Below are 144,179 nucleotides of genomic sequence, written 5' to 3'. Positions count from 1 at the left end.
ATTTTCTACATCACTTTGAAGTCTATAGAAATTTAAGTGATGTAGTAGAACTGCAGAAATCTTCTAAAATACATTTTGAACCATTTTTAGCAGGCCAGTGTTCATTTTGAAAGCAAAGGACCTGGGACTCACACTTCTATGGCAAAGGCCAAGCTGAGGAAATTAAGTGTCCCCTTGATTAGAACAGAGAATTACAGTAGACATGAAAGTGAAACTGAAGACTTCCTTCATTCTTTTTAAATAAATCTGAACAATTTTATAATTCCAATATTCTTTATGCAAGCAGCAGGCAGGGGGGGCGCGCATTTCTGTCTGCAGCTGTACTCCAGTCATGGAGAAAACCCCCACCCCATGGATGGGATTAAGGAGAAGAGAGGAGTAGAAAATGATTTAAAAGAACTTACACAATCTGTTTGAACAAATCTTGAACAATTTTAGCTGTCCAGTGTTTATTTTGCAAGCAGCAGTTAGAGGGCACTCATATTTATGAAGTTTTGAAATCTTCGTAACAGGGGTTTTCTCAAACCAAAGAGTCAAGAGGTAAAAACATGTTTCAGTCCTTTTATACTTATTTCTTACAAAACACAATAGTTTAAAAACATCCAATAAATCATGCGAACAGCAAATCACTACAAAATTAGCACAACATGCGTTCGGCGTGGCTCAATACTGAAAGATGCTTTACAAAATATAAAGGAAGAAAAACACTTGAATAAACACAATGTGCTTATCACCGAAAACCATCAGAAAAGCCTATATATTTTCATTAATAAACTCGGGTAAGAACCTAAAAGTTGAATTTTAGGAAGTGCATTTCCTCTACTCATACGGAATTAGAAAGATGTAGACAATGAACACAGATGCTGTATTCGACTTCTTAATTAAGGCTTTTAACTTACTTGCCTGGAACTGATGAAAATTTAAGCCTCCTGAGCCAAATGGTATTAGTAAATTACTTATACATGGTGAAAGGTAGTATTTTGGAGACATAAATACACTCGTGACACTTACCAAATCTCGCATCCACGCAGCGGCAACACTACGTAGAACAACTTCCGTTCATGAGGGCGCCCAAAAATGACGCTCCTTCCGAAAATATCCAAGTATAGATTGGGCGGCGCGAACAGTGCACGATGAAGCACGCTATACGCATGCGTGCGCAAATCGGGCCGGCAACAGAGAAAGAGCGGCGGGAGGATCAAGTCAAATTTGATTGACAGTTATTCCGCCTTGACTGCGCTTGTCACACCAGAGTCGGACTGCAGACGTTCTCTGGTAGCTATAGATCATACCATAATGTCTCCGGTCTGCAGCAATACCCTTCCCTGATAATTGGGGCAACGTAGATGTAGTAGTGGCGTTTCGCTTTGGTTTGTGACGTTTGGAATTAGATGTGCGGAAAAAATAGGAGAAAGAGACTAAACAGCATTTTCATCAGAATAGAAAGCGAGTCTTCCAGCAATCGAGCTCAGCTTCCATAGTCACTGATGGGGGTGAAGTGATGAGTATTAAAATGTCGGAAAAAAAAACATGCGCATTCAAATAATTTTCTGTTTTTCATATACAGTATAGATAAAAATGGTGACATGCTGGTAACTTGTAAATGCCTATTGCAAAGTATTTAGTTGTGTTATATTAAATCCTTTATCTTTAATATTTCAATATACACATGTTCCTTTCAGACGTTCTCTCCATGGTTATTTGTAAAACTTTGCTAGGTCATAGTTATTTGGGAAAGCTATCCCATTGATGAAGATACGCCTGGAAGCAGCAGTCTCTTGCCTTAGCAGACTGTTTTTCAGTTCTGTTATTACATAATACAGTAAATGAAGAAGAAAGATGCCAGTCAATTACGTTATTTCTACACTTTAAATATAAACTGCCCGACGGTTCTTGTTTTTTCCTTTTGTAAATAATATATTCCATCAGTGTTGTATGTTGTATTGCTATTGTAGATATAGTATAAATAAAAAGTCCAGTCATTTTCATAAAACAAACTAAAAAGAGAATATGAAATTAAAAACCAATAATAATTAGCTTATTATTTGATCACCTGTGCTGTTACTTTAAGTTTAACTTTTATATCCTAACAGTTTCAATTTTAATCTATTCATGCTTTACACGGGCCAGTGGTTGAATTGTAGAAACTGATTGTATGGGGAGGCCAGTCAGCAATAATGTAATGAACTGGTCCTCTTTATGTCCGTTGTTCTGACGATGACACTGTCCATTACCTCCTGTTGGTACACTGGTGAGAGAGCAAGTACAGTCTGCCAATGTAGGAGGCATAAAATTAACTTATTTTGTAGAAAGGGTTTTATGGATATTTGACCCAGTACCAATCAACATAAGAACTATGGAGGGTACAGATGTAATCTATGAATGGTTTTTATTATATGGGAGGAATAAAAAAGCAAGAAAAGCACAAAGTAAAACATAAAAAAGAGAAAAAAACAAAAGAGGAAAAAAAAAAAAAAGGCTTCTGGGTCTTGACTTTAGCCACTGCATTGGGCAGTTGCCAACATGTATGTACTCTCAACACTTCCTTTTCGCATTCTTGTAACTAAATAACATATTCCGTATGCTACAACCTGTCTATCTCCCATCAATTTAGTGTTTGCCAAAACGTCTTCTGGGATCAGGAATGTTGTCCAGTCATCCCTGGCACTCAGCCCCATTTTCTATTTAAAGGCCCAGACAACCCCACCAATTGCCTATCCACCATAATACTTTTACATAGACATGTATGTTATAATGGACTTCTCTGGTGTCATCTATTGGACTAGAGAATCCCTAAAACTTTAGCTGTCTTTCCCACATTGATCAGTATAGATTTCTATGCCAGTTTAACTACTGTATATTTCAGGTGTAGCTCCTTATAAACATATACTCTGTCAATCATGTGACAGTAGTCAACATTTTCTCATCTTGGAGCTTGTAGCAGTACATTTGACAAATTTTAAATTATTTTGTATCAGGCTTGTTTCCTGTCCAGACCACTCATTTTGAAACATTCCTGATCACTAAATGAAATTTGTCATCTTTTATATTATGACATATAGTGCCTTTAGTGCTAAAGACTAAGCATGTACTTCACTTGAAACAGGTCATGGAGTGACTATATTCTCCTGTAAGCAAGGGGCAACATTCTTGTTTGGGTTGTTGGCTTAAAATGATTGTTAAATGGTGTTTTCTGTTAATACATGTTTTATCCACATTTACACTGCTCCCTCATGGTGCAGCTCCTCAGAAGGAGAATGCTGTCCAACAGACACAGCTGACAGCTGTACTGTTATTCACAAAAGTAGAGTTTAAAAAAATTCTTCTCTGGGGATATTTGGCTGGTCATTTTCTGAAGTGTAGTCTCGTCATCTTGCCTTACATGTTTTGATAATAGCTATGAGCTTTACAGCCAAAGGATATCTGATTGCTTACATCCAGGGCCTACTTTAAATAGACCTAATGTGATTGGTGATTAAATGTTTTGTGCCAGTATACAAGTACTACTATGTGGAGATATGTGCAATTTGTAACTCTGCATAAATGAACTGAATGATAAATTAATCAAATCTAAATTAAGAGACAAAGATTTTTAGGTATATGGATACCTAAATAAGGCTCATATATAACGTTCCTGGAACATACGAGTTGTCTGGTCATTCTACGGTTATGTATACACCTTTACACCACCTGAGCGTCTGACTACTCCTTGCATAATCCATGCTGAAAAGTTCTTTAAGACAGATTTTATTATCATTATATAAATCCTACTTAATAAGAATAAAATAACTCAGTGGTGCAGTGGTAGATTATTTTAAGTAGTATGATGAGTCTTTTCAACAGCTTAATTTTACAAAAACTAAAGAACTAACAATTAATTTTAGAGGAAGCACCAGGAAAAGATCATTAAAGGCCAGGCAGTTGAGGCTGCTGACATAAACATGTTAGGACAATCATGGACTCAAGTCAACAAAACAAAGAAACAGTATGCAAAAATGAACAATAGCACCACTACTGTCTATGAAAAGTACATTTTTGTAACTATATTAAAATTTTATTTATAAGCAGAGTTGTTACTAACAATATAGACAACCAAACTTTGAGAAACAATAAAAGATTAGTAACAGTAAAGTTCTTCTTCTCTCGGCTGCTCCCGTTAGGGGTTACCACAGCAGATCATCTTTTTTCATATTTTCCTGTCCTTTGCATCTTGCTCTGTTGCACCCATCACCTGTATGTCGTCTCTCGCCACATCCATAAACCTTCTCTTATGCCTTCCTCTTTTCCTCTTGCCTTGTAACTCTATCCTTAGCATATTTTTCCCAATATACCCAGCATCTCTCCTCTGTACATTTCCAAACCAATGCAATCTCACCTCTCTGACTTTGTCTCCAAACCGTCCAGCCTGAGCTGACCCTCTAATGTACTCATTTCTAATTCTATCCATCCTTGTCACACCCAATGCATATCTTGGCATCTTTAACTCTGCCACCTCCAACTGTGTCTCCTGTTGTTTGGTCAGTGCCACCAACTCCAACCCATATAACATAGCTGGTCTCACTACCGTCCTGTAGACCTTCCCTTTCACTCTTGCTATTACCTGTCTGTCACAAATTACTCCTGACACACTTCTCCACCCACTCCACCCTGCCTTCACTCTCTTTTTCACCTCTCTCCCGCAATCCCCATTACTCTGTACTGTTGATCCTAAGTATTTAAACTCATCCATCTTCGCCAACTGTACTCCCTGCATCCTCACCATTTCATTGACATTCTTTCATTCACACACATGTATTCTGTCTTGTTCCTATTGACCTTCATTCCTGTCCTCTCTAGAGCATATCTCCACCTCTCCAGGGTCTCCGCAACTTGCTCCCTACTATCACTACAGATCACAATGTCATCAGCAAACATCATAGATCACGGGGAATTTGGTCTAATCTCATCTGTCAGCTTGTCCATCACCATTGCAAATAAGAAAAGGCTCAGAGCTGATCCCTGATGTAATCCCACCTCCACGTTGAATGCATCTGTCTCGGCTACCGCAGACCACACCACTGTCGCACTTCCCTCGTACATATCATGTACAATTCTTACGTACTTCTCTGCCACTTCCAACTTCATCAAACAATACCATAACTCCTCTCGAGGCACTCTGTCATATGCTTTCTCCAGGCCCACAAAGACGCAAGGCAACTGCTTCTGGCCTTCTCTATACTTCTCCATCCACACTCTCAGAGCAAACATTGCATCTGTAGTGCTCTTCCTTGGCATGAAACCATACTGCTGCTCACTAATCATCACCTCACTTCTTAACCTAGCTTCCACTACTCTTTCCCATATCTTTATGCTGTGGCTCTTCAATTTTATCCCCCTGTAGTTACTACAGTCTTGCACATCCCCCTTAGTCTTAAAAAGTAATACCAGTAAATGGCCTGTTAAATGGCCTGTATTTGATATAGCGCCTAACTAGAGTTCAAGAACCCCCCTAGGTACACATCTTCTCTCCTCTCGTCTTCTCCTCGGGCATCCTTTCACAGTAAAGTTACAGTGAATAAAATATAGTATATGCATGAGATGCTAACATCAACACTGGGATATTGAACAATTAAACAGAGTTGTAAATAATGTATTATTGGTGTCAATAATAAAATATTATATGTTTTCTGGATTTTAAGTGGTGTAATACATTCAACAAGGGTGTGAAATTCAAATAAAAAGGATTTAATAGAGTGAGTGGTATGTGTAAATTTCATTTATGTATATGAATATTTCTTTCTAATATGGTGTCAATTTTTTTTTTGTAAATCTTGACTCTTGTTCTGCTGGTTTGGTTTGGACATCTTAATTTTTGAAATACACATAGGGTTATTCTCATTTTAAATTGGAGCTGTCAAATTGGCCAGTTTAATAAGTAAATATTTCAGAAAGCAGAGTGTATTCCCTCAAACAGAATTCACCCACTAAATGCATAATTTCAGTTGTTGCCATCATGCCGCAGGTTCAAGTTTTCATGGATGACAAACAACCTGTTCAAATGCTCCTTCTTCACAACTGCTATTAATCTTCTAAATAGGTTTTACTTTATTAAATCTCCACAGGCCTACATGTGGGTGGAACAGTAATCATTTTTGTAAGTCCATGATTGTGGTGATGTACTAAGTATGATCTGATAAGGGTGGAGTTTATGTTTGCTTTGTTTTTAATATGATGTCTTGTTCCCTCTGTAAAAATCCTGCTGACAAGCCAAACTGTAGCCTTGAGACAATAAATCTAAATTGAACTGAATGAAATTGAATGAATATTAAAACTGGGACAAAGCCAGGGGCAAAAAAGGAACATGAAAAGGAGAAGAAAACAATTCCACGTAAAAGCATTACTGGATAAAGTAAACTTGTGGATAGTCCACAGTCAGTTATAACAGAGAAATTCCCAATATTGCTGACCCAGGCCAACTGGTTGCACACCTCCCTTTCACATGGATAGGTATGTTTTCTGGGCACTCTAATAAGAAGATGAAATCTTTTCATCCTTGGATTCCAAGGTTCCTACTGTCCAAGTTGTCTGTGTGAAAATAAATCATCCTCCTTTATGTTACTACTGAAAGCATTTCCAGGCTGTAACAGTAATTTGAATCATTGTCTCCTGATTTCCTTAATTTTGTTGAGGGTGATTTTAGTCAGTGTTAAATAAACAAAAGGGTGCAGTTTTTTTTAGCATGTCACTTTCCCAATTTGTCAAAGCAGAGTCTTTGAACAGTGCTTCTAAATATGAATTTAGAACCAGATTCCAGTTTGGTTTATCAAATTATAATTGAGTCCTCTTTATTTCTACATATTCAAAAGTCTCCAAAGGACTCTCCAGTCTTGGACAAAGAGTCTGTTAAGTGCCTGTATGGTTGTTTTGAATGCAATGGGTGGACAGTGCTTAAAGAATCCTGAGTTGATACTGATGAATTGACAGACACCATATGCAGTTATGTACAATTTTGCAAGGATGCTACAGCCCCAGGTAGACCATTCAAAATGTAGCCCATCAACAAGCAGTGGATTATCAGAGGTTTCAAAGAACAGCTAAGCCGAAGAACAAGGCATTGAGCTTGTAAGTATAACTAAATGAAAAATTATAAAATGAGGAGAAATGAGTAATCAGGCAGGCAAGGAAAACATGCAAGGAGGAAATTGGGAGTGAACTGACAACCTGGGTTCACTGTGAAACATTAAGAAGACGATGACCAAAATTTACAGTAAAACCAATAATATTGTAAAATTGGTGTTAAAATATACTATCAATTGGCTCAAAATTCAATTAATTTTATTTAAGGTTTAATATGAAGCATTAAGCTTCAGTGATTATTCAACAAAAGACCAGGCACAGGACTGGAGTTGGGAATCAGTCCTTCTTTGGCCAAAATGGATTAAAAAATGTCCATCAATAAGCTAAAAAATATGAACTAGATAGAATAATGGGATCCCCGTTTCAGTCCTGAGCAGAGCAATTCTGCCCAATATTTCACTCTATATTTCAGATGTCTCTGGATTTACAAGTTCCCAAACTCAGGAAACAGGGAAATGTTAATCTGATAGACAAAGCCTTAACCAACTTCAGTTTTCATATAATAAAATCCTTTGAGAAGCTGATTAAGAGAGAGATACTAGAGAAAACCCAAGACTCTTACTAATCTGCATATAAAGCAAAGAGAGAGTTGAAGGATGGATGCCACAGCTACACTTTTAAATCTGCTCTATGAGTGCTTGGAAGAATAGAAACCCATGGGAGCATTGTTTTTATTGATTTCGTGTCTAATTTTAATATAATCCAGCTTCACATTTTATTTGAGGAAAATATTGATAATGATATTGATTGGACCCTAACTTGGTGGGCTATATTCTGGACTTTCTAACTAATAGAATACTAAGAGTGAGCGTTGATGGCTATTTTCCCTAAAATTCTTACTAAATCCAGTAGATAGTCTCCTCAGTGCTGTCTGTCTTCCCTTTTTGTCATTCTGTATATAAATGACTGCAGGAGTTAATTTAAAGAGGCATATTTTATTTGCAGATAACTCTTTTACAAGATAAGAAGTTATGAACATATTGTTTATGATTTTTTTTTCAGTCATGTGATTGTATCTTTTTACAGCTAAATATCCCTAAGCCTAATTATAAGACTGTTTGACTTTAGACTATTCCCCTTCCCCTAACCCCAACAATAATAGGAGGGCAAAGTGTAAACTTTGTGGAGAACTACAAATATTTGGGAACAATCACTGATAATAGGCTGCCCTTTAATCTCAATATAAATCAAATCTCTGAGAAAGGAACAAAACTTCTTTTTATATAATTCTTTTATAAAAACTATTGGTACATTTGCTCACATGCAATATGTTGGTTTGAAAACCTTAGTAATAAGAACATACATTGACAAAAAAACATGGCAGGCAAAAGCAGGCTTCTCTCATTGTGCTGTATCACAAATAAGTCAGAAAGAATGCAAACTTTTAGTCATCAGCCATCCTCTGTTTCTTTAGTTTCATTTGTTGCCGTCAGGCTGCAGATTTAGATTCCCAAGGGTTAAGAGCATTAGATTAAAGAACTGTTTAATCCTTGGAGCTATAATCATTTTAAATTTAAGTAGTTGGGTTCCTGGTGTGTTCTGAATTATAACTGTGTGTACTGATTATAACAATGGCTTTCATATGTCGCCGCTTGCATTTTTTATTGCTATTTGTGCAACAATGACTTGTACTTTGTACTTTCCAGCTGCAAATAAATAATAAAAATGTACTTAATCTAACCCAAAGAAAAATTAAATGGTAATGGGTTGATTAAATGCACATCCAGCTAGATGCTTTCTTTTTGAAAACAAAGGAGGAAAAGCAACCATATTCTGAATCAGAATCACTTTTGTTCACCAGTACTTAATATATAGGAATTTGACTTGGTAGATTTGGAGTTGCTTATAACAGTGTAAGAGCCAATCTTAGACAGTTGAAGTTTTGAGTTAAACTCATATTAATGTTTTTGCTTAATTTGAATAGAACATAAATTTTTTTCATAGTCATAACTTATGGTATAGTCTTTCCCCCTATAAGTTAGCAAGAGATAGAACCTTCTTACTATAACTGAGAAACAGTGTAATAATAAGCTTAGTTATGGAAAGAACAGGTCTCAGTAAAGAGGGACTTGAAAGACCCATTTTCTACTCAGAGAAGGGATAAGCATACAGTTTTCTGACTGTTTTGAAATGGTTCAGAAACGTTTTGAAATGGTTCAGGAATGTTAAGTAAACAGTAACAATTTGAGATGTAACAAGATTTAAGCTTTGAACTGAACTTTTCTTAACATTAATTTTTACTTTTTTTTTATTTAAATTTTTACTTTTGTGTGAACTGTTTTACTTTGAAACTTAACTAAACTTTTAAAAACAAAGACATTTTGTCTGAGGAATCAGTTCTGCGCGTCAGGCTTTTGTTGAATCCCATTTTTTGAGTTGAAGCTGCTGAACTTTGGTAACTTTGGAAAAACGCAGCTACAAACAGAATACAACATCACATAGAAATAACAGCAGAAGTTAAAAAGAAAAACATAAAACAATGTTGCAGAATAGTGCAATTGTAAAAGAGAAGTACAAATGATGATGTGCAAGTGAAAGTTTGAGTGTGTAGTGTGTACACACACATACATTCCTTCATACTGTATATGACAGAACGCATTAATATACAACAAAGACAGGCTAAGTTACTGGTTTGAGAGGGCTATGGCTCTGGGAAAAAAACTATTGAGGAGTCTGTTTGTTTTAGTTTTAATTGACCTGAAGCGTTTACCAGAGGGGAGTTTTTGGAATAAGTGATGAGCAGGGTGAGATGAGCCCGTGGTAATCCTTATGACATGGTTAGTGACACGAGATGTATACTGGTCTCCATAGATGGAAGAAAACAGCCAATTATTTTCTCAGCAAACCTCACAACACTTTAATTCAGTTTTGGAGTTTGCCATTGCTGATTTATACTTTCAATTATGGCTTTGTAAAATTGAACTAGGATTGACTGGGAGGTATTTAATTTCTTTAGCTGGTGTAAAAATACAATTGCTGCTGTGTCTCTTTAGTGATAGAAGTCATATTAATGTCCCCACTTAGAGTGTTTGTGATAGTTGTGCCCAAAAATTCCATTATATTGACTGCAGAATCACTAATTTATAGTGAGAGAGGTTTTAACTGCTATTTGCAAAAGTTAATGACCATTTCTACTGTCTTGATGGTATTGAGCACTAGGTTGTTGGAAGTATACCAAGACATAAGACGACACACCACTTTTCCATAAGGTGTTTCATTGCCATTAGACCAATAATGGTGGTGTCATCACCAAACTTAATAATTTTAACTGAAGGATCAGTGGACCTGTAGTCATTGGTATACAAGAATAAAGTAGGGGGAAAAGTATACAGTCATGAGGGACACCTGGGCTACTATGGAGACAGTCAGAAAAGTGGGAGGCCACGTGAACTGTTGTTTCTTGTTTATTAGAAATCTTTAAATCCATTTACAGATGGAATGATTTAGTTTAGTGTGTAGAAGTTTAGCTAACGACAGCTCAAGGACAATGGTGTTAAAAGCTGAACTGAAGTCAACAAACAGTATTCTGACATTAGTTTCTTTACAGTCCAGTTGCTTCAGCATTAGGTGAAGGCCCATGTTAATGGCATCATCCACAGATCTACTGTATTTACTCGATATGCAGACTAAAGAGGGTCAAAATCAGCAGCAGTAAGAGACATCAGATGCGTTACATCAAGCCATTCAGATATTTTCATTAAAAGTGATGTAAGAACAATAGGCCTGTAATCACTGAGGCAGCTTATTTTATTACTTTTGGGAACAGGAACAATAACAGAAGGTTTAAAGCAATCTGGTATGTTGCACTATGCAAGAGACTGGTTAAAGATATTTGTGAAGAGAGGAATGAGCTGCCTAGCACACAGTCTTTGATTATTGCAGGTGAGACAGAATCCAGACTGGCTGACTTCTTGAAGTTTTGTGTTGCAAAAAGCTTCCAGACATCATATTCCTTGATAGAAAAGGAAGAAGAGGGGTGAGGCTTTTGTCAAGAAGCGGTTGGTGTTAAAACCACTTCAGAGCTGGAGGGACAGAGGGAATGTAAGTACTGGGCACCTTCTTCAAATCTGCCATAAAACTTAACTTTGTCAGGGAGGAATTAATCTGAATAAGCACTGGGAGTTGTCTTTTTGTAATTAGTAACAGACTGAGCGCTTCTTCATATAGAGGAGCTATTGTTTGCTGAAAACTGGAGCTCCAGTTTATTTTTGTGTTTCCATTTAGCATATCTGATTGCATTGTTTAGCCTATTCCTGGCTATCACCAGTTTTATGGGCTTTTTCTTTCACCTGACTGAGATTCCTTAGTTCTTTGGTGAAATACAGCTTTCCATTGTTACAAGTCACAATAGATTTGCCGGGAATGCAAACCTCTTCACAGAAGCTGATATAAGATGTAACAGTTTCAGTGTTATTTTGTTACAATTGTAAAAAAAACAAAATATCACACTTTATTTTGTCATTCGCTACATTTACAGTGGTTTAGTTTTTGATGTTTGTTCCTTTGCAAATAATTAAACTCTTATCTTAAAGCAAAGCAAACAGGTCAATAATTCCAAAGTATCAAACAGTTCTGAACTCATAGTCCTGAATCCTTTGCCCTAGTTTAACACTTTTCAGTCACTTTTAGCTCACATGTCAGGACAAACCAGCAGTATCATTTGTTTATCGGAAATGTTTTTCAAAAAGAGAGGTGGGAAGCCAAATTCTGTACTTCATTTTCTTTCTTTCTTTGTTTTCCTGAATAGCTTGCATTGTGTACAATGTAAAAAGCTTTTGGTGCTACCCATGGATGGAAGCCATTGGATAAGCATGAAACCAGTGGCTGAAGAGCTTGGACGAAAAGGACACCATGTGGTTATTGTTATTCCTGAAGCTAATCTGTTGTTAGGTTCACTCAGCCACTGTAAGACAAAGACTTACAGTGTGCCTTATACAAAACAAGACGTTGAGGTGCTTTATCGTAAAAATAACAATCTTATCTTCAACAAAGAGCCCTTTTGGAAAAAAATTGAGAGTTTTATTAATCGCGTTAAAACTATATCTGATTTCATAACATTGAACTGTGAAAGTTTACTTTATAGCAAAGAACTGCTTCAGTATTTGAAAGATGAAAAGTTTGATGCCGTTTTCTCAGATCCATTGATGCCTAGTGGTGCCATATTAGCAGAATATCTCTCTGTTCCTTCTGTCTTTATATCACGTGGAATTCCATGTGGCTTAGATGTGACAGTTACTCAGTGCCCAAGTCCTCCATCATATATACCAAGAATGTTTTCAAAAAACACAGACTTGATGACATTTTCACAAAGAGCACTTAATTTCATTGTAAGTTTGGCAGAACCATTTATTTGTGATTTAATATTCCGCTCCTTTAATAACATTGCTTCTAATTTTTTCGAAAGAAGCATTACATTTCAAGAACTGCTGAGTCAAGCATCACTGTGGTTGATGAGGTATGACTTTACTTTTGAATTCCCAAGACCTTTGATGCCAAACATGGTGTTAGTTGGAGGCATCAACTGTGTTAAAAAGAACCCACTTCCACTGGTAAGTCTGTTTATTTTTTATAAAGAATTTTATTTCACAGTTTAGAAATTTTGGGCTTTGGGTGGCATAGTAGTTTCTGCCTTGCAGATTTAACATCCTGAGTTTAAATCTCATTCCTAGATTTTTTCTGTGTGGAGTTTGCACCTTCTCCCAATGTATGTGAAAGTTTTTCTCTGGGTGCTCCTGCTTTTTTTCCACATCTCCAAACACATTGTGGTTAGGTTAAATAGCAATTTTAGACTTAATGCCAGCGAGAGTGTGTGTCAATGGGGCCAGTAATTGACTACCACTCTGTCCAGGGCTATTTCCTGTCTTATAACATGTGCTGTCGAGATGACTCTGGCTCGGTTAATCCTGAATTGTATAAAGTTGGTGATAGACTCTGGCTCGGTTAATCCTGAATTGTGTAGCTGGTTGGAGAACGTTTTGTTATTTTGTAATTTAGAAACATATTTTTATTGGGTTCCTGATAACTAATATTGTTACAACTAACTAGATTTATTTTGTTAAAGGCCAAGATTTTGTTGTAGTAGTTATAACTGTTGCTTTGCAGTTCCAGGGACTCATGTTTGAGCTTCAAACTAGTTATTCACTGGATGCAGTTTTAGTATTCTTCCTTTGTTCATGTGAGTTTTCTGTAGGTGCTACAGTTTCATCCCTCAGGGTTAGCACCTGCCTTCTATTCAGGCTGTCTTGCCAGAGAAATATTACAATAATATACTCTGGATAGATTTAAATATAATTTACAAAATAATGCCCAAGTGATTCAACTAAAGAAGCTTATCTTTCCAAGTCTGAAAATCATTTGTATCTCTATAGCAATACCACCCTGGCCTCTTTTGTATGAGCTGAAAAATATTTTCTAATATTTGTGTAAAATTTGTTTTCAAGTGTCTGATCTTTACAGTGTATATTAAAATATGTTACTCCCATTTGTCATGTTGATATTACAGTTTTTATTAGGAATAACAAAATATTGTGCACTGTGAATAAACTAAAAGGTCCTATTTGTTCCAGTATAGCACACATTTGGGTACTACCAATCATCAGTTATTATTCCATTTATTCACAGCTACAAGATAACTGGTTTAAAACCTCATGGTGGAGTTTGCACATCCTAAATTAGCCATTGTGGGCTTTATTATGTCCAGGTTATGTTTACTGGCAAATCTAAACTTGGTATTTGTGAGTAAATGTGATCTGCAATAGACTGATCGAATGCTCAGTGTTGCATCTTTTTATTGCTACTGATTCTTCTGGGATAAACACTGGCTGCCCATAAACCTGTATTAGAATAATGTTGGGAAACTGAATGAACAATGTGTTATTTATGAATATGCAGTAGCTTTCTCTAATTGAATTAACCACCCACCTGATGAAGACTACACAGCTGAAATGTCATATTTCCAGCCTTCTTTTCAACCTTTTTTTCCACGTACGAGATTCTTTTATCTGAATAGGCAAAATCTGAACAGAAAGTTTCATTAGTAATATAGGCAATAAAAACTGCAAGATCACTTTGAAATTTTACCTTGAACTTGAATGCAGGTATCACAAGCCACCTACAGGCTGAGCCAAAACAAAAATTAAAGCAGCGGAGGGTTAAAAAAAAAGATATTTTATTCCAACAGTCTCTTGATGGAAAAAATCTGGTGCAGGAATATATATACAGTACACAAAACAAAAAAATAAAAATAAATGAAAAATACACTAAACACTTTAGGCAGAGAAATCGTTCTATGTACTAAAATATCATGACGAAACAAAAAGCAAAATAACCAAAAATATAGTTTTACCCCCAAAGGAAAAAGACTAAAAAAAATGCGTTAACATTATTTTAAAAATATGGCTCTGATGCAGTCTTGGATAACCTAGCTCCTCCATATCCAGAAAAATGAGGTGTCTGCACTGACTAATAGGTATAATTACATTCCACTGAATCAGCCAGCTACTGAGCCATCCTCTCCCGACAGTGAACACTTCTTCTTCTTTCGGCTGCTACTGTTGGGGGTCGCCACAGCGGATCATATCTGCCTATCTTTGTCATCTTGTTCTGTTACACCCATCACCTGCATGTCCTCTCTCACCACATCCATTAAGCTCCTCTTAGGCCTTCCTCTTTTCCTCTTGCCTGGCAGCTCTATCCTTAACATCCTTCTCCCAATATACTAGGCATCTCTTCTCTGCACATGTCCAAACCAATTTAAACTCGCCTCTCTGACTTTGTCTCCCAACCATCCAAATTTAGCTGACCCTCTAATGTACTCATTTCTAATTCTATCCATCCTCGTCACACACAGTGCAAATCTTAGCATCTTTAACTCTGTTACCTCCAGCTCTGCCTCTTGCTTTCTGGTCAGTGCCACTGTCTCCAGCCCATATAATATAGCTAGCTGGTCTCACTACCGTCCTATAGACCTTCTCTTTCACTCTTGCTGATACCTGTCTGTCACAAATTACTCCTGACACTCTTCTCCACCCATTCCACCCTGCCTGCACTTTCTTTTTTACCTCTCTTCCACAATCCCCATTACTCTGTACTGTCGATCCCAATTATTTAAAGTCCTCCACCTTTGCCAACTCTGCTTCCTGCATCCTCACCATTCCACTGACCTCCCTCTAATTTACACACATGTATTCTGTCTTGATCCTGCTAAACTTCATTCCTCTCCTCTCCAGAGCATATCTCCACCTCTCTAGGGTCTCCTCGACCTGCTACCTACTTTCGCTACAGATCACAATGTCATCAGCAAACTTCACAGTCCATGGGGACTCCTGTCTAACTCCAGGTTAACAGGCCCCTTTTAAGAGCATGTAATTTCCCTCTAGGACAGTGATTCTTAACCTTCTTCCCTTTAGGAATCTGATGAAAGCTATGGACTCCCTTCCCCAGAAATATTCACACAAATACGACTTTGCATTCAATGAATATAATGTACTTTATTTATCAAGATCTGATTGTCTCATACATATATGACATACACAAAGTATTATTAAACTTTAAAGTAAACAATCTAAAAAAACACTCCTTTTTATGCAAAAAGTAATGCCAACTCATTATAATTATGAAATACAATCCTCTTGTGCAAATTAAAACAGATCTACTATTACTAAATTTTCTATCACCCTTACTACTACTACTACTACATCTACTCTAAATCAACAGTACCGGGCTGTATAGTGAACATAAATAATAATTTTTATCTGACCCTCATGGACCCCCTGTAACCCAACCATCCAGGTTAAGAACCCCTGCTCTATGACTACCCTGTAGCTAAACGGAACTAATTGCTGCCCTAAAGGCGAAAACAACCTGTGCAACTGTTAACCAAACTAAACCCAACAGCACCTAATAGAAACAAAATAATGTCTATTTATTATGCCTACAATCACATTAAAGAAAACTCGTAATAAATTGTTCAACCAACAATACACTCAACACCCATTAAAGAGCATTATCCCCTCCCACCCGATGTCTTTTCCAATTTCCTGTGCATTGCCTGAGTGCCCAACCAAAGCACCATGTTTAAAATTGCATCCTGACTTGCCCACATGTCTTTATTTGCAAGAAGGCGAGAAATGATAAGTTATTTTATTTAAACATCTTTGCTCTGCTATCCTTGTGTTTTATCTTGGTAGAGTAATATATTGCTCTACTTTCCCCTATTGTATTATTAATTAGTAGCCTTTGTCAGAATGCCTAATCTCCCAGACTTACCACTGTTTATTAGGTATTATAGTATATAACTTATCCACACCTTCCCTTCTATATCTATAACTTCAGGCAATTAGGTGTAGTAAGAAGATAAGCAGGAGTTAAGTTACACATAAAATAATGTATTATTGATAATATTCATAAATAATAACAATATGCAAAGTACATTTGAATATTGGCAGCCATACAACCTGATTAAATGGTGACGTGTAGTTCAGGCGGCACACAGACTTGTTAGTTACTTAAAAATGTCTCTAGTTAAGGCATCATTGGTGCTCAGCTTTCAGTCACATCTTTGTTCAATATGGCTGAAGCCGAGCTGTGCTCTCCATTGTGTTGTCCTTTCAGTTCATGGTGTGATGGTCTTCTTCATCAGATCAGTAAGAGAGATACTTCTTCATCATCACAGGTTAGCAAGAGAGAGAGAGATTGTGAGGTTAAGCAAGTAAATTTATAAATGTACTGTCCAAACCCTAGAGCCGATAGGGCGTCATAGTACTTAAAGGCCTCTGAGACAAGCCAATTCCAAACAGCCATACTTCAGACCAATGGGGGAAATAGAACATCTTAAAACCTGCCCCCAAACCATATGTTAACGTAACCTGGCTTTCTTGTGGGGGTTGAAAGACTTTAGCAGAGAAACACTCGCCAAACTGGTTTAAGGCACATTCCCCAAATCCTGTCGTAAAATTCAGATACCCATTCCTTGGGTTGTAAATATGAATGCTTCTCACTAATATTACATTGCTTTGTCTAAATTACAAATAAAGACATACAAAATATTTATCAAGTTATATGCAAAATCTCACACCACAACACCTGGGGCCTCATGTATAATGACGTGCGTAGAACTTGCACTATAACATGGCGTAAGCACAAAAGCCGAAATGTGCTTACGCACAGAAAAATCCAGATGCTGGAATCTGTGTGTACTCCAACTTCCACGTTCTTCCGTTACATAAATCCCGATCAGCGTGAAAACTAACGCTCGTGCACACGCATTATGTAACGCCCCAAATCCTCCCAGAATTACGCCTATTTGAATATGCAAATCAATATAAATCGCCCTTAAGCACAGCCTTCTGTGAAAAGACAATGGGAAAAGCACGGGGAAAATATAAGAATTTCAGCGAATACCAAGTGGAGGCAAAGGAAAAACATACTATTTGTTCAAATAAACCATGGTATAATCAACAAAATGAAGTTGATCGAGTGACATAGCGTGTTGGAGAAACTTGAAAGCTTACATTCACAAAATCGCACAGTGCCGGAAATAAAAAAGAAGTCACATATCAAAGTTGCCGTGAAAAGAAGAGTTGTAAGCCCACTGTCTGAGTGTCATATGAAAGTTTATTAGGGTACAGAGAAAAAAGGCACACTGTGGGGAAAAAGCACGAAATGTCAACTTCAATCTCGACATTTCCACTTTAATCACGTAGTTTATTTTGTCATTAAAGTAGAACATTATAAACTTCATCTTAAAATTGTTTAATTAACCAGTTTCTCAAATCACATCGTAATTAAAGTAGCACGTTAAATACTTTGTTTTGTATTTGATCTTCTACTCGTATGTGATCTATGTGTGTGAATCACTACTTGCTTCTTAAACTGGCTCTCTTCCTCCAACTGGACACAGAGTCCATTACATTTGTGATATTACAGCTTTCTGAATAACTAAAATACTGAGATGTATACGTGATGTCATTTTCATGATGATAGGAGCTAAAGCACATTATTAAACATGTGTTTCATGAGCCTCGTGCTCATGACAAGCATTTATCTTTTGTCGGAATTTGTCGCTGCATTTTTAGCTGTGTTGTTATTTTCTCTTTCTGTTTTATATTCAATATATATTAGCGTGGCGCCCAAGAGTCCTTGCTTTTCTTTCCTCAAGTAACCGATCGCCATACAATCAGCTCTGTAATAGACGTTAAGTCATCTGTAAGCTTAGCGCCGATTCTTCAAAACGTTTAAAGAACATTGAAATATCTTCGTAGTACATGTTTAATTATTCTATCCTTCACGACACTCCCAGTGAAGAATATAGATTATTTAAATGAAGTTAAAGTTTTATGTGTATAATTTAACAAACATATTTTGCTGCATTTCACCTTAAAAATGATATCGTCATCATATGTAAATACGCGCTTTATAAAGTGGCTCAGGTTGTGCGATATTATAACTATAGTGCAAGTTTACAGTGGGGTGATTGTACTTATAAGTACAAACAGTTCTACAAGGAGCACTTGATTGAGTGCATTTAAAGTTCTTGGGATTAAACTGTTTCTGAACCGCGAGGTCTGTACAGGAAAGGCTTTAAAACATTTTGCAGTGGCTGAGACAGCGTGTCCTTAAAGCTGTATACCGATAATTTCCTTTCCGATCAGCTGCTGCTGTGATTCACACTCAGATACAGTGATATAAATACTCCAAGTCGTGCAGTGAGAGTAATTTGGAAAAAGATGATCCGCTGTGGCAACTCCTAACGGGAGGAGCTGAAAGAAGAAGAAGAAGAAGAAGAAGAAGAAGAAGAAGTGAGAGTAACAACGCTAAAGCAGTTATGGTATTTGGAATACTATGGCTGTTCCCTGGACCATTATATTGTTACTAGTTAATTACAATCAGATGCATTACACTAATAAACAATATGCGGTTAGTTTCTGTGTATTTGTAAAGCCGTGTCATGAAAATAATGAGTAATCACACAAGAACAGTAGCATTGCTTTGACGCTGGGTGCTGCCAGTTTGCAAAACCGAGCGGAGAACTTGCGTACGACAAGGCATGAGGTACCGTGGAAAAGTGCGTGGCTTTACACCAAGTGTAGGTTTTATACATCGCGATTTGAACGTGGAAAAGTTCAACATTTTTGTACGTACGCACCGTTTATACATGAGGCCCCTGGTTATTGGAAATGCGTTGTTTAAATACAGTATTTTGTTGCGCTGCTGTGCAGGTTTCAGCTGTATGTCACTTTGGAGACACATCTCAGCAGTATGAAGTCTTCTTGTTCTTTCGGCTGCTCTGTTAGGGGTTGCCACAGCAGATCATCCAAAATTGTTGTCTGCATATTGATTTGGCAAAATTTTACACCAGATGCCCTTCCTGACGTAACCCTCCCCATTTATCCGGGCTTGGGACCAGCATGAAGAAATACACTGGTTTGTGCATCCCCTGTGGCTGGGTCTTTTTTGGACATGATCATCATGTTATTTTCCCACTTGGAGTTCAAGAAGCAGGAGAAGTGAGCTGCTGTGACTGAAATCCTGAACATCCACAGAGTCAAGGAGGGGATGGGGCTGAGGATTTAGGCAGATTGTTGATAATAATAATAATAATATATTTTATTTATATAGCACCTTCCCCATGCTTAAGGTACTTAAAACAAAATAATACAAATAGTTTCTGTGTAGAACCATAAACAAATAAACACAGGATTACACAAGCATTAAACAGAATAATAGAAAGAATAAACCAGAGTATAATATTTAATTCAATGTGGCGTAATCACATATATTTACTTTCATTTGTTCTCTAAGAAGTCAGACATTGGGTATTATCTGATATAAAATTGTTGCACAATGTAGTTATTAAACAGTGAACGATATTAATGTTATCCATCCATCCATCCATTATCCAACCCGCTATATCCTAACTACAGGGTCATTGGGGTCTGCTGGAGCCAATCCCAGCCAACACAGGGAGTAAGGCAGGAGACAAAGCCTGGGCAGGGCGCCAGCCCACCGCAGTATTAATGTTATGACATTTGAAAATAAAAACTTGAAAATAAAAGTGTATTCTCTCTCTCTTATATGTAGATATTTTAATACTGTTTTCTGTCTATGATAAATTTCATTTAAAAGGATAAGTTAAAAATAAGCAGCAGTGGCAAACGTGCATCTCTGACTTGTGACATAATATTTAGACAGTTAAATGAAGTGGCATTTAACACTAACATAATTTGTTACTGGGTGGTAGCACTGTTGCCTTACAGTAGGAGACCGAGATTTGCATCCTGGGTGCTAGCTGCATGTTTTCTGTGTGGATTTCCTCCAGGTGCTTCAGTTTCCTCCCACAGTCCAAAGACATGTAGGTTAGGTAAAATCAGCTAGATCATTTGATCACTGCTAAATTGGCTCTAGTGTGTGTGTGTGTGTGTGTGTGTGTGTGTGTTCATTGCTGCCATGCTCCCAATGCCTGATGGGACAGGCTCTAGCTTCCCCACAACTCCACACTGTATTGATGGTAAATGTTTATAATATAAAATTATAATTCAATTCTGAATAAAAAAAACACCAAGGCTGTAGTTTGAATCACTGGTTTGTATGCCTCTCATGTAAAGCCATAACACTTATTTCAACTTGATAAGGAGACAATCAGTGATGGAATTTCACAGCAAAAGTTAAATTATATATATATATATAAATAATTACTTTTTAAAAACCACGCTTATATGAAGTTAAAAAATGTACTAAAAAGTAAAAAATAAGTCTCTCATACATCACTCGTAAAAAAAATAAAAATGTGGGCGCTTTTTGAATGTTGATTGATAAAAAGCGCCCACGCTTTTATTTTATGAGTGATATATGAGAGACTTATTTTTTACTTTTCAGTACACTTTTTAAGTTAATATAAGTGTGGTTTTTAAAAAGTTTTTTTATATATATATTATTTTCAACTTTTTAGTCTTGGGTTTGTTTTAGTATAATTTTGTAATCAATATTTTAACACTTCCTTTAATATTCCTATCCGTTACTAGAGCCATCTATTGGTGAAATCTTGAACTATTCTTCATATAAAAATTTCAATTCTTAATTAACATCGATTAATTGATCAATTAGTGAAACAGATTATTGATTCATGTATTGTCATCTGAAGTGAGTAAGTGCGCAAAAGTTAAAGTCATTTGGACAATAGGAAGTGGGTTAAATATCGATTACAAAATTTGTACCAGACAACAAACAGGTGGAGTTAATATAGCGTGGTAAAGAGTAATAAAATAATAAAATAGAAAAGTCCAGTTCTCACATATAATATTTGATGCATTTTTTTTAAGTATACCAACTTCTTATAACTTTTATTTGTCCTATAGCAATGCATTGGCAAACATATAGTAAAACATTTGATATTATTGCAAAGCAAATGACTTTGTACTTTAGACTGTAAAGTCATTAAGGTATGTTTTGTTAAAATGCTTTTTGAGTAAATACTTTTAAATGGATGGGCTAGCTTCATTAAAATGCTTGAAGGACTAATAGATGTTGTTTGCTTTCTCTCTTAAACTGATATTTCCACATTTTCATTACATATAAATTATTAGCCTCACAGTCATTAGTAGGTTAGACCCAGGGACAGCAGCCAAATGAATACTGTTTGAAACTAATTTGGAAGGTTTTGGAAACCAGCAGTCCTTTATAAGAAGTAACGTTGGTACCACAACTGGAGGAGAAATTTCAATGAAAGTATATAAGCTAACTGTTTATAGCATGGCCTAGGCCAGGGGTGGCGCACTCCATGCCTGGAGCGCCACAGTGGCTACAGGTTTTCATTCTAACCCTTTTCCTAATCAGTGACCAGTTTTCACTGCTAATTAACTTTTTCCCCATCACTTTAATAGCCCTGTTAGAAGAGTTCAGCCCTCTGAATTGATTCCTTTCTTCATTAAATGACAGCCAAGCAGAAATGAGATGTGAAACGTGCTAACAGATGACCTTCTAAACCGGGGCTTCAAACTCCAACCAATTTCACTCCAATCACTTTCTTAATGAAAAGCCAGTTCTTGCTGTTAATTAAACCAGTTATTTAATTCCATGGCTTGTTGCTGCTCTCATTTTGCCACAGCACACATTTCAAAAACTGTTGTTTTTCAGTTCTTTCTAAGAGCATCATCAAAATGTTTTGGTGACCTGAGAGACCAACCTTACCAAGACCATCACCTCTCTTTAATTTTAGATATTGTGTAATGGGCACAGGGGAGCTGGTCATGTGGTGACTTGTTTTGTGTCTCTTTATTGTTCTGCTGTTAATTAAAGAAAAAGAAATAACTATGGGGCCTGAGTCAAGTTAATTAAAAGAAGTAATCAGCAGCAAAAACTGGTCACTAATTAAGAAGATAGTAAGAATGAAAACCTGCAGCCACAGTGGCACTCAAGGCCTGGAGCTCACCACCCCTGGCCTAGGCCCAACTTGGTGATCTTAAACGGCAGATTGTATATTTTGCTGTTACCTACAGTATACCTAAAATTAAAATAGTTTTTTTTTATAAACAATTTAATGTAATTCACAGTTTAAATCGGTGTCTGCTCTCAGGTGTAGAGCATTTAGCTTTAGTTCCACATACTTAAGAGTAATCTCTTTAGGATTATAAGAGATGCACCATTGGTCTAGTCTCAACATTTAAGTCAGTTGTGTCAATAGTTTACTTCTTTTAGAAATGCTAATGAGGCTGTTCAAGATCTCCTGTCATGTAAATAAGACCATACTTTCTAAATCCTAAAATAGAAAAATTGGTGTGTTTGGTTATTATGTTTTCAGCACATTGTTTTGTACTCTGCAGAATACATTGTTCTGCCAACTTCTTTGATATTTTATGCTGCACTTTGTTATAGGTCAGAGATTCCACATATTCTAAAATATTATGTCTGAGCTCTAATTAAACCAACTTGCATTAGCACTTGGTTACCAAAATGCTTCAGGTTAACATAACATGGGAGCAATCTTCCTTAACGTGCACTTCAAATAATAACAGAGTAGATCTTTACCTAGTTTTTTCAAGCAATCAAATAGCTCTGTCATGAAACACGATGATTGTAGCAGTTCACTGCCAAAACATAACAATATGGCTTAGACAGTTAAAGAAAAAACAACTTTATGTGTAGTTGCTTACTAGGAATGATTGACCCTAGGCAGGTTGTATAGTTTCCCTATGCCACTATGCAATGGACTGGCTCTGATAAATAATATTCTGTTACTATAGACACAGTCAAGTATGTTTAGAATTGCTTAAAAAATGCTGCTGGTTTTTAAATCATTATATGGGTATGTTCCCACCCATTTATCTGAATTATGTGTTATACACCAGCCATCCAGAGAGCTTAGATCTATCGGTCAGTTGTCTCTTGTGGTCCCTCATACTAAGTGCAAAACTAAGGGGGACATGGCTTTTGCAGCTGCTGCACCTCATCTGTGGAATTCTTTACCTTATTATATTAAGGAGACACCATCAGTTGAACTGTTTAAAACTACAATGAGGATGCATTTCTATTCTGTAGCTTTCTGTGACCTTCAGTGATACTGATGGTTCCCTCCTTTTAGTCATTTGTTTCAGTTTACTGCTGGTTGCACTGTGTTTTATTGTATTTTATTCTGTTTATTTTATTCTATGCTTATTATACGTTTTAATTTAAAGCACTTTGGCAACAGCATTACTAATGTTTTAAATGTGCTCTATAAATAAAATGACATTGAAATTATATCTTTCTCTCTGTATGTTTTCCTGTGTTCACCATTTTCCACAAATTGTTGACACTATGGCAAAATTCCAGTGGTTGATAACTCAGTGAGAATTTAATAGTAACACAAGTGACAGTCTGATTCTGTCTTCAATTGTTTTTACAGAAATAAACCACATATTCATCCTTTTAATCAATACATACTGAATTTAATTTCTGGGGCAGGTATTGAAATGAAAACCTTAGAAAATTTTATGCCAATATCATCAAAATCAGTGGTTCCAGTCCTTGGTCTGTCTGTTTAAAGTTGGAACATTTTGTATCTGAAAACTGTGGGTCATGCTGTATTTCCTTCTTAATGCAATTCTAAATTTCGCCTATGTGAAATATTTTGATATTTTATTTATGTTGTTTAGAGTTCTTGCCCTGCGGTAGGCTGGCGCCCTGCCTGGGGTTTATTTCCTGCCTTGCACCCTGTGTTGGCTGGGATTGGCTCCAGCACACCGCGTGACCCTGTAGTTAGGATATAGCGGGTTGGATAATGGATGGATGGATGTTTAGAGTTCTTCTGTATATTTAAATTACTGTTAAATTGAAAATTACTGTATTATAATGCAGACTTCTGAATATAAAAATCATATATAATAGTCTGTTCTGTTTACCAGTAAAATTCATCTATGGTAACTGGAAGGCTATCAAAATACCCTTAGGCACAATGTTGAAACTAACACAAGATGACATGTTAGCATATTGCTGGAGACTTTTATGCATACTGTCTCTTTTATTCATGCAGCAACTTTTTTGAGCCTACAATTAACTGATTATATGCATCTTTAGCATATGGGATTAAATCACATTACGCACACAAAATCCAGACTAACTAATGTTGGTAAGTGAACCCAGGTCACTGGAGCAGTGCGTCTGTAATGCTTGCCATTGTGCTAACATGCTGCCCAGACCCCTTTTCATGTGCAATGTTTTACTAATTCTACACTTTTGTTACACAGGAATTAGAAATATTTGCGAATAGCTCTGGGGAGCATGGATTTCTGGTCTTTACCCTGGGTTCCCTTGTTTCAGAAATACCACATGAACAACTCACCCAAATTGTCGAAGCATTCAGAAGGATTCCTCAGAAGGTATGGATATGTGTAATTTAAGGCAATAAACATATTTTATTATGCTGCATTCTTTAAATGTGTGAATGTTTTCCAGACATTAAAAACTGCATACATTTGAGAGGGAGGAAAAAGGTGGTTCTCGTGCAGAGGTGCCACAGGTAAAATCTTCTCTATCTTGAAATGCGTCCTACATTGGTTCCATATTCTGAGTGAGTGAAGCAAAATTGGGTTGTTAGTATATTGGTGATAACTTATATTTATTGAGGTGCAAACCAAGGAATATAAAGAAGTACTGCAGGATTTTATGTCTATTGTGGACCAAGCCTGTGTATGTTCATCTATTTCTGTCCATGTCCAGTTTTTATAGCTTCTATATTTGCTGCCCAGTAATAAAATTGAAAGTTACATAGAGCCATGCCACCTTCTGCCTTAGGTCTTTGTAGGGTCACTCTTTGGATAAGTGGATGTTTTGATTTCCAAATAAATGAGGTTATGGTTTCTTAACAAAAGATCTATTGAGGTATATTGTATATACTGTGTTCTAATTTAGAAATGTGTATTGTGAATGCTAGGTGGCATTGTTGCCCCTTTAAACCCAACAGACACTCAGGACACCAGGTAAAAGCACAAAGAAGTTCTTTTAATTATTTTCTTCTCCAATAGTGCTCCCTAAGCACCACAGCCACAATAATACAGGTAATTAATAGTAATAATAATCACAAATACAATTCTCTTTTCTCCTCCACACCTCCCAGCAAGCTTCGTCCACCTCCACCCGACTCTGGCTCTGATCGCCATTTTGTAGACTCAGCACTTAGAGGGCACTTTAGCAGCCAGGAGATGTGTGGGGGGTCCATCTGCCTGGGTGCATGTTGCCAGCAAATCTCGCAGAACCGAGGGACAGTGGGCATACAAGTTGCTTCTGACTCCAGGTCAGTGGAGTGAGGCAGAAAGAGGACCACCTCTTTGAGCCGGCAACGAGATGAAGCAACTGGAAAATGCATCCAAAGTGCTGTGACTGCGAACAGCAATCTCAGAGCTGTTTTTTTTGCCGACCCCTATCCTGCCCCTTCAGACAGTTAGCAAGTGTATAGAGTTAATGCTTTTGTGGTTGGTACAATCATGGTGTGCCTTGGGATTTTTTGGGCGACAAAAAGTGTGACGCCACAGAAAAAAGGTTGGAAAACACTACTCTGCCTACACCTTTGCTCCTGACACACTAAAGATCTCCATAGCTACTATCTCACTGCAAAAATGACACTGTGGTTTACTAGGAAGGTTATATTGCGTTCTTTGCATGAATTAGTGAAGTTACTGCAAACTTGAATCATGGGTGGGGATAATCATTACACTTCTGTTTCGTATAAGTTTATCATTATATTACGACAGTCAGCATTGTAAGCTGTCTGGCAGACTTGCAAGATAAATACAGAGATACTAGAGACCTGTTTTGGTTTTAGTGCCGCACAAAGATAACTTATTTAGCACTTATGTGATATAACATTGATTCACTCTTCTTACAGAAACATGAAATTAAAAAAACAGATGGCATAATTTTTACCTTTGCAACTTTTCTCTCAAATTGCACCAGGACTGCTTTAAACCCGCCCCCTTTCTTGACACTCCTCAACACGTATGTCAGTATGTATTGGCGCCCGACCTGACACAGATAGACACAGAGGCACACGTAAAAATAAAAGAAAGGTTTATTTTTCTTCAGCTGGGGACCACGTCTTCCCCATGTTCCTCAGCCCTAACACAGTCCCACGAAAGCACAAACCCAAACACCAAGGCAAAAAGGACACTTCTCTCTTCTTCTCCACCACTCCTCCCTCGCAAGTGTTGTCCTCCTCCTTCCGACTCTCGCACCAAGTAATGGCTGCTGGCTCTTCTTATAGCCCACCCGGAAGTGCTCCAAGTAATAATTGACCTAATTCAGGCTACACTTCTGGGTGTGGCTGCAACACAGCCCACATGGGCTCAGGAAGCCATGCAGCTCCCCCTGGCGGTGGCCACGGAGCCCAACAGGGATGAACTCCGGTGTTCCACAATTGTGGCCCTGATGCAACCCAGGGAGCTGCCACCAAGTGTTTGGAAGGAAGTAAGTGACCTCCCATGGTCATTGCCTCAGATTCAGTGCCAGAGGGGCGTCCCGGCCTGGCATGGGCCCCCTCCGTCCGCCACAGTAAAAATTAAGAAAATGAACACCAGTGTTACATATTGAGGTGTGGTGTATCATTGTGAAACGCATATTATGAAATGTTAAACCTTTAAATGAAAATTACATTTCATAACATTTTTAAAGGTAGTATATAAATATGGTACTGCATGTGTTTGTAATTCTTTAGGCGCACACTTAACTTATTTGTAAGATTGTTTCATAATTAAAAAAAAAATACATGAAAATGCCACCCTTAGTTCACCCCATATAATATTTTTTTTTTGTTTTAATGCATTAAACAGGCCACATTAATCACAAAATTAAATGATTAGATAAACATTTTAAATCTAATTGGTTCACAATATCTGTACTCTAAATCATACATTAATAATAGTACTTGCCAATTTCATTAAATATATTGGATTCTGTATCAATGGTGTTTATAAACTGAAAATATGTTCCTCTTTTTTCTGGCTATATGTTGTACTGTTGGATATAAACATTGTTCATGCAGGTTTTAAGTACACCGGCACTTATTGACTTGATTGCCCCTCAGTCTTCAGAGGATTGTTCATTTTAACTTAATTTCTTATTACATTTTATAGGTATTTTGGCGCTATTCAGGACCTATGCCTCAAAACCTTTCTGAAAATGTCAAAATAATGAACTGGCTGCCACAGAATGATCTTCTAGGTATGTTGCTGTATAACATGCTTAACTACAGTAATGTGAGTTGAGTTTTTTTTTAAATCTGATTATGTAAAGAACTGATTTATTACTATAAATTGATTTAATAAAATATTTTAATGTCAATGTGTAAACAAGAGGGAAACATTGGCATAGAGAGGGCATAGGTTTTTCTGAATGTGCTACATATCTTTTTTTAAGCCTTTTTCCACTATTAAGCCCACTTCTGTGTGTCATTTAGTTTCAGCTGTATCCCAGAATGTTTGCTGGCTGCAGTCAGTCGCCACTGTTACCATTAGTACCCATGTGCAGGGAGACAATATTTATAAGACTTTGGGTAATGGGCAGCAAATGAATACAAAGGAAATTTGTAGACAAAGTGGAGAAAACAAAAAGGAAAAGGGAACACAGATACAGTGGGTTGTCTACCATATATGGCAAAATGATCACAAGTGCATTCACCTGGGAATGCAGACCCTTAGCACAGGGGTTAGCACTGTTGCCATACAGTTCCAGAAGACTGGGTGTGAATCCAAATCTAATCACGGTCTATATGGATTTAACTCCCCTATGTGTTTATTTTCTCCATATACTCTGGGTCCTATTTGGTGTATATTGTAGCCAGCATAGATTCTGCAACCTTGGATTTGATGACATGGCTGGATGGATGAAGACAAAACAGTGAGCAGCAAGCTGTTAAAGGCTAGGATCTGGAGGTCATTCCCTTGTAGACAGAACTGAATGCAGAACTGACATACCAAAAGTAGAGTGAATGGTGTTGAAAATGGGGATGGGATTGAGTAAGAATGTTGACAGCTATGAATTACAAGCTTTGAAAATGGTTAATTATTGAGATTTTCAGAATTTTTGACCAATTCTCTAACTGTATCTGAAATTATTGTTTCAAAATGCAAGACAATGAAGAATATACATAATAAGAACTTCAGAATCAATGTGACCAATTATAAGAAAACAAAACACACAACTTAAAATTTACAAATTTCTATTTCACCAACCATTATTTGAACATATGCTCTTTCTAACCTCCGTTGTCTGTCCATCTTATCTCATTTCTCTCTTGCTCTCTAATTTAAACTGGTTTCGTCTCCACCTACCTGTATGTATAAAATAAGAGTTGTCTGTTTATCATGTACCCCCTGGGCCGTGAGTTATGATGTTGTATAAAGCAACTAATGAATTGAACATGGCTACCTTGGCCTTCGAGTCCTTCTCATGGCAAGTGGCAATGTGGCCACACACTGATAGGAAAAGCACAGAGCAGCATGCAACTGACAGAAAAAGTACAGGGGTGTTTACCACTGACTGGAAAAAGCACCATTGCTGACAGGAGAAGAACCATGACAAGCTCTCCTGACAATGTAGTTACATTTCACAGGCCAACTGATCATTTTCATTGTAACAGGCATCATAAATTCTGAGTTAAACAGAAAGTCATACATGACCAAAAAATTGGAGTTGAGGGCTTCCTCTGCCATATTATTGGGCTTCTAGTCTTTTGCACTGTTATGCAACATAACTGACAAAAAAAAACGAGTGGGCAGAATGTGTGTCAGGAAAAGAGCATTGGATAGTAGTAAAGGACATTGCAGCATCCGCAGAGTGACCTGGGATGCCATGTTTTCTGAGAGGCACATATGCTACTTTTCTTCAAGGACCAGAGGTCCAAGTGTCACTAGCAGTTGTAATTGTGTTAATCATTTTAACAACCTCTTCCTTTCCATGGCATTTGAAATTACTGTATTTTCTGTTTTTACTCTTCTTTTTGTTGAGACACCATTTTTACTAACATTGAAATTTGTTGCAAAAATCCTAACCATCATTTTTTTCAATTTAAATGAGATAAAAGGTCATAGCAAACTCCTCAAGGCAATATGCCACTTGACTTGCCAATGGTCCTTACTGTTTCTCCTGCTCTTCTAAAGAACTACAATTACTTAAGTTTTCTTCCTGTTCCTGTCTTATCTTTTTGGTTTGCTGTGTCCTGTTACTTCATCTTATGGCCTTCTACTCCATATTTTTTATTTTACTAAATGCATTCTCACTTATTTGGTCCTCCCCTAACAATAGAAAGTTTCTACTTTGAAAGGCTATATGCTATATGCTGTTTTCTTTAATGGTAGGAATATGAAAATTAGTGACATAACACACATAGTGAAGAAAAATATTATAAGTAATTTTAACTTGAAACGGTTTATAGCGATAGTAAGGAGTCCTGTCACGGACAAGTAATCCAGGCTACCAGGCAGCTTGTCAGGCCATCTCCATTTCATGGTTCAAGTTTATGGTTACATGTACAGAGTGCAGTTTTAGTGCTGCTGCCTTATAGCTCTTGACTCTTAATTACAAATATTGGCCTTTCTGTTATCTGTGAAGAGATTCTGTACTGTACCCAATTTCATGACTTTTTTGTGGGTACTCTTGTTTTTTTTTTAACATGTTAGATAGATAGATAGATAGATAGATAGATAGATAGATAGATAGATAGATAGATACTTTTTTAATCCCCATGGGGAAATTCACATACTCCAGCAGCAGCATACTGATAAAAACAACATTAATTAAAGACTGATATAAATGCAGTGCAAGTTAAAAAATGCAAGGTGAAGAGTGTAAGGCAGGTATAACAGTCAATAACTTTGTATAATGTTAATGTTTTCCCCCACGGGTGGAATTGAAGAGTCGGATAGTGTGGGGGAGGAACGATCTCCTCAGTCTGTCAATGGAGTAGGACGATGACAGCAGTCTGTCGCTGAAGCTGCTACTCTGTCTGGAGATGATACTGTTCAGTGGATGCAGTGAATTCTCCATTATTGACAGGAGTCTGCTCAGCGCCTGTCGCTCCACCACAGATGCCAAACTGTCCAGCTCCGTGCCTACAATAGAGCTTGCCTTCCTCACCAGTACCAAGGTTGCTTGGTAACTCTAAATTTGAATAATATGAGTGAGTTTGGATATACAGTATGCATTGCAATGGACTGATATCAACTTGAGGGCATCATTTTTCACCTTAAACACAATTCTACTGGAGTGAACCCATAATTGGAATAATAGACTCTTAAAATAGGTTAGATTTGTGTGTTAAGGTTCAACAAATACTTACTTCTAATATAATTAAAGCCAGTAAGCTTAGAGTTAGGAGATGAGCTAGAGCAAGCTCATACTGCTGGAAGGAACACATATTTGCAAAAGAGAATGAGAGACACGGGAGTGTTTTATGGTGCTGGAATTGGGGATGCGTGGGAAAGGCATCTACTATATATGTTTTGTGAGAACACTATCTTGGTATTATTGTGAGGAAAAAAGGACCAGGAGATACAAAATGCACCCAAAATTTTGGTACAAAAAGTAAAGCAGAGATTGAAACCTGGAGGATTAAAAAAAACTAAGTAAAACCAAAATCGGAAGCAAATTAAGAAGAATTTTAAAAGATCGAGAAGTTTTAAAATATCTCATACTAGGGCCTACTTAAAAAGATGATAACAGCACTAATGTTTTTTAAGAATTTTCTCATGTTTATCCACAAAAGGATAGTGAATGGAAAAAAACTCACTGTTTTTATAAGTCAAAAGACTATGTACAGAATAAATCTCAATAGCACTACACAACCATCTCTCCAAGGCATGAACTCCAGGTGAGACCATCAGGCTTCAAAGGACAGAGTCTGTGAAATATGGCATTCTTGAGCAATTAGACTGCAGTAATATTTACTGTATCCATTGGTTCAGGGTGTTCAGAGTCAGTTGTACTGTCAGTTTTAATGCAGGAAAAACTGGAGATTGAAACCCTGCTCTCTTCGAGTTCCACATTTTTGTGCAATACACAGTACCTCATCCAAAGTCTCCTCCAAATCATATTTAGCCAGTTCATCTTTAATTTCATCTGCCGAACTGTTTCTAAATACTGTTACCAAAGTGTCATCATCCAGATTCAGCTGCCAATGTATTGAGTTAAATGATGAAATCACCTAAGGGCTTATTATCATTTATTTTTAATAATGAATTTTGTGCCATTCTAGTATGGGCTAAAATATCAAAATTTATAGCAAATTCTTTTAGAAAGGAGTCTATTTTGTATGTTCATGGGGGCCTGATGGCATATAGGGCACATGTCCATTCAAGAGTTTTATCTGTTAGCATGCACACAATTAATGCAAACTTTGATCTGTCGTTTGTGTAAGTATGGGTCTATTGATCTAAGATCAATGTGCATTGATTCACAAATCTGTGAAATTATGGATGTGCATGTGGGACTCAGTAGCACTAGCTCTTTGAACAGGAGTCTCAGAAACAACTCTTATTGTTGTGATCTTATTTAAGATATGGTGCACAGTAACTGCCAACTTACTGATTTGTTTGTTCATTCAGAGCAGCTTGTTCTTTGCAGATATGATCAATCTCTGCTACCAAATTAAACTTCCTGGCACAATTAATGATCCTGCTGTATATTTTGAGAACACTATCTTATAGTAATAATATAGTAACCAATAGCGAAACAAGGTGCAAAATCAGAGTCAAGGACTAAATGAGTTCAAAAACATGATACTCAGGCCTACTTGAAAAGAAGATAGCTACAATAAAGCTCTTTAAGAATTTTATGTTTATTGACAGAGAGATAGTGAATGAAGTTAACTTTGCAATGTTTTTACATCTTTTCCTCTGATCTCACTAACATGACCAAAATAGTCACATGACTCTTCTTAAGAGCATGTTGTAAATAACAAAAACAATGTAAATAAAAATAATATTGAATCCCCAGCCTAAAAAAAAACTATGTGCTGAATAAAATTATAAGTGTACTTAATCTTCATAATGTACTAGTCAGCAAACAACAACACAGAGTGTTGCAGTTTACTTCATTTACTTTTATTTTTTTGTCTTTATTTTGTGTATCGCAACCTTGTGCACTTATAAGCACAATTTCTGTATATGTTTGCATCCTTGGCATCATTCTGGGTACAAAGGAATTTTATATGAATGATAACTGATACTGCAATAGTAACAGAGAGAAATAATGCTTCTTCTGTTATCTTTATTTCTAGGTCATCCCAAAGTTAAAGCCTTTATAACTCATGGAGGAATCCATGGAATCTTTGAAGGAATCTGCAGTGGGGTTCCTTTGATAATGATGCCTCTCTTTGGGGACCAGCCAGACAATGGTGTTCGTATGTCACATCGAGGAACTGGCATTGTTATTGACTTTTACTCACTGACAACTGAGAAATTATTAGATGCAATTGATAAAATTGTAAATATCAAAAGGTGAGTATTTCCAAATTTTTATAGCTAAATAAAGCACTCTAAGAGTGCCTAAAGTATTCCTACTTGTGTTAGATACGGAGACACAATATTTCACATTATGTTTCATGACATCATTGTGAACAAACAGTGACCACCAGGGGTTATTACATGCTATTGGCGTACCATAAGTAATTCTTATGAGCGCACCTGATAAAGAGAAAGGTCCTGATGCACTGGTAGATGGCCTTCAAAGTCTCTCAGGGTTGCTAGAAAGTACTGTGTAGTTTCTGACTGGGAAACCTGGAACTGTGTTGGTTTCCACATAGAAATGGAGAGAAATATATGTCAACATTGTTGGCCATACCAAGAAACACAGTTACATAGACGTAATTGATTAAATAAGGCAAGGAAAAAAATTAAAATTAATTCCAAGCAAAAAGAATCAAAAAGTGATGGATATAAAGGATCAAAGAAAAAAATACTAACCAAATGATAGATTTCAAAAAAAGGTCCAAAATTTTAAATAAGGCGAATGTATAAAAATTATTTTAAATACATAAGTCAAAAAAGTTAACAAGAATATATAAAAAATGCAGCCAGTCCAAATTCCAAATTTAATAAAAAATTAAAAAACTAAAAAAAAAGCAAATAATAAAATAGTGAAACACTCTCGGTACCTAAACTAATAAGTATGATACATCAAGGAGCATCAGCAAATTAAACCAGGAGACTAGATGAGAGCATTGTGTCTAGTGAATCCAGCGACTTCATAGATCTGACCTTCATCATGGAAGTAATTCTGGGGTATGTTTAAGAAGAAACCAAGGTATTTGTTTTAAAGGGTTTCCTGTGCACGTTGACCAATAAATATAGAATGCTGATTCAGCTTCAGTGGCATCCATCCCTTGTGTATCTTTTCAAAATAAAACACACCTTTATTTGTTAACCTTGGATTCTTCGACATTACTTCAGGTATGAATTCAGTGGGATATTTGCAATATGAGCACTAATGCTGGCTCTCTGTCTTCTAATATTTGTAACTTATTGTATTATCATGTAGTAAGCTAGGTTCAGTACATCCATTATGGAATGGCCTACTCTTATGCAACCTAAGCTTAGGACACACACATACAAGGACCACTTAAGCACTGATTTTGAGTGATACCTGTATAGCCTTTCCCTCTTGAGTTGATGTCCCTTATTTGTTGCTACTTGCCAACTTCCATGCTGGTCAATATCGGAGGCGTCTCTCCTCAGCTGCTAACCCTATGGGAAAGAAATGGCATTCTTCCTACACTAGTTTGTGATGGAGGCTAAAATTATGCTCAGAAAATAACTGTATTAAAGGAATGCACAAAATATTGATCTTTTATTAATTGCTTCATTTTGTTGCTGTGTATTTGTAATATCTAGCATTTTGTGATACTGTAGGTTGTATGATAGTTTTTTAGATAATGAGTTTGATGAATGTTTAAAAGAAAGAAATGGGTTTCTGACAGTAAGCATACAGTAAAAATTTTAAGTGAAGTGTACAAAGTGTAAATAGAGGCATTGTAAGGTAAGAGGTTTTTTTATGCATGGCATGTTTCACTAATAAGAATGGCTGTATTTTATGATGTTACAAGCCTATTTGGATTGCTGTTATTTATAAGAACTCCTTTTGAGCAGTACTTTGGTGTGTGCAGTTTGTGTTAAGGTAGCTGAAGCCTCTGCATCAATGTGGTTATAACTGATTGCACAATAGTGCTTTGATATAACCTGCAGTTCTACTGCTGCTTGATACTCTGTGATATCAGAAGCATGGATTTAGTTTTACAGGTAGAAATTATGAACCTCTGGAAGTAGAACAAGTTTTAAAAGCATAGGCAGCCTCAGGGAGTCTTGGTGGCCGACATGAATAGATAAGCAAATTAGTTCTGGTCGGGGATGAAGTGGAGGCTGAGTCATAGCATAGGGCTGCAGTGAAAAACTGACTACACCCTCACTTTTCCAAGAGGAATTTAAAGGACCAGTGGCTGGCTGAAATTCAGGGCTAGTACACCATGCTGTATCTTTGCTAACAGATGCACAGAATGGCCATACTGCAGAAGAGACCACGCTGCACCAGAGATCAATCAACATGCTAAGACAAAGATCCACCTGGTAGTGTAAACAAGCAATTGTTTATTATTCAGGATGTATTTATCGTGATCTGGGGAATTTTTCTAAACAAGATCCCATAATGAGGCCTCTAAAGCAGCTGGAGAACAAGCCCTCAAAATGGGTAACTTTCCTAATATACTTCCTCAAAACCTTTCCAAAAAGCCTCACAACAAAAAGAGTAACCAGGTAGGACAAACAAAGAATCTTTATATAATAAATTACTTATTTTACAAAAAATGCAAGATGCTCACAGGAGCCCAGAAACACATAAGAAGTTGCCTTAAAAATAGACAATCCAGTGGCAACCAGGTTCCAATACAAAAATCCAAACAGAGGTGAAAAAAGAGAGAAAAGAAGTTAAAATATAGTAATTCAACAAATCACTGTGCAATAATCAAAGAGGATTCACCAACACCTAGCGCATACAACATGCTGCAAGAAACTCTGTGTTATCTGAGCCTTTAAAGGGATAAGTGCAGTCCTTTGAAACAGGTGGACACGTGTCCCCATCCCAAGAATCACCTACAAAATACAAGGCACATGATACAGCAAGCATAGACACACAGAACCTAAAAATAGGCAAAAGTAATAAAAAACACAATGATACAATTAATAAACATAAAAAACAATATTAACATAAAGAAATCAAACAAGACATAAAAAGGGAATTTGAACACAAGCCAAGAGAGGAATCCTGACTGAAACATAACAGTATTGGTATTATTTGAAATAAATGCCTGAAAAAGACAAAAGATTTTTGAAAGGTACCAGAAGAGAAAATGGCACCAGAGATATACAAGGGTTATTAATCAAAAGCCATTCCTATCTTTCATCAAAACAAAAAGGGCAAAACTGAAATAGTCATCAAAAGTCAGAAAGTAAGAGGTCATCTTCAGCTGGAAAATGCTAAGGAACGATTTCAGAGTTCACAGGTTTATATGCAATCTTAAATAAATCTGAAGTAAAAAGAGTGATCTTTAAATAGCCACATAAATGATGTCATTGCCACTCCATTCCTGTGAATTATGGCAAACATTGCCTTGATGACGTACAATACAATTCACAAAGTAGCAGTGCCTGTTGCACATGTAAAATTGCATTAAACGATAAAATACAAATGAATCAACTTTTTAACGAAGTCTACAGGTAAAAAAACAAACTGCAGAGAGAGATTTTTTTGGGTCTGAAAACCAATAAAGAGGCACTCAGAAGACCAAGATCACTTAAGAAAAATGCACAAAAAAAATTAAAGAATAATCCAGTCATTATTTACTCAGCTAATACAGTATTGTGGGCACAATCAGAAACCCTAAGTTAATCTATGCATAAATAATAGTGTAATTGCATGGGTTTATAGATGTGAAAAATACCTGAAAGTATTTAACTATAATAGCAGTCATCTGTTTCAGTGACCAGGCTGTTAAGGGTTGGTTTATACTTCATGCTCAGAATGCATACACGCATGCATCATGGCTGCCATGTGTTCCCAGCATTCATTTGATGTGTCCTCTGAGCACGTCCTCAGAAATTCACGTGACGCGTGCACAAGTTGCAGTACCAGCAAAATGTTGGGGGGCGCAGTGTGATGAAGTCGGAACGTGATATCAGAGGTTCTGTTTACTATCTAGATGTGAGAGAAAGCCACAATGTAGATCCTACAGTGTGTGTGCTGCGATGTGGTAAAGGAAAATGCAGACATACTAATGCATACGTGGTGCTTTTATATTCAGGCGTCAGAATGTGATGACACAATACATTTTAAAAGTCTCACATACCATCTTCTCTACTGTCTTTTTTTGTACCTTCACAACAGCATCAGAATTTATGGTAGTGTATTTGAGACACAAAAAAAAAAGTTAGGGACACAGTGAAAAGGTGTATCTTGTGATTAAACTGGAAATTTCAGCTTAAATCTAGAAATGTCCACTTTAATCCCGTAGTTTATTTTATCATTGAAGCAGACCACTGTAAGCGTCATCTTAAAACCGAGCCAGTTGTTAATCGCTATGTGCTTTTGGGGCTGCCTTCTGCATTGACAGCAGCGGCAAGCAGCAATCGCCATACAGAACACATTAAATTTATGATATTCCAGCTCTCTACACATTTTGAATCTTTAGATATATACTTAATATCACTTTCATGATGAAATGTATTAAAGTATGTATATTACATTTTACACATAAGTCATTAACTTCATTTAAATAAAGAATACTGTTAATAATTACACATGTGGGGGCGGCACAGTGACAGAGCGGTAGTGCTGCTGCCTCGCAGTAGGGAGTCACGTCCCTGGTGTTACCTACCTGGTGTTTGCACGTTTTCCTGATGGATATGCACAGTGTGCTCTGGTTTCCTTTCAAAGACATGAAGGTTTAGGGATTTGGTGATGCTAAAATGACGCTAGTGTGAGTGTTTGTATTCACCTTGCGATTAGCTGATGTCCCATCCAGCGATTATTTCTGCCTCGTGCCCAATGCTAGCTAGAATGGGCACATCCCTGGATTGATGGATGTAATCGTTAAATATCCATCCTTTTCGGCTATATTGTGGCAAGGTGTCCTTGGAATCTAATGTAAGTTTCAGGCAATTCACAACACAGAGAAGTCAAACGTTTTCTCACTGTGATGATATTTCGCACTGCCACCTGGTGGAATCTTCCAGATTTACATAAACTACACACGTAAATATAAACAGTACAACGCTTCTGTAGAAGTAGCATCCACAGGTGCACGCATTGCATCCTGTGAAGTATAAACCCGGCCTAAGAGTAAACGTACCAAAGCTGTAGTTAGGATGTGGGGCATTCCATTCTGGTTTATGTAATAGAGTCTAAAAGCAAAAATGAGGTTGTCATAAGTCCTTACCACAATGAAACAATATGCCTAATTACTTCATTATCATAATCACTTCAGATGTACAGACAAAGAGTGCTATTTATTAAAATACATTTACAACAGCAAAATATAAAAGAATGTTAACAGAGTCTGGATATAAAGACCTGATAAAAATGCTCCCTTGTTTCAAAGTCAAGACGTTTCACGCTGGTCAAATAATAAGCAATAGTTTTTGTAAGGATATGATAGCTAAAGAGTAGCACCACAAAAAAAAAATGTATATAATTATTTCAGAACTTGTACTGGTACATGGACATTGTCTCTGAAGTCCAGGCTGATGGAGTTTGCCTAGCCTCATGTGAAATGTCTTTTATGCCACATTTTCCATATGGAGTTACCCACCCAGTGATGTTACACATAGATAACAACAACAACAACATTTATTTATATAACACATTTTCATACAAAAAATGTAGCTCAAAGTGCTTTACATAATGAAGAACAGAAAAATAAAAGACACAGTAAGAAAATAAAATAAGTCAACATTAATTAACATAGAATAAGAGTAAGGTCCGATGGCCAGGGAGGACAGGAAAAACAAAAGAAAACTCCAGACAGCTGGAGAAAAAATAAAATCTGCAGGGATTCCAGACCATGAGACCACCCAGTCTCCTCTGGGCATTCTACCTCACATAAATGAAACAGTCCTCTTCGTATTTAGGGTTCTCACAGAAGGACTTGATGATGATGGTCATGTAGACTTGTGGCTTTTAGTCCATCAATTTTGAAGCATCATGATGCTTTGAGTAGGTGGTGGTGGCGCGGGCCGCCACCACAAAGAAACCAGAAAAAAAACAGAAGAAAGAGTAGGGGTCAGTACGGATTTTAGAGCCACCATGAATAGTTATTATGATGAATTGAACATACAGAGTATCAGGATTAAGTTAAAGTGAAGTTATAAGAAGGCCATGTTAAAGTAATGTGTTTTCAGCAGTGTTTTAAAGTGCTCTACTGTATTAGCCTGGTGAATTCCTATTGGCAGGCTATTCCAGATTTTAGGTGCATAACAGCAGAAGGCTGCCTCACCACTTCTTTTAAGTTTTGCTTTTGGAATTCTAAGGAGACACTCATTTGAGGATCTAAGGTTACGATTTGGAATATAGGGTGTCAGACATTCCGATATATAAGATGGAGCGAGATTATTTAAGGCTTTATAAACCATAAGCAGAATTTTAAAGTCAATCCTGAATGACACAGGTAACCAGTGTAGTGACATCAAAACTGGAGAAATGTGCTTGGATTTTCTTTTCCTAGTTAGGATTCTAGCAGCTGCATTCTGCACTCGTTGCAAATGATTTATGTCTTTTTTGGGTAGTCCTGAGAGGAGTGCGTTACAGTAATCTAGTCGACTGAAAACAAAAGCGTGAATTAATTTCTCAGCATCTTTCAATGATATAAGAGGTCTAACTTTTGCTATGTTTCTTAAGTGAAAAAATGCTGTCCTAGTGGTCTGATGAATATGTGATTTAAAATTCAGATTACAGTCAACAGTTACCCCTAAGTTTTTTACTTCCGTCTTGACTTTTAATCCTAATGCATCAAGTTTATTTCTGATAACCTCATTGAATCCATTATTGCCAATCACTAAAATTTCAGTTTTCTCTTTATTTAGCTTGAGAAAATTACTATTCATCCATTCAGAAATACAAGTAAGACATTGTGTTAGTGTGTTAGTCGGAGTCATCAGGTGCTATTGATAAGTACAGCTGTGTGTCATCAGCATAGCTGTGGTAGCTCACGTTGTGCCCTGAGATAATCTGACCTAACGGAAGCATGTAGATTGAGAAGAGCAGCGGACCCAGGATAGAGCCTTGTGGAACACCATATAGGATATCATGTGTCTTTGAGTTGTGATTACCACAACTAACAAAGAATTTTCTCCCTGCCAGGTAGGATTCAAACCAATTTAAGACACTGCCAGAGAGGCCCACCCATTGACTAAGGCGATTTCTAAGAATATTGTGATCAATGGTGTCAAATGCAGCACTCAGATCTAAGAGGATGAGAACAGATAAATGGCCTCTGTCTGCATTTACCCGCAAGTCATTTACTACTTTAACGAGTGCAGTTTCTGTGCTGTGATTTGTTCTAAAACCTGACTGAAATTTATCAAGAATAGCATGTTTATTGAGGTGGTCATTTAACTGCATAATGACTGCCTTCTCTAGAATTTTACTTAAGAAGGGCAGGTTAGAGATGGGTCTAAAATTTTCAAAGCAGAGGGGTCAAGATTATTTTTCTTGAGTAGGGGTTTAACTACAGCAGTCTTAAGACAGTCTGGGAAGACCCCGTATTTAATGACGAATTTACTGTGTCAAGAATATTATCAATTAGCACGCCTGATACTTCTTTGAAAAAACTTGTTGGTACTGGGTCAATGATGCAGGTGGAGGGTTTCATTTGAGAGATTATTCTATGTAAATCAGGTAAATCTAGAATTTAATTTGTTTATAACGGAGTACTGGGGCTTAGGTGGATCTGCAGTGTTGGGGAGATGTACTATGTTATTTCTAATATCATTGATTTTTTGATTGAAAAATACAGCAGTAGCCTCACAGGTTTCACTGGAAGTATTTTGGAGGCATTCCTTTGTATTACCTAGGTTTAGCAGACGATCAATTGTAGAAAATAAGACTCTGGGATTACTAGCATTGTTATTTATAATCTTAGAGAAATAGCAGCCTCTCAAGACGGACTGTGTTATTGTATTCTGTTATTTTAACCTTCAATATCTCATAGTGGATAATCAGTTTAGTTTTCCTCCATTTACGCTCAGCTCTATGACATGTTCTTTTTAAATCAGACACTCTTTGGGTCTTCCATGGTATAACAATGCTAGAAGATTTTTTAACTATCTTTTCAGGTGCAACTGTGTCAACAGCAGCTCTCACTTTAGAATTAAATTTTTCCACCTTACTATTTACATTATCCTCGCTATTATAGTTGGCACTATAAACGGACTGATTGCTTAGAATGTTTGTAAGTTTTAAAGCTGCTGATGAGTCAAAGAAGCGTTTTTTAACAATATGCTTCTCATGAGTACTTTCTATCTTTATTTCTATATTAAATAGTAAAAGAAAGTGGTCTGAAAGACCAATATCAATGATCTGCTGTATATCAACTTTAGTCCTTTAGTAATCACTAAGTCTAACGTATGACCTGCTTTATGTGTAGGCTGATTAACGCTGTCTCAAATCGAAAGAGTCCAGGAGGTTCATGAATTCCTTTACTTTTAGGTCACACTGATTATCAATGTGAAAGTTAAAGTTGCCGACTATTAAGAGTGTGTCATAGTTTGTAATTAAAATTGACATTAAGTCAGAGAATTCCTCAAAGAAAGACGCGTTAAATTTAGGAGGTCTATACACGGATAATACTAGAACGTGAGAATCTCCATGAATAACAATGGTGAGATACTCAAAGGACTTGAATTTACCAAAACTAACATCTTTACACTTTAACCGCAGGTAAATGTTTGCCAAGCCACCCCCCTTTTTTCCCTGGCGATCTATACGAATAAAACTCTAATCCAGAGGCACAGATTCGATTAAAACAGCCGCGCCGTCCGAGCTAAGCCACGTTTCACTTAGTGCAATAAAATCAATTTTTCTATCACTAATAAGATCGTTGATTAAAAACGTCTTGTTAGTTAAAGCTCTAACATTTAATAGTGCCATATTTAATGTTTCTGAGGGGCTGAATTCTATGCGCGTTATTGATATTTGGAACAGAAACTAGATTTATTTTTGTTAGCGCCGCTCTGTGTGTATTTTTTATGTAATCTACAATCTGTTTTTATAGTTTTAATGCATTGTTCATCTAAAGTAGTAATTGCAATTAAATTATTGGTGTTTATGCCGCACTGCCTAGATTTTTTTATGTGCACTAAGATTGGTTATTAAAGTATTAATGTTGTGCACTTTTATGGAAGACTTTGTTAAGCCATTATCATGTCCTAGCAAAGCAGTAGCATTATGGAAGGGGTTTAAAGTAAAAATAGACAGTCAAGATAGACGAATTACCTTAGCGATATTTTCAGAGAGGACCTGGGCATCGAATCTATTCGGATGCAGGCCATACCGTTTGAAGAAACGCAGCCTTTCCCAAAAGAGGTCCCAGTTGTCGATGAACCCGATGTCTTGTTTCTCGCAGAAGCTTTTCAGCCAGTTGTTTAATCCCAGCAGACGACTGTAGTATTCATTTGATCGTCTGACGAGAGGTAATGGACCCGAAATGAAGATCTTTGCTGATGGGGTCCTCTCCTTCGTGTCTTTAATTAGTGCTGTGAAGTCAGCCTTGAGAATCTCCGACTGTCGGTGCCTTATGTCGTTTACGCCGGCCTGTAATATAATGGATCCAACTGCCCTCTTGTGCTTCTTGTAGATGGTCGGCGCACGTCTCATCACATCTCGGACTTGGCACCGGGAAAACAAGAAACAAAAGATTTTCGATTAGGGCATGTGATATTGAGGTTTCGTACAATCGAATCACCTACCATGATTACATAACCCCTGGTTGAAGGCAAACTGGGGACGCGGAGAGGATCAAACTGGTTCTGGGTTGAGATGCTCGCCTGTGCCGATGAAGGTGTTCTAGCCTTGAACCCCCGCCTGCATAGCTGAAACACACCGAGGTCTTCATCGGTGTCATCGTCGATCCTACAAGGCGCGGGGGTGAAGCTTACTTGTCCTTGGAAGTGAGCGGCACAACGCGGGGTTGATGTTACGTCAACTTCATATGTCGAGGATGGTTTATCCAGCAGCCGAGCCTTCAAATCCCTAATGTACCTTCGTCTGGACAGGAGTTTCTAAATCTGTTTGTCGAGTGCCTGGAATTCTTCTACAACAACGGCAACGCGAGTCATCTCACTGTCGGCCATTGTCTGCTTCTACTTCTGCTTCCACTTCGTGCCCTAGGAAAGAATGAGAGAGAGATTGGTTAGTCGAGAGATACCTGATTAACTACTCTGATGTAGGATGTTTTGTTCCGGAAGCTTTAATTATATAAGTATGTACAAAAACCTTATCTTCACAAAAGTGTTTATCTGTACTATGGCCAATATGTGGGAATAGGGATAGATACTTCCCACCTGGTTTTGGAGCTATAAACTGACTAGCTATTCCAATCTAAGATTTTAATATGAGTTACAGTATATACTGAGATAAAGTGAAAAAAAGAAAATATAGATTTAGACAAAATACACTGAATTATCTCTCAATTATAAAAAAAAAATCTTGGAAGGAGACGAGATGTGATTTTCTCACAGAGTCACTTTCACATCCCGCGTGACAAGACGCACGGGGCAGGAAATAAAACACAAAGAATAGATGACAAAGTAGAAAGTCATAAAGAATCAGAAATGTTGCTGCAGTACACATGCAGAGCAGGTTAGAGATAATGGAAGTACAAAAATTTGAAAGTCTCAAAAAAATGATAGTGAAGATCGAATTTGCACAAACAAACAGAAATTACTATTCGGTGAAAAAAAGGAACAGCGAAAAGAGATTGAATATATTATTCGGATTTAAACTTTAAGTTGGAGACTTTTAGATCATCTAATTCGTGTTGCCATCAGGGAAAAGTAGTGTTTCTTCCCATTGAAGAGGCGTATGCGCAAGAATTAAAAGATTTGTTGTTTGGTGAAAGTGAAATCCCGCAAGAAAAAATTTCAAACTCCACGAGACAAGAGCTTATGCAAAGAGATTTGGAAAAGTCCTGCCCACATAACCACGCACACGGTTCAATCATTTCTCCTTTGTGTGAATGCTATTTTCAGGCGCATTTCTTGTAGAGGAAGAGAAACAATATTCACTCATGGGCAGTTGTACGTTGCATTGTCACGATGTAATTCCAAACACAGAATCAAATTTCAATGCAATATTGACGGAAAGGTAAAAGCGAAAAGAGATTGAATACATGGACATAGGTGATATGACAGAAGTATGTAGATATTGTTTGCCTTTAAACTTTAAGTTGGAGACTTGTAGATCGTCTAATCCGTGTTGCCATCCGGGAAAAGTGGTGTTTCTTCACAAATTAATGAGGCATATCCACGAGAATGAAAAGTTTTGTTGTTTGGTGAAAGTGAAATCCACATATGCGTGCAGCAGAGACACAAAGTTGCTGGCATGTAGCGCTGGTGGGGGGGGTTGGTTTTTTAGTAAACCAAAATATAAATGTGACCCACTACACTTTATTTTTATGTGAAACATCTGTGAGTAAAGTTCCAGAATTGTTAAAAAGTTCGCAGTTCATGTCAGTTTACTGAAACTCGAACAACAGCAAAAAACAGTTTGCTCACAAAATGCCAATGCACAGCTATATATGCCCAGATAATGAAGAGAGATTTTTCAGTGGATTATTAGAATCTGTTAAATATGATTTTTTTCCTTATATGTTTAAAATTGAAAAATATCCTGAAAAAGCTTTTATTATAATATACCATTTGTTCTTGTATGAATTACAGTCGGCCCTCGTTTATTGCAGTTAATCAGTTCCAGACTCTACCGTGATAAATAAATTTCCGCGAAGTAGGATTCTTTATTTATAAATCAAATATTTTCGCAGTTAGAGCATAGCCTTCTAAATACGTTTTTTAACATTATTAGAGCCCTCTAGACATGAAATAACACAGTCACAATTACACTCGTATTACCCAATATATTAGACAAAATAAGAGAAAATAAGACATATTAGACATTACAAATATCATATTACCAGTAATCCCTCCTCGATCCTGGGGGTTGCGTTCCAGAACCCCCTGTGAAAGGTGAAAATCCACAAAGTAAAAACCATACGTTTATATTGTTATTTTTATATTGTCACGCTTGGGTCACAGATTTGCATAGAAACACAGGAGGTTGTTGAGACAGTGACTTTAAAACACTGCAAACAAACATTTGTCTCTTTTTCAAAAGTTTAAACTGTGCTCCATGACAAGACAGAGATGACAGTTCCGTGTCACAATGAAAAGAATGCAAGCATATCTTCCTCTTCAAAGGAGTGCACGTCAGGAGCAGAGAATGTCAGAGAGAGAGTGAGAGAAACAGAGACAGAAAAGCAAACAATCAAAAATCAATAGGTGCTTTTCGGGCTTTTAAGTATGCAAAGCACCGCCCGACAAAGCAGCTGCAAGGAAAGGAGCAATGTGAAGGTAGTCTTTCAGCATTTTTTAGAGGAGCGTCCATATCCTCTAGGCCAGTGTGCAAGCAGCGCCTCTACTCACACCCCCTCCATCTGGATGTCAGAGAGAGACAGAGAGAGAAAAGCAAACAATCAAAAATCAATACGTGCTGTTTGGGCTTTTAGGTATGCGAAGCACCATGTGGGAAGCATATCATATATCATTGAGGAGTTTTATTTAATACGTAATACGTGCTCTGATTGGGTAGCTTCTCAGCCATCTGCCAATAGTGTCCCTTGTATGAAATCAACTGGGCAAACCAACTGAGGAAGCATGTACCATAAATTAAAAGACCCATTGCCTACAGAAATTCGTGAACATGCGAAAAATCCGTGATATACAGTATATTTAGATATGCTTACATATAAAATCCTCAATGGAGTGAGGCCGCGAAAGTCAAAGCACGATATAGCGAGGGATCATTGTACTGTTACATATCCCATATAAAGTAAAAACACAACAACCCTGGAGTTGGAGTTGCTGAATCGAACAACGGAGCTCTAGATTTAAAGCGCAGTCCAGGCAGTGCTTGAAGGGAATTTGGACATTCTGTATGTGAGTTTTCCATCAGGTAAAATGGTTTTCCTGCCACATTCTAAATATGTGCATGTCATATTAAATTGATGACTTTAAAAATGCTCAGTATTAGTGAATATCCCTGTGATGGACTGGAGCCCCATCCAGAGTTATATCTCACCTTGCTTCTGATGCTACTTGGATTGGGCACTATCTCACTATGACCCTGAATTGGATAGGGAGTGTTAGAAAATGAATGGATGGATATATATAACAAGTGGCAATTCTCCTCGTGTGGAAAATAGTCAATTTTTGAACTGCAGACTGTTTATATTGAGTTTTAATTATTTTGTTCAAATGAACCATGATTGACTGAATTCACTGGACTTTAATTACAGGCATCACACACCTTTCTTGTACATTCTGTACCAGTAATTTAGGCTTCTCTCTGTTACAGCTGGTTTGTTTTGCAGTTTATTTATGACCTGGTAATGTGAAATAAGTACAAATGGCACAGAACTATTAATTCATAACCTGGAAATGAATGGACATTGTAGGACTAGGATTTACAGAATTAGTTTACAGCTTGAGAAAGGAAGAAGTGAGGAGGTATTTAAAAGTCCAAACATTTTGATTCATTTGCCATGAAGATGAATCAAATGTGGGCAATGTCATATGTCCCGAAACCCTGCAAGTCCATTTTAACATAAATATAGCTTGTCCGAGAGACCAAAACTATGACATAGAATGCAATGTCAGAAACTTAAACACATGTGACCATTTCATTTGGACGTTGGAAAATGTAACTTAAGAATAACACTCAAAAGTTACCCAGGACAACATCCACCCATTGACATTTCTGATTTTCAGTAGGCTTTCCTAAGTCTGTTTATGACATATCTAAAGAACTCCGAATCCAGCTCAGGGCAGCAAGGGAGCAGTACAGGTGAAAGTTAGAGCAGAAGTTGCAGAATAACAGCATGAAGGAAGTGTGGGATGGGATGAAGATCATCACTGGCTGCAGCTTGAAGCGGAGTGCCACCATCGAGAGACGTGGAGAGACCAAACCAGATGAACAGCTTCTTTAACAGGTTTGACCACCCTAACCCACTCTCACATCGGAGTACTGCAACCTCCACCCATCCTTCTGCTGATACCAGCATGGGAGAGAGTTTCCCCCCACCCACAATTACAGCAGCCCAGGTAAGCAGAGAGCTGAGGAGACTTCGTGCCAGCAAAGCAGTGGGTTCAGATGGAGTATCGCCACAACTGCTGAAGGCCTGTGCGTTGGAACTGAGGAGTCTTCTACAGCGCATCTTCAACCTGAGCCTGGAACAGGGGAGAGTCCCGAGGCTTTGGAAAACATCTTGCATCACCCCAGTCCCAAAGGTATCACGTCCAAGTGAGCTGAATGACTTCTGGCCTGTCGCTCTGTTGTCACATGTGATGAACACAATGGAGCAGCTGCTGCTTCACCACCTGAGGGCACAGGTTTGCCATGCCCTCGACCCTCTGCAGTTCGCATACCAGGAGAAGGTGGGAGTGGAGGATGCCATCATCTATATGCTACACCGATCCCTCTGGGAGTAGATTCATACTTGGTGGCATGGATCGTCGACTATCTTAAAGACAGACCTCAGTATGTGCATCTCAGGAACTGCAGGTCTGACATTGTGGTCAGCAACACAGGAGCGCCGCAGGGGACTGTACCTTCTCTGGTCCTGTTTAGCCTATATACATCAGACTTCCAATACAACTCGGAGTCCTGCCACGTGCAAAAGTTCACTGACGACACTGCTATCGTGGGCTGCATTAGGATTGGGCAGGAGGAGGAGTATAGGAAGCTAATCAAAGACTTTGTTAAAATGGTATGACTCAAACCACTTACAACTGAACACCAGCAAAACGAAGGAGCTGGTAGTGGATTTTAGGAGGACCAGGCCCCTCATGGACCCCATGATCATCAGAGGTGACTGTGTGCAGAGGGTGCAGACCTATAAATACCTGGGAGTGCAGCTGGATGATAATTGGACTGGACTGCCAATACTGATGCTCTGTGCAAGAGAGGACAGAGCCGACTATACTTCCTTAGAAGGCTGGCATCTTTCAACATCTGCAATAAGGTGCTGCAGATGTTCTATCAGACGGTTGTGGCGAGTCCCCTCTTCTACGCGGTGGTGTGCTGGGGAGGCAACATAAAGAAGGTAGGCTCTGTTTGAGGCACAGAGCTGGACAGTTTGACATCTGTGGCAGATCAATGGGCGCTGAACAGGCTCCTGTCAAGCATGGAGAATCCACTCCAGACATGCAGTATCATCTCCAGACAGAGGAGCAGTTTCAGTGACAGACTGCTGTCACTGTCCTGCTCCACTGACAGACTGAGGAGATCGTTCCTCCCCCACACTATGCGACTCTTCAATTCCACCTGGGGTAAACGTTAACATTATACAAAGTTCTAATACAAATATCTATCTATCTATCTATCTATCTATCTATCTATCTATCTATCTATCTATCTATCTATCTATCTATCTATCTAAGTCACTCATTGATAATTAGAACAACTGCAGTAAAAGTACAACATTGTTTGGTCAGTAAGCAGCAAATAAACAAAAGAGATGTGCTTATAAATGTGTCGTGATGACACCCTCATGTTTGTTAGTGCTGGTGACAGTGAGTCCCTACATAGAGAATCCTATGCTGAATATTGTGGAGTGACTGGCAATTGGCACCACTTGAGACTTTGTCTAGTTAGGACCTCTATATGTATGTGTGGAGTGATTTCAGTGTGTTATTCTTCAAGGGCAGACGTAGAGTAACCCAATAAACGTTCCTGGTAATTCTCACAAACTTCACGATAACACAGTAATTCTTCTGGGCTCCTAAGCTTCCTGGTCAAAGTTGGTAATCATCTGTGTTTTTTTTTATTAATTTTAAAACATTTATTTTTCTTCTTTAGCTACAAAGAAAATATGGCAACACTATCTAAAATTCATAAGGACCGTCCAATAGAGCCTTTGGATCTTGCTGTTCATTGGATAGAGTTTGTCATGGAGCACAAAGGAGCAGAACACCTCAGACCAGCAGCTCACCATTTGAACCGGATTCAGTACCAAAGTCTAGATATACTTGTACCAGTGATTTTTATACCACTGCTGATTACCATAATGGTTTTGAAATGCTGCTTACAATACATTAGACATCCATAGGAAACAAAATATTTCTAAAGGAATTAAATGCAAGTCTAACCTACTTCTTTACAGTGAAACTGGACATGTAAACACCCACATGTGCAGCATTACAATGAAAAGATATATGGTATAAAATGAATGATAACTTTTAAATGTTTGTCTAATAGCGCATTTTGTTCTTTTGTGTGCATTAATACTGTAATAACTATGCTCCTCATTTGATGCTATTGACAATTAATCTCAACAAATCTTCAAACGTACGAGTCAAGACATGATCAGCATAAAGACAGCTCATTATTTTTGAATATTTTGTTTTTACATAAGCACATAAAAGGTAGCTCACTTTGCAAAAGAATGATTTTGTTCAAGATTCATGTAAAGCTGTAATGTATTTCTATCACCTCCTTTAAAAACAAGACTTCTTTATTTGTGGATTGCTGTATTTGTGTTTGTTTGCATTTATTTTCATTTCTTATTTGGTGATGGTAAGGAGAAGGTAAAGAACTCAAGCTACAGTTCCACTTAAAAGTACTGTATGTGTCCTGTTTTACATTGTCTGAAAAGCATTAAAGGAATTTATTGGGATTAGCTTGTTCACACATAGGACAACTTTAATGTTAGAGCATCATACCCAAGTCATCATGACATTTTACATGTTGGACCTGGCAAATTTACAAACCGGATTCCAAAAAAGTTGGGACACTAAACAAATTGTGAATAAAAACTTAATGCAATGATGTGGAGATGGCAAATGTCAATATTTTATTTGTAATAGAACATAGATGACAGATCAAACGTTTAATCCGAGTAAATGTATCATTTTAAAGGAAAAATATGTTGATTCAAAATTTCCCGGTGTCAACAAATCCCAAAAAAGTTGGGACAAGTAGCAATAAGAGGCTGGAAAAAGTAAATTTGAGCATAACGAAGAGCTGGAAGACCAATTAACACTAATTAGGTCAATTGGCAACATGATTGGGTATAAAAAGAGCTTCTCAGAGTGGCAGTGTCTCTCAGAAGCCAAGATGGGTAGAGGATCACCAATTCCCACAATGTTGCGCAGAAAGATAGTGGAGCAATATCAGAAAGGTGTTACCCAGCGAAAAATTGCAAAGACTTTGCATCTATCATCATCAACTGTGCATAACATCATCTGAAGATTCAGAGAATCTAGAACAATCTCTGTGCGTAAGGGTCAAGGCCGTAAAACCATACTGGATGCCCTTGATCTCCGGGCCCTTAAACGACACTGCACCACAACCAGGAATGCTACTGTAAAGGAAATCACAGAATGGGCTCAGGAATACTTCCAGAAACCATTGTCAGTGAACACAATCCACCGTGCCATCCGCCGTTGCCAGCTGAAACTCTACAGTGCAAAGAAGAAGCCATTTCTAAGCAAGATCCACAAGCTCAGGCGTTGTCACTGGGCCAGGGATCATTTAAAATGGAGTGTGGCAAAATGGAAGACTGTTCTGTGGTCAGACGAGTCACGATTCGAAGTTCTTTTTGGAAATCTGGGACGCCATGTCATCCGGACCAAAGAGGACAAGGACAACCCAAGTTGTTATCAACGCTCAGTTCAGAAGCCTGCATCTCTGATGGTATGGAGTTGCATGAGTGCATGTGGCATGGGCAGCTTGCATGTCTGGAAAGGCACCATCAATGCAGAAAAATATATTCAGGTTCTAGAACAACATATGCTCCCATCCAGACGTCATCTCTTTCAGGGAAGACCCTGCATTTTTCAACAAGATAATGCCAGACCACATTCTGCATCAATCACAACATCATGGCTGCGTAGGAGAAGGATCCGGTACTGAAATGGCCAGTCTGCAGTCCAGATCTTTCACCTATAGAGAACATTTGGCGCATCATAAAGAGGAAGGTGCGACAAAGAAGGCCCAAGACGATTGAACAGTTAGAGGCCTGTATTAGACAAGAATGGGAGAGCATTCCTATTTCTAAACTTGAGAAACTGGTCTCCTCGGTCACCAGATGTTTGTTGAGTGTTGTAAGAAGAAGGGGAGATGCCACACAGTGGTGAAAATGGCCTTGTCCCAACTTTTTTGGGATTTGTTGACACCATGAAATTCTGAATCAACATATTTTTCCCTTAAAATGATACATTTTCTCAGTTTAAACTTTTGTTCCGTGATTTATGTTCTATTCTGAATAAAATATTAGAAGTTGGCACCTCCACATCATTGCATTTAGTTTTTATTCACGATTTGTATAGTGTCCCAACTTTTTTGGAATCCGGTTTGTATGTTTTTGTTCCTAGACATGGCAAATTCTTTTAAATCATACTAGATGTCAAGCCAAATTTCCTGGAATACTTGACTGGTGGCAGGAGGTACAAAAAGGAAGATAAGTGGGCTAGCTACCCTATTGAACAAATAAATTTCATAGGCAGCAGGTCTGTTTTTTTAATTCATAGTCTGTGCTTTGTTACCCTATACCATTCTATATTTATAATGTCTCTCTATATATAAAAAAAATCCTGGAATGGAAAAGCAGTGTGACGATACGTGATCTTCTTGGAAGTTCTCGGAAGACATTTTAAAGACCTGCGAGACAAAAAAGACTGGCCACGGAGCGTCTCACGGGGACCGTAAACATGAGACTTTGTGCCAAGAGATTGTCCCAGGGCAGTCTCGCGGGGACATGGAACATAAGATCCTTGCAAGACACGCCGTTCTTATCAAATAGGAGCATGGCCAGCCAGCAAAACATTCAGTCATGTAAAATCACGTGGCACACACAGATCCTGTGCTCTCAGCAAAGAAGAAAGAGCAGCGCAGAGAAAAGAGACCCAAGGCGCGATACATATGCAGAGAAAGGTACAGAATATGAAAGCAGTAAAATTCGAAAGTATTGTAGCGTCCCACCCCTTCTGAAGCCTTTTTTGTTTTAAGTGACTGTTAGGTCCGATCGAGGGAGAGCAGAGTACAGCATGCAAGACTGATAGCTGGGTGCTGATTGATGCGGTAAAGGGGAAGCGAGACCAGTGGGAGGAGGGGTTGGAGATGGTGCTAGAAAGTTGTGTTTGGGGTTACGCAGTAGGCGATTGTTAAAGTAGAAATTTTGTGACACTTTATTATGTCAGTCATTACAGTATCAAAAAAAAGATAGTACAGATCGCATTGACGCAAACAAAAGGAAATTAGTTTAAGTCAGAGAATTTCAAAAACGGGGTTTAATTATTAATTGCTGATGATGTGGATCGTTTTGTCTGTGCTGAAACTCCAAACAGAGAAACCTATCATAAATTATGGTACAAAGTCATTAAATACAAGTCTCACAGACCTCATTTAAAAGATTCAGCATATTGGGACACGAAAGATTCCAAATACTGTTTTAACAGAAGTTCTGAAATAAAAGTGAAACTAATGAAACAGCAACAATTCAAAGAGAAAAAAAATCTTACAAGTGTGTATCCAGAAAACCAAACACGGGGGTTGGTGAGCGAAGCGAGCTGGGGGCAAAGCCCCCTAGTACATTTTTTAATAATAAACCGCTCTCTTTCACACAGTTTTGCTCACCTTTGCTTTTTTGACTCAAGGGTTTGGTTATTACATTTGAATTGGAAAGAGTTGTGTCCAATTAGATAAATTATTAATGAGAGAGTAACTACAGATACTGCCATTTTTGTGGGGACATCCAGGCAGTGCTGACGTAATAGCAACATTTTTCATTTTAGTAGTTAGGAACTCCAATTTTATCATTTCCTGTTATTGTACAAGTTTGTTGTTTCAGCCACAGAAATCAAATAATTATTTTGAAAATAGAGGAATTAATGATATGGAGAGATGTTTCTTCATAAGAAATATCTGTAATTATAACATGTACATAATATTCTTGATGACCCCATTACCAATTTACTCTTCATCAATAGTTTAGATTTTTATTTTTTATTTAGTTCATATTTTGTCTATACAAAGTTCTTTAACTAGTGATAAGATAATACAATTTTCTGCTGCACTTAGTTCAACAAATGCCTGGATTTATAATCAAGTCACAATTTAAAAATCTTTGCTTTAAGACAGGAAATGTGGCTGAACTAAAGTTGTTGGTCTTTTTTCTGCTTTCTTTTTGAAAATTCAGATAATGTGTTTCAAAGAAAAATGAATAACATAATCTTAGATGTTAGATACATTTTTACAGGCTATATTGTCTTTTAGCTCTTGTTGAAGCGTATTATTAAAAGCTAAAATCAGTACTGTTTTACTCCAAACCAGGTCCATTGCTATGGTTGTAAAATTTACAATACAATCGCTACTGATTTTGTGCACTATCAAGTAGTTTATCTATTAATAGCTATTGATTTTATTTCAGAAACATCAAATACAGAAAGAAATCTCTCTATTATAAAATAAAATCTTGGGATGAGAATTTTTTTTCCTGCTATGAGACGTGATTTTTTGAAGAAAGACAGAGAACAGAGACAGAGAGACACTTTCACATCCTGCGAGACGGTCAAGTCACGTCATACTTACAACCTTTGGAAGCAAGTCCCATGAGACAGTGACTTTTGCAATTCATGGCCTACTTACAACTATTTTCAAACAAGATGACGTCATCTAACCTCTCAGTTGTTGGAATGCTTTTGGGAGACTTCATGTGCTCTCAGCTCTTAAGAATTGTATACATTCTAGATGACATGTCAACGACTAAGTGAAGAAGAAAAAGCAGCGTGTCAAAAAAAAACCCAAAAGTGTTGGAGAGAAAAGAAAGCAAAAAAGAACAAAAATAATCTACAGGTATGTGCAAATTCTGGAAATAAGGAAAGTAATAACCAGAAGAGCTTTAACCACACCTGGGGCTGAGAAAAGACAAAGTAGAATGTTGTAAAGAATTCAAAAAAGTTGGCATAATACACATGCAGAGCAGGCTACAGATAATGGAAGTAGGAAAATTCGAAAGTCTCAAAAAAATGATAGTAAAGATTTCATTAGTGCAAACAAACAGAAAATATTACTCGGTGAAATAACGGAACAGTGAAAAGAGATTGAATAGTGTTTGAGGGTGTCTGGCAGAGAAGACAGACAAGGCAGTGAGACAAAAGGACAGCTGCTGTACAGGCTTTTAAACGTTTGAAGTGCCGCATGAGATGCAGATCGCGCAGCAGCTGATCGAGCAAAGAGGAGGTTAAAAAAAAAACTATTTGTTTCCCATTGTATCACCATTTAAGAGGGGTTTCAGAGGAGCGACTGGGTCTCCTTGAGTTATGTTCAGCCCCCCCTCTTCACAACAGTGCGTAGCGCTGGTGTGGGGGGGGGGAGGATTGGTGAGAGAAGTAAGCAGGGGGCAAAGCCCCCTAAGTTAATGAAAAAAATTCAAGTCGCTGCAGAATAGATGATTACTAGTATACAGAACTGACACTCCATTCAGACGGTACTCATGAGATATAATGCAAAAAAATTGTGTTTATTGGAAAAGAAGCTAATTGGATGAAGGTCAGATATTAGAATGCATTACAAGACCAGTTACTAGGGTCATCTAAATAACATTCTAGGAGGGAAACCTGCAGCTCTTCTAATCAGAGTTACTGTTCGGTGCAGGCTGTTATTGCTGTAGGCATCCAAGTTCCTCCTCTGATAGCTTAGTTAGGTAGTTTACCTTTATTGCCTATGAATGGAAATTTGCTTTGATTCAATCAGAAACATACAAGAACAGACTGCTTGCAAGTCATTCAATAAAATACAAATTAATGACACTTAAATACATTAAATGGTTTCTACAATGGTTGTTTATTTCAACAAATTTGAATTTGGCCTATTTAAAAGTTTTAAAAGTATTTTCTCCCAGAAGATAACATTATTTAAGCAGTGTGTCTGGTCCTTTACAATTCTATCTGCTTTTCCTTTTTATGTTTTGTTATACAATTCTTGAAGCCATGATTGTGAATGTCCACAGAGAGCAGACCCCAATTGGGTTATTTTCCAAAATGTATTATTATTAATCACAGACTGTCCCCCAAACAATGTCAGGAATGGAAAACTCTTAATATAACATGTATAGTAGCTCCAAAAGATGGTAGTTGAATTGCTCATTTTCCTCAGCCTTCTAAGTATTGTCCAATATGGTTCCAAGGTACTTAAAGCTATTCTCTCTATCAGCTTGTCTTCCATTGAGACCAAATGGTTGTACTAGTTTAACTTTCTTCTTGAAATCAGTTAGCAGCTCTTTTGTCTTCCTCACATTTAGCTGGATTTTCTGCTCCTGCCACTTCTTCCCCAAATGCATACTGCAATAATAGTTGCCTGGAAAATATTTACAGTTACATCCATCCATCCATTATCCAACCCGCTATATCCTAACTAGAGGGTCACGGGGGTCTGCTGGATCCAATCCCAGCCAACACAGGCCGCAAGGCAGGAAACAAACCATGGGCAGGGCGCCAGCCCACCGCAGGGCATGCGCACACACACACCCACACACCAAGCACACAGCAATTTTCTTTTACATAGTAGCATAGTCAGAATTAACTGTCACTCTAGTGTAACTAACCATTTAAAATGCATTCTAGAATAACAGTAGTAGGTAAACCTTTTTAGTGAAAAATAATTGGCTGCCTTTGAGAATTTGTTTACTACAATTAAAATGATTTTGCAATCACCTGTTTAACATTATTCTGTTGGTTGTTTCAGACCTGGGAAAGAATATAATAAACTGCCAGTTTATATTCATAGATTTGTTTCACAGAACATAGGCTTTAATATATTCCAATCTGATGTGAGCTGGCAAATGAAATATTTTGTATTCATAGGATAACCATCTTATCTATTTGTTTTTGCTACTAAATATAATGTGCAGACAGGATAAACTGAATTATGGATTACTTTGACATATTTGACCACTGCCTTTGTAGGACAGACATACATTATCTATTCTGTTGCAATGGCTAGAATGCAGATACTGGCTTAAATCAGGGGCAGACACTCTTATTGCCAGCTACAACGTCACTATCTGTATTGTGGAACTCAAAAACTGATGATCTTGAGGGGCAGAACACCAATGGTCAGCCAAAAGGATGGACTTATGTGCATCCAAGAATTCAATGATAAGACCTCTCTTCCTTCCTTTAAAACAGGGGTTCTTAACGTCGGTCCTGGGGACCCCCTGTGGCTGCAGGTTTTTGTTCCAACCAGCTTCTGTTTTTAATTGAACTCCTGGGCTAATTATGTGAGATTATATTTCCCAAATTCTGTGTTTAAGGAACAATATATTAATTAGAAAATTAACTTTGCTAAAAAAAAAAAAATGTAGAAAGCAGTTATATAGGAATAATGTATTTTTTTCTTTTTAACAGTATTTTCATCTTGATTTTCATTCTACTTTTCTAGGTGTTCTAATTGTTTAATTAATCCATTATTTACTAATTAGTGGGTCTGACTCTAAAGTAGCTGCAGCCTTTGATTTTTCAGTGTTGTTTGCCTGGGAGTCTGCTCTGCTCGTTTTAAGTTGTCATTATTAAGATACAATGAAGGGGGAAAAACTGCAGAGAGAAAGGGCAAAGTAAAATGAAATCAACAAAAGAGAGTTAAGCATTTAAATCTATAGCAAAAGCAGAAGTATTTCTAAATGTCTTATAAATGTAAAAATCATGCTGCTATGCTTTTTTGAATGTTGAATAAAAGAAAAAAAATACCAGCTAATTAAATGAGATCGGCGCTATAAGGTGTTGTCACTGATTAGGAATCTGGTTGGAACAAAAACCTGCAGCCACAGGGGGTCCCCAGGACCGATGTTGAGAACCCCTGCTTTAAAACATCAACCACACCCTAACTAACCGCTCTCTTCTCACAAAGCTACAGTTTATCCTGCCCAACGTTGGCTGCCCATAGCCATAACCTGTAGCTGATATGGTATTTCCACTGCAGAGGTTGAAGCAATGCCTTTACTCCAAAAGGGCAACTGCACTGGACCAGAAGAGCGGAATACTCCATAATTAGTACAACCTTACTGAGAGACAGAGAGACCGTAAACCAGGTGTTCGCCGTGCTAGTGACAGTGGCTGACTAAATGACCTGGCAGGCATAATTTTGCTAGCTGCACTGTGATACTGTGTGTAAAACCTTTGAAGAGAAAGTTTAGTACCGGCCGCAACCTTAAAGGCAAAGAAAGACAAGCTCCTAAACAAAGTAATAAAGCTTGCTAAAATTGTTTCTTGTGTGTGGAGAAAACTGACCAGGAAAGGAGCAAAGCAATCCTCACATTGAACCATAAGTATTACTTTGATTCAGAGAACTATTAATTGTAATTTAATATATACAACAAATCCAGCTAATTTTATGTTTTGTGTTGTTTGTTATTGTCTTTTGTCTATATATCTTGTAAAAGGTGCTATATATGCACCTGACCCAACACAGACTCACAACGGAGGCACGTGTAGAATCAACAAAAGATTTTATTTTCTTCAGCTGAGGTCCACATCTTCCCCGTGTCCCTCAGCCCTAACACAGTCCCAATCACACCAAAATAAAACAAAGTAAAACACACCAATCTTCTTCCTCCACCACTCCTCCCAGGCAACCTCGTCCTCCTCCTCCCGAATCAGGCTCATAAATAGAGCGAGGCAGCCCCTTTTATCCTGCCCTGGATGTGCTCCAGGTGCTCTGTGATGGTCTTCCGGCAGCACTTCCTGGTGTGGTGGAAGTGCTGCCCTTGTATCCGGAAGCACTCCGGGCATACACAGTTCCTGGTTCAGCAGCACTTCCTGGTGTGGCGGAAGTGCTGTCCTCCAGGGCTCAGGGACCACCCAGGCACCCCCTGGCGGTGGCCACAGACCCCCACAGGGTTGAGCTTCCCAGCTCTGATGGAATCCTGGGGGACTGCCCTCTTGCACCCAGGGGAGATATTTCCCCTCTCTACGGTCCTTCCCTTCTCTAGATGTCCCGGTGGGGCAAGGTCCCTGGTCGTCTGCCACAATCTATATCTACTCATATGTATATCTGTATATATTGTACATGCACCAGAAGACAAGTGGGCATCCCGCCCAAGACATAGGCAAATTCCTACCCCAGCCAGGATGCATAACAGGAGGATGGAATAAATGGGGGCAATACCCAGTCGGGACGCCTTATGATTCCTGTACTGATTGGGATGCCCAAAGATGTCAGGAGCCAGCAGGGGAGTAATTCTTCCCCTACCATTATAGATGACAGTGTCCCTCAGGTATGGTCCCTGTCTGGATACCCGCAGGGCTGCATGGGAATTGGAGTCTGGAAGTACAGCCCTGTAGGGTTCCCTGTGGGATGGTAAGAGGTGCTGCCCGAGGAGGATCTCCCTGGCTTTCTCATAGCCCGGAAGTGTCTACTTAACTTGTGATTGAACCCTTTAACTTTCACATGGTCCCTTCTAGAGTCATTTTTGGCAACTGTGACCGTTTCTTCTGCCTAAGGCCTCATTTATACTTAATGCTCAGAACGCATACACGTCTGCATCATGGCTGCCATGCGTTCCCAGCGTTCATTTGATGCATCCTCTGGGCAGGTCTTCAGAAATTAATGTGACATGTGCAAGAGTTGCAGTACCAGCAAAACGTCGGGGGGGTTAGGCGCAGTGTGCTAAAAGTTGGAATGTGTCAGAACGGATCCTACAAGATTGGTGTGCTTGCTTCGATGTATGATGAATGGTTCAATGTGGTGAAGCAAAATGCCGACATACGGATGCATTCATGGTGCTTTTATATTCAAGCGTCGCATATTCTCGATCATAATGACACGATACATTTTGAAAGTCTCACATACCATTTTCTGTGCCATCTTTTTCGCTAGGGCTTCCTCCGGTCCTGACAGCAGTGGCAAACAGCAATAGATCACCACACAGAACACATTAAATTTATAATATTCCAAATCTCTGCACATTTAGAATCCTTAGATTTATATTTGATAGCACTTTCATGATGAAATGCATTAAAATATGTATGTTACATTTTACAAATAAATCGGTAATTTCGTTTGAATAATGAATACTGTTAATAATTACACACATGGGGGTGATACGGTGGCGAAGTGTTAGCGCTGCTGTCTTGCAGGGAGTCACGTCGCTGATATTCCCTGCCTAGAGTTTGCGTGTTTCCCTGCTGGGTTTTCTCAGTGTGCTCCAAATATCTTCCAAATATTTGCAGATTTGGTTACACTAAAATGACGCTAGTGTATGTGAGTTCTTGTATGCATCTTGTGATGAGCTGATGCCTTGTCCAGGGATTGTTTCTGCCTCATGCCCAATGCTAGCTGAAATGGATGAATCCCTGGACTGACGGATTTAATCATTAAACATCCTTTTCAGAGATATTGCGGTAAGGTGTCATCGGAATTTAATGGGTGTTCCACGCAATTCAACACAGAGAAGCTTAACCTGTTCTCACCGTGATAATATCTTGCACTGCCACCTGGTGGATTCCTTCAGATTTACGTAAAGTACATGTGCAAGTATAAACAGTACAATGCTTGCATAGCAGGAGCGTCCGCTGCAGCATAAGTCGCATCGCATGAAGTATAAATCCGGCCTAATGTGAACCAGTAGAAATGTGCCTGCTTGCAACTTCATTCTTTTCCAGACCTCCACATTTATCACATGTTGTTTATATGAGATGTTTAGTGTTAATCTATAAACTTTCATTTCAATGGCATTGATTAGCTTTTCTGCTGCTTTTATTAGTGTTCATTGTTTACTGCTATAGGTGGAATTGGACTAAAACTAAAAGTGTTTCAAGAGGCTTGTCAAACATTACATATGCTCTTCAATGCCCAAAGACCCTAACATTTCAGTTTGTATATTAGCTTCAGTAGATCATGCCATCACCTTGATCCTACATACAATACCTAGACAACAGATTTGGAAATTATGTGTGAATGCAGTTTACAGACTATAATTCAGCATTTGACACAGTAAACCCCTCTAAATTCATCACTGAGCTCAGGGACCTGTGTCTGAACACTTCACTGTGCAGGTGGCTTTGTAACCTCTTAACAGGCAGACCTCAGTTCGTTTGAGTGAGAGACCATACATCATCATCCCTCATCCTCAACACAGGGTCTCCACAGGGCTGTGTTCTGAGTCTTCTTCTAAACTTCCTTTATATGTGACTGCATGACTGCATGATTCTAATATTATTGTCAAGTTTGCTGACAACACAACTGTGGTAGCCCTGATCTCTAACAACAATGAGCAGGTTTAATTTGATGAAGTGAACTCCAAGTCACACTAGTGTCAGGACAAGTTTTCTCCTGAAAGTTAGCAAGACAAACAAGTTGATTTGGACTTTGTAGATGCACTACTACACCCTCAGAATTAACTGCACTCAGGTGGAGATTGTGCATATTCTCAGGTACCTCAGTGTCCACATCACTGGACCTGACCTGATCCAAGCACGTTGACACCTTGGCGAACAAGGCACATCTTTACCACATCAGAGTTTTTAGGCTCCCTGTTTTGAAAACAACATATGGTAGAACCAAAAATTCTACAGAGAGCGGTGCAGAGAGTTGAACGCATCACAAGGAATGTGCTCCCTAACCTCCAGGACATACAGTATATACCAAGCAATGATGGACCAGGGGAAAAAAAATTAATAGTTATACCAGCTGCCCCAACAACAGTCTCTTCTCTGTGCTGTGGTTAGTAAAACACTGCCACTGCCTCATGACCAGTTCAGAGAGACTGAGGAGAGAAAAATTGATCTCCAAGATAATAAGGGAGCCTCTTTGTAGTACTATAGCTCACTGCAGTGGCTCTGAAGGACACCAACAAGAGCTGCATGCCAAACAGTCCAACGGGTGTCCAAATGGTGATATCATTTGAAGAATACTGCCTACAAGTACATATATTTGTACAAGGCTGCCTCCCTCAGTCTTTCTGTTATCCTGGCCTCCTGTCCAGGAGTGGGTACACCAACCTTCCCAGTTGTGATGCCTGTCTACTCAAGATGTCCATCCATTACAATGGCTTCCTGGCATGGATAAGACAACATCATCAATGCTGGCAAGAATGTCAATTTATCCTTGCCTTCCTACTACACCTGATATATAAAAAAATATGTCCATCCACATTCCAAACCCTCCTATCCAGAGCAGGGTCGTGGGGAAGCTGGAGCATATCCCAACAAGCATCAGGTGCAAGGCAGAAACAATCCCTGGATAGGGCACCAGATTCATTGGATTATAGACATACACACACATACACACATCCTGGCCAATTTAGCATTTCTTTGGACTGTATAAACTGTATATTTATATATGTGACAAGGATGAGACTTCAGACATTATAAAGGCTTGGGGCAGCCACCCATATATATATATTGTGGAGGTTGACCCGGACACAGACAGGCAGACACCATCATTGTCACCCAAACACACGTTTATTCACAACTATTTACAATAAGTGCACCACAAAACCCCCAAAGTCCTGGCCACACAATGCCTTTCTCTCACTCTCTTCAGGCTGCCTCCTTGCCTTCTCCAGCTCAGTCCTCTCTACTCCCGACTCTCGCCCTGAATGAAGGGAGGCGGCCCCTTTTATCCACACCCAGATGAACTCCAGGTGCTCCCCAGCAATCTCCCGCTGACATGCCCCAGTGTGGCGGAAGTGCCGGCTGTTCTCCCGGAAGCTCTCCGGGTGTCCCTGCTTCTCTTCCCCCCAGCACTTCCTGGTGTGGCGGAAGTGCTGAGGTCCAGGGTCCCCAGGGCATTGGGGTGCCTCCTGGTGGTGACCACGGCCCCTTACAGGGTAGGGCTTCCACGCCCTGAACCCGTGGCCCCCAAAGCAACTAGGAAGGCGGCCCCAACATGATCCCAGATGGGCACACGTCCACTTCTGGTCCTCCAAGGTGTCCCGGCTGGGTCGTGGCCCATGGCACCCTCGACAATATATATATATATATATATATATATATATATATATATATATATATATATATATATATATATATATATATATATACAGTATATATATATCCTGGCTGCAAAAGTTTGAAGAGAGATGTTCAAATAACTGAAAATAGAACTGAATACTTGGAGGTAAGATGGTGGTTTTAAGGGCTGGGGAAGGAAATTATATCATCTATGCCTAAACCGGAAGTGACATCATCAGATGTTCCGGAACGAGAAATTACGTCATCAGAGGTGCCGGAAGTGACATCATCAGAGGGGCTGGAGTCAGAAGTGACATCATTAGAGGTGCCGGAACCTGGCGAGATTTCCCGGGAATGGTCTGCAAGAAATTGAGACAGACAGAGTCATCACATTCTGCCACCTCCTGGTCTGGTGTAGTATTACATTTACTCATGCCCTTTAGCTGTCTCCTACTTGCAATATAATCAGGAGGACCCACACATAAGATACTGGGACACTTAAATGAATAGCTGCTTGTTGCACAAGCATCCCTCAAGGCTAAAGTTTTAACCAGCTGCATTCCTAAGACAATAGCGCTTAGTTTTCTAATAGAACACACCATCCGTGGCTTGTCATTAATTCATGCAACTGTCTGAGCAGGCAGACAGACAGAAGTCTGGCCGCTCACTGTGAAAGCAAGTGGCCTTGAGCTGATAAGCACAGGCAGTTTTCTAGCTATTTGGAATAAATAGGCATGTTTTTCATATTTAACTCTAGCATGACCTAAAGCTAGCTAATACAACACATTTAACTTGATTGAAAATGCATTGATAAATAAATTTAAATTTTCTATACAAGCAGCTTATCCAGTATTGATACATTATAATCATCAGTTCCAAAGGATAATCAATTAGACTAATTCCACAACAGCAAGAATTATCTAAAGAGACACAGTACCAAAGGAGTCCAGTCTTTGTCTCAGATCACTGGATTGCATCCATGTCTAGCAACCATGTAGCAAGACAGGAAGCACCAGGACTCTAAAGACTTGGACCTTTGTCCTTTTGCATTGATATCGGGAGCGTCACTACCACTTTCCAGTGACCACATGACCCCCATGCTCTCCCAATCCATCTACTGACTTCATAGGAAGAATCACCAGAGACATGAAAGTCACTGCCAAGGTACGTAAACCTCTCAACACTCTCTCCGCAGACAGACACACTGCTGATGGCTGTGCCCAAGAGGTCATTAAAGACCTGGATTTTGGTTATTATCCAGGACACTCACAAGTCCAAACACTCAGATTCCTCGCTCAGTATCTTGAGAGCTCAGAAAATGTAATTTTTAAGGCCTCAAAGTCCTGAAATCAAAATTCACAACAAAGGATGGTAATCTGAAATGCATATCTGAGAAGTACAGGAATAATCCATTTCTATAGATCAGCTTTTAACCTGCACACATTTTTTTTGTAAAACGACAGTCTTTACACTAATTTATGCACACAGCCACAATGACAAACTCATATTCTTTACAAATGAGCATGTAAGACAACGACAAGCAAGCAGCTAAAACATGGACAATTATTCCCCTGAAGCCTTTCTCTGTTACTATAGTAAAAGCTTGGTTTCTTTGGATGACATCTCACGACAAATTTACTACACTCCAGGCAAGAGGAAAAGAGGAAGGCTACAGAGGAGGTTTATGGACGTGGGAAGGGAGGACATGTAGGTGGTTGGTGTGACAGAAAATGATGTAAAAGACAGGGATAGATGGAGATGGGTGATCTGCTGTTGCGACCCCTAAATGGGAGTAGCTGAAAGAAGAAGACACCAGCAAACTGCAACATCATTTTGTTAAGAGGACCTCATGAGGTATGGAATATTAAATTATGCGGGCTGTTTGCACTTGTGCCATAGGTCATACTTTGCCCACTCCCAACTGTATGAGACAGTGCTTTCATTATTACCATCAGAAGTGTATGACACGGTGGTGGTGTTTGATACTCTGACAATGCCAGAACATTATCCAGTTGCTTTCTTTTCTCTTTGGCTATTGCATTTGTTGAAACATGTTAAAAAGGTCCTCTAAAATAATTAGTATCAAGATGCAGGTTATTTCAACAAAAAATACCTTTGGGATCTTTGCAACTTTTTTTTTGTTTTCTCATTGTTTTCATTTTTCTACTCCACTTGGGTAACGTTATTTCATTTTCTAGTTATTAATTTGTTTTTTGTAGAACATACTGTTCTGGTACGTTACTGACCCCACAATACAAACCCCTTTTATTTGGCAGGTTGTAAATTTACTCTTTCTGGCGTCACTTTGCAACTGCGCAGTAGTGTGCAGTAACATGGAAGAGTCCATGTAGCCTGAACTGAACTGGGCCCACATTGACAGAAGGCCGTTGAAAATAACAGCTATAACCGCAAGTTAAATATGTATAAGATTAAAAGAAAAGTTCATAAATACATTTTATCATGGGCCCTTTAGCTACTTTGGGGGGGCCTAGGCGCTTGCTTAATGTTTCGTCCGCCCCTGCGATGAAGGGCAAGTGAACAGTATGATCGTGGACCAGTGTACAGTACATCACTTTATAGACGTGGTCATCTAACTTTACCTTTAATGCCCTGCTTTCTGCTAGAGTGATCTACAGTCAACAATATTTCAAATATATACAAAAATGTGAAGATGTAAAGGTAAAGCAGTACAAAGCGCAGCATCGAGAGTAAAAATTCAAGATTATGAAACTCAGGTTATGTTTGTCCTTTGCCGGCACTCGTACCTTACGTCTTTCCGCTGGTTCATTAAGTTAAAAGTTTGTAGTAAACAGTAACGTCAGCGTATTTTAAGTGTCATGTCTTTCGGGGGAGACAAAACGTTGTTGAAATGTGTTAATCAGCAGCCTAAAACAATTAGCAGCCAGTAAAGGTAAGGTACTTTGTGCAAGTATAGTTGCCTCGTTTCGAAAAACGGATCATTGAAGTTTTTCATTCACAGCTTTTACGTAGTTTATTTTCTGTAACCCCAGTTTTAAAATGGATCGGCTGGTGTTCTTTCTGTGATTCTTATTGTGCCAGTTTCTATTTATATTGGCTGCGTTGTTGGCACTAATTATGAGGCTGAACTCGATTTCAGATATTACAACAAAAGCTAAGTCATGTATTCTGAAGCTCACGACTGGGTGCTTTAAATGAATAGTGAAGAACTCGTCGGAAGACGTGTTAACAGCCAAACGTAAAACGCGACTGATGCTCACGCTTATGCTGTAAGGGATATAGTAATAATTCTTTGCATTTATATAGCGCTTTTCTCACTACTCAAAGCGCTGAGCAATTGCAGGTTATTGGTTTAAATAAATAACATTTACATTTTACTCTCATGTTAAATCATTTTTTGAAAAGGAAATGCAGTTTAACTGGTGCAGATTAACTTACAAATATGTATTTTTTTTTTACATGTACATTTTTTTTTAAATTCATGTTTCTTTTTCCAGTTAGAGGGGGGCGGCGAGGAGTCGCAAGCTAATTCCTAGACGCTTTAAGTCAAAGTCAGGAACCAAACCAGGGTCAAGGCGCTACTCCATTGTACTGCTTTTTGGAGTAAGCCTCACTTAGTGGAAGTGACAGATGCTTGTGGAAAACCAAAGCAGACATGGGGAAAATGTACATAATCCCTAGATTTGGCGACAGTGTTGGGGTTCTGATCTAGTATTTTGGATAGTACATAGAAAAATACATATTTGGAACCATAATAAGGTTAAATTATATTAAGCCTTTTTTTCATTTGTACTGTCATATCAGAGGACATATCATTAAATAGTGAGATTTGCTTGTGTAAAACTGTATTGCACTTGTCAAAGCAACAACTCAATGTAAAATTGATAACAAATTGTCACATGATGAATGTTATTGGTTCAAGTATGTATTAAAGTTATATCTTACAATTAAAATTGTTACTTTAAATTGTTTTAAGTTATTTTACCAGTGATTGAGAAAACCTACAGTATAATAAAACTCTAAAGTCTGTATGTATCTTGGCACGCGACGGACGTGAGGTTCAGACAAACAAGGATAACAGAGGGTTTGAGATAAAATAGATAAAATTTAAAAATATTTTTTAAATTATTCAAACATGGCTAGTATTAAACTAATTACTATACATGGTCAAACTATTTAATAAGGTCAATTTTAATTTTTCACAGCTATTTGATTTACACTCATTCACACATTTCTAAAGTTATTGTAACTAATTGCTAATCATTGGATGAGGAAAAATGAATTTACTTGACTAACCGATTGTGTAGCATGCATAAATGTGATGGATTCAATACTTTTGAGAATGTTAAGACTTACATCTGTGTCCTGAAAGCACAATAAAATAAAAGGCAGTGTAGCATGTGTTGTGACTGCCTGACAGTTGAGGAAAAAAAAAAGATCTGTCGCAATAAAAGGAAACGTAGCACGTATTGTGACTTATTAATTGAAAAAAAAAATCTGCATTTCATTGAATCACTGAATTTGAGAATGATTCTCATTAATAATGTGCATGCTTTATTTGGTAGGACAGAGTGTGGATTGGTGATGGACTGGAATCTTGTCCAGAATTCTTCCTGCCTTGTGCCCAGCTTTCTTTGGATATGCTGCATTGATTCCCTCATCATCCTAAATAGGAAAATGGTTGGATAGATGTCCCATTTGGTAGAAATAGCCTGCTTTTAGCTTTAGAGTCCTTTTCTTACAAAACCTAATTTAGACATTTAATGTTTATTTTGGATATGTGAGTTTTTGCATTATTGTGCAGCCTGGATCGAGATGTTTCAGTATCCTTTGTAATCTGTCTTTGTTTGAAAATTTTTAAAGGATTTAATTACATTTGCATAGCTTAATGTGCACTGATAAATAAATGTATCCTTCAGTTGAGAAATAGTGTCTTCAGGCCTTTGTGGCACCTTTAAGTGAGTTTACAAAGGTGGTGGAATTAGTTGATGTGTTTCTTGCTCCTTTTAGAAGAGTAGGACTGGGACAAGTTCTTGAAAATATCTCTTTATTACATAAAAAAATCCTGGGATGACACAAGACTTTTCCATCCATCCATCCATTTTCTAACCCGCTGAATCCAAAGACAGGGTCACGGGGGTCTGCTGGAGCCAATCCCAGCCAACACAGGGCACAAGGCAGGGTGCCAACCCACCGCAGGACACACACAAACACACCCACACGCCAAGCACACACTAGGGCCAATTTACAATCGCCAATCCACATGTCTTTGGATTGTGGGAGGAAAACGGAGCGCCCGGAGGAAACCCCCACAGACACGGGGAGAACATGCAAACTCCACGCAGGGAGGACCCGGGAAGCGAACCCAGGTCTCCTAACTGCGAGGCAGCAGCGCTACCACTGCGCCACCGTGCCGCCCGACACAAGACTTTTTTTAAAGATATTTTTTCAAGTCCCGCAAGACGAGACTTTGGCCATGAGATTTTTTTCAAGTCTTGCCCTCCTCTCAACCATATTCAACCATGCACACGGTACTCTCACCTCTCATTCGTGTGAATGCTTTTGACAGACACAGTTCCTGCACTCTGAGCTCTTCTAAATTTTAACGTTTTCCTCACTTTAAGTTCCCAATTAAAGAAGACGTATTATGTCCAAATCTTATTGCAGAAATTCAACACGAAGGGTTGTTGCCAGAAAAAATGAGTACACGGCAATCCTAGCACCAAGAAATGATGAGGTCAAACGAATAAACGCCAAAAATGACAGTCGGTTACACGTCAAATTAGTTAAATGCGTATCAATAGACTATGCTGAAATAGTTGGTCGTGATCGTGTAGAAAATGAAACGTCAACTTATAATATCCCGAAGAATATCTACAACTGTTAGCACCGTCCGGTCTTCCAACACACAAATTGCTATAGAAAGAAGGGTGTATCCAAAAAAGGTAATGTAGTGCATTTTCCGTAGATAGCATTAGACAACAAAGGAGATCTTGAGATGCCATTCATATTAAAACATTAACAGTTTCCTGTTAGGATAGCTTTTGCAAAGACAATTAACAATTTTCAGAGCCAAATATAAGAAAAAGTCATTTTATTTAATAAAGAGAGAAACGAGTTCAATCACAAGCAGTTATACGTTGCATTGTCACAATGAAAGTCCAAACACAGAATCAAAATTCAATGTGATATTGATGGAAATTTAATTCAACTAATTGTTTTTACTAAAGTTTTACAGTAAAAGTGTAAGTTTAAAAAGTATATGTGTGTTAATTTCAAAGCCAAACAGAACAAAATCGTATTACGCAACGAATAACTCTAACACAACATGAAACATAATTTACTTTCAAATTATTATGTTTGACTATTTTTTAATATGGTTTTAATTACTCGCTGTAATGTAAAATAGTTCTATTATGCATATGTAACAATTCCCATGAAAATAATCTGTTTAAATTGTATATCCAGATCCCATTAAAATAACTTATTCCATGTGGTTTAAATTTAATTTTTCTTCAAAATATCTTATTGTCATACTGATAACTGACATAATACATAAATAAAAACTAATAATAGATAAATTACTCATTTTGAATAAATCAGGTGTACAAAGTGTACTGAAGGAAAATACGCACAATTATTGTCATTGACATCTAGTTAAGTTATATTCCTTTCATGCTTAAACATGCATATTAAAAAAAGGATTTTTTTTTTTCATGTTTCTTATATGTTGTCTGTAGTGATGGCTGAGAAAAACTTTTTGTCTCATGTGTTTTTATGGAAGATAGACATCTCAGAATTCCTGATAGAGTGAACTTCAATGTTGAGCTCAGCTTGAACAACAGCAAACCATATCAAACTGTCCATAAAAAATCTCAAGTTAATCTTCTCATTTTGTTCAAATGTCAGTTATCAATGTCAAAACAACCCAAATGCATACTTGGGTAAAATAGTATTGAAATATCCATTTTCTAGAAAGTGGCATCATGGATGACAGAGAAGCATGTTCAAATGGTACTGAGCTTTTTCAATAAAAGAATTGACTTCCTCCCAATTCTTTAGACATGAATCCTTGATATTAAAGCACATTACTTAGCTAACAAGATAAGTCATGTAATATCATCAAGTTTGGTCTAACAGAGGTGTACAATTAGAGATTAAAAGCTAAAGCTAAGTGAGTCAAAATATAGTTCAGTGGAAAGTATGCCTCAGATTTGTGCTCTCTTTTTTGTACTTAAAACCAGAAAGTTAGTTTACCAATGCAGTTTCAAGTAGTACTGCTGTTACGGCTTTATGACCAAAACATGGTTTGAAAAAACATTCCAAAGCAGAATGGTCAGATGATTTCAGACAATATGAAAAAAAAGATAATTTTTTGCAATTTAATATATAAAGCTTTATTCAACTTGAAACAGGAACAGCAAGGTTATTTATTATAGTGGGAGCTACCATTCTCAGCTGCACACCGACATAGCAAATGGGCAGGGCTGGGGCAAGGTCAGTGGCATACAACAGTTCTCTCTGCCCTTTTTCAAGTCAGTAAAGGGGGCAGCCCAATGTGCAAAATTGGGAATGAACTGCCTGTAGTGCCCCGCGAGCCCGAAGAAGACACAAACCTGCCTCTGCGTTTCGGGACATTGATACACAAGCACCTCCCGCATCTGAGGCTTGAGCAGACCCTTTCCCATAGAATACCCCAGATAATGGGTTTCCAAAATACCCATCCCGCACTTCTTAGGGTTAGCCGTCAATCCTGCCTGCCTCAAACTGTCAAACACCGCCTGCAGGCAAGCAAGGTGAGATCTCCAATTGTTACTGAAAATTACCACTTTGTCAAGATACATTTCCGCACACACGGAATGGGGTCGCAGGATCTGGTCCATCATCTGTTGAAAAGTCAATGAGGCCCCATGGAGACCGAAAGGGAGCCTGGAGAATTCGAAAAACCTATCAGGGGGTAGCGAATGCGGTTTTCTTGCAAATGATTTCCTCCACGGGAACTTGTCAGTACCCTTTCGTGAGATTAAGGGTTGAGATATACCAGGCGGTATGCGGCATCAGGTATGAATCAAACTTGGAAATCTTGTTCAAGCGCCAGAAATCTATACAAAACCGGACCAAGCCATCTGGTTTTGAGACCAGAAAAATTGGGCTCCGCCCCTTGCTTTTGCGGATAACCCCCAATTTCAGCATTTGTTTCACCTTCACGTGTATCACCGGGTGCAGTTAAAATCTTGTGTTCCGCAATTTCTGACTGGCAAGGCTAAATAGACATCAGTGTCTTTCTAATTAGTGTCTCTGCTTTCTGGACATCCACTAAATCATTGCCAATAGCAACTTCAGTTTGAGCGACTGCTGCTGATGTGACCAGGGCCTAATGCAGGCCGTGACACTCTTTTTCAACAGATTAAAATACAAAACCTGCATGGGTTTCCACTGACCGAGAGTTCTGACTTTAAAATTCACTGGACTAATGCGCTCTTGTACTACTGCTGGGCTTAGCCATTTCGCCTGAAATTTATGTGGGTCTGGAGGATTCAACACCAGTACTCGAATTCCATCCTTAAACGTGTGGAGCTTGTTTTTCTTATCATAATTAAGTTTTTGTGCCTCCTGTTCATGCTGCATATTTTCCACGGTAATAGAGGACAATTTTGAGATCAGTTCTTGGAGCGAAACAACTTGATCAACAAATCTGCCCTGCGAGGTGCCTCACAAACCCCCATACATTCCTCCTGAAAATGTCTAACACCCTGCGTAGTTGCCAGCCGAACAGCAGTTTGAACTGACTTAACCTGGATGCTTTGGGAGACTCTTGAACAGCAAGCAGGAGAAAAGGCAGCACAGTATCCCATGAGGTTGGGTTGTTCCCTCATTTTCTCCTCAGTGAGATGACCCCCAAAATGTGGGCATGAGCAATTTTTAATACCATCTCCCAATGTCTGCTTGGCATCACCTACTGCTCGATCCACCCAACCCACATGCAAATCACCCAATACAAGAAACAATCCTTAATCAAAAAGTGTGGTGTTTTAAAGTTCAGGTCCTCCCTCTACAGATAGTAAGAGCCACTTGCGATGTGGGCTTGTTTGAATGCAAAATTGAAGCTGCTGTTGGCTTGTTGCAGATGGGCAAACTCTCCCTAAGTGACAGTCTCTGCTTCCTCTGTGCCCATCATGCTCTCCCCCCCGCTGCTACTTCGTTAGGGTCCGTAACGGGTGTCTGGTCTGGGAAGGATGTTCGCGCGAGTGACACCCCCATCTGTCAGGGGTCCTCATTTGAGGATTTGTCTCCCACGTCATTGGACAATTCAGGTTTAATTTCCAACCCTGTTCTTTGATTGACTTTGTCTGTGACGAGCCCCTCTCTGTAAACTACAGAGGGAGGTGCTCTGCAGGTAGCCAAGACTCTACCGGTTGATCACAGCAAAAGATCTCTGCAATCAGTCCCCACTATGGAGTTCCTACAGTGGCGTCTTTCACTCATGCTGGTTGGATCGAAATTGGGACCAAGCCCAGATAGCCACTCTGCTTCCAGGTTGCTTGGGCACCCTCCAGTCTGCAGGTCAAGTCTAACAGCGAATGGACTTTGTTCCGGAGCATCTCATCAGAAAGGTCCTCGAGTATCCCTGATAGGATTGTGTCAATAGCAAGCTTCTCCACAATGCGCTCAAAGGTGTCCCCGCCAAACCAGCTTTGAATCAGAACCACTGAGTTCTGAATCTGTGCTCATATAGGCCGGTCCACGTCAATGTGCCATAAATGAAACTGGTGCCGCATGGCTACTGGACTCATAGCCGTGCAGAGGAGGATCTATTACTTCAGCAAATCATACACATTGAGCCTTTTGGGAGAGAGGTTTTGCATGACCTGTAGGGCCTCTCTGGTTAAAAATGGAGGCAAAATAGCTGTCCAACCTCCCCTATCCCAATGTGCAAGTGTTGCCATGCGCTCAAAGCAGAATAAGATCGACTTCGGGTTATCCAAAGGAGTCCTCTTCACCAGTACATCCCTGGGGCATACAAAGATAGGAGAGCCCGCAGGAGCCTCATCTTGCTCCGCCAGTATTGGGATGTTATGTGCGTCTTGGTGTTCCATTGGTGGTGGTGACACTTGAGTTGCTGCCTTGCACCCAAAGGATAAGGCTGAGTCTGTGGATTTTTCATGACAATCAGCTTTATTCAATTTGGAACAGGAACAGTAAGGTTATTTATTGCAGTGGGAGCTACCACTGTACTGCACACAAACACAGAAAATGGGTAGGGCTGGGGCCAGGTCAGTGGCCAAGTTATTGTGTTCCCCACATCACCCATTGGGTGACAGACATGAGCTTGCCATTTCCTCTGTGGTGCTGCGAACCTGCGGGGCGCTGTGAACCTGCAGTTGCCTCTGCGATGGACAAGCAGCCCTTGATAGATGCATCAATCATGTTTCGGAATGTTCCCCCATTGGGGAGGGTCTAAAAAGAGTTCACAAATCTCACAAGGCATTTTTGGGACTTGTAGGTATGCATAAATATTCCCATGGTGGGTTTAGTCAATGAAAATTTTTTTTGATGATAGAAGTTTTCCTCCCAAGTGAATTTTTCACCTGTACTTTTTCACATCTGAGGCAGTGCCAGACACCTCTGCTAGTATGCAATAAATAATGTTTTATCCAATCAAAATTCAGTAACAAGAAAATACACAAAAATCATAATGTTTTACCAAGGTGTGAACTTTATTTTAATAAAGGTAATGAAAACAAATGTATGTGAATAAAGAAAACTGAAAATAAAACTTATGCAATATTTATACCTTGCAGCTTTCTACTAAGCTTTAGTTAGCTTAACATTCCATTAATTTCCTGTAAATAGCTTACACACTCTGATGATACTTAATAGTATAGTGCTATTACAAAAATATATATATTTCAACATCTCGTTTTCTGGCTGCCCATTTAGTCAAAATGTTAAAAAGCTTGTGGGTTGTTTATCCGATAGCATTCATCCTTTATGTGTTATGTTGCTAACTGGTTAAGGTAGTGGAAAAAAAGCCCACTGTACATACCAGCCATTCACTTATTTTGTTATGCTTTTGGTATGACAGAATTGTACAGCACTTAACTTACTAGAAATATTTATATTTATATATATGTACTAAAGTAGGTAATCTGCATTTTCAGGTCAAATAATGTCCATCTTTAAATCTTGCAATGTAAATTTAATATTGCAGACAGGAGCAAGTAGTGTAGGAATAATATGTTTGACTAAAATCATTTGAGTCTTAAAGTAGTTTTTGTTTTGTTCATTTTAAAGCTGCTGCATAAATCAAAATATTTTTTGAAGCTACAGCTGTTTTTAGTGGTGTGAGCCAGCACTGTAGAATTGAGAATAGACTTTTTTTGTTATTAGAGTTACTAGAAGCTTAAGGCAACATTGCTGGCCATTAAAATTGCAACACTGGAAAAATGTGTAATACTGGTCTGAAACTGAAAACTGGTCACGGTAGAGTATTTACCTTGTATGCAGCTGTGGGACCTTCTTGCCTGCTGCCCATTGCTTTAGACACCCTTGACACTTGACCACAGGTGTCTGCAACTGCAGTGGTGCCAAGAACGCTGCTAATGGCAGGATGACTGGCATTGCAATTAGTTTCAGATGAGTTTTTACTGCACCATGTTGGAAATGTCCGTGTATCTAGGCACTGAGGTGGATGATCCTAGAGGTGTGCATTTTGACGCACTGTATGGGTCCTGCTCCAGGTGTTACAGTGTGGGGAGCCATGGGTTCAACACCTGTTCCTGCATCTTATGCATTCCTGGAGTCTTCACCAGCAATACATCATGGAGATGTTGAAGGTACTCTGTCTGCAAAGGTTCATTGGTGACATATTTCAACTGGACAAGCATCGACCACAAGTGGCATTGAAATGAAAGTCCTACGGTGTTCCTGGATGACCACAATGTGCCACTTCTTCTCAGGCCCACACGTTCACTATCCCCCATTGAGCACATCTGGGACATGGTCAGATGACAACTGGAATGGCAGAGATCACCAGCATTTACTCTGGATGAACTTTGGGCATGTATAGATGCTACATGACACGCAGTTCCTCAAACACAAATCCATTTTTACTTCTTGTTCATGCCAGACCTTGTTCAAGCAGTTAATTTTGCCCATGGTGGGTACACAAAATACTGATTAGTGTGCATTTTGCATGTGTAACCAAGCTATACTTTTACTTGTATATGCCATTTATCATACAGTATGTAACCTGCGACATAAATATAACTTTTATATCTTAAGTCTTTTTTGGTGTTGCAATTTTAATGGCCAACATTATCCACAGGAAATCTATTTAGATTGTCAGAAATTCAGTTTGACCAGAGAAAGAGGTCAGTTTCTATATTCCTGTTATCCTAGTGTTCCTTAACACAGAAAGGTGAAATTCCATCTTGGTCTCACGATAGTTGAGAATTCATGCATTTCATGTCTTTGTATTTTCATACCTTTGAAGAAGGTGTTGTGTTTGAACAAAATCTTTTTCATATTCATGGGTATTTTGTCTCACACTCTACGTGTGACCATTTTGAACATTTTTTGTATATAGTTTATTGAATTATTTTCTGGAGGTGATAATGTTGTATTGCTCTGTTAAATGTAACATGATTGTTCTCTAGTTATAAAGCTGTTTTGCCTTAAAGCACCTGTGCCTTACTGTAAATCTGTCCTGTCATCCATGGAAAATGTATGATCTAGCTTTGTCTGTCTTCATGAGAGTTTTATCCAAATACACATCTTTGGGATAAGAAGGGAAACTAAAGTATTTTAAGTTGACATCACTAAAGTAAACCAATATCAGAAAGTGTTGGAATGTAAAGTATGTTGAGTGAGCCCTGCAGGTTTTTTGTACCCTGTTTAATACTTGCTCCTGATGCTGCCATAACAGGCTCTGATGGCACATAACCCTGCACAGGTTCTTCTGGTTTCTTTCCATAGCAAATAGATGTGTGAATGTGTTGGATTTGAGTAGCTTCTCTAAATTGACACTGATTGAGTAAGTGTAAGTGAGTATGTGAAGGGGCTTTTGGACATAACTGGATTTCCATGTAAAGTCTGTCACAGCATTGTATATAAAATGTCTGGCCCATGTGACTCATTAATTCAAATAGTGGATTTAGAAAATTGACAAATTAATGGAAAACAATATTTATATATGTTTTTCATAGGTAATGAAGAATATGTGACAAGGATGTCACAGTTTCCAGAGTGTAGGTCTTTGTTTGATTTGGATCCTACACTTTTAGATGGTCTGAAGGAGGTTGCTTCAATCCACAATGCTCCTGTGTCCAATGGAAAATGTGTAAAGAAGGAAGGTATGGATCTCTTTCTTTTTTGAAGTTCTGTGTTTGCAATCTGAAAAGTAATTCATAATGTGATAATGTAAAATGCCACAAGGTTTTGTGAAGTGGAATGCAAGAAGCCTGTTCTGCTAATTTTAAAACAATTATTTAAATGTTCTAGAAGTTGTTAAAACATACATTATTGTTATTGCCTGTGGAGTTTCTGCTACTGTACTTTTATTTATTTATTTAGTTTTCTTATTAAAATCATGTCTAATTAATTGTGTCTAGACATACTGGATTTAAGATACTAGTAAAACTTATTCAGACACAATAATCTATATAAATATATAATGCAAAGTCAGCTCACTCACTGACTGACTCATCAAGATAAACACTATTTCCTGTTTAGCTTAAAAGCTGCATTTTAGTAGGTTGGTATATCTAGGCTAGTATGTGCCAAGTAAGAAAAGACATTTCGATACATTAATATATAGGGTTAAAAAAATCCTACAATAAAAAAACTAAATACCCTAGGCGACGCTGGGTATTTCAGCTATACATATATACAGTAGTCTCACTTATCCTACCTTCGCTTATCCAACATTCCATATTATCTGACGTCCCACCACAAAAAAAACAAAAAAAAAATATGCATCAATCGGCAACAAGAACTGCAAGTTGCGAGAGTGAGCGTAGTCTATTCTTTGTTGCTCCCGACTCTGCCGCAGCTAATTACAGTGGAACCTCGGTTTGCGAGCATAATTCGTTCTGGAAATGTGCTTGCAGTCCAAAGCACTCGTACAGTATATCAATGCGAATTTCCCCATAAGAAATAATGTAAACGCTGATGATTCATTCCACAACCCAAAACTATTCATATAAAAATGATTAATACAAAATCTAAAGTAAAAATACATAAAGCAAATTAACCTGCACTTTACCTTTGAAAAGAATCATGGCTGGTGTGAATGAATTTCTAAACTCTTGTGGGATTCCACCCAACGCGACGACACACGGAAGAGTGTCCCAAAGCAATTGCAGTCTCACAGCGCTGTAGCAGTTCGACATAAAAGCCAATCTGAAAAGATTGTGGACATGCTATAAGTGCCTGCCATTGATGGGTGATCCAAGGAACTAGGGACATTATAAATGCGCAGGGCACAGTATTACTTTCCCCCTGACCCAGCCTGACTGCTGTGTCTGTGTATAGGATAATGGCAGATCCCGCTACAATAGATAACTGCGCTGTTGCTGTTTCAAGCTTAATAAAGCTGGTGTTGCTAAAAGTACTGAGATTCAGCTTCGAGTTCTCGAGTGCAAGATGGGGACTCGCACGTCACAGCACAAACACACACACGCAGTCACAATGCTGTAGTAAACAGTATACGCTCATACGGATGTTGACTATATTAGTGACGGAGTTAAGGCTAGAAACTGCAATTAATTACATTGAGCAACAAGAAGCTGCTACAGGAATCGACATAATGATGCTGCAAAGATGGCGAGACTTCACAGCGAAGACACGGCACTCGTCAGGAAAGCAGACTATGATCAAAAATGTCTTTAAATCATCACAGGACTGAACTTTTTAAGTACAGTACATACTGTATTTAACGTCAGACAGTTCTGTAACTCTAAATTCATTTTATCAGTTAATTTATTCTGTTTTGTTGTAAAACATGATTATTAGGTTCATAATGTATAAAATTGTAACATAGTTTGACGTTTAATAGGCTTTTTCTTAACCCCTGCCATTATCCAACATTTTCGTTTATCCGACGTTCGGTCGGCTCGTTTGTGTCGGATAAGCGAGACTCTACTGTGTATGTATGTATATGTATGTATATCTATATATATATATATATATATATATATATATATATATATATATATATATATATATATATACACTAGCAAAATACCTGCGCTTCACAGCGGCGAAGTACTGCCTTAAAATTTTTATTAAGAAGAAAATTAAATCTTTTTAAACTGAGGGAAAATATGCCAATAATTATTTAAGGATCTCTTTGTATACCACATTGTGAGTTCGGCCCTCCGGTTGTAATATGATCAAGCTGTGCGCTGAGCTTACTCTTGGGCATGTAACGTACAGTTGGCCATGTGAACAGTAATCTTGTTTCAAATCTCTCAGCTTGGATTGCTGCTGTCATAATCGGTTTGAGTTTCATAGTTTGTTTCAATTACGACAGTATTTGCAGGACTTGTGTTGAAGTGACATTCGGCAACTGTCAAGCGTTGTAAGCATACAACCGGTTTCATTGATAACTTCACATCCAGCTTTTGAGAGTCGACCGTTATGACCGTTACGCATAGAATTTCGAAATGAAACCTGCTTAACTTTTGTAAGTAAGCTATAAGGAATGAGCCCGCCAAATTTCAGCCTTCTACCTACACGGGAAGTTGGAGAATTAGTGACATTGGAAAGTTCAATATGGAGGCCGACAGTGGCGTCATACCATCGAAATAAGTATGTACATCGGTTTCGGTTAGCGCAGGGAAGCCGCCTACCAAATTTCGTGAAGATGGGGCCATAAATAAGAAAGTTCAACGTGGTGGACGTTGTCGACCGTTATCGACCGTTATGACCGTTACATGTAGAATTTCGAAATGAAACCTGCTTAACTTTTGTAAGTAAGCTGTAAGGAATAAGCCTGCCAAATTTCAGCCTTCTACCTACACAGAAAGTTGGAGAATTAGTGGTGAGTGAGTGAGTCAGTCAGTGAGGGCTTTGCCTTTTATTATTATAGAGATATACATATATATATATATATATATATATATATATATACTAGCGACTGGGAGCCCGATCGCATCAGGCTACAAATTCTACGTTTGTGAAATCCATACTTTCTCTGCAAAGAATTGTTTTTTTAAGTCCTTGAAATGACTTTGTTATCATGGCACTGATTTGTGCTTAAACTAGAGCTTTTTGGCTGATGTAATGAAGAGCTTCCTGTTTAAATGGGGCTGGGAGACGTGAACTCAGCTCTTCGGCGCACCTCATTTGATTTTTTCCGGCAAACAAATTTTCAAAACAAACCGTATTTTATGACTCCAATCAGTGTCGGGGTAATAATTATGTTGGCATGGTCATTTTAGATCTGAGATCAGCTAAAATTTAAACAATGACCGTTGTTAATACCCAGCCGTCATTATTCAGTTTGCCAATAGATGTCGGAAGGACGGATGCCAAAATTGAACTGCCCAAAGATAGATTTCGACGTACCAAGCAAATGCCAATACGTTCTAAATTACTACGGTTCCGGAGCTGTGGAAGGGTTTAAGTCAGTCGACGATGTTAGTCCTGGAAAGTATGCCCCACCAAACCAACGTTCCAAAAACCAACCGAACTTACTGTTATCTGCTTGAACTAACACCAACTTACTATACTCGACGGTCCAGTGGCGTCACTGAAGCATTTGAACATTCTTAGCCAATCATGCAATAACTGTATCCGTGTTTGCCACGTTATGTTCTAACTACAGAGGCAAAATATGTGTGTGTGTATGTATGTATGTTCCAGCATCACTTCCGAACGGCTGGAGCAATTTTCATGAAACAATGTGACTGCCAATATTCTTTATGTTTGAGCAGCACCGCGCTCCTGTTGCTTTTGAAATGAAATAGAGTTGGCTGGTTCCGAGCGTCAGCTGGATGATTATATACATACAAGACCGCAAAACAAGAACATAGTCTTGATTGTTTGTTAATTTATTTTTATTTTTACATTTGTGGTGTTTTATAAATTATATTTTTCTGAAACAATTAAAAAAAAAAAACACTTTATTTTCATCCCGGGCAACGCTGGGTATTTCAGCTAGTGGCTTATAAGTCATACAGTACATCCCATCAAAAAGAGCAAGATTTGGCATAAAGTTTTACAGGCTTTGTGAATCTAAAACAGGATACATTTGGAATATGGTTCTGTATACAAGGAACGTAACAATGTTTCATTCGAAAAACAGTCTGTACGGCATTCCTACGTCGTTGTTACTGACTTTGATAGATGCTTTGCTGATCAAAGTTACTATTTAACCATGAAGAATTTTTTATACTTCGCCAGCCCTACTTTGACCTCTACTGCAAAGAATTCTGACACATATGGAGCAGTGTCTCCCAACCTTTGGTAGAGCTAAATTACTATGAGGAATGCTAGTAGCTTGGCAAAAGGTTAAAGTGCTTGCACTGAAATGGAAAGACAAGAAAGATGTTTGTCTTCTTAGCACTGTACATAATGCAGCTAAAGTCACTGTATAAGCAAAAGGTAACAAGTAGGTTACTAAGCATTGTGCTGTGGTCAACTACAATAGTACGATGGGCGGTGTAGATTATGTGGATCAAGAATAGACTTTCTGTCCCATTATGCAAAGGCAACAAAAAAAATACTACAAAAAGATATTTTGTCATCTGAAGGAAGTATACCACACAAAAGACTAATTTTGCAATTATATTGCAAATATATATAATATATATATATTTTATTTTGGCATTATTATTATTATTGTTCGTATTATTAGTATTATTTTTATTATTATCATTATTCTGCAGTGGGTTGGCACCCTGCCCAGGATTGGTTCCTGCCTTGTGCCCTGTGTTGGCTGGGATTGGCTCCAGCAGATCCCCGTGACCCTATTCGGATTCAGCGGGTTAGAAAATGGATGGATGGATGGATGGATGGATATTGCAAATATATATAATATATATATATTTTATTTTGGCATTATTATTATTATTGTTCGTATTATTAGTATTTTTATTATTATCATTATTCTGCAGTGGGCTGGCGCCCTGCCCGGGGTTTGTTTCCTGCCTTGTGCCCTGTGTTGGCTGGGATTGGCTCCAGCAGACCCCCGTGACCCTGTAGTTAGGATATAGTGGGTTGGATAATGGATGAATGGATGGATTATCATTATTATTTGTATCTTAATTATACAGTACTTTTGAGGTTTAATGAAAATGTCATTTTTCATGACAAAAATGCACCCATTTTTGCATACTGTATTTTTTTTAGAAAAAAAATGTAATGCTAAGGAGGTTAGTGCTGTAGTGAGTGGGATATTCGTACATACCAAGTACCCGTTTTCACAGCTGCACTGACGGCAGTTACACAGACAAATGAAGCTTATTAGTTTATGCAAATAAAGGCCGTCTACAAAGTTTACCAAAGCTTTAGGAAGATGTGTTTAGCATGATCTTACGAGGCACTGTGGCAGTACCCATCAACCATTGTGCTGCTCCAGACAATTTCATCAGTGTTCATAAAGTTTAAATAAGAAAATTGATAAATATGCCGTGTCTTAAAATGTAGCAACTATGTTTTTTTTTTCTCAGCCACTTTAAAATAACAGTTTCATTGCCTTGCTGGAATACAGCATTTATTTTAGAGCAGTGTTCCTCAACCTTTATGGCCTCATTTCCTCTGCATTTTTTTAGTAAGCATCCACACAATATGTATGCTATGGAAAGCTCATAACAGTCAGCGCTAATTGGTATCATGAACTGATTTATTCACCGCATGAATGTGAACAGTTGCATTGGCGTTTGGATTTATTGGAAACAAAACACTGGCAAGTGTTAGGATGGAGGAAGCCTTTTTGTAAATAGCTCAATGCCGGAACGCAGAATGCACACGATGTTTTTTACTGACATGTTAGACCTGACAATGTATGAAAATGTGACAATAAAAAGTTAGGTTTTCTTTGTTCAGTGCTGACACAGATCTGAGATTGTGCTGTGGTAAAACCAGAAGGACCAGTACAATATGGGAAAAAAAATCATATGATTTGAGTATATATCTGCCATCAAACCATTGTATTTATTTGTGATTAAATATGTGTGGCAGCATTTCATGGGGAAAAAATATGATCTCAGTATGTGTCTGCCATGAAACCATTGTATTTATAGACTATTCAATATGTGTGGCAGCAGTGTATAGGAAAATTATAATTTGGGGATATTTCTCCAGAGTTGGCACACATATTGAATCATCGACAGTCACAATAGTTTGACAGCAGATATGTACTTAAATTGTGTGATTCACCTCCCCACACAAATGGTGCCTCATAGCTTATCAATAGACTTTCTCCAGTTTTGGACAATAAACACACTTTTTGTGCAGAACTGCTTTGTTTTTTTTAAGTCAAGACAGAATACAACCATTGACGAACAGTTGTTACCATATGCAATGTCAATGCCTTTTCACTCAGTATATGTAAAGCAAACCCAAAAAGTCTCAATAGCTAGTGTTGTAAATAGAAATGTATGCTAAACACTATTTCCTATTTGGAGAAGGAACCCAGTCAAACATCAGGGAAAGACTTTCAGAAACGGGTGTTGTAACTCACTGAGCCTTTCACGGACATAGACAGACCTTTGATAAAATGTTCACACCACTTTCTATGGCAAATAAACTAAAAAGATAAGCCTTCTTGGTATCTATGAAAGGTGGTGTAGGCAGTGGCCATCCAGATGCAGATGCAGTGCCTGATGGGAAGATGCACATGCAGCAGTACAAAGGAGAGATGCTATGTGTTCACAATAGAATATGGAAATCTGTGCTGACATATAACGCCAGCTACATTGTAATTTGTCAACAACAACAATATTTATTTATATAGCACATTTTCATACAAATGATACAGCTCAAAGTGCTTTAAAGGATGAAGAAAAAGAAAAAAAGACAAAATATATAAATAAAATTAGGCAATACTAATTAACATAGAATAAAAGTAAGGTTCGATGGCCAGGGAAGACAGAAAAAACAAACAAAAACAAAAAACTCCAGATGACTGAAGAAAAAAAACAAAATCTGCAGGGGTTCCAGGCCACAAGACCGCCCAGCCCCCTCTAGGCATTCTACCTATCATAAATGATCTCAGTCAGACCTCATGGTTTTCAGGCTTCACATGGAAGAACTTGATGATGACGGTCATGTGGACCTCTGGCCTTCAATCCATTAATGTAGGGACAGTATGGTGCTTTGATCGGTTGATCAATAATTACCCCTAAATTCTTTACCTCTGTCTTGACTTTTAATGCTAATAGATCAAGTTTATTTCAAATACCCTCATTATATCTGTTTTTGCCAATCACTAAAATTTCTGTTTTCTCCTTATTTTGTTTGAGAAAATTACCCATCCATTCAGAAAAACAAGTAAGACATTGTGTCAGTGAACCAAGACAGTCTGGGTAATTAGGCACTATTGATAAATACAGTTGTGTGTCATCAGCATAGCTGTGGTAGGTCAAATTATTTCTTGAGATAGTCTGACTTAATGGAAGCATGTAGACCGAAAAGAGCAGTGAACTCAGGATAGATCCTTGTGGAACACCATCTAGAATATCATGTGTCTTTGAAGTATAATTACCACAACTAATAAAGAATTTTCTACCTGCCAGGTAGGACATTAAACCAATTTAAGGCACTGCCAAAGAGGCCCACCCATTGACTAAGGCGATTTCTAAGAATATTGTGATCAATTTTATCAAATGCGGCATACAGATCTAAGAGGATGAGAACAGATGCACATCCTCTGTCTGCATTTACCCGCAAGTCATTTACTACTTTAACAAGTGCAGTTTCTGTACTGTGATTTGTTCTGAAACCCGACTGAACCTTATCAAGAATAGCATATTTATTGAGATGGTCATTTAGCTGCATAATGACGGCCTTTTCTAGGATTTTACTTAACTTGCTGGTTTCAATTTTCCATACATACTATAGACTGTGAAGTGAGCATGACTGTAAACTGATTACTTAAAAATATATTCGTTTCTACTTCATTTGTTATTTCATTTACCCAGCAGAAGGAAAAGTGTTGTTTTGTTTTTCAACATTAAATATTGAAGCAGTTCTAATGCTGAGCAGCAGCATGATACTAGTTTTGTTGCTAACGATAAGCCTTTCGAAAGCTGTCAACACAAAATTTTCTGTTTTAAAAGTAAGCTGCTTAGTTTTGCGCAATGTCATCTTTTCCAGCAGAGCCATGCTGGAGATACATAGCATGCTTGCATGGAACACATTACTCAACAATTTTTTTGTGCCTCATACCATAATATGTTAGCACCAATGTGAAAACAATGTACAAAGAAAAATTAATAAAACATAAAAACATATACATATGATCTAAAAAATGTAAGAATACATTTTTGACACTTTCTGAAAATGGATTTATAATCTACTTAGCATGTTTCAGTATCAACTACAGAGCCTATAACAAGTATTTACCCTTTCTTATACAGCATTACAACACAGTGGATGTAATTTAGCTTTTTTGACATTGATCCACAGAAAAAGACTGTTTAATGTCAAAGTGAAAGCATATCTCTGCAATTTGGTGTAAATTAATTAAAACTATAAAACACAAAATAATTGATTGCAAAAGAAAAGTGCATAGCTGTTGATAAAACACTGTGTCTGTATGTGATTCTGCATGTGTTCCAGCATTGCTTTATAAAAAAAAATTGAGTGTATATTATATATGAAAATAATATAATTTGAGTAGATACAGTATGATCATTTTGATACTAGTCTAATTGCAGAGAAAACACAATTTTAGACAGCAGTTTAAACAAAGGTGGAAGCACTTCTCAATTGTATGAAAATCTTTTGAGATGGTTAATTCCCTATAAAATCAATTCCTCCTTAAAAATGGCAGATTTTGTATGATACATTTACTTTATGAATTTATAAACACACATCTGAATAAGTAATATCAAATAATATAACATACTTTCACAAATAAAAAGAAAGTTTCTATCATTTTATTAGTAATGCAATATGCAACCCATTTGTCAGCATTAACTTGTATTGATAGTATAGTGTTAACAGCTTATAGACTACTTTTGTTTCTCAAAGAATTTCTATTTCCCAATGCTGTTTCTTGCTTCCACATGTTCAGTACACAAGGAGCAAAAATATGCACAAATACAACCTTTACAGCCATATTTGCAATCCATTCATATCTTTAGATTATGATATGTGCCAAGATGTGCTTAATAGATTATTTATGGCATAAATAATTTTATCTTGGTAAGTAATGTTTGGCTGCTCCACAAATATGAGTGTATGTCATTAAAATACTAATTAATGTAATAAAAGGCATAGTACTGCTTGTTTTTTAAGAATGCTTTTATATTCCATAAATAATTAGAATAGTGATCCTGTTTCTCCTGATGGTTTGCTTGAATTATTTCAACCTGTGTTCTGATCAGTTGGCATGATTCTCAGTTCATTCAGTCTCAATACATTTGTTTGTGTCATCTTTGGTCATTTGTTCATTTGCAGCTCTTTTAAGTATTATTTATTATTATTTGCTTTAAAATGGTATTTTGTTTTTTATTCCAAACTATTATTTACTTTTGAAAAGTACATTGTTTCTTTGGCCCAACTAATATTTTTCCCCCCATAGAAATGACTGAAAAGGAGTCCCACAGTAATGATCATAAGAGTAATTTGGAAGTTGTTGCAGAAGTGTCCAGAAAAATGCAGTGCTCTGCTTGCCAGTGTTCTTTTGACAGTCGACAGCAACAGGTAGAACTATCTGTGTTTATATTCTCTTTGTGATAAGTAATATTTTCTTCATGCATTTATGTTACATTATAGATAACTTTTCATTATGGACTGACCATAAATGAGTGTTTAATAGGTTTTGACACTTTGGTCTCAGTTTTTCTTTTAAAATTATATTGAATGAAGCATACGATAATCCATTAAAGTTATGTGCTCAGCATATTGATACCATTTTCATGTGACCCTTGCTCATTTTTATTTTTTGACAATTAATTTTTTTTCAATACTTTTTGAAATATGCCAGTATTTATGCTGTTAAAGGGCAGAGTAAGTTAATTTCCCTAAACTTATAGTACTACATATAATTATGCACTCCAGTTTTAGAGATAAAACATTTTTATTCCCTTGATCAGTACAGAGTTCTATAACGCATTCATTTTAATTTTAAAAAGGGTTTGAGCATAACAACATGATCATGTTTTCATACTGTATCAACACCTTTGCATATAGCCCTTTGCTTATAACCTCTGTTTCTATCACAAATAAAAATAAATTTAAAACAAATCGAATCTTTGGTAAAAAGCCTGAATTAGTTTCTAAGTTTTCATATTAAATAATATTCATGTAATTATTTTAGCCCATTTTTCAAAGTTATTTCTCAAAATGTATGTTATTTTTTTTAAAAAAATATTTTCCACAGGTTTTTAAGCATTTGTTAAACAATTGGAAGACAAATAGTTATGTATGCAGTTTATAGACCATATCCAACGTAGGTTGAATATAGCAAAGAAATGATGAGACTGAGAATATGTAAAAAGATAAAAATTAATCTTAAAATATTTATAAAAATAAAATTCAGAAACCCATATTTAAGATGAAGCTCTTGTGCTTTTTAAAATGACAAAACAAATGTCATGGAGTCATGAAATTAAAACATTATTTGAGGAGTTCTTTTAAAGGGAGGTATATATCAGCACTATTTATCTAACTCTTTAAAATATCTTTAGAAGTGGTTTCATATATTGATTTTTGTTTTGTTTTGTATTTTATTTTACTAGTTTTATAGACATATTAGGAATGTTGTTTATAGTTAACATATTATTTAAAAGCTCATTTATTTGAAATTGGGAGTCACTAATCTGCATGTTCATTGTATTCAAATGATAAAAGACTATGCTGAAGCTGCTTCAGGAAAACAAATAATAGTACTATGCTACTCTCTCTGTGTGCCTGTGTGTCCCCCAGTGTAGATCCCTTCCTTGCTCTTTCTATCTCTCACTGTCTCTATTTTTGTCTTTCTCTCCCTAGTTGGTAAGTAGGTCACATATGCATTGATACTTGGAAAAACTGCTTGGTAAAACATAACTCTGTATTCCAATATCCTGTCGTGATGTATGAGGGATAAATATACGCTTCATTCTTTAATTCTTTGGCAGTATTTGTACCCATATTTTTAAAGAGGAAAACAAAACATGGTGAAATAGCAGTATTATGTGGAAGTATTTTGCATGATAATTTGGTAGAGTTAAAATTGTCTGTATGGTGTTTTTAAAACAGTCTTACTGAAGGAAACATCCCTTCACAACTTGCTACTATTGGAAGAACAGGCATTCTAACATTTTGAATTAATTCAAAGCAGGTTAGCAATTGTGTGTGTGCTAAAATGATTCTTTAATAATGTTTGCTTAGCTCCAGTTGATTATGATAAATTGTTGCCTTGTGGTAAAATGAGTGACAAAATACTTTGTCTTTTTCACTTTTGCCACATGATATTTGAGGATGCTGTAATGCAGTGTGTGTGGTGAAAAAGTTATGGATTAAATGTAGCAATTTAAGGGTTAATGTGATGGATTACGAATTATTCTTTAATAAGTACTGCATTAGTTTTACAATTTATTATATGAATAATCAAACTTGTAATTTGTAGCATGCATAAAGCAATTCATTTCGACAGACTGCAGTATATTTTATGGAATATTATTAAAGTTTAAGTTGTTGCAGTGTAAAGATGTACTCTAAATGTGAGTGTTCAAATGAGGCAAAACAATTGAACAGCGCACTGGCAGAACATCTTTCACGTAGAAGAAGTATGAACTCGGAGAGCAATTTGAGCACTTGGAAATATCAGTGTTCTAGTTGAGATTACTTCACATATACCACGGTCCCAAGAATCTATAGAGATGGAGGAATATACTGTTGAAGGTTTACAGACAAGCCTTCATATTAATTCACAAAAGAAATTTGGATCAATATTAATTATAATGTTGTCTTATTCTTATTTTTGTTTGAAGGCAGTGGTTGCATTGAAATTAAGTTACAGCCTGTAATTTTCTTTTTTGAATTTAAATAAAGTATTTTTAATTTTATCAAATGGAAGCATAAGTTTAGCGATAATCAGTTTAACTGAATACTTCCTGCATCTTTTTCTAAAACATGAATATTTTTTGCCCATTCTCACTTACAGATGTGCTTCATATCCTTGATATTTTTGGCACTTTTCACATTTTTTAGTTATTTTTATTGTTGATTTACTTTATTAATTTATTATTTCATGAGACACATTCTGTTAGGGTTTTGGCTTTAACAGGTATGGAAATGTTTTTGCTGTAGAATATCTGGTGTTTGATGATTTCAAAGCTGTTTGGGTCTGAGCATGCTAAGCTCCCCCAGTCATATGTTCTACCACAGTGATCCTACATGGTTAAGATGATATTTTTTTCTAGAATGCAGTATTTTGTTTTTGGGAAGCATGACATTTCTTGCTTTTGCCAAAATATCACGTTGTTGTGTAATATACTGACAAAATAACATTGACAAGAAGTTTTCTTTCAAACAGTCGTTTCCTGTTTGGTAACCACCCATGTACAGCAGTCTTGCTCAATCTACTTATGGACACTGCCATTGGGCAACACAAAAAGGCGCCTGTAGATCCTTAAATTATACCCTGATCTTATTTGTGACATTCTTGGGAAGTACATGCTTTGCTTTGCTCTGCTCTGGAAGTGCTTCTTTTGGTCTACCTTTTCCCTATTTGTATACTGAGCCATTCATCTTCCAAAACCCCTTTATCCTAAACAGGGTTGCAGAGAAGTATAGGGTGGAAGGAACAATTCCTGGACAGTACACCAGTTCATCGCAAGGTGAACACACAGATGCAGTAAAAGCATTTTATGAGCAGAACATATAAGCCCTTACATTTGGCCTCATATCTGTACTAAACTATCAAATGCTTTTTTGTAATCAGTTTTTTATTGATGTCAAAAACAAATAGTAAGATAACAAGAAATTGTTAAAAAGGAAAAAGACATTTGCATGTATATACTTTTTGAAGAAAAACCCCATCGGTACCAACCCTACACCGGAGCTATTTAAGAAAGCAGTTTAAATTAGAATTGATAAAGCACGCAGGTCACTGACATGTCCCAGTGGCACATATGCCCGGCTGAGCAAAGAAATCTTAATAGAAACGTGTCAAATTGAACTCAGGAGTACGCTGTCAGCCATGACTTTATGACTTTATCAGGGAGATAATGTTTTCCCATTTACTAATACGGTAGTAGCCACAGGTATCCCATTAATCTACGTGGCTGACAATTCTAATAAAGCAAGATTGTACAAGGAGGACTTCCAGACTGAGAATTGACAGGTCTGGGATTCTTCCACTGTGAAACTATTAGAATTTTGGTTGCTGTTTCGGCCAATAAGATGATGTGCTGGCAGTGAAGACAAAGAGAGAGAGTATAGAAATGTAACAGAAGTAGAGTAGTAGGAGAGCAAGAAATGCAGATAGAATGGAAGAGAAGGCCAAAGTAATTGAAGCCCAAAGAACAGCAACAGTGGGACAGTCCCATAACGCGTTGAGAAAGGTGCCCTGTACATAAAGGGTGCACTGATGACAGAGTGGATCAGGGGCTAAGCCCATCAGGAATCACTTTCTACAGTAATAATAAACTTTATGGACAATTTTATATTGGATGTGTTGATGGTTAGAATTCCTAGAGGAATTTTTAATGTTTTTAAAAATTGTGTTTCAACACAATGATGTTGAACCATTTTTGAGTACCTGAGATAGGTGTAGTTATGGAATCACAAAGCTGTGTGTACAAAGAGGAAATGCTTTTAGTGGTCCGAGATTTAAAAAAAGTAGTTATATAATGGATGGTTGGGAGCACTCTGAACTTACTCTGCACATCCTAAGAACAGATTTAACCAGTAAATAGAAATAAAAGGAGGAAGGAGTAGAATATTTGTCTTTCAGAAACTGAAAAGAAGCAAGCCCAGTTCCATCAAACAAGTTGCCATATGTGCTGATACTACGTGAAGCCCAAAGTGGATAAAAGATGGATTGCCCACCAATGTTGAGAGAGCTATTTTGAAACAATGGTGTGAGGGAGTGCCAGTGCAGTGTGGAGCCAAGTTGCTTTTCTACTTTGTGTCAAACACTCAGAACATAATTTATAAGGTTTTATTTACCTGCGCCCTTTTTTGGTTTGAGCCTAATAAATGGTAGCTGTTGCAGAGAGTGGGGGGGGGACAATGTTTGTTTCTATAAGTAGCCAGGACAGAGGTGAAAATGTTGATTCAATCTTAGGGATAATGGGCAAAGAAGATATTCCCAATTGTGCAGTTCAAAATCTGGAAGGGTGATACTTCTGCCTGGCTTGAATCAAAATGGAGTGTTTGATAGCAGTTCTTTAACCGTTCCAAAAAAAGAGCTGATGGCTGATCTGACCTGAAATCAAAAGGAGGAAGGTGGGGGAAGAGGGACCATTGAGCTGACAAAATTTAAACGAGGAACAATAATCATATTTATGATTGCCAAATGAGTCTGAAAGGAGAGAGAGACGTTATTCCAAGAGTGCATTGACTATGTTACTTCATTAAACATGGTGTGGAAGTTTGACCATATAAAATCAGTAATGGTGATTCCTAAATATTTGAAAGACTTAACTGGAATGATTGGAGAAAAAGGAAGAGATTGACAGGGGTGATTTATAGGAAGCAGGGCAGATTTCAGCTAGTTGATTTTATAGCCTGATTTGTATGTACAAAATAACGTTAATATGTGAGGAGTCAGAAGGAGCATTTCCTAGAAACAAAAGATTGTTGTCAGCATATAAAGATACCTTGTGGACTGTGTTATGAGCCAGAATAGGCATAAAAGCATCCAGTGCATGCAGGGTGAAGGTTGAGTCTTGAGATAACAAAAAGCAGTGGAGTTAATGGATAACCCTGCTTAGCATCACAAACATAGGAAAGGAGCATGACAAACAACCATACAGCGATTGAATCATGTTGATAAATAAGGTATTAAAGCCCATTTCACTTATAACTTTGTACACAAAATTCCAGTCCAACCTGTCTATGTCAAGTGAAAAGTGCACTGCCAGAGGTGAGAGTGAAGGAGCCGTGACTAAAATGTGCAATAGCCAGCACATGCTGTCAGTTAGTAACGAGATGTCTGGTCTGAATGAATCATGGATTTGAGCCGGAGAGCCAAAACTTTGGCTAATAGCTCAGGGTCGTGAGTTCATAAGTGATAGTGGACAGTAACTGGAACAGTATGGAATTTTTACACTACTTGAGGAGAATGGATATACAGTAATCCCTCCTCGATCGCAGGGGTTGTGTTCCAGAACCCCCCGCGATAGATGAAAATCCGCGAAGTAGAAACCATATGTTTGTATGGTTATTTTTATATGTTAAGCCCTTATACACTCTCCCACACTGTTAACATTATTAGAGCCCTCTAGACATGAAATAACACCTTTTAGTCAAAAGTTTAAACTGTGCTCCATGACAAGACGTAGATGACAGTTCTTTCTCACAATTAAATGAATGCAAACACATCTTCGTCTTCAAAGAATGCGTGTCAGGAGCAGAGAATGTCAGAGAGAGAGAGAGAGAAAAGCAAACAATCAAAAAATCAATACATGCTTTTGGGCTTTTAAGTATGCCGAAGCACTGGGATAAAGCGGCATTTTTTAGAGGAGCGTCTGTATCCTCTAGACAAACAGCCTCTGTGCAAACAGCCCCTCTGCTCACACCCCCTCCGTCAGGCAGAGAGAGTGAGAGAGACAGAGAAAAGCAAACAATCAAGCACCACACGGGAAGCATATCGTATATCATTGAGGAGTTTTATTTAATACGTAATACATGCTCTGATTGAGTAGCTTCTAAGCCATCCCCCAATAGCGTCCCTTGTATGAAATCAACTGGGCAAGCAAACTGAAGAAGCATGTACCATAAATTAAAAGACCCATTGTCTGCAGATATCCGCGAACCAGCGAAAAATCCGTGATATATATTTAGATATGCTTACATTTAAAATTAGAGGGATGTAGTGAAGCCGCGAAAGTCAATGCACGATATAGCGAGGGATCACTGTAATAGGGGAATTTATATTAAAAGTGTAAATTTAATGAGGAGAGAGAAGCATTGATCATTTGAAACTGCGAGCTTGATACTTGTGGCATAAATATGGAATTTACTTCTGGCTTTATACCATTTAGACCAGGGGCTTTGTTTTTTGCAAATGAATTTAAGGCAGTTTTATTTCTTCATTTGAGACTGAGGCATCTAAACGAGTGTCATTGGTTTGTGAGAGTTTAGCCAAATCACTAGGTTTAAAAAAAACATCCATTGCATCTGACGATAGAGGTTCAGTGTAAGTGAAGACTTCAGAGTAAAAGTCAAAGAAAGCGTTATTAATTTCTGAGGGGTGGTGAGTGATAATACCAGATTTTGACTTTACTTGGGAAATAGAGGCTAATGAGTCACAGCTGCATAATCTAAATGCTAACAGCTTGCTCGACTTAGCACCGGGGCGATAGAAACAAGGGTACATGCAGTAAACTTTAAATTCTGCCCTCCTTGTAAGGAGGTCATTTAAATGGGCTCTGATTTGTGTAATGTTAAACTTGTGAAGCTGCATATGTATAAAATTAATGTTTTTTTTTAATAATGATACACTTCTCATTAGTTGTAGTTATCAGTATTTCTACATTAAATAATATGCAAAAGTGATCCGACATACCAATATCCATGACCTGCCTCACATCCACTTTTAATCTTTTTGAAATGACTAAATCTTGTATGTGTCCTTCTCTTGCTGTCTGGTCACACTGGCATTCTACATGTAAACTGAAAACACCTACAATTGGGAATCTGTCATAGTTATTATTATTATAGATACAGTATAGGCCAAAAGTTTAGACACACCTCCTTATTCAATGTGATTTCTTTATTTTCATGACCATTTACATTGGTAGATTCTCACTGAAGGCATCAAAACTATGAATGAACACATGTGGAGTTATGTACTTAACAAAAAAAGGTGAAATAACTGAAAACATGTTTTATATTCTAGTTTCTTCAAAATAGCCACCCTTTGCTCTGATTACTGCTTTGCACACTCTTGGCATTCTCTTGATGAGCTTCAACAGGTAGTCACCTGAAATGGTTTTCACTTCACAGGTGTGCCTTATCAGGGTTATTTAGTGGAATTTCTTGCTTTATCAATGGGGTTGGGACCAGCAGTTGTGTTGTGCAGAAGTCAGGTTAGTTGGACGATCATTTATTTTTCAACAGGACAATGGCCCCAAACAGACCTCCAGGCTGTGTAAGGGCTATTTGACCAAGAAGGAGAGTGATGGAGTGCTGTAAATGGTCATGAAAATACAGAAAACACATTGAATGAGGAGGTGTGTCCAAACTTTTGGCCTGTACTGTAGGTAGATACTTCATTAATCCCAAGGGGAAATTCACATACTCCAGCAGCAGCATACTAATAAAGAACAATATTAAATTAAAGAGTGATAGCAATGAAGGTATAACAGACAGACAATAACTTTGTGTAATGTTAACGTTTACCCCCCCAGGTGGAATTGAAGAGTCGCAAAGTGTGGGGGAGGAATGATCTCCTCAGTCTGTCAGTGGAGCAGGACAGTGGCAGCAGTCTGTCGCTGAAGCTGCTCCTCTGTCTGGAGATGATACTGTTCAGTGGATGCAGTAGACTCTCTGTTATTGACAGGAGCCTGCTCAGTGCCCGTCGCTCTACCATGGATGTCAAACTGTCCAGCTCCTTGCCTACAATAGAGCCTGCCTTCCTCACCAGTTTGTCCAGCCGTGTGGCATCCCTCTTCTTTATGCTGCCTCCCCAGAACTCCATCGCGTAGAAGAGGGTGCTCGCCACAACCGTCTGATAGAACATCTGCAGCATCTTATTGCAGATGTTGAAGGACGCCAGCCGTCTAAGGAAGTATTGTCGGCTCTGTCCTTTCTTACACAGAGCATCAGTATTGGCAGTCCAGTCCAATTTATCATCCAGCTGCACTCCCAGATATTTATAGGTCTGCACCCTCTGCACACAGTCACCTCTGATGATCAAGGGGTCCATGAGGGGCCTGGGCCTCCTAAAATCCACCGCCAGCTCCTTGGTTTTGCTGGTGGTCAGTTGTAGGTGGTTTGAGTCGCACCATTTAACAAAGACCTATATTAACTTCCTATACTCCTCCTTCTGCCTACTCCTGATGCAGCCCACGATAGCAGTGTCATCAGCAAACTTTTGGACGTGGCAGGACTCCGAGTTGTATTGGAAGTCCGATGTGTATAGGCTGAACAGGACCGGAGAAAGTACACTCCCCTGCGGCGCTCCTGTGTTGCTGACCACAATGTCAGTCCGGCAGTTCCCAAGACGCACATACTGAGGTCTGTCTTTAAGATAGTCCACGATCCATGCTACCTGGTATGAGTCTACTCCCATCTCTGTCAGCTTGTCCCTAAGGAGCAGAGGTTGGATGGTGTTGAAGGCACTAGAGGTCCGGAAACATAATTCTTACAGCACCACTGCCTCTGTCCAAGCGGGAGAGGAATCGGTGTAGCATATAGATAATGGCATCCTCTGCTCCCACCTTCTCCTGGTATGCAAGCTGCAGAGAGTCGAGGGTGTGACGGATCTGTGGCCTCAGGTGGTGAAGCAGCAGCCACTCCATGGTCATCATCACATGTGACATCAGAACAACAGGTTGGAAGTTGTTTAGCTCACTAGGACGTGATACCTTTGGGACTGGGGTGATGCAAGTTGTTTTCCAAAGCCTCGGGACTCTCCTCTGTTCCAGGCTCAGGTTGAAGATGCGCTGTAGAGGACTCCCCAGCTCCAACACACAGGCCTTCAGCAGTCGTGGCGAGACCCGCTGCTTTACTGACACAAAGTCTCCTCAGCTGTCTGCTTACCTGGGCTGCTGTAATTGTGGTTTGGGGGAAACTCTCTCCTATGCTGGTATCAGCAGAAGGATGGGTGGAGGGTGCAGTACTCCGAGGTGACAGTGGGTTAAGGTGGTCAAACCTGTTGAAGAAGTTGTTCATCTGGTTTTCTCTCTCCACGTCTCTCTCGATGGTGGCACCCTGCTTCGAGCTGCAGCCAGTGATGATCTTCATCCCATCCCACACTTCCTTCATGCTGTTATTCTGCAACTTCTGCCCCAGCTTTCTCCTGTACTGCTCCTTCGCCGCCCTGAGCTGGACTCACAGTTCCTTCTGCATGCCCTTGAACTCATGCTGATCACCGCCTTTAAAAGCCCTTTTCATCTGGTTCAAAAGGCCCTTGGTGTCACTTGTAATCCATGGCTTGTTGTTAGCATAGCAGCGTACTGTTCTTACTGGAACTATAATGTCCATACAGAAGTTGATGTAGTCAGTAGTGCAGTCAACAACCTCCTCAATGTTCTCTCTTTGTGACCCCAGCAGGATTTCCCAGTCCGCAGTTCCAAAGCAGTCTCTCAGAGCCTGCTGTGCCTCAGGGGACCACTTCCTGAATGAGCGTGTGGTTGTAGGTAGCTCCCTCACTCTTGGTTTGTAGTGAGGCTGAAGCAGAACCAGGTTATGATCTGCTTTCCCAAGTGTAGGCAGCAGGGTGACGCTGTTTGCGCCTTTAACATTTGCATACAGTAGGTTGATAGTCCCATTTCCCCGGGTGTTACAATCCACATACTGGGAGAAGGCAGGTAATGTTTTGTCCAGTGTCACATGGTTAAAGTCTCCAGCGATTAGTGCCTCGGGGTGCTGCGTTTGTACTTTAGCAACAGCGAAATGGATATCATCACCCGCTATCTCCACGTCCGCCCAAGGAGGGATGTAAACAATAGCAACAATGACGTGTCCAAACTCTCTGGGCAAGTAATAGGGACGCAAACTTACGGCTAACAGTTCGATGTCCCTGCAACAAGTGGAGATTTTAACGTTTACATGTCCAGAGTTGCACCACCTTGTATTGACATAGAGAGCGACTACTCCTCCTTTCTGCTTCCCGCAGGTACTTGCGTCTCTGTCGACTCTAACTGGGCTAAACCCGGGTAGCTCCACGTTAGCATATGGGATGTTAGTTGTTAGCAACGTTTCATTAAAACACAACAAACTGCATTCTTTGTAGGTCCTGACATTTTTCACCAGCGCAGCCAGTTCATCAATCTTATTTGGTAGTTAGTTTACATTTCCCAGGATCACAGAAGGCACCGAAGGTTTGTAGCGCCACTTTCTCGCTAGATGCTTGGCTTTTATCTTAGCTTTGCGCCGGCTCTGCTGCCATGATACCGCCTTCTTACCTCATCAGGTAAATAGGGAACCACACCGGCATGGGCATTTGTTCTCAGCGCTTGAAGTTGACTACTTGAATAGACGAGTCTCAGCATGTAAAAATCCATGTCCAAGTAGTAAAAAGTGTACAGGGAACGAGTCCACATAAAAGAAAGTAGTAGGAGTGATCAGTGAAATAGAGAAAAAAGGTAGAAAGATAAAGTCATACACGGAGCTGCTGGAATGGCCTCAGTAAAAGACACATTGTATTTAGGAGGTCTATAAACAATGCATACAAGAGATTAGAACACTCTTTGAATAACCACAGCAAGATACTCTAAAGACATTAAGCTACCAAGAACAGTATTTTTATAGTTTAATCGGCTACACTGATGCCTTTTTTGCCTTGGTGAACTGAATGAACAAAACTGTAACTTGGAGGTGCTGCTTCAATTAAGACTGCTGCACCATTTGAGTTGAGCCACGATTCACTTAGTGAAAGAAAGTCAATTTTCCTATTACTAATAAGATTGTTAATATAATAAGTATTTCTGGTTAACACTGTAATATTTAGTAAAGCCATATTTAAGGTCTCAGAAGAGCAGAGCTGATTCAAGGTGTTATGTAGCTTGAAATTTTAATGAAGTTATTTTTGTTAATGCTGGTTTGTGTGGATTTTTTATTTAATCTATAATCTGTTGTTATAATTCTAATATAGTGCAAATCTATGGGAAGTGGTAATTAAATTATATGCATTTATATCTATTTGTCTGGGTTGTTTAGTTAAACTATGGTTGGTTATTATAGTGTTGAAACAGTGCACACCTAAACACTACAGAATTACGACATCCTAACATGGCATTCTAGAAAACATTAGGACTAAAATTACAGTACATAGTCAAGGAAGACAGATTACCTTCGAAAAGTTGTCAGAGATATCCCTGGTGAAAAATCTGTTAGGATGCAGCTCCTCATGTCTGAAGAAACACGGCCTTTCCTAGGAAAGGTCCCAGTTGCCCACAAACCTGAAGTTTTGTCTCCTTCAGAAGCCTCTCAACCAGTTTTGTTCAAGGACAACAGTCAACTGAAGGCTTAATTTGACCTTCTAACTAACTGCAGAGGACCTGAAATGATAATTCTAGCAGACAGGGTCCTCTCTTTCATGGCTTGGATTAAAGCTGCTAAGTCTGTCTTTAGGACTTCCGATTGTTCATACTGCACGTCATTTCCTCCTGCATGGAGGAAGACGTTTCCCATGGCCCTGTCCTTGTGCTGTTTGAAGGACTGTTGGTGTTCTTCTTATAATGTCTCAAACTCATGCAGCAGGAAACCAGAAACAAAAGATTTCTGTTTAGGAAATAAAATATTTAGGTTACGCACAATTGAATCCCCAATAATAACAATAACAAAGTCTGCCTGCACGTTAGGGGTGCAGAGAGGGTGGACTTCAATGCTTGCCTGAGCCGACAGAGGTGATCTTACCTTATGCCTCCACCTGCAATTCTTGAAAAGCCAGATCCCGTCATTGTCATCGCTTTGAGAAGGAGTGGGTGGTAAAGCTGACTAGACTGAGTGAGAAAGTGAACAAGCGGCACAGCCTGGGTTCATATTGCTGTGTCGAGACGGGTTCCAGAGACCTCAGCTGCTGAAGGGGTCTCTTTGTAAAGGCAAGCTTTCGGATCCCTGAGGTATGTCTGTCTGGCAAGGAGTCTGAATCTCAAAGGTCTGGAGTTCCTCATCAACACACTGCAACTAACAATTGGCCATCTTCGACTTTCACTTCACATCCTAGGAGAATAGAGCGCATGTTAGAAAGTAAAAGCAATGGGATGGTCAGTCTTTTCAGATTAGCTGTTAGACTTGCACGAACACCAGCTTTCATCTCCACAGGCACTGCTTTCTGCACATCTAACCCCAGTCAGCTCTATAAGACAACTCTGGACATCTCTGCAACAGTCTGAGGCTGTGTAGCTCCTTTTTAATCTTACACATTCTTTTCAAGATTGCAATTTATGGTCAGCAGTGTCTCTCGATCATACCTTAACGTGAGATGTTCAGAACATTCAGGATGAACAAGACAAGTAACAACAACACGCTGTTTTTTCCAGACCTAGAGGGGCCACTGCATATATGTGCAATGCTATGTTTTGCAAGCAGTAGTGTCACTGTCTCTTACTCTCTTATATATCTTATGCGCCTTCATCACTTCAGGCCTGAAATTTGGGATAGACAGGAACTATACAGGCCATTGTTTTTCCAGGAAATCAACCACATTCACATTCTCGGTAGTGCTGGGAGGTATACCGGTTCATACCGAAAACCATTTTTTATTTTTGTTATGATATGGATTTTTCTTATCCCGCTATAGCATAAACAAAATTTGGAATGTGACACAGCAGGAAACTGTTTAAGGGGGGATCTTTTTCACTGCTACACCGCTAAACACACATGCAACGGAGTAAATGTGTTAGTGGATGTATTGAGCAGCGAAAATGGACAGAGAACATTCCAAAACTGAAACTGTAGCAGACAGTAAAGTTGAACATTATGACACAGAAGAACTTTTGCCAAAAAAAGGAGCCGTGTCTGTTGTCTGGAGTTACTTTGGCTTTAAAAGGTGGGATGTGGACCAAACAACTATTTACTGCAAATGCTGTCGAGCAAAAGTTGTCACCGGAGGCGGCAACACAAGCAATTTGCTGCACCACCTTAGCCGCATACATGCTTTGGAGTACCATGAATGTATTGAACTAAGATTGGCACCCTCCACGTCCTCAGATAAAACTGAAAACTAAAAAAGGAAAAACTGGTTTTCCTTGCCCAGAATTTGTAATGGCTAGGATTTACATAAGTGCCTTGTTCATTATGTTCAAATGTGTGAATACTGTTTCTATACAACTGGATTATACTGTAAGCCAAGTTGCACTTGTTTTATTTATTTTTTTTCAATACTTGAATACTGTGTAATGTACCTGGGTACTGTGTAATAGCATTATAAATGCAAGTTGCAGTTTTATTATTTATGTATATAGCTTAGCTTGAAGCAAGTTCCATATTAATGCAATTTGACTTAATGATGGTTCAGTTGGTAAATTATTGCACTATTATTTATTTTATTGTTATTATTTATTAGTTTAAGTATTATGCAGTTTAATGATGGTAAAGTTGTTTAAAAAAGTCACTTTAACGTGTCAGTGGACAGAGATTGTTAACATTAACAGAAAGTGTAGTTGGTTTACAAAAATATTTACTATTTATTCCTTTTCTAAGACCTGTTCAGTGCAATACAACCTTTGACAAGCACCTCTGGATATTTTCCTAAGTCTAAATGCCTCTTTGGGTTGTTGAAAATATGTTGTCAAACTTATAGTTTAAGTTGTTTGCAAAATTTGTTCAATAAAAAGGTTCTATATTTTGACTGTAACTGTCATGCAATGTGATTCCTTCTCTTCATTAGTGCTACCCCCTTGAAAACTATTAATACTAATGTGCACATTAAAATTTTTTTTGTACAATGAACAATTCTCATGACAGCGGAATAGGTTATTCTTAGCCAGTCTACTGTAGTAATTGCAGTGGAAAATATGGTTAATATCTACTCATGCATAGGAAAAAAATACTGTTGAATACCGTGAAATCGGTATAAATACCATGATACAGAATTTTGGTCTTGGTCATATCACCCAGCACTACTTCTTGGCATTGTTTCTTTTAGCTGTCTTCTTGTTCAGAGAGTTTCTCCTGGAGAGTTTGGGTTTCTGTACGGAGGGAGGAAATTGTGGTGTCTTGCTGCTCATCTTGAGTACAAACCTTCATAAAGATGGATGAGAGTTTTTGTTTTTCATTTCTAATATCACCAATGTCCGCATGAAGATCTAAGAAAAAAACTTGTTCAAGGTCATGCATAGAATGGCATTTTGTTCAGAGACAAAAGCCTTCAATTGGTCAACAATCGAAACTGCCACAACATTGACTGCTGCCATGTCAGCCTCCACAGAAGTCCTCTGGACTTTCTTCATTGTACTTGAATGTGGAGAACCATTGTGATTCTTTCAACCTGAATGATCCATACTGACCGACAACAGACAAGAAAGGTATCTAGACACTTTGATAGAAATGTTTTTGGTTAATTCATAGAAAAAAGAGACTAATTGTGGGGTTGGCTCATGGAGCTTGTCTAGAAGTGTCACATGATCCTCTAGTAAACTTATACTTGATTAAAACTAAATGTGTATCTGTAACTTTCGTTCAGATCTTGTTACTTGATACAAGTTAAGTGCATATTTATCTATCACTACTCACTAGGTGGCCGAAGCACACGTGTGCATAACACTGGGCTATTTTGTTTTAGTTTCATTAAGCTGCTTCAAGTTTACTCCTCTCTCATCCAGAACGAGGCAATGACTTCCTCTAAAAGCAGCCCTTACTTTTTTTTCCTATTTTTGATAGTGTTTTATGAGCATTATCATCTATTTCAATGGTATAAGCATTTGGCTGAATAAACACTCGTAAACTGCTGCATGTAGGAGTTTATTAAACCATTTCCTGCTAAAACACTTAGGTGTGAATAATGTAATTTTAATACTTATTACATTAACTTTAAAAGCAGTTTAGGGGTATTCTGGTCTACCACTAAAATGCTCTGTCCTTCTAGTAAACACAGTATCATTATATGTGTTTCAAAGTGCTCTATTTGTTTACATAATTCAAATAATGCAGACAGGATGATAATTATTATCATTATTATACATAATGTGTGAATGACTGCAACTGATCTTGTTGCCAAAACCTGTTAGCAGTACATTTTATAAAACATATTACAGTCTATATGATATGAATTTTTGGATTGATTTGAAGGAAAACAAAAATACCTTCCAAAAAGATGTAATATTTCTGGGACTCGTAAACCTGAATATTTTTAATATTGCAACACTAGATTACATAATTATTTTTATAGATGCATAATACAATACATTATATAATCTCAACCTCACATCCCAATGAACCAAAACTGAACCCATTTGCTAAATGAGTGCAAGAGGGACTTCCTAACATCTAGTTATTTTTGAAACAGGTAAGTAGTATTGGTTGTATTGATATTGTAGCTTTAAACATTTTGAAAGTATCATAACCTTTGCTAGTAGAAGATGAGCTTAGAGCTATATTATTGATCTATTTTTCTAAGCTATTTGTTTATTACAGAAGGGCAGTGTAAATAATTTGTTTTATTTATTTTGTTCAGTTGAAGTAACTTGCTTCTTCTAGAAGAAAAGGGCTATATTTCAAGCACACCATATTGTATTCCTCAATTTTCTCTCTGGGAGTGAGATGTCCTCCTTAATATTCTAGGGTATGAGGTTGTTCAGACTCTTTTTTTTTTTTGGTACTAGTGTTATGATTGAAGGAATAAAGAACCTCAAAAGATTCATTCTGGTAATTTCAGGGAAAAGCGTGTAGTTTCTTTAACAGAAATGTTGCAAAACTTTACTGTAAACAGTTGATGGTAGTTGCCACTATGTCTGGTAACTACGTAAAAATCTTTCCCCACTAGTTTTTTAAATGTAGCAGAATGTTTTAGCATGTTGTAGTGGTGAGCAGTCAAAACTTTAAACTCTCCTTGAAAAAATGTATTTGGGATAGTGTAACATGTTGCAATAATGTGCACATTTTTCCTTGATTATCAATGATATTTTGTACAGCAAATGTGAAAGACTCCTACTGCCTGCTTATACTGAATTATCAAAGTCTGATCAAATTTTTTAGTTCAGCTTATTCATATACGGTGCACAAGTAATTTATTTTAGGGACTGTGTCCTTTGTTTCTAGGTTGAACACTACAAGACAGACTGGCACAGAAAAAACCTGAGGCAGCGGCTTGAAGGAAAGCCATCAATATCTGCTGAGGAGTTTAAGACAAAGCCAAATGCAGGTACAAAATACTGATGAAAATGTTAATAAACAGAATAAATGACATAGTAGGAAAAGAAAGTGACACACTGGTAATGCATTAAAAACATAAGAATTTTAGAGGTATATAAAGCTTAAGGTTTCTAGTAGAATTTTGAGATTGTAAACTCACAATAAGACTGCACTAAAAGAAAAAGGCTTTCCCACCACTATTGGGTGCTAGTCCAGTGCAGGATACATCATGTAAAAACACTAAAAACACAACAATAAGGTACCAATATTTAGAGGAAGAACCTTGTGGTGTACTGATTATTTGACAAATGGTTTGAATCTGCCAAGTCTGAAAATGTAACACACAAAAAAAATCATATATAACTTGCTGATTATTTTCTAATTTAATGAAGTAAAAATTATTATCTCTCTCTCTCTGTATATATACAGTAATCCCTCCTCGATCGCGGGGTTTTGCGTTCCAGACCCCCGCGATAGGTGAAAATCATGAAGTAGAAACCATATGTTTCTATGGTTATTTTATATATTTTAAGCCCTTATAAACTCTCCCACACTGTTTATAAATATTCCCCGCAGAGTTATACAGCATAATCCCTTTGTATTCTCTTAAGATATTAGGTAAGATTCATTGAAATTATGTATATAAACACACTGTTTATATACAGTAAAACCTAAATATTATTTTAAAGATATTGAGTGTCTCCGATATCACATGTTACAGCCATTACGATAGACATGCCACCAGCAATAAATACGCATAATGCAACAAAAATAGTATACAGTAAATGTGTGTGTACAGTGACACTAAACGCATACATGTACTAAGTACTGTAAGTAGAAAATTAATTATGGTTACTCACCAACAATGACCCGATGACTTGTCCGATAACAATGAGTTTAATTTTACTGCACAACAAAGGAGAGCGTTACAGCCCTTAAAGGAGCCACTTCAGGCAATTGTGTAGCACTGCCATTGTTCTTCTTCTTGCAGTCTTCAATCCAAATCCCTAAAGCAGATTCCATCCAGACTACTGCCTTATTACATCCACTTACAACTTGTTTTGCACCCTGGTTAAAAGGACACTGCGGCCGTAGATCTTATATTCCTTTCCTACTTTTTAAATAAAAAGAATCGTAGCCTTCAACAAATCCAAAACGTTTACCTTTTCGGCAATCGTTAACATCTTCCGTTTGCGCTTGGGCACGGCCCCTGAAGCAGTAGCAGATCGTTTTGGAGCCATAATGAAGGGCTTGACTATGCACAAAGATAAACACAAAAGAGCACAACTCTTTACACAGCGAAACACATTGATGCTGAATGAGCGAGACAAGACTTCCTGGTTAACACTGCATTCAGCAAGCAGGAACTTAACTGCGTGCTCTGATTGGTTAGCTTCTCAGTCATCCGCCAATAGCGTCCCTTGTATGAAATCAACTGGGCAAACCAACTGAGGAAGCATGTACAGGAAGTAAAACAACACATTGTCCGCAGAACCCGCGAAGCAGCGAAAAATCTGCGTTATATATTTAGTTATGCTTTCATATATATATATATATATAGAGCGAAACCGTGAAAGTCAAAGCGCGATATAGCGAGGGATTACTGTACTGAGAAAGGACATTTTTACTCCACCCCACCAACCTGAACAATAGAAGAATGAAATACCCAAAATCTCAAAAATGTTTTGACTATTTTGATTGAATTTAGATGACATTGTAGAAGAAAGAAAATTGGGTAACACGTTACAGTATTTGTTAATATTGTCCATTAATAATGCTGTAGCAAGTGGGACATTCTAATGCACCCTTTCGCCTTTTCACCACAACGCTGACAGAGATCACATTAAGGAATGGAGCATGCCTGTTTATGCAAATGAAGGCCACCTGAAGAAACAAAGTGAAAAGAGGAGAGTTCAGTGACGGTCAAAGAAGATGCCTTTAGCAAGCACTATAAAGCTATAGTGCTTGCCAGGCACTGTTGCTGTGAGTGTAGTCAATTTTGCGCAACTGACCCAGTAAGAAGTTATGGTAAATAAACAAGCCTTGACACAACAAAAAAGATTTGGGGCAGCCTGCTGTATAATTGGAAGTGGCTACAAATGTAAAAGATGAGAAAAATGGTCTTTACAGACAAGAGTCCAAAACAGAACTGAACAGGTTAGTAAACATGGCGGATATATAGTTGAAAAACAGGAAGAGGAGGGATCCTGGAACCAGAACTGGAAATTAGGTCATCAGGCTGAAACTTCTTAGGATTTGGAAATTACATCATTAGGAGGTGGGCTCTTCTGCTGATCTGGAATTGATGTCTTCTGGGCGGAACCAGAGGTGATGTCTTCTTTGATGGAACCGGAAGTGACGTCATGGGAGTCAGGCAGAATTTCCCGCATTTGGTCTGCGGGGAGATAAGAGAAAGAATTAGTGTACTCTGCCACCCACTGGTCTAATTGGGAATTACCTTTTTTGAGCCCTTAAATGCCTCCCATGTGCATTTGTGTGACAAAGTATATTTAATATATTACCTCCCCCTTCCTCCATCTTATCTGCAACTCTGTGGCAAATGCCAATGTAGAGACTTCAGTTCTCAATATCCTATGCATTTCTCTGGGCGATTTCATCAGCGCTCTCAAAGTTTAAACAAGAGCATTGATAAAAGTGCCATGTAATCAAAGGTAGCAACTGCTGCTTATCTTTATTTCACTTTGTGGTAACAATTTCATTATCTCACTGGAGAACAACCTTTTGTCTCATCTTGAACTATGTTTAGATATGCTGCATTTGCAAAAGAGACTTTTCCTCATTTATTTTAATCTGGAACCTTTTCTGAGAAATGTGTTGCCAAAACCAGTCTATGCAGTATCGCCAAACCATAAAGAACAATCTTCCTTTCCTTTTTTCTACACCTCACTCCACTCCCCCAGAAAACTGTAAAAAACTCGTAAATTCTGCCGATGTCCACATTAACCTGTCCATAATTTTCCTATACTTTAGAAGCAGTGTTCCTCCAGTTAGGCTGGGAAAAAAATCTGCAGGGGGTTCTAAGGCCAGAAGACAGCCCAGCCTCCACTGTGCATTCTGTCTAACAGAAATGTTCTAAATCAGTCCTCATGGTTTTCAGGCTTCACATACAAAAATTTGATGATGATGGTCATGTGGATATCTGGGACACCCACCATTCTATCCTTAAATGCAGGGGACAGCGTGAGTCCTTGATAAGGTGGTGCTGGTGGCGTAGATCACCACCACATAAGACCTGGAAAAGATAGCAGAAGATGGTATGGATTATTAAAGAATTGCAGAACCCAGAGGAAAATGATAATTCAATGTTCATATAGACTAATAGGGATACAACTAAAATGTAACTATGAAAAATCATTTTTAAAATAATGGGTTTTTAGCAGTTTTTTAAATTGTTCTACAGTATTAGCAGGTGAACTTCTTTTGGTGAAATATTCAAAATTGTAGGTGCATAACAGCAAAAGGCTGCCATACCACTTCTTTTCAGGTTAGCTCTTGGAATTAACAACAGACCATCATTTGAAGATCTGGTTACGACTTGAAGTGTAAGGGGACGGACATTCCAAAATATAGGATGGGGGTGAGATTATTTAAGGCTTTGTAAACTCAGTAGAATTTTCAAGTCAATTCTAAATGACACGGGTAACCAGTATATTAACGCTAAAACTGGGGCAATGTGCTGAGATTTTCTTTTTCTTGTTAACCGTAACTGAATTATGTCTTTCTCAGGTAGTAATTTTTCAACATCTTATTAAGTTTAACTTAACTTAAATTAAGCTATATTCCTTATGTTAAAACTGCAGTCCTAGTAATCTAATCAATATGTGATTTAAAATTTAGGTCACAGTCAATAGTTACCCCTGAATTCTTTACCTCCGACATGACTTTTAAACCTAAGGGATCAAGTTTATTTCTAATACCCTCACTATATCCATTTTTGCTAATAGCTAAGATTCCTGTTTTCTTCTAATTTAGTTTGAGAAAGTTACTGCTTATCAATTCAGAAATACAAGTAAGACACAGGATCAGTGAGCCAAGAGCATCAGGGTCATGAGGCGCTATCAATAAATACACCTAATGACCTAATGAAGGATATAGATTGAAAAGGGCAGTGGATCCAGAATAGATCCTTGTGGTATATCATTGGTTTCCGAAGTATAATCACCACAGCTAACAAAAAAATTTCTATCTGTTAAGTAAGACGTTGCCAGAGAGGCCCACTCATTGACTAAGGTGATTTATAAGAATACTATGATCAATGATGTGGTATATCAAATGCTTCACTCAAGTCTAAGAGAACAAGAACTGATATACGGCCTCTGTGTGCATTAACCTGCAAGTCGTTTACTACTTTAACCAGTGCAATTTCTGTACTGTGATTATATATCCTTGTTTGATGTCATTGAACAGATGTAATATAAGGTAAATAAATAGAACTGTATGTATCTTCAAGGTAAATTTGGCTTTTTGCTATGGAGAATTATTTCAGACAAAAATAAATAAATGTGTCATGAAATGTAAGCATAAATAGTTCCATCAATATCATAGTCTAAAGAGGCCACCAAAATTGTGATTTCTTCTGATAAATCTTCAATTTTCTCTCTGAAATATGTGATAACTTTGGCAGAATCTATTTTTCATTGGCAGTAATAAGGGTTTTTCTAATAAATTCTTTTGCTCATCTACGTCCATCTCCTGCACACCCACATTGAATTAGGCATGAGTAATCTACAGAAGACGATTCAGAAATCAAAACAAATTATGTGCTACAGCCTGCCTTCTTAACTTTGACAAGTGAAAGTGACAGTTTTATTTCAAACTGTATTTCATGAGGCATTTAGAGGAATATTATGGACAAAATTAAATAAATGAATAAATAAATAAGCACCAAAAAACATAATTTGTGACACATTTATTTTTTTATGCTCACATTTCATGACATATTTGTTTATTTATACTCACTGTGGTGTATGGCCGGCCGTTTATCCCGGCCAATACCCCCAAGCCGCCAGGTGGAGCCCTCCCTGCAGTATGGAGGTCCCCCGAAGAACAGCAGGGCATCATGGACATTGGAGTTTTTATACGCAGCCCTGCTGGATGCCATGGGGGCCACTAGGGGACGCTGCAGGGCGGAACAACGGTTATTTACCCTATGCCCCGGAAGTACGTCCGAGTCGCGTGGACAAGGGGAATGACGTGCTTCCGGGGTGAAGAAAAGGACTTTTTACCTGATCCGGAAGTGATACACGGTCACATGGACTGGAGATTGGGAACGCTTCCGGGTCAGGGAATGTAAAAGGAGCTGGGTGGAAGGGTGGCAATGTGTCTGGGAGTGGAGGATTGGATTATTGTGATTTATTGTATTTGTGATTGGTTTATGAATATACTGGAGGAGAGGGTGCTTTGTGCACTGTGGAAGATTAATAAAGTCGATTATTGGACTTTTACCTGGTGTCTGGAGTCATGGACAGGGGTTCAAGGGAGCGATAGCGCCCCCAATCTGTCACATCACATTTCACAGTACTTTATTTAGTTATTTAGTTTTGTCCAAAATATTCTCCGTATTTTATAGAAGGTCTTTAAATAAAGAAATAGTTAGATAAATAGATACATACACAAATATAATGCAGTCCCACTAGCCTTTCTTGGTACAATTTTGCTGAATAATTCGTTGGTTGAAAGTACTCAGAGAAGTAGTTTATATTTAGTTTTGTAACACTTGAATATATCTTTGATTGATTACTTGTTGATAATTTTACTTACCACATAACCAGTTTATTTATATTTATCCCTGATGACTGACTGTTTGAATTTCTCCCATATGCTGAAGACAAAATGACAATTTTCATTTAAAAATGTCCTTACTGTAGTCAAGCTGTTCAGATGAATTTCTTTTTTTAAGTCATTTTAAGTGGTTATAAAATGTGCCAGGAAACAAATAAGCAGTCTGAAGGAGGGGTATGGAATTTAAGATTACAGAAAGCATTCTGTAAACAACAACATATGTTTTAGACTGTCAACTACAAACTGACCCCATATGAGAAAGTTTGATTGTGGGCATAGGTTTGTGTGTGTATAAATATGCCCTGTGATTATTTGGTGCCTTGATGTTGCTGTGTGGCTTGGGATGGATTATATTACTTTTATTTATTTATAAACAAGTGATTACCCAAGGTTAAATGTAAATTAGATGACAAAATGAACCGATTTATGATAGTGCCCTTTTTGAAGCAAAAAATTATTTTTATATTGTGTGGAAGTTGACCCGGACACAGACAGGCAGACACGTTCATGTCACCCAGAAACACGTTTATTTACAATTATTTACAAAGTTAATGTCACTAAGACACAGTTCAAAATAGTGCACAAACCCCAACACAGTCCTGGCCACAATATGCCTTTCTTTGGGCCGCCTCCCCTCTCCTCTCTCTTGCCTTGTCTTGCCTCCACCCGACTCCAGCCTCGAATGAAGAGAGACGGCCCCTTTTATATTATCCCTGGTGTAGCGGAAGTGCTGAGGTCATTGGGCATTGGGCATTGGGGCGCCTCCTGGCGGTGACCACGGGCCCCTACAGGGTGGGGCTTCCATGCCCTGAACCTGTGGCCCCCAAAGCAACCAGGAAGGCGGCCCCCACGTGATCCCAGATGGGCACACGCCCACTTCCGGTCCTCCAAGGCGTCCCGGCCGGGTCGTCGCCCCTGGGCATTCGCGACAATTGTTAAAAAAAAATTAGGTCTTAAATGTTTTTGTGCTTTTCATTGCCACCAAGCCTTGACTCCAAAAACATGGAATGGACACAAAAATATGGAATTACCATGAAAATAATTCAAAACAAACATATAGTCACCATTGACAGAATGAGTATTTCCTAAATGCTAATCCTAAATTTTTGTTTTTCAAGTATGGTTCAGACCAAGGCTGGGCAAGTCATTCCTGGAGGGCTGCAGTAGCTGCAGGTGTTTGTTTCAACTCAGTTGCTTAATTAGAAAACAATCATTGCCAATAATTTAACTTAATGGCTTGTTAGTGCTTTAACTCTGCTCTGTCAGGTCATTCTCATATCCTGGATTTTTTTCCTTTCTAAGGATATCATCCAAATGATTTGAAGTCTAAAACAGATGAGTAATTCTCAGTCCTTCACTTTTTTCACTTTTCTTTCCTTCCAAGTATTTAATTAAACCAAATAATGCACAATAAATACACACAGGTGTAAATGGATGCAAGCTAAATGGATAAATGCTAGTTTATTTTGTCATTTGCATCTTATTGCTAATAAGGAGCAGTTAAAAACCAAGAATACAGCTGCTTAAGACTAAAATAAGCAATAAGGGTTCAAAATCTTAACGAGTGAGACAACTGAAATGAAGTAGAAGTGTTAAATGAGCAGTATGTGCTTTATATTAAGCAATTGGGTTGGAACAAAAACCTGCAGCCACTGCGGCCCCCCCTGGAACAACTTTGCCCATCCCTGATTTAGACAAGAATCAATGGAAGTTCAGCAGACTATAATGCAAACAAAAATGCTGAAGGCAAGATCTCTGTCCTAAAACATGTGAATCTAACGTTACTAGCAAACGACTGGACTGTCTCCTTTAATACCTGAAACGCAATACCCTCCAAACATCAGCTGTGCTTACAGTCTTATTTTCACCAAAAGCCATAAACATGAATATAGAAGTCAAAGAAGTCAGAGAAATGTATTACCTACAAAAAAATATGTAATTAATGCTAAAAGTATAAACGAAGTTAAATATTGTGTAAATTAAGAAACAAGTGACCTTTGCGGTACATTGTCATAATGTTTCTCCAGCTAAGTTTCATCTAGAATGTCTACTCTAATAATTTGTATTTCTGTGAATGACATCCTTGCATTAGTTAACATCATTTGACCTTTAATATTTGCATTGAACAGAAAGCATTTTTGTAATACAGTTTTACAGTCACAGTTATAAAGCATAATCTTTTTTCAGTTGTATGAAATCATCATATGAGTAATGTTCTTCCTTTCCCCCCACCAGGTGACCTTTCAAGCATTTATCACTCAAATATTGATAACAGTCCCTCTGATGAAGATGGGGGATATTCAGTGAATGTGGAGAGTGCTATAGCTGATACCAGTGCCAATTCAGATACCAAGAGCCCTGCAAAATGCTTATCTGGTCAAGTGTTATTCCAGAATAGCAGAGGACAGTATTTGTCTTTCTATCGCTGCATACTACTCAATTGGAAGGTACTGTATCTGATATAAATCTGACACTGGCATTTGGAGCAAAAAGCTTTGTTTTGTGATTAATTATACATTTCTTACAGAATGTTAATCTGTTATGAAAGCATATGTGCCTATAGTAATGAAACATGTTGCTTTGATCACTAGCAACTTCTTAATTTGTTTCTTTTCATGACATATCAGTCATTATATATTCCAGAGTTCAGTCTTTTTTTGTTTATTCAACAGTACTATTCAAAATTGCACAGCAGTATTAATTATTTAATTCAGCTTATTCTTATTATACTACTACATCTACTATTCAGCTTCTGTTTTCAAACCAAGTGTACCATACAGTAACTATAAGGATTAAATGAAAAATTAAACTGTAATAAACACAAAATATAATTCTGAAAATAAGGGAGAAATGGCATTATATATATCAAAAAATATATATACATACAAGAGCCTGGGTTTTAGATCAGATTTCAGCCATTCTAGATCACCCGCATTCTCAGATTAATCATTTCAAAGGAAAATGAAAAAATTTCTCTTGGATGCCTAGGTCCCTCATTTGTGACAATGTAAAATTTTAAATCAAATATATAAAGTTACCTTCTGGATTTTTTAACAGTGATTTTTTTTTTGCTAAATTTAGCCCAACTATAAGATCCTAGCAATATTGGATGTTTGTGCTTAAACCTGTATGCATATATTTTCAGAAATTGTATAAAACATTTCTAGACTGGAAATTTTTTCAAGAAGTTGTGATTTTTAACTCTTTGAGGGCTGAATTTTTTTTTGTAAAAACAGCAGTTTTCTGAAAAGCAAACATCGCAGTGTTTTCATATATAAATCAACATAAAATATCAGTTGCTGGGTGCTGTGGCCACCAGTTCACAGTCTCTTGTGGCTCGAGATGCTCACGGGTGGTATATCGGCTGGCAGGAATGCCTGGCAGGCTGGCTGCCAGGCTGTCTTTGCGTGACAAGGGGCGGGGGCGGCAGCAGCATTCGCGGTCACAGGCAGCGCAATCTGGTTTGTACCTGTTGTCATTATGAGTGGCGGTCTTCATCTACACAAACATGTTCGGCGCCATGATTAGCTGGAGATCGATCGTCTGATACCGGTACCTCACTTTTCATTTTCGATATCGATCTCCAGATCACTTGCATCAGAATCAGAGTCTAACCAGTCAAGAGTCCAATTCAGCAACAATATACTGTACAAAAACGTCGTCCATGGAGTATTTTGCTTTGTGCATTCGCTTTGTTGATGCCATTTTGTCGTTGTTTGCCCTTCACTACTCCCACAAGCGCAGGAAATCTCGGTGAAGCTAACTTTCCTTCTAGCAAAGAGAGTCGTAGTAAAACGTAATGGTGAGTATTGTCACAGTTTGCAGCTGCTTACTACTGTCAACCCCTCCTGCTGACAAAAGTCGACATCCGCCCTGAAAGAGTTAAAGAAGATGACATTAATGGAAGGGGTAGTTATTTATATTGTGACAGAGAGAGAACCTCCACAAATAGCACAACCAAAAGAAAAAATCAAATAATTTTCCAAATTTTCTTGACTGTAATCCTTTATTGCTTTTCATTTTGTTCTTGAAAGGTTGATTTTACCTTTACGCAAAGAAGCACACAGTCAAAAGATATATAACACAATCATACTCCCTATTGCAGTGGTTCTTAAACTTTTTTTTCTCGCAACCCAATTTTACCTTTTGCATGTCTTGGCGACTTGCAATTGTCGAAGAGCTTCATCCAGGGAATCCATCCCCCTCGTGGAACTGCTGCAATTCCCCGAACCAACAACAAACACTGCAGATTTTTGCCCTTGTGGATTAGTCCCCTTTGGATAAACGTTGCTCATCTTAGTTGGGTGTCAGGGTGAGTGGTTTTCATGGGTTGTGACCCAAAGTTTTAAAAACACTGCCCAATTGGATGGTAATTCTACAAAAATTTTTCTTGCTAAAAACATGTACAAAGCATTATTACTGAAAAGACAAAAGTTTCTACAAAAAAACGTTTTCTTGTGAGAAAGTTAGATATTTCACAACCAATTACCCTAACAATTTTTATCCCAAGAATCGATCTCCCCATAGTTTTATTTCTAAAATAATTTTAGGTACCTGTAGTTGCAAGAAGAACCCAGAACTAATAAAATTCTTGATGGTCCCTTGCTTGATTAAAACTGAAAATTCTTTTGACTTAATGGTTACTATGCAACCATTTTTTGTTATTTATCCAAAAACTTGGACATTGGTGCCATGATGACATTACTCATTGAAAAGCCGACAGCTCCATGACAGCAACAGGTTTCTTTATTAACAAAACTAAACTGTGGCGCTTTGAAAATACTCAAAATATTGCCAGGGTATACCATAAACAATGCACAAATTGGTGATGCCGTGGTAAACATGAAAGTAAAAATAAAAAATAAATAACTTTTAAAGACCACATTAAATGTACAAAAAGACAACCAGAGCAGAACAGTAAAATATCAAGTTTCACAACTCAATGAACCATCTTGAACAATGTTTAACAAGCAAGTGTTATATAATGGTCCCAACCAGAAAATTAGGTAAGAAATTCAATATGAATTTATTAGGTTTTCTGCCTTTGCCCCTTCTGATATCTCAGGTATTCATTTACCAATGTTTCTGTATGTCTCCGACTTTGGACTCTATTTAAATTTATTCCAAAGAGATTCACAATTGTTTTCTAAGACAGCATTCCAGACTATTCTTTTTATTCTCCAACTCTAATTCAGAGTTTTTAATTAACGTGTCATTTTCTTACATGGTCCATAACCTCTTTTATTTCCTTCATTTCCACCACCAGCTTGATCATCTAATCCTTCAGTCCTGGAGCATTTATTTGCATGCACTGTTCAAAGGGGTGGATTTTATCCAATTGGAGTTGAGGAAACATAATAATTTAGTTGCTGTTAATGTAGAGTGAGATGAATGGGAGGTGTGTTCAGTACAGGTAGGTCTAGCATCTCCCCTAGAGCCAGGTCTAGAATGTGCTGACTTTAGCAGATATCTAGGAGTTTGATGCTTAGAATACATCTTGTGTCCTGTGCGGCACAAAAATCTGTAAGGATTATTAAAACACAGTGTATTACATGAATTTAACTCAATTGAAGAAAAACTAAAACAGTTTCTGAAAGATCAAATCCACATTTTTCATTTTAATTAACTTCAGTGTGTTTCACCCATTGTATGACATCTACAGGTATTTAAGGACTATAGAGACTAGACCACTGTTCCTTAAACTTATTTTCAATAAATAAATGTGTCCCATTCTACTGCTTATTTTTTACTTCTCTAACTTGGATTTTTTTAGATTATTTATGCTGCAGTGTCTTATGAATATTCACAATGACATGACCAGCAAGCACCTAGAATAACAGAAAACCGAAACAGAAAAGGGTATTTGAGATTTTCTGTGTGTGATAGACTGGTATCCTAGCTGGGATGAATTATGGAGGCAGGGTCAGGAGTCCATTGTGGAAGTACAGCATAGATGTTTAGGCATTCCGGCCAAGATGGTTGCAGTTCATTTTCTGAATTGGGAGACCAGTATACAGTAAATTAAAGTCTGAGGGAGACTACCTTCCAGGGCCACATGTTTCCTCCAGTGTGTTAGGTGCCTACATCCCTCTGGCATAGCTACCATTTGGACAGAGCCGCATAGGAGGTATAGCTCTGGAGGGCACATGTTTTGGGGTCTTTTGATGCCATTGGAGAGAGATGCTAGAAGGAGGCTCCCCTGTTAGTTGGAGGTTCTGCCAGATCTGGAAGCACGTCCTGTCTATGGTATTGATGTGATGGAAGTGCTCCCAAGTTCAGTTTAAAAAGCAGTCCTTTGCTTCAGTCAGACGAATCAGACTTGGGAGTTGAAGAGGACAAAGGTCACCTGGGGATGAGGAAAAGAAAAATGGAAGGAAGAGTATTGTGCTTGCTGGTTTATGTGAGAGGGTATAATTTTATACAACAAAACATATACTGCAAAAATAACATTTTAAATATAGATCTATCATAAACAACATCTACTCTGATAAAGTATATACAGCATGCAAAAAAACACTCGAAAAGGCAAATTCTCTTGAGTTTGGACAACCTGTTTATGTTGAATGAAGAATAAACATACCAGTTTAAAACAAATGGAAAAACTGAAGAAAGCCACATTATGTGATTTATGCCACAGCTTTTTAATCCTCCTGACAGAAAATGCAATTGAGATGACATGAGTCATGTGTTCCATAGCTTATCTTGAAGAAACTTAATGGTATGTGATTTACTCAGCCCTTGGTCATTCGTTTTATCATAATTTTGTTTTCACAGTAATCTTCTCGTCTTTTATAATTGCTGAAAACCTAAAGCACACACTGCATTCTCTCTAAATTGTGGTCACACTCAAAAACTTGAACTTCAATGGCTCAGAACAAACACTTCCAAGCAGGTCACTTGAGCTGGTTGAAAAAATGTGATTTTTGAAGGTTTTTCAATTTTGGAGTTGTATATAAGGAATTGTGGAGCCGTATTACCATAAATGAGTTATTAAGATGCTAGCAAAATAACAATGTAAAAATCTTTATATATACTAAAACATTTACCAACCACAATTATATTAAATTTTTACTTAAATATGCATTCACACGCATTTAACCTAATTGTATTTAAAATATATTAACGGTATGCTGTAAGGATACAAATCAGGGTGTTTAGGTGTTTATTTTGTTAATCTGTGTTTTTACAGTATGCAACACATTTTATTAAAAACAAAATACACAGTTAATCCTACAATTTGTTTCAACCTTCTGTCTTTAGAAATTTGTGATGAATCCCTCCTTGATAAAAGAATATAGAAAGCAACAGAAACTTTCTTGGTATTACAACAACAAAATGCACAATGTGATTTTTGGAGGTTTTTAATGTATTAAAGTATTGCATAATCTGATTAATGCTTCAATGGAATTATTTTTAAATATTGAAACAGATGCTGGATAAGAAATAGTGATTGCTATGCAATCTTGTCAATTTTAGTATTTCACTATAATTCAATTTGGAAAACTGCTTAGGATAAAATGCAGTACAGTATATCACAAATTAAAAACATGTTTTTCGTTTTTTTTAATCGTTTGGTAAATTAAGCTCTGCCTGAAAGATATGGCTTTTTTCTTGTTTTTTATTATTTTTTAATCAAACACAAAATAAGAGGTAATGTTTTCTAAAAATAATTAAACATGAGAGGAAAAAACCCAACCTATCCTATCTGGGACTATTCTAGCCTGAGCCAGGGAATTTTGGTATAAGCCAAAAAGTCTAAAAAAGGAAGAGGATAAAAGGAACAATATCAATCACAAAGTGAAAGTGAGCATCTGTTAACAGAAGAGTCAGGGGTCTGCTGCAAACCAACATTAAAACAACTGAGCAGCAGTAGCACATGTTTCAGTTGAATTGCTGAAGGCACCATTTATCTGTGTGTATCTATAAACGGAGTACTGCCAGTTGTCCTTAGTAACAAACTTGAGTGATTACTGTGTACTGTTAGGGCATGACTCATGTTGATGTCCCAGTTCAGTCTTGACCTCGGAAAAGTGAAATACTATTTTTATTCCTTCAAAAAAAATCTTTCATTTATCAATATAAATATATTTCACTATTAGCAGCAGGAAATTGTTAAGGTGGCTACTGCAAAAACTGCAAATGGTGATGAATTTAAAAGCTTTCAAGTGCAGGATTTTTATTGTAGCTTTGTACTCTATTTTATAGCTAGAAAAGATACTACTTGCAAGTTAAAGTGAAGAAAAAAACTGTAACCAAAATATTTGCTACAGAAATTATCTCTTGCAACATCTTTAATAAATCATACCATATACCAGGTTTTATACAGATAGTTGTACAGTAATCCCTCCTCGATCACAGGGGTTGCGTTCCAGAACCCACCGTGATAGGTGAAAATTTATTTTAAGCCCTTATAAACTCTCCCACACTGTTTATAAATATTCTCCGCACACTTATACAGTAAACTCTCGTTTATCGCTGTTAATCCATTCCAGACTCTACCGCGATAAATGAATTTCCACGAAGTAGGATTCTTTATTTATAAATCTAATATTTTCGCAGTTAGAGCATAGAAAACCTGTTTACCTTCTAAATACATTTTTTAACATTACTAGAGCCCTCTAGACATGAAAGAACACCCTTTAGTCAAAAGTTTAAACTGTGCCCCATGACAACACAGAGATGACGGTTCTTTCTCACAATTAAAAGAATGCAAACATATCTTCCTCTTCAAAAGAGTGCATGTCAGAGAGAGAGAGAGAGGGCTGCAAGAAAAAGGGAGCAATGTGAAGTTAGTCTTTCAGCATTTTTTAGAGGAGTTTCCGTATCCTCTAGGCAAACAGCCTCTGTGCAAACAGCCCCTCTGCTCACACCCCCTCCATCAATATCAGAGAATGTCAGAGAGAGTGAAAGAGATAGAGAAAAGCAAACAATCAAAAATCAATACGTGCTGCTAGAGCTTTTAAGTGTGCAAAGCACCACATGGGAAGCATATCGTATATCATTGAGGAGTTTTATTTAATACGTAATAAGTGCTCTGATTGGGTAGCTTCTCAGCCATCCGCCAATAGCGTCCCTTGTATGAAATCAACTGGGCAAACAAACTGAGGAAGCATGGACCATAAATTAAAAGACCCATTGTCCGCAGAAATCTGCGAACCAGCGAAAAATCCGTGATATATATTTAGATATGCTTACATTTAAAATCCGCAATGGAGTCACTGTACCACAAAACAAACTCACTGCATTATACATCTACATATATAAAAGTTTTTGTGTAAATTTATTGGAATAGCTTTTCTTGAAATAAATTGCTAAATTGTTTCGCCATGCATTGGGAACTCTGAAATAAATTTATAATTACCTACCCATGAGGAATTTAATTTATACAGATAATCAATATTTTTCTCTTTTAGGACAATAGTGCTTCAGATGTGTCTGCTTATCTCCGCATGCTTACCAAGAACACTGTTTGGGTGATTCTGATGACAGGAGGTGGTCACTTTGCTGGAGCTGTATTCCAAGGGTAAAAAAATGCAGAGTTTCCTGGTTTCATCTGAGTTTTAAGCTTTAAATAAAGTTTATAAGTGGTGGTGTGGCACATTTCCATTAATTACAAAGAAAAGGTTGCAACAAGTCATCCATCTTCTAGTATGGTAGAGTCTCTCCCCTTTGTAAAAATGTTCCATTGTGTCATCTTTCATGTTTTGTCTTTGCAGTGAATTCCACATTTTAACTAGCAAATGTCTGAAAAGCTTAGGTAACTGTTTATAATCTCCTTTTCAAGGAGTTCTGCATAGTGGCCTGGAAAAATAACCTACAGGTGCATCAGTGCTGGAAATAGTGTTGCCCTGGGAGAAAATATGCACTGCTTCCCCAGGGCACAGTAGAGCAGGTAAACCAACAGGAGGGCCAGACCCACTGCTTAGAGTAAAGGAAACGTTTAACAAGAGCCAGCTTAACACCTGGTCAGTAAGCTGAGGTTTAAATCCCATGTCCAACCTAAAACCAACTTTGTTTTATGCACTTGAAGAAAACCATCTTAAACTGTCTTTAGTTCAGTAAATTAGAACAAATTTGACTGTATTGTTTTGTGATCACATATAGAACTGTAGAACTGGCACAATGGTTTCCTCCTGTCATGCATTTCCAAGTGACAACGCGTCATGATTGCACATCTTGGCAGTGGTGGATTGTTACAGGAAATAGAAATAAAAAAAAAATTGGTTTACATCTGTTCCCCATCCAGTGTATAGTGTAAATATGCATTTTTTTATTTAAGAAGTGTTTACACAAACCTTATCCTATATAGAGAGACTTGGTATAATCCATTACATTACAAGTGCATCTTAATAAAATATCATCGAAAAGTTAATTTATTTCAGTAATTCAATTCAAAAAGTAAAACTCATATATGATATAGATTCATTGGTTGTATGTAATATTTAAATTTTCTGAGGTACTGAATTTTGGGTATTCATTACCTGTAGGCCATAATCAGCAAAATGAAAAGAAATAAACACTTGAAATATATTAGTCTGTGTGTAATGAATCTGTATAATATATGAGTTTCACTTTTTGAATTGAATTACTGAGAATAAATTAACGTTTTTAAGATGTTCTAATTTATTCAGATGTACCTGTATGTGGCTCCTTGTTTATAAATCAACACAATTTCAGGGCATTATATGATGATAAATGGATCTCTCCCAGTAAGATACTTATTTTGTGAATGCAAACAAGAATATCCACAGCGTATTATAAATTACGTTTTTGAAATTTGTGTAAACTATGGGCAAAGACAGATAAAGTTAAGTAGTCATTAGTTGTTTAGCTGATTGATGTGCTGCAAGGAAAACACAATTTAGAGTTTTTATAGGATATGTTTAAAAATACACAAGCAGACGTGTAAAACTTAGCCCTTTGGACAGCTGGCATATAAGGCATGGGTAATTGGCAGATTCAGGACTAAAGACAATATGAATGGGGTGATGGAATTTTGGTCTTTACAAAAAATACATTTATGAATGTACAGGTATGCTTTTGTTAAACTGCGTGTTTTTGAAGTTTTGGGGAGTATTGGTTACTATTTTATGTTGCATGTTTACATGGTCTCAGCTTTAAATGGGAGGTACAAAAAAAAAGAAAAGGAAACTTGTGGGGCTGAGAGCAGGAACTTGCAAAAGCATATTCCCAATTTCAGTCATCATTTTGTAACAAAAGAAGGCCTACATATACTTAGACACTGAGCTTTCAATAATATAAACTAGCAAGCAAGGGACAACATCTCTTTTAGTTCTCTACAGTTCCTTCTGTCTGTTTATGTAAAGTATATTAATACAGACATTAAAAAAAATTGCAAACAGAGTGGGGAATACTTGTTAATTTTCATAATTGAAGCTTCTGCCACTCTGCTTTAGGAATCTGTTTATTTTCTGACTTAGCTATTTTCTTTGTGTAGTTTGCAGTTTACCTTCATGTCTGTGTAGGTTTTCTGTTAGTACTCCTCTTTTATTTCACATCACAAAGATGTACATGATAGGTTAATTGCAAACTTTAAAGAAATCTGAATTGTGTGATTATTGGTTTGTGTATCATTTTTTTACCATCTTGGTTTAAATATTACTAGTCACTTACCATAATTTAAAACTTTCATTTTTCCTTTTTTTCAGGAAACAAATTCTCCATCACAAGACTTTTCATCGCTATACAGTGAGAGCAAAGTGTGGCAAAGCACAAGTTGTACGGGATTCTCAGAAACATGGTATAATACCCAAATCAGCTGGTGCTACTTTACGGCGGTATAATGAAACAGCACTTGCAAAGGTAATTCAAAAAGAAAGTTTTTCTTTTATTTATTTTTTTATTCTAGTACTGTATTGAGTGATTAAAATATATTAATCTTATCAATTTAATAAAAAAGGCAAAGGCCTAGTTAATTATGCCTAATGATAAGCCCCATTTGAGGTACCAAATTATCAGATGTATGCACTATTATGTAATTATTCTGACATGAATAAATTAGCATTATTTATAATTAATAGCATGTCCTATCAAGGTGCATCTGCATAGGAGTGAAAGCTTTCCCTTTTCATATTATTACAAATTTTTCTACAGGTACAATATTTAAATAACTGCTTTAGTATTCTCACAGGTAGTTATATTTATACCTGCTTTTTCTTGAGTCTATATATATATATATATATATATATATATATATATATATATATATATATATATATATATATATATATATATATATTTGTCTTAAGCTCTCAAAAAATAACAAACTTTTATGAAAATTTCTTTACAGCCATCAAATATTTTACAAAATAAAATCTCTGTCCTTGATAGCTAATAGCACAATTATAAATATAAGCAAGAAAGCCCAATAAATAGACAATAACTTTAACTGTTTTGTTCTTCAACTTCTGTTATTGCTTTCACTAGGATATTTTACAAATCTTTTTATTTTGACTTGATTATCTATTGTGTATGTTTCTGTTTAAGTCGTTATAAACTTAGCCATAGTTCCATCCATTTTTTTCTACCTGCTTTCTCGATTACAGTGTTCAGGCAAGTTCTGCTGTACCCTAGTTCATGAATATGATAGATATATTTTTGCCCATCTTGCCATACACCTTTTAGACTTTGTAAAGTTTACTTGCCAGACTGCCATCTGACCACATGTTTACAGATTGTTTTTTTTATAGTGTAACCTGCCCTCTTTGCCTTATTTATTTAACTTATATTTACAGCACCCTACTATATACAGACCTGATTAAGTTCAGGTGATGCATCTAAGTGCACATAGGTAGCTGTTCTCATTAATCAATATAATCTTGTTTATCCAGGGACATTCAGAAAATGCTGGATAGCTACCACAAATAGAGTGGTGACAGCTGGATAGATAGCTTCAAATGAAAAACTATAGAAACAAGGGCTAGTAACTCATCATGTATCTTCTGATGGGAACAACCCAAAACAGCCTTGGAGAGTCTCAAAAGCCCCCTGATAATTGTAATATGTTTTAGCTTGCTGCTAAAGCTAGCCCAGAACACCCACTCACATTTTAAAACAGGCAGTGGGGGACAAATAAATGTACCATTAGAGAAAGGGATTAGTTTATAAGGCAGCACATTAACATTACCAAACAAGAGTCTTTGCTAAAGTAGGAACAATGATGTTTCTAGTCTGTCTTGTAGTTTCCTTGCCCTTGACCTGCTTCAGAGAAAGGCTGGACTTAAAAGACTTCTCAAGACTGCAATGACATTTTAACTAATGCAGACACAATAAATAGAAGCAAGAAAGCATTGGTATTGCCCATTTTTATCATTGTATTCAAATATTATTTACAACATTTACCCAGTAGGTGACACAACTGTGTATGTTCTTTTCTTCTCGACCTTTTACACAGTGTCTAGAATATTCTGGCAATGTCTAACCCTGCAGCTGTAATATTGTTTTTGCTTTTAAATTTTCTCAGAATATATTAAAAAAGGACTCATTCAGCAGTTCATGTAGTGTCTCATATTCTTAGTACATTCTAAAACATGTGTGTGTGTGTAAACACAACATAAATCAATGTATAAAATATTAAAATATGGAAAAAATGTATATTTGCATAACAGATTAAAAAATATGTCACAGTGATATACTAATTTCTGATTATATTTGCTCCACACTACAACCCTGAAGATTCACCAGACTAAGATGACACTTCGGCAGGTAGGTGGTACAGGACACAGGAGGCAGTCATTGTGTAATCAAGGAATAGATAAGGCTGGAATTATTTCACAATGCCCCGAATATCTGTGCACCACAAGTCACAAACCGGAGCAGAACATCAGGAACTTTTGTGGGTGAAATGACCTTCAGCCAACAAGGAAGAATAATGACTTTTAATTTGGATGTTGATGGGAAAAAAATGGGAAGCTGAAGCAATAAAACGATGACCACAGTCATTGTGAGTTTCACAATGGAAAGGTTTGACACAAAGGAGAAAAAACAGGGCTTTAATCCCCTTTGTAATCAAGTGTAATTAAAGTAGAAATTGAGATCATTGAAGTAGCAGTGCAAAGCAGCTGCCAAGGAAGAGAAGGGTGCTATGATAGACATTTTAAATCTTTTGAGAAAGAAGCTCTTCGTCTTTAGGGAACAAAGTGGCATTCAAGATGAGGAAGAGAAACAGTGTGTCTTTTTTTACAATCAATTTTAGCCTTGCCAAAACAGCACAACAACTTGTTATGGGCAAAGGAGGAGATCAATTGATGCCTCCATAATACCTACATAGGTATTGTTAGGAAACAAGATCTGAGAGATTTATGAATGAGATCAGAGGTTACCTGTGATTCTAACATTGGTCACCTGTGCAGGAAGAAGGTACAGGTAGTTTTGGTTTTTGTTATTTTTTTTTTCTTTTCTAAAACCAGCTAAGTGATCTTAGTCTGGAAATTGGATTTAGTGCCCTATAAAGTTTGTAAGAGCGATCTGGAAGAGGGACAGAGTAGCCCAATCATGTAGGTTTGATGAAGGGGTATGAATTCCTAAGGAGTAAAGGCCCAGCTCATCCTGGAGGAGGTATTTTAGGTTGCCCATGCAAGGGTAGATTCAATATAAGATGTACACTGATCCAAAGATATCTTTGGCGAGGACAGAAGTGAGAAATGGGTGGAAGTAGAAGGCTGAGACAGTGGTTGAACAGACTGAAGTGTAGCTACATGAAAGAGTTATGGTTGGCATTGGAATGGGTAGGACTTGGTAGAATTAGTAAAAAATGCAAAAAGGCCAGAGGAAGGAAACAGCAAGAACTGGTTTAATAAGGAGGTAAGAAGAGAGGTGGATCAAGAAGTGCATTTTATAAGGGAAGTGAAGATGAGGTAGCAAGACCCAATGACATGGTGGGATATGCTATGGACACCAACACTCTTTGATCCTAGCTGTGGCAGGCTGAGCCTAATTACTTCAAGATCCTGATATAATTAGCCCATGATATCCTTCCCAATCCATGCTGCCTCTCCCTTGAAACATTTCCAACTGTGTCCTCATGCTGTTGATGAACTCATTTTAAAATAACTATATCTATAGTCTATATCCACTATACTAATTCCCTTCATAATTTTAAACACTTCAATCAAGTCTCCTCTTAATCTTATTTTGCTTAAATTGAAAAGGCTCATCTATTTTAATCTGTCCTCATAACTCATCACCTGTAGCTCTGGAATTAGCCTAGTTGCTCTTCTCTGGATGTTTTCTAGCACTCCTATGTCCTTTTTGTGCAACAATGTACACAGTACTCCAGATGAGGCCTCACTACTAGTGCATTACAAAGTTTGAGCATAACTTCTTTATTTTTGTACTCTACAAATCATGCTATATAATCTAAAATTCTGTTAGCCTTCTTAATGGCTTCTGAATACTGTTTGGAAGTTGATAGTGTAGAATCCGGTACAACTCCTAAATGCTTCTCATAAGGTGTAAATTTTCAGACCTCCCATTGTGTATTTAAACCTAACATTTTTACTTCTTACATTTACTGAAATTAAATTTTATCTGGCACAAATCTGTCCAAGCCTGTATGCTGTCCAATTCCCACTGAAATTATTCAACAGATTCCAGATTATTTTGCCAATCCACCTATCTTGGTATCATCTGCAAAATTATATGCAACACCCTCTTAACATTAGCCATTTCTGACAAGGTTCCTTGCACCATCACCCTGTGCTTCCTGTGTTGGAGCTAATTCTATATGCATCTAAAAACATTCCCATAAACTCCCACTTCTTTTAGTTGATGCCCAACCTCTCATGTGGCTCCTTATCAAATGTTTCCTGAAAGTCCAGATAAATAATATCATAAGATCCGCTTTGATCATGTCCATTTGTTGCTTCCTCATAGAATTCCAGCATGTTAGTAAAACATGACCTCCCTCTTCTGAACCCATGATGACTGTTCAGAAAAACTCCTGTACTTGCCATGTGCTGGTAAATCTTCTCCTTAATAATTCCTTTCATTAATTTTACTGTGATGCACATTAACTTACTGGCCTATACTGTAGTTGTTTGAATCTGCCCGGTCACCCTTATTATATACACTGTGTGCACAATTATTAGGCAAGTTGTATTTCTGAGGATTAATTTTAATATGGAACAAACACAGTGCTATCAGTCAATCCAAAATGTTAATAAACCTGAAACCTGAATGTTTCACAACGGAAATGTGAGTGTGAACATCATCAGGGGAATACATATGTGCGCACAATTATTAGGCAACTATTAGTGTGCAGATTTATTATGCAACTAAAGGAAAAATGAAAATTTTCCCATCTCACTTGTTTATTTTCATCTGTTATAGTGAGAATAATAAACAACACCTCAAAATTTACAAATAAACATGACCAATATAGCCACCCTTCTTTCCAATAACAGTCATAAGCCTTTCCATTCATGGAGTCTGTCAGTTTCTTGATCTGTTGACGATCAGCTTTTTGTGGAGCAGTGACTACAGCCTCCCAGACACTCTTCAGAGAGGTGTATTGTTTTTCTCCCCCGTAAATCTAGCGTTTAAGAAGTGCCCACAAGTTCTCGATAGGGTTTAGGTCAGATGAGGAAGGGGCCATGTCATTATTCCTTCATCTTTAAGGCCTTTACTGGCTGGCCACGCAGTGGAGAACTTCGATGCAAGTGATGGAGCATCGGCCTGCATAAAAATCATGGTCTTTTTCCTGTATCACTGTTTGAAGAAAGTATCTTCGAAAAACTGGCAGTAGGTTTGGGAGTTGATTTTGAGTTCATCTTCAATGCAAAAAGGTCCAACTAGCTCATCTTTAAAAATACCAGCTCATACCAGTACCCCACCTCCACATTGGAGTGGAGCTCTGTGCTCATTACTGGTCCATCAAGAGTCACTCTCATCTCATCGGTCCATAAAACCTTTGAAAAAAATCTGTCTTCAGATATTTCTTGGCCCAGTTTTGACGTTTCAACTTATGTTTCTTGTTCAGTGGTGGTTGGGTTTCAGCCCTCCTTACCTTGGCCATGTCTTTGAGCACTGAACACCTTGTACTTCTGGGCACTCCAGGTAGGTTGCAGCTGTGGAATATGAAAGTACTGGAGGATAATGGGTTCCTGGTAGCTTCACGTTTGATTCTTCTCAAATCTTTTGCAGCTAATTTGCATATTTTGTTCTCAACACGTTTCTTGCGACCCTGTTGACTATTTGCAACAAAATGTTTGATTGTTCTGTGATCACACACCAATATCTTAGCAATTCCAAAAGTGCTGCATCCCTCTGAAAGACTTTTTACAATTTTTGACTTTTCAGAGTCAGTTAAATCTCTTTTTTGGCCCATTTTGCCTGAGGAAAACTAGCTGCCTAATAATTCTGCACACCTTGATATAGGGTGTTGATCTCCTTAGGCCACACCCTCCCTCATTACACAAATACACATCACCTGACGTGCTTAAATCCAATAAGCATTCAAGTTAATACAGCTTGGAGTTGCAATATACGCATTAAAAATGGTGATATGGTCAAAATACTCACTTGCCTAATAATTGTTCACACAGTGTAATGTGATAATATTTTCCATTTTCTAGTCATTCGGAATTTCCCCAGTATGTAGTGATTTCCTAAAAATATGTGTCAAGGATTTATATATGTACTCACTAAACTTCTTAAGAACTTGAGGGCAAATACTACCTGAACTTGGAGATTAGTTTGATCTCAGCCTATTTTATCTGAGCAGTACTTTTCAACTTCCAAATCAATCAATGCCTCCTTATCACTCAGAAGTTATCTGCTTCCTTACTTGTGAAGACTTCAGAAAAATGTTTATTTTGAGCATCCACTATTTCACTGTCTGTATTTTTTAGTTCCCCTTTACTATTTCTCATGCACTTTACATTTTCCTTTACTGTTCATTTACTACTTAAATACTGAAAGAATCTCTTAGGGTGATCTTTCACCTTATCAATTATATTCTCCTCCAACTGTCCTTTAGCCTCACTAATATCCTTATTAATGGTTGCTTTCATGATCTCATACACTCTACAATTCATTTAGGAGTTATTAGTCCTAATATGTCATAATATTAGCAAATTGGGACTAAAATGCAACTTAATAAAATGAGCTACTTCCCAATCCATCTTGGCGTTGATCTCATCAGACCTGCCTCTACGGCATTCTCTGAATTTACTGTCTTACTCTTCTTTATTTATTTATTTGGTTTGTACAATGTTATATACTGTATACCCTGCCGTTCTTTCTTATATACTGTAAGTGCCTTGAGGATGGAAAAGACGCTATATAAATAAAATGCATTATTATTATTATTATTATTATTAGTCTTATATGCCTTATACAGCTGTTGTTACCTTCACAGGTTCTTTCTTTTAACTCTTTATTAACATTGCAGTGTTTTTTTTAAATTTCCTATTAATTCCAAATGTAGGTATGTACTTGTCCTGCATTACCTGTGAAACTTCTTTAAACCTGTTCCACTGCTCCTCAACTTCCCCACTCTTAAAAGTGTGTCCCAGTCATTCCTACTTAGACGTTGCTGCATGTGCTCAAAATTTGCCATACCAAAGTTAAACTTAACAGTTTTAATCTTTGCATCTGCTCTCTTCCAAAACACAGTGAATTGTTTTATATTATATTCACTTGACCCCAGTGGTTCAATCGCCTCTACACCCTCAATTCTGTCCTGATTATTACAAAATTCTTAATCTAAACAGGCTTCTCCCCATGTTGGTGCCTTTACATACAATTCCATCTCACTTGCTTTCTAGCATGCTTCTAGCATTAAGGCAATCTTATTTTTGATGTTTTATTCATTTTACTTTTACTTTTAAACTTGAAGGAAGAATTTACATTACTATGTATTTTTATATTTGCACTACTGTTTGTTCTTCATTGTGCAATTCTAAACCTTGCCTGTTCTGAACTCCCTGCCCCTTCATAACCTAGTTTAAACAATTTTCAGCTAACCTGCTAATATGCCTCTCATACACATTGGTGCCCCTCTAGTTCATATGTAACCCATTGAGGCAGATCAGATCCCATCTTATCCAAAAGAAGTCCCAATACCCCATAAACCTATGCCCTTCTACTCTACACAAAGATTTTAGCCGTGTGTTAAGCCTTCTAATCTTCACTGGATTGGTGCGTGGCACAGGCAGAACTTCAGAGAAGACTACCATGTCATTTTCTGCTCTTCAGCCTCACACCTAACTCTTTAAATCTGAATTGCAAAACTGACAGACTACCCATATGTATGTCATTTGTTCCAACATGGACAATGATAACTGGATCCATCCCTGCTCTAGTCAAGAGCCTATCCACCCTTCCAGGGAGGTCTCCCTCCTGTTCACCTAGAAGGCAACAAATCATGCGTGGCTCTCTGTCTCTGGAGAAAACCTGTGCTTCAATCCCCCTGATAATAGAGTCCCCAACCATCACTACCTCTCTCTTTCTGGGAACTGTTTTTGAAGTGGCCATTGGGGCTCCTTATCCCTGCCTACCACTAATCTTAAGAGACACCATCCACTTCTGAAAGGACATGAAAACAGTTTGACACTTAGAATTCTGGGGTTGATGCCAACAGATAGTGTGCTCCCTTCACCTTGCACCTTGTGATTGTGACCCACCTGTCTCTACCTGTCTGGTCTGGAATCTCCTCTTGCACCATCTTAGGGGTGTACACTATCTCTCTAAAGGACACCTGGGCCAGGTCCTCCAATTCTCTACTACCAACGCAGGCCAGTCAACTCCTCCTTCACTTCAACGACCCTGATCTTGAGGTGCTGGATCACCTGGCATCTCCTGCAGATATAGCCGTTATAGAAGACTGGCTCCTCCAAGTTGTCATCTTAAACATCTAGCATCCAGGAGGACTTACATTGCATTGGCCTCATTATTAAAATATGAGTTAAGGTTACTAAAACTGCCTTAACTTTTTTATTTTATTAAAATTAAATGGTTTAGCTTAAATAGTAAAACTAAAAAATTGAAGCCAAAGAAATTAAAGAACTGCTACAGTTATTTTATAGTTTCTGGCCCCTTAAGCTCCTGTAATCTTCTCCCCTTCAACTGCCGGTTGTTTTGTCTTTGTGTTAGGAATTAACTTTTCTCTGTCTGTTTTCCTAACTCTACACTCCTCTTATTCTTTACTTAAAAGTTCTCAGCTTGCTCTGTTTGTACTCCTTCATATTAATGAACCCTTGCAGTGTCACCCCCTTAACTGCTCTACATTTCTGACCGCTGTGAATTCTTTGTCCTTCAAAAACTCGCTTAGATAATAATTTCTTACTGTCTCGTCTGCCGCTTGTACCTGATTGGCGTCTTAATGCTGGCCGCCTGCCTACGAGCCGCAAAGCCTTTCTCTTTACCACTTTGAAGTCAGCCACCGCCTTTCTTTTTTCCCCCATTAAGGAATCGCATACTTACAACTATCCATCACTACAGCACCAATTATTTACTTACAGAGATGTCGGTGTCAGCTACTGCTGCTTACTGCCCTGCCTTGCCAACCCTATTTTGAATACAAATAATAATAACATTATACGTAACAAGTAACCTTTCCAAACGCATCCCCAAACACCCAGCTACTATTGCTCCTTTTTTGGGAAAAAAAAGCATAAAAACCCTTCTAGAGGGAAAAAAGCTTTAAAAATTCCCAAACGGTTCCTAATTGGCAACTGAAACACAAGTTTTTAGGAATAAAATGTTTTTTTTAGTTAATTCTTTCTCCACAAGGTACAACAACTCTCAGCAACTTTCAGACACTTCTCTTATTTGCAAAGATGACATCAGCACGTCAGCACAGTGGAACCTCTGTTCACGACCATAATTCGTTCCAAAACTCTGGTTGTAAACCAATTCGGTCGTGAACCGAAGTAATTTCCCCCATAAGCTTGTATGTAAATACAATTAATCCGTTCCAGACTGTACGAACTGTATGTAAATATATTTTTTTAAAGACTTTTAAGCACAAATATAGTTAACTAGCAGAATACCCGCGCTTCGCAGCGGAGAAGTAGTGTGTTAAAGAAGTTATGAAAAAGAAAAGCAAACATTTTAAAAATAACGTAAGATGATTGTTAATGTAATTGTTTTGTCATTGATATGAGTGTTGTTGTCATATCTATCTATTTATATTATATATATATATATATATATATATATATATATATATATATATATATATATAGCAAAATACCTGCGATTGGCAGCGAGAAGTAAAAAGAAAAGGAAACATTTTAATAATAACGTAACATGATTGACAATGTAATTGTTTTGTCATTGTCATGAGTGTTGCTGGCATATATATATATATATATATATATATATATATATATACACACACACAGACACATATATAAACATATATATACATATAAATACATATATACATATACATATATACACATACTGTATATATACACACACACATATATACATACTGTATATACAACATATACATATCTACATATATACTGTATATACACATATATATACAAATCTACATATATATATCTACATATATATATATTGGGGTGGGACTCATTAAAAAATTAATCCAATTAATTAGAGGCTGTGTAAGAATTAATCTTGATTAATCGTATGTAATCGCACACGTAAATTTGCCCCAAATCGCAAATGTTTTTTTTTAATTTAAAACGGTTTTAGTGGGCTTACAGAATCAAATAATAGACATGGACATGAATATTGTAAACTGAAGCTGTTTTAATTTCTGAAAAAAAAGCTTTTAAACTGCATTTGAATTCAAAACAGAAACAAAAATATCATCCCTGGTTAAAATTGGGCAGACTTAAAAATAAAGTGGTAGTTTAAGTACTTTAAGTACATTTTCAGAATAGTATTGTCTTTAAATAATAATAACCAAAATTTCAACATAAAGTGCAGTTTTCTTCTTAAAAAATAAGTCAGAAACATAAAAGGTAATTTGACCAGCTTACTTTTAAACTCTGAGTAACATTAGCCAAAATTATTTTGTACATTAGGCTAAAACAGTGTGATCATTGAACATTTTGTAATTAGATGTATTTAGAATTACTAACGGTCACGGAAGTCCAATGATCCCCAGTAAGAGCCACAAAGTCCGCTTTCTGTAATGCATCTAATTTTGCTTGCTTTTCAGTGTGCACAAAACCATGCTTTTATCAAGGCTTCGCTCGGGTAGTCGAAATGATCAGTCGTAGGAATGCGCTTTATTCCGACTCTAACATTTTTGTAGCTGTGATGTGTGCATGCATTGACAAAAGTTCCCGTTTGCTTGGAATTGAAAGTGTGATTAAATGCGTTATTTTTTAACGCGTTATGGAGTACATGCATCGAAGCTTCTCAGCTGTGCTTGTGCTAATAAAGGGAAAATTTTAAAAATAACGTAACATGATTCTGTTAACCTAATATTTTTCATACGTCCCAAACCAAGGAGATCGAAGGTAAAATGAATCGGTAGCGCGTACATAGTCAGTACACCCTCTCGGGAATCGAACCTCGAATGTCGGCGTTAGAGGCTTAAGACTCTACAATTCGCCACAGCGTGTGGCTTGTCTATGCTAAAGTATGTATTGTAGATCGGGGTATATATATACATTTATATATATACCCGTGTACCGCAGTGGAGAAGTAGAAGTTATGAAAAAGAAAAGGGAACATTTTAAAAATAACGTAACATGATTGTCAATATACAGTAATTGTTTTGTGAGTGTTATTGAATGTTGCTGTCATCAAGGATTTGATTATCATTATTTCTTTCAATCAGGCTCGTATTTGTAGGATGTGTTCAAGTTACATTCCGTGTTTGTCAATCGTTGTAAAGATAAGAGGTTTCATTCATCGATTAGTTCCTTACTGCATCAATAAACAGCTCGTCTTCCTTTTTATCTGTGATGTGACAAACTGCATGCACGGGTTTTTTTACACTGTCTTCCTTTAGCAGGACATTCACTTTTTCCACCGTGTGCTTTGTTTCGCAGTAGCTGCACTTATGAATATGATTGTATGTATAAGGCGCTTCATATTTTTTGCTGCCTTCTCAATTGTGTAATTCGGTTTTGTTCAGCACTCTTTGGAACTGTTGCTTTTGTCTGCGCATGCGTCAGTTCACGTGAGCCGCTTGGTGTTCTTGCATCGAAGGTTCCCAGCTGTACTGGTGCCATCTCGTGTAATGTCAGCTAAGACCCGGCACTTAAAAGTTTCTCTCGCAGTTTCAATGAGTTTGTGCCAAACACCACCCTGACCATCTCATCTTCCTCTGCATAAGCACAGTCCTTCACCCGTGAACATTTACCGGCAGTGTTTGTATTGGATTGCCGCTGATGGACGGCCTTATATGGGCAGCCACTAAATTACAAACGCTAGTGGCAGCCTGTCTATGAACTTAATTTAATATAAACTTACGGTTCACGCCGTGCTTTGTTTCCGCAGTAGCTGTACTTATGAATATGCTTGTATGCATCATTTGCTTCATAATGTTTTTCTGCCTTCTCAATTGTGAAATGGCGTTTTGTGCTCATCGCTGTTTGGAGTTCTTCCTTGTTCTCTACGTACTTACGTAGGAGGCGTGATGATGTCACACGAAAACTCCGCCCCCCACGGCCATCTCCAACTCAAGACTCCATTACATTATATGGGGAAAAATAGCTTCCAGTTATGACCCTTATGCGTAGAATTTCGAAATGAAACCTGCCCAACTTTTGTAAGTAAGCTGTAAGGAATAAGCCTGCCAAATTTCAGCCTTCTACCTACACGGGAAGTTGGAGAATTAGTGATGAGTCAGTGAGTGAGTGAGTGAGTGAGTGAGGGCTTTGCCTTTTATTAGTATAGATTATACCATAGAATGCACAGCATAATAGTAAACTAAATGTAAAAACATTGAATAACACTGAGAAAACCTTGAACAACAGAGAAAACTAACACTGTAAGAGTTTGTGCTATAGCGCTACGAAGCGCTCTCTAAAAACACTTTTTTTAATGAGTTTTAAGGACAGGGGGAAAAATTATCATTTGAAAAATCCGTAATTTAATAAACCACCAAGAAAAGTAACATTGCAACAATGCATGCTACGAACCAATCGCTGTAAACGTGAAACGTAGAAGTGAATTGGAGGTTAAAATCCAATAGAAAAAAGTCTTCATTAAATACAACAAAGTTAAAACAATGCTCGAATCTGTCTCTTTAAAAACAAGCCTGGTGCATTCTTTAACTGCCTTCTCGGTTTTATGTGTCCAGCCCACTCTCTCTCTCTCTCTGTCTCACTCTCTCGCGTGTGTGTGTATGTGTCTGTGTCTCTCTCACGCGCATCTGTGTGTGTGTGTGTCTCTCGTGCTTGCGCATCTTTTTGTGTGTGTGTGTGTCTTTCTCTCGCGTGTGTGTGTGTGTTTCTATCTCTCTGTCTCTCTCTCTGCACAGGGAGAGACTGAACACATGCGGAAATCATTGGCGCTTACAAACCGAAAGGGAAACTGGCTATTTCGTATACCGAGTCTGTGGTCTTGAACAGACGCAAAAGTTTGGCAAACTTTTTGGTCGTAAACCGATTTGTACGTGTTCTGAGATGTTCGTGAACTGAGGTTCCACTGTACTTGCATTATTACCCAGCACATGTGTATATGACATGAATTAGGCCTGTGAAAAGCTTTATCTGAAGGGTACCAACACTAACATCTTCCAGAAACTAACTATCTTGCAGAAAACAGTGGCCACAGATTTGTTTTTTAAATTTAAGTCTGCTTATTTAATAAAAATTCAAATGGAAGAGATCAGGCAATTAATTATGTTTTTAATTCAGAACAGTAATAGGTCTCAGAGTTACCATGTGCAATGCCTATAAAATGTTTTCACAACATTGAATGAATCACAGTAGATTTAATTTGGCCTTTTTGACACTGATCAACAAAAAGACTTGTTAATGCCAAAGTGAAGAAAGATCTGTAAAGTGGTCTAAATTAATTACAAATGTAAGACACATAATAATTAATTGTTTAAGTATTTACCCTCTACGGGTCTGTATACACTTAAATCATCAGTGGTGTAGTCAGATATGCCAATAAAATACTTGGTTGTTAGAAATGTTTTTTGATGTCTTGATTTACCTTGCAGTAGGAAAAGCAAAATGCATACAAATGTTCTTTCTTCTGCAACTTTTGGAGAAAGCAATTTTTATAGCAAACGCTTATCCTGTAGTTTTATTGTCCCCCTATTCTGCCATTCTAGTTGCTGCCAGTTCAAAAAGAGGTTGATTCTCTCCTTCTGTCTGTCAAAAGTAAAAATGAAAAAAGAGACAATATGCTGTGAATCACAGTTGGTTATGTTGTATTACATTGTCTTTTTGACCAAATTCTTGAGTGGAAATGTAGTAAACAATGTTCACAGTAATTCAGGTTATGAGTTATGTTGCTGTAGTAATGTGAATTGAACAGAATGCCAGGACATTGGTTTTGTGAGGTGACAGTTTTGTTGCTCTTACATGTGTCTGGTTAGCTTTAGGCCTTTAGTACTTGCTCCTTTTATCTTAAACATTGGTTTAATCTATAATATTAATGTTAGTATTTTTGTTATGGGTTAAGTCAGCTAGAAACACTAGCTAGACTGTATTTTAATTTTAAATAAAATAAGCTGTGATAAATCACAAATATTTATTGGCAATTTTAAACATTAATAATTTATTAGAGATTGTGGACGGTTGGAAGGATACTTGTGGACATCAAGGAAGTTTTGGGGTGCCAGCAAGGTCATCCCTTTGAATCCTAAACAAATAATGTCAAACAAAATACGTGCACGATGGACCAAAAAGGCAGTAAAACAGAAATAAAACTGGTCTTTGCGACTCTTTCTTCCTCAATAGAGTGGACCTTTTTCAGGAGCATCGTTCTAGTCGCAAATCAGATCAGTATTGAGGTGTCTGGTCCTTTATAGGACTCCGGCTGGAAAGGGACAGATTATACTGGGTGATATCGCTTACCTCTGATTTCCCACTGCACATTTGTAACAAGATCTAGGTATCAATTCCTGTGTATTCAAAGTCCTAACAGAGTTTGCATGTCCTTTTTTGGTCCTTTCTGGGAGCTTGAATTTTAAATTAATTTGTGACTCTTAAATTGTCACAGCATGGTAGGTGCATGAGTAGGCTCACTGATGCATTATTGTTTCATTCAGGGTTGATTCTTTAGTTATGCAGTAAGTGATTTTGTTTTACTGCAACCTTCAATGTGAAACAAGCAAGTTAGGAAAATATTTGCTTAAATGTCCGTGATTTTTAATAATTCAATTGTTTTGCTTGCAGGATATTCATAATTTGCTTCAGAGGTGGTCAGAGCATCTAAAACTTGCCAGTATAATCTTCTTACGAGCGTCCAGCTACAACCAATGCTTTTTCTTTGGTGGAAAGACCCCTGCATTAAAAAAGGGTGACCCACGTATCCAAAAAATTCCTTTTCCTTCATTACAAGCCACCTTCCGGGACACCCAGAGAGTCCATTGCATGCTGTCCACTGTTCATATTTATGGTAAATAAATGTACTCATCAGTTTAGGAATTAACTTTTGTGTTATTATTGTTAAATAATGTGTGGGATTCTTTGCACGCCTTTTAGTTTTCATTTTATGGAATATCTTGGGAGCCAAAGTAATTTTAATGTTTTTATTTCTTACCAAAACAATGAGCCAATTTCAGTTAACTACAGAAATTAAATTGGTGCATCATAAAAATAACAGTCCTTGTAATATGAACAAGAAAAACAAAATGTCTTTCTTACACTTTGAAAATGTTTTGTTTGTATTATTTGCCAAACTTGTTCATGTTGAAAATCTAGTGGCTTTTGTCATATATTGTGATTATATGGTGAGATGCAATATAATGAAGCATAATACACTTTTCTGTTAAATATTTTAGATTTTATTGCTTTTGTGCTCCTTTTCATTTATACATACTATATAAATGCAGCATTTAATGAGAGCCAAATTATACCCTTATGCATAACTTTAATTTCTTTTATAGAGAAAGACATCGAAACCTCCCTCATAGGTTTTTCAAAGGCAACTTGGAAAAATCTGCCCAAACCATCAGAGAAGGCTGATGCAGACTGCAAGGACAATTGTGAGTTGCCAACAATGCTAAATGAAGTGTCTTACTCAAAACAATACAGGTGTAGTGCTTAATAAAACCAACAGTTGCACAGATCATTTTATTTACCTTAATGTCCTGAGATTATCAGTTTAATTTCAAGTACATTATTATGCTAATTAGTCAGTGTTCCTAGAAATCAATATTAGACAGCATCCTCAAGAATACGTTAAAGAAACAGCACAAACAGTATATCAAGTTTCAATCCGTATTTTACAAAAAAACATCAAATATGAATCGAGCTTTAAAAATGCAGATAATTTGTGAAAGTCCATTTTATCATTATGTTGCATGATAAATATAAAGGTTTGATTTTCTTCACTGCAGTATTTTGTAGATGTTACACTAATAGACTTTCCTGATTGTGGTATCATTAATCTCAAAACAATAGAAAGTGGACAAAGGACAACAATGAACAATTTAAGTTCTTAACTTTATTCCTTCATTATATAAAACTGTTCTCTTATCTTAATGTTTTATTATTTTTAGGCTGTGTTAAAGAAGTATTGCCTCTTATAAGCAAATAAATATATTTTAAATTTAAATATTTGAATATTTAACCCAATGTTGTTTTTTTGTTATTCAGTGGAAACTGACGAAAGTACTGAAGATGATGATCCTGTGTTTGAGACAATAGACGTCAGTGTGTCAACTCTTCATTTGAAGGAATACGAAATATATCCCCACAACAAACAAAGGAAGAAGAAAAAGAAAAATTATCTGACTAATAGTAATAGTTAAATAAAGAAATTGTGCATATAACTAAATATTAATGGCCTTTTTTGAAGCACTAAAATAAAAATCATCTCACCAGAAGGGCAAGATGGCCTACACCAGGCCTAGATGACATATACTCTAGAGACTGCAAAAATGTGCATTTTTATTTATATGTACTTTACAGTATTTTACAATAAAAGTTAACTTAATAAAATTTACATGAGTACATTGTTAAGGTGATTATAAATAATCATCATAAAAAATTCTGGGAATAACTTCTATAAAAGTACTTTACATTGTCCTTTATAAAATGAAAGCATTAATACTTTATAATGAACTCAGATGTGTGGCTAGTAATTATAATTATTTTGTTTTTTGTTTGCTAGAAGTTAACACTTATGATATTGCTATAATATCTTCTTCTTCTTTCGGCTGCTCCTGTTAAGGGTTGCCACACTGAATCATCTTTTTCCATATCTTCCTGTCCTCTGTATCTTGCTCTTTTACACCCATCTTAGGCCTTCCTCTTTTCCTCTTGCCTAGCAGCTCTATCCATAGCGTCCTTTTACCAATTTACCCAGCATCTCTCCTCTGCACATGTCCAAACCAACACTATTTTGCCTCAGTGACTTTGTCTCCAAACCATCCAACCTGAGCTGACCCTCTAATGTACTCATTTCTAATCCTGTCCATCCTTGTCACGCCCATGCAGATATTAACATCTTTAATATGTATGGCTCATCAAATATGGTCTACTGTTCATTGTAATGGGCAGTGTTTGATTGCTGTCAAATAATATGGATGATCCATCCGCACCTCTAGGGGGCCATGGAGCTTATGGATTTCATCTTATTTGAATAGACAGTGGCCCGGTGTGGTGTGGAGATTTCTGCCAGTTTGTGACTTGTTCCACTCGAGGAAATAACAACCTCAAAATGCTGTATTCGAATGTTAAAGACACCTTTAATGTATTCTGTTACCTTGTTTAGGCAAATTTGACCAGAGCCCTATTCATCTTATTCCCAGCTACAAGTCTGTTATTAGACACCAACTTGTTCTCATGATATTGAGGAAGTAGAGCCTGAAGGCTGAAATGGCTCAGAATGACTGAAAATGATGTGCAACTTACATGGGGACGATATTGAGAATCGCTATCACTGCATCACAGACACAGTCGTACCCACAAAAAAAGTGTGTTGCTTTCCAAACAACAAGCCCTGGATTACTAAGGATCCAAAAGGACACCTGAATGAGAAGAAAAGAGCATTCAAATCCACCGACAAAAAGGCTCTGAAGGACGTAGTTTACAGCATGTGCTAAAGAAAAAGCTAAGTGAAGGAATTGAAGCTTACAAAGCTAAAACAGAAAACAAGTTCTCTGAAATTTTCATGAAGTATGTTTGGAATGGACTGATTATAATTACCGGACTCATGCAGTCCAAGGTTAGGTGATAGAAGGAGATGTGGAGAAAGCTAATACCCTGAATAATACTCAGTGCCACCTTCATCAAATGATAGATTTTCCCTACTACTGCCACCTTCATCAAATGAACAGTCTCACCACACCATTCCTACTATAACACCTCCTACCACATCAACTGGAATGGACAGTGACAAGTCCACTTCTAACCATGAATGTGGACTGTCCATACCTGAAGACCTTGTAAGGAGACAACTGAGGAAGCTACACACAGGAAAAGCTGCAGAGTTCTTGAATTCTTATTGTTGACAAAATTTGTGGTGCCCTCTGTCACCTGTTGAGTTTGTCCCTAAAGCTTCAGAAAGTGCAAGGCAGACACTTCATTGCCTAATGACTACAGACCAGTGGCACCTATGTCTCACATCATAAAGACCTTTGAGAGACTGGTCCTGGACTGTATGACTCCTCTGGTGGTAGACCTCCTGGACTCACTGCAGTTTGCCTACTGAACAAAGATTGGAGTGGAGAATGCAATTAACAATTTGTTCCACAAGGCTTATTCTCCCCAGAAAAAAAAACTGGCAGCATTGTGAGGATTATGTTTTTGATTTCTCTGGCGCATTTTATACCATCCAGCTATCCCTGTTAAGGGGTAAGCTCAGAGATATGCAGGTGTCCTGGATAATGGACTGTCTGTCAGGCATTTTGTGAGACTCAAGGACTGTGTTTTCTGATCCAGATGTGAGTGACACTGGAGCACGGCAAACACGAGTCCTGTCTCCTTTTCTCATCACTCAATACACCCCTGACTACAAATATAACACCAGGTCATGTCACTTCCAGAGATTCTCAGATGACTTTGCACTTATGGAGTGTATTGATGAAACGAAGTATAGGAGGCAAGTGGTGAAGTTTGTTTCTTGGTGCAAAGAGAATTCTCTGCATCTTGATATCCGTTAAACCAAGGAACTGGTTGACTTTCAACACACAAATAGCCTCTATCTGGTCACTATTCAAGGAGTAGATGTAGAGGTAGTCCACACTTACAAGTCTTTGGGGGTCCACATTAAAAACCGGTTGGATTGATCTTGTAACATAGAGAAACTATATAAAAAAATGGCAGAGTAGGCTCTGTTGCCACCCAATCCATGCATGCATGAGCAGAAATCTACTGTTACGACAGTGACCGATCAGTGTTTTTTAATTTTGTGACACAATTCCCCATCCAATTTGTCTTGTGCATGCACTCTCTGCTTAATAAAGATTACTTTCACAACATGTCCCAATCTGTACTGCGCATATCTAATGTTTTTTGACACACATCACTCGTCAAATTTGAATTGTACTTGCGAGTCATTTTTATATTGCCCTTTATGTCCACCTATAAGTGGACGTCTTACTGAAAAAGATGGCAACTTTTCAATTTTATAACGTCTTGAAAGAATGTTTGTCAACTGAAAAAATGAACTCCAGTCGAATGAAGAGGAGGTGAAATGAAATACGACATGAGTTTGTGAACTTTATAATGGATATGTACATCTTTTTGTAAGTATATCGTATTGATGAATAAGGCAATTAGGATTTTCATTTTCTGTTACAATACCACCTTCGTAATATCGTGGTCGAAAGGTAAAAGTCATGTTAATTTCCTTATTAGGGTTAACGTATTAATGTATTCATGTCATTCTTTTCGTAGCACCCTGTTAGCATTTGCTTGTATGTTTTTTAAACATTTGTCCGCATTTTTTGATCTTAAAGAGTGAACTGCAAGCTAATAATTAAGCAAAACAATGCAATCTAGGTGTTGAATTAGAAATAGAATTAGGAGTGCACGTCTGACACATGACAGGTGTAAAGTGTGCCCTCCAAAGCCATCACTATTTTTTATTATGTTGATATCAGATTACATCAATACAACAGTTTAATACATAATATAATTAACAAATATATAATGATGAAGGCTAAATTACATACAAGAGTAACAACAGCTAAATTATTACATGAAAGAAGGATGCAGATAATAGCATTACAAATAAACCAGCTCAGAATATTTCACGTTTTAATTGCTTTAGTGTTTTTTCTATTTTTTAAAGCTATTTCTAGCATATTGATGTCCATACAGAAGGATGTAATAGAGGGTCTAATATTCTGAACCTTACACTTATGTTTATGATATTTACTGGCAAGGAAACCACAGTTACTACATTTTCTAACATTTTGTCTTCAAAATTGCATACAGAAAAAAACAAAACCAGTAATTAAACAGACAAGAGATTTTTTGTCACTCCACTCTAGACCAGTGTTTCCCAAACTTGGTCCTGGGTACCCACTGTGGCTGCAGGTTTTTGTTCTAACCAGCTTCTGTTTTTAATTGAACTCCTGGGCTAATTAAGTGAACTGTTATTTCCCAAGTTGTGTGTTTTGGGAAAAATATAAAAATTAGAAAGCTACGTTTGCTAAAATATATATATATATTAAAATGTACCAAGCAGTTATATAGGAATAATGTTCTTTTTTCTTTTTAACAGTATTTTCATCTTGATTTTTCATTCTACTTTTCTAGGTCTTCTAATTGTTTAATTAATCCATTATTTACTAATTAGTGGGTCTGATGCTAAAGTACTTGCAGCCTTTGATTATTCAGTGTTGTTTGCCAGCGTGTCGGCTCTGCATGTTTTTAATTGTCATTAATAAGATACAACAAAATGGAAAAACTGCACAGAGAAAGAAATATAATGAAATCTACAAAAGATGGTTAAGCATTTAAATCTATAGCAAAAGCAGAAATATTTCTAAATGTCTTATATATGTAAAAATCATGCTGCTGTGCTTTTCTGAATGTCAAATAAAAGAAAAAAATACTAGGTAATTAAATGAGCTCAGTGTTATTAGGTGTTGTCACTGATTAGGAATCTGGTTGGAACAAAAACCTGCTGCCACAGGGGCTCCCCAGGACCAAGTTTAGAAAACACTGCTCTAGACAGTAACGGAAAGAAATCTTTCTAAAACATTTTAGAATAGTAAAAGAAATGTGAGAGGGGAGTAATCTTCATTTTGACAAAAAATACAATTTTGGGATATATTAATGTCATACTAATGAATTAATTTATTAGTTGGGTACTATGTATTCACAATTTTGAAATGGATTTCTTTAATTCTTTTACGGCTGTTGATTTATTTTCCTTTTCTCCCAGGGAGATCTCAGTTTTCTAAAAAGCAAACAATGCAACGGTTTTACAAGTAAATCAACATAAAACGTCTGTTGCTGGTGCTGTGGCTGCTCTTGCCACCTGTTTGCTGTTTCTGGTGGCATCTGCTGCAAAGGAGTGGCAGTGGTGGGTTATCTGCCATGCCATCGTCACCCAGTGGCGGCAGTCATCGAAGTGCAATGCAGTCTCGTTTCTACCTCTTGTCACTGTAACTGGCAGTCCTCCCAGGAGAACGTTGTTGTAGGTGATTCAGCTACACGAACATATTCATCATTATGATCACCTGGAGAGCAATCGGCTGTTGCTGGCACCTCACTTTCTTTTTTGATCTTGCTCTCCAGATTACATGCAGCAAAATCAGAGTCCGACAAGTCAGAGTCCAATTCAGCAATAATACGTAAGGTGTGCACAGCTATGCTTCCCCTTATGGGGACTGAACCTCACATGTCAAAACCTTGGAAAGCTAAAACCTCTGACGTTGCGCCACGAAAGCTGGTTTATTTTGTAGGGTGAACATTCTCATTATGGTCAACTGATGTGGAACTAAAATTAATATGCAGTATTGTCAGTTGTGAATCCACATGAACAGTTCAGCTCGAGCTGTTCTGTAAAGTGGATTTTTTTTTCCATTAAGCAAATGCGGAGTGTTTCACCACCTGGTCCCCGTTTCTGGCTTGAATTACGTGTGTGTGCGTATTGAAAAACATGTTACTTATGTTTTTGTGCTAATGACTAACAACAGAGATGCAGTCTGTACAGTTAAACAGCAGCTCTAGTCTGGGAATGCTAAACTGAAGTAGTGAGACTTCAGCCGGGATCTGAAAGCTGAAACTGACGAGGCATGTCTTATAGTAGCAGACAGACAATTCCACAGTTTAGGGGCCCTGTAACTAAAAGCTTGACCTCCTGCTGTTATTGTATTAATTTTGGAATCATAAACAGACCGGCATCTTGGTTTGTAAGTCATAATAAGTTCAGAGAAGTAAGCCGGACCTTGGCCATTTAAGGCTTAATATGTGAACAAACAGGTCCTAATACACCATCCAGAAGACTAATCCAAGAACACAAGGCAACAACTTCACAGAAAACCGTAAATCCAAACAAATAGCAATACTCACATGATTCCACAATAAATGAATGCCCTCTGGCTCCTGAGCCTTCTCAGCAGATTTATATAACCAGAGGGAGGACTCAGGAGTAGTGACATCTGGCTAAAATTTAACAAATGGTAACTTAAATTAATGATGCCCAGCTGTTGCACTCTTTTTTTATTTATTGATTTTTTACTCTGTCTAGGCCCAGTTGTGTGGTGGATGCGGCAACACACATATTCCCAACCTCTCATCCTCTCTCCGGGCAATTTGATGGTTATGTAAAGATAATACTAACACTACTAGTAATACTACTACTAATAATTATATTAGTTTTTTGGACATCAAAATTATATGTGTAGGAAAAATTAGATTTGGGGATCACATAGTCATTTAGGATAAAGTGTGATTTCAATGTGAATTTTTTTAAATCCTTTGAGACCCTCCCCAACTGTGCTACATACTGAAACATGATTGATGCATCTGTTGGGGTTGCTTGTCAGTCCTCAAGGCAACTACAGGTTCGTGATACCAAAAAGGCAACTGCAAGTTCACAGCCTCACCACATAACATGCCTGTTGCCCGATGGCCACTGACTTGGCCCTGTCACTGCTTGTTTGCTGTGTCTGTGTGTATTAAAGTGGTAGCTCCCATTTGAATAATTACCCTGACCGTTTCTGTTTTGATTGGAATAAAGTTGGTTTTCTTGAAGTCATTGGACTTACCATCTTCTCTTGGGTCTAAGACAGCGACTCACATGTCACACCATATTAAAATATAACATATCTTAAAAAGTTGAATAAAGCGTTAATAAATGTCAGAAACCTGTTCAGGCGTATCAGGAAACCAGATAAAGGTCAACTGAACAACAAATTGTACTGAAAGATGACTGAGATGACTAAGAAGTCAGCAGATGTCCTGTGAACAACCAGAATGAACAGTTGTTACGTACATTGAAATGTCAAGGGTGGTGGCTCAACCCAAAGATTAAAAGAAGGACCAGAAAATAATAAAATAGGCTTTTATTTTTTAAGTCACTTGGGTGTAAACCAGCAAAACAACAAGAGTAAAAATGTATGCATTTATTGATGCTGTATGTAAATTAAATAGTTTATAAAATGAACCTCTTTCCTTTGTTTCTCCGATCATTCTGACCATGCTGTAATAGATTGCTGTGATGTACTGTATGCTCCCTCGAGGGCATTTCCTGAGGTGTAATTAAATGATGCAACAGCCAACTTTTTCTCCTGCCTGATTATATAGAAAAGCATATTCTTAAAGTTGATGATTTGCATATATTCAAAGAGAATCATGAGCATATATGAAAATAAGCATTATATCTAAGTGCACGCTAGTATAGTAAGGGTTAAATCACAAAAAGGCCTGTGCCTATATATTTTTTATGTTTGTGTTATGCTAGTGTCACACACGTGCAAATAGGAGGCAGCTAAAGGGCTTGAGTAATTGTAATGTCACATCAGACCAGGGGACGGCAAGATGTGCTGTCTTTCTCAGTTCCTTGCAGACCATTCCCGGGAAATCCCACCAGGTTCCGGGGCCTTTGATGACATCACTTCCTCTACAGGCCTTTAAAGCCCAGTTTGACAGTTCTGTTTTGGACTCAGTCTTGTGAACATTTCTGTTAAATTATTTAAACTTTTTCAGCCAAGATATAATATATGGGTGGCTGCCCCAAACCTTTATGATGTCTGGAGTGAATTACTTGTCACACTAGAAACCACCAATATTTTATATGTCAACGTCAGGTATGCAAAGATGGGCTGACAGGCAACACGATTGTGGTGAGCTGAGGACTGGAAATAATGGTGGCAGGTACTGGATGGGTGCAGGTGGGCATGATGGTAGAGTGCTACACTCATTAGGCTGGGAAATATTGGTGGAGCTAATTAGAAGCATGACCTAGGCAATGGAATGTTGGGAGTGAGATGAGGGTGACAAATGAGCTAAGTGAGGTAAGCTCTTGATAAGAACTGTAAGAAAAGTAAGATGGCCCCATTGCTGGATGTTCAATTCACCTGAATTGAGCTGTATATGCATTGCACAATAAGGTTTGATTCTGCTGCCTATCCTGAGGCTCTGAGTGCCTACTTTGGGCTAAGGGTGCCCATCTCCGCTTTGACAATTGCTGACTCAAAGGTGTTATCAGATTTGTCCTGCTTGAGAATATGTTTCTTTATTTAATTAACATGACGACGTCTACCACACCTGGCATGGTTAATCCTGATATTAAAATGCTATTCAGGAAAAGAACAGAGCTTTCTAGTCTCCATTAGAAAAATTGTGATGAGAACAGGCCATTCAGTCCAACAAGCTCATCCATCCTGTTCACCTAGATTGTCCAAAATTATAACAATATTGTCCAAAATTAGAACCTAAAGAATGAGTTGTCAAACTAGCCACACACAACAAAAGATAAAGCCAACCACTTCACAGCCTTGTGTTTTCAGTAATTAGAGGCAGAGTATGCTGACATTTCAGGCAGTTTTGGTGTAAACAGATAACAACACATGATATAACTATTGTTTTTTATTGTAATTTGCTTCAATTTAAATTTTGTTTAAAAATGGCTAGAGATGTTCACTCAGCTGTTAAGCAACTCCCTCATGGATCTTGCAGAAGAATAAGTTCCATATTTTTGAAAGCCTTTCTTTTTAAAGCGTGGTCAAAGTTGCAAATTGCCATTACAGGATCATTGGTAACTGACAGCCAATTATAGCCAATAAAATCCACAGAGTACATCCTTGGGAACAGTAAAGAGGCTTTGCTGATGGCTATTATTACTAGAAGGGAAAATTAGCCCCGATGGCCAAAAATGACCCATGAAACCACAGAATAAGCTAGCTGAAAGTTACATGTCATTATTAGAAGAAAGTAAGACATTAAATATAATGGTAATGAGGGTGGCAAAATGTAACAGTAAAAAGTGCATTTTTTGTTTGTAATCTGAGCATAAGTACCTTTTTTAATTTGCAAATGTACTTATGTACGCTGCCAAAAACTCTGAAATGTATAATTTTGCCAAAAATATACTTAAATACATACTGCAATACTGTACTTGAAATGGTAATTTGCAAACAGATCATATTACATTTGCCTTATTCAAAATGCCAGCCACAGCAGAATTCTGCTAGTTCAGCATTGTTGTGATCAAGATGGTGTACAGTAGATGCTTTAGATATATCAGAGTAACAGAAAGTATATTAATACAGTTTTAGAAACACTAAAACAATACAGTATACCAATTCACTGAAAAAGAAAACCTTTATATCAATACTTAATATTCAGTCAGTTAAACTCAGATAATATATTTTTTAATTACCATGTGTTTTTATAAGTGTTTACCATAGCTGCAATGTTGTTTCTGTTGAGCAGAAAGGTTCCCCTCCAACTAGCTCAAAGTCACAAATATAAATGATATGTATGATCAAGCAATGTGTTCTTTTATTTTTATTAATACAGTCGATTCCGGTTAATTGGACCATTGGTTAATCGGACCAGCCGCTTATTCGGACCGAATCTTAAAGAACCGAAACAGATCATATTACATAAGCCCAGTTTGACAGTTCTGTTTTGGACTCAGTCATGTGAACATTTCTGTTCAATT

At 37.6% G+C, this 144,179-nt stretch overlaps 3 protein-coding genes across 8 annotated transcripts in view; 2 read left to right on the top strand and 1 right to left on the bottom strand.

The window, feature by feature from the left end:
- The window catches only part of cdk11b (cyclin-dependent kinase 11B), a 155,591-nt gene extending 154,478 nt beyond the window's left edge, over positions 1-1,113 (bottom strand). For 2 of the 6 annotated variants that reach the window (XM_039755964.1, XM_039755963.1), the window contains exon 1: positions 900-993. In XM_039755964.1, coding sequence (XP_039611898.1) covers positions 900-990 — 91 coding nt within the window. In that variant the 5' untranslated portion in view covers positions 991-993. The other 4 variants (XM_039755966.1, XM_039755962.1, XM_039755965.1 and 1 more) reach the window with 4 other exon arrangements.
- Positions 1,114-11,730: 10,617 nt separating this feature from the next.
- LOC120531020 (UDP-glucuronosyltransferase 1-6-like) lies at positions 11,731-49,437 on the top strand. Its single transcript, XM_039755961.1, has 5 exons — positions 11,731-12,665; positions 24,837-24,968; positions 27,717-27,804; positions 32,858-33,077; positions 48,751-49,437. The coding sequence occupies exons 1-5, from the start codon at positions 11,751-11,753 to the stop codon at positions 48,998-49,000; spliced, it is 1,605 nt and encodes a 534-aa protein (XP_039611895.1). The 5' UTR covers positions 11,731-11,750; the 3' UTR covers positions 49,001-49,437.
- Positions 49,438-64,231: 14,794 nt separating this feature from the next.
- Positions 64,232-135,053, top strand: ankzf1 (ankyrin repeat and zinc finger peptidyl tRNA hydrolase 1). Its single transcript, XM_039755960.1, has 10 exons — positions 64,232-64,249; positions 75,029-75,175; positions 84,577-84,698; positions 101,076-101,178; positions 109,206-109,417; positions 116,384-116,493; positions 118,640-118,793; positions 133,280-133,502; positions 133,993-134,091; positions 134,705-135,053. Exons 2-10 carry the CDS (start codon positions 75,052-75,054, stop codon positions 134,857-134,859), a joined length of 1,302 nt encoding a protein of 433 aa, XP_039611894.1. The 5' UTR covers positions 64,232-64,249; positions 75,029-75,051; the 3' UTR covers positions 134,860-135,053.
- The last annotated feature ends 9,126 nt before the right edge of the window (positions 135,054-144,179 follow it).

The sequence above is a fragment of the Polypterus senegalus genome, chromosome 6, assembly GCF_016835505.1.
Source record: "Polypterus senegalus isolate Bchr_013 chromosome 6, ASM1683550v1, whole genome shotgun sequence".
NCBI classification, from domain to species: domain Eukaryota; kingdom Metazoa; phylum Chordata; class Cladistia; order Polypteriformes; family Polypteridae; genus Polypterus; species Polypterus senegalus.
The sequence above is the reverse complement of the archived record's forward strand: the minus strand, read 5'-3'. Positions and strand labels throughout refer to the sequence as shown.

What these genes read in the sequence shown, in the direction of transcription:
- LOC120531020 (XM_039755961.1), top strand. Translation starts at nt 11,751, where the DNA reads ATGTCAGGACAAACCAGCAGTATCATTTGTTTATCGGAAATGTTTTTC. An exon ending in GCCACAGAATGATCTTCTAG is followed by an intron (nt 27,805 to 32,857) that starts GTATGTTGCTGT and finishes CTTTATTTCTAG; the next exon opens with GTCATCCCAAAGTTAAAGCC. An exon ending in AAAATTGTAAATATCAAAAG is followed by an intron (nt 33,078 to 48,750) that starts GTGAGTATTTCC and finishes TTTCTTCTTTAG; the next exon opens with CTACAAAGAAAATATGGCAA.
- ankzf1 (XM_039755960.1), top strand. Translation starts at nt 75,052, where the DNA reads ATGTCACAGTTTCCAGAGTGTAGGTCTTTGTTTGATTTGGATCCTACA. An exon ending in AAAATGTGTAAAGAAGGAAG is followed by an intron (nt 75,176 to 84,576) that starts GTATGGATCTCT and finishes TTCCCCCCATAG; the next exon opens with AAATGACTGAAAAGGAGTCC. An exon ending in TAAGACAAAGCCAAATGCAG is followed by an intron (nt 101,179 to 109,205) that starts GTACAAAATACT and finishes TCCCCCCACCAG; the next exon opens with GTGACCTTTCAAGCATTTAT.